Source organism: Camellia sinensis, chromosome 10 (assembly GCF_055761805.1).
Source record: "Camellia sinensis isolate YWXY chromosome 10, ASM5576180v1, whole genome shotgun sequence".
Lineage (NCBI taxonomy): Eukaryota > Viridiplantae > Streptophyta > Magnoliopsida > Ericales > Theaceae > Camellia > Camellia sinensis.
This window is the reverse complement of record NC_138970.1, coordinates 107,176,874-107,321,052: the sequence shown is the minus strand read 5'-3', so window position 1 is coordinate 107,321,052 and position 144,179 is coordinate 107,176,874. Positions and strand designations below refer to the sequence as shown.

At 38.2% G+C, this 144,179-nt stretch overlaps 1 protein-coding gene and 1 long non-coding RNA gene across 2 annotated transcripts; both read right to left on the bottom strand.

The window, feature by feature from the left end:
- Nucleotides 1-41,907: 41,907 nt before the first annotated feature.
- LOC145801696 (uncharacterized) lies at nt 41,908-42,674 on the bottom strand. The gene is made up of 3 exons (XR_014343343.1): nt 42,624-42,674; nt 42,105-42,536; nt 41,908-42,012 (listed from the first exon to the last, which is right to left on the bottom strand). It is a non-coding gene; the product is annotated as an uncharacterized LOC145801696 (long non-coding RNA).
- A 15,593-nt stretch (nt 42,675-58,267) lies between these two features.
- On the bottom strand, nt 58,268-136,553 carry LOC114317037 (MADS-box protein FLOWERING LOCUS C). Its single transcript, XM_028263726.2, has 7 exons — nt 135,930-136,553; nt 81,154-81,229; nt 80,395-80,456; nt 80,031-80,130; nt 61,613-61,654; nt 59,136-59,192; nt 58,268-58,580 (listed from the first exon to the last, which is right to left on the bottom strand). The coding sequence occupies exons 1-7, from the start codon at nt 136,112-136,114 to the stop codon at nt 58,488-58,490; spliced, it is 615 nt and encodes a 204-aa protein (XP_028119527.1). The 5' UTR covers nt 136,115-136,553; the 3' UTR covers nt 58,268-58,487.
- Nucleotides 136,554-144,179: the final 7,626 nt, after the last annotated feature.

Here is a 144,179-nt window from a genome sequence, read left to right as displayed (position 1 = left end):
GATAAGAGATTGGGTGAAGAAGAAGGCAAAATGGCTAGAGAATAGAATAATGGCAAGGCTCTCCCATGGATCTCCCACTTTCACTCTCAAGGTTGATCATGGAGAAGGGAAATTAGTTCTTTCCCAAGAGTTAAAAATCTCCAAAATCCATCCCTTGTAAAGCTATGGGTGGGTGCTATTTATAGGCACCTCATGATGTAGGATGGAGCCCATGTGCAAGGCACATGGGGGATATTCTCTCTAACCACCTTGTCCGAGGAGGTGACCTCTCCGAGGAGGTGACTTCTCCGAGGATGAGAAAACCCCGAAGAGGAGATCAATCCCTCGGCAAACCCTTCTTCTTAGCCACACCTAACCAATGATCCCCAATCATCCCAAAGGGTCAGGGGTAGTCCCAGAGGACGTCCTGCCGCAAAATATTGCCGAGTCTCATGGACCCCCCGGGGTCGTGCCACCTCGACCCGGGTATAGGCTAGTTTAACCGAAGAGTGAATTTATCTCCACTCACCGTCCTCAGGATCGGGTCCTTTGTTCGGACTCCATTACGCCCATAGTTCTGGTACGTAGATCCCGGAAAGCTCCGAGCCCGCAAGTGTTCTGGGACTCATTAATGGAGCGACTTCTAGATTGTGTCTGAATCCGTTCGAAGCCAAATGTTTCGGACCTCTAGGTTCGTGGATCCAAACCCTTTCGAGTCCGAGTGCCTCGGATCTCTAGGCTTGCTTAATACCCCTTCGAGTCTGGGGCCGAGTAAGTCTCTAGGTTCGTGGATCCGAACCCTTTCGAGGCTTAGAGCCATTTAGCCCGTTTGATGGTGATAAATCTGGTCCCGCCAGTCTTGGACTTGCGATAAATTCGGGCCCACTAATCTTGGGCTATTGGGCCTAAATAATTTAGTGGGCTCAAATTAGCCCCTCTTACATTTGCCCCTTGCGTGTATGAGAAATTTTAAATTTCTCAGACATGCATACTGTCATTTCTTCGACCCTGTTTCGCATCACGTTCCCCAAAAAAAAAAACATTTTGTCACGACAGAGCCTATGGATAAAGTTGATGACGCACTTCAATTTACAGAAAAAATTGACAAGCAAAAATTTTATTTTTTTGTACTCTTTTTTTTTTTTTTTTTTTTTGTACAAAATTAGAATATATAGATGTATATATTTTTTAACCAAAGAATAAAGAAGCATTTTTTTTTTTTTTTTTTTTTTGGCTTAGAAAACAGCAGGCACATTATATATATATAGACTAATAGAATAATGCCACAAACCAAACTTCTTCTTTTCCAGGTTGGCAACACAACAGACCTGCCTATATATGGATATGTATAAATAGCATATATGAGGGAATATTCCAGCACCACACCCCTTTTTTTAATTTTTATTTATTTAAAGAAAAGGGACCAAAAACCTAATTGATAGCTCACTTTTTTTTTGTTATAGCCATTGCGGCGCCTTTTTCTCTGTAAACTGAGAGACCACCCCAGGTTTCCTTTCTTCTTCTTTAAGAAAAACTTGTTTCTACAATACCAGAGCCCATTTCGGCATACTTTCTCTGCTGCGATTTCATCACTTCTTGCACACCACTGCTGCTTCCAGCCTCTGCTGTCCAGCTCCGATTACGCACGTCGCCCTACTCAACGCGACGTGTGTGGCCACCGTTCAGCTTGTCGCCAACACAACAACTCGGCAGCGCACACTCACTCACGGCAGTCAGTACACTGCGCTGCTGTCCTGCTCCAGCCGCTGCTGCGCTACGGTTCGGCTCGCACCTGTGACCCAAGCCGCTGCTTCTATCAGACGCGACCGGCCACTGCCGACCACGTCGTTGGTCTGTCTAGCATCTTTCTTACATAGATCTCGGCCTTGCTTTGCTCTTCTACTCCAAACACTGTCTACTTTGCCACTGCCAATCAGTGCCGTTACTTCATCACAGCAATGTCTTTGCCGAGCGCCGTTCACCGCGCCGTCAGCCTTCAAGAGAACCAGCCGCAATCTTGCCTTGCGTGGACAATCTTGACTTATGGCTTATGCCATTTGTTGTTTCTTCCTTCTTTTAGCTTCACGCCTTAACCATTGTTACATTAGATCTGTGAGCAAGTATTTGAAGTCCTCTTTTTGAACTTTTTATTTGTATAAACTCTGATTTATAAATTTTTTGATAATGTAACCCATAAATTTCTGCTGTTGCACATCTTGATGAAGAGATCTTGATTTTTTTTTTTTTTTGTGTGTGAATATTGGAATAATCAATGTTGAATCCTTGCTAATTTTATTGAAGAAATCTGGCTTTGTTGTCTTGAATCCATGCTATTGAATCTTGAACCTGTGCCGATAATTTTGACAATAATTTTGACATACATACAGGTCTGATGTTGAATAATTAAGTAGATGCTCGGAAGATAAATAGTGGATGCCCGATGCTTTGCCTTCGTCTTCGGCTGTTCAACGCGAACCACACGTCGCCCACTCAACGCGATGTGTGGTTTTGCCTAACACCATCCAGCTCGTTAGTCTCACAGTCCGGCGCTATTTTTTTTTCGGAGTTTGAATCTCGATTTTTGCATACTCACTGGATTCGGCCGTGATTAATCAACGTGGACCATGTCGCCCTTTCAACGCGTCGTGTATGGTCGCCACCTTCTTTCCGACACCATTGCTGCCTCCGGCCTCAACTTGTCCAACGCCGACCACGCACGTTCGCCCACTCAACGCAACGTGTGTGGTCTTGCCCAGCCTAGCTCAGTCCTGTTGATTACAGTCTATAAAACCTCTCTGATTTCAACTTGAATTTCCAACATCGGCTTCGGACTTCACCCCTCTAACAGTCCCAAATTTGTGAGTATGAAATTCGGCTCCCTCTTCCTCTCGTTGAATAATAAAGATGATATATTGTTGTTTGTTTAATTTGTGGATGCTTGGGAAATACATAGCTGATGCCAAAATTTTGTGTGACCATTGTAGCTTTACGTCGGCTTGAGAGGAACCAGCCCGAAGAGAAAATCTTGATTGTTGCATTTTTCATGAACTCGCTCAAAGGAATAAAATTGTAGTAGCTTAAATAAATCATTATTATTTGCTGATGTTGTCCCATTCTGATAACGCTTGAATCATGATATGAAATTGATATTGCTCATCTCATTTGTCGGTTTTACTATTTCAGACAAATAAATTCTTGATTGAGATCCACGACCTCGGGGCCCTTAGAACCCGCACTAATGAGAGTAAGGGCTGTTCCTCGGAAGTCCGAACAGAAGCAAGACTATCCCTCGGGAGTCCGAAAGTAGCATGCACCCTACTTTGGCAAGAAAAATTCCTCTGGAAGATAACCGAGTCTACCAAGCTTGCACCAACAGAAGTAAAGACTGTCTCTCAGAAGTCCGAGCAGAAGCAAGGCTGTCCCTCAGAAGTTCGAGCGGAAACAAGGCTATCCTTTAGAGGTCCGAGTAGAAACGAGGCTGTCCCTTGGAAGTCCGAGTGGATGTGCACTTCTACTTCGGCAGCTAATGGAAGCAAAGGCTATCCCTCGGGAGTTCGAGTAAGAGTCCACTCTACTTTGAAAAGAAAGATCCTCGGAGCTCGTATTGATGAAATCAAGGGCTGTTCTTCGGACCCGCACTAATGAGAGCAAGAGTTGTCCCTCGGAAGGCTCTCCCTCAGAAGTCCGAGCAGAAACAAGGCTGTCTCTCGGAAGTCCGAGTGGATGCACACTTCTACTTCGGCAGCTAATGGAAGCAAAGGCTATTCCTCAAAGCTCGCACTGGCGGAAGCGAGATCTGTTCTTCGAAAGTCTGAGGCGGAGAACACACTCTACTTTAGCAAGAAAGATCTCTTCAGGTTGGTAACCGAGTCTACTATTCCTCTTTCTTCTTCGAGGGGCAGTAAAAAGTTGAAAACTGTTTCAAGCCACATAACACAATGAAGATATACAATATAGAGAAAATAACTTCTAATGGAGATACATAATATGCAGGAAATGAATTTCTTCATAACATAAGAAAGATAGAACTTCTTGGACAATGTAGTAAATGCAAACTGTAAATGTCATAGATAGACTTCTTCCACGGAATGTTGAAATTTGCCCCTAGAGTTGCAAGATTATTTGGAAAGCTTTCACCAGCTGCTCGGGTTGTGGCCATCATGCACCATTATAGCCATGTCTTTGGATCTTTCTGTACAGACTGATATCCACATCCCCACAAGACTTTTCATGGATCTGTTGTAGTCGGAAGCTCGCTTCTTGTTGGCCAACACACCGGGCTAGGAATCCGGTACCTCCTCGGAAGTAAAGTTCACCTTGAATAATTGTGAATTGGGCAAGCTTGGCCATAGTCAGTTTTCCAACTTTGCTTCTGAGTTGTTCGAGGACTTCTCCTCTCCAGTCCTCCGGAAGGCCTTTGTCTTCGGGTATTATTGAAGGTTCTGTTCTCTTCTTGATAACAATCGTTGTCTCTTCCTCTAGAATGTCAACTCTTGCCCCTAATGTTGCGAGGGCATCTGAAAACTTGTTGTCGGAGCGAGGCACATGCTCTATTTCGACCTTCTGAAATTTGTCAAGAAGCCTTTGGACTGTTGTTCGATATGTGGCCAAAGCAGGCTCCTTTAAGACGAACTATCCTGAAACTTGCTTCACTATCAGCTTTGAGTCCCCCCGGATCCGAATCTTCTTGATACTGTGCTTCTCAGCTGCTATCAAGCCTAAAATAAGAGCCTCATACTCGGCTTCGTTATTCAAACAATGAAAATCCAGTTTATAAGACAAATATAACTTTTCCCCACTTTTGCTTGTAAGGACTATCCCGGTTCCTCCCTTCCCTCCGGCTGCTGCTCCGTCAAAGCTCAATGTCCAGAAGCTTTCCTCGGAAGCCATAGCTGCGTGCACCTCTCCTCTTAATTCTTCATTCACTGGTTCATAGTCACCACTTGGAAATTGGGCAAGGAGATCAGCTAAGGCTTGGCTTTTGATCGCCTTGGGGGCTACACATGTGATCTCGAATTCACCCAATGCTAACAACCATCTTGCCACCTTCCCGGTTAGAGCAGGCTTGCTGAGGAGGTATCGGATTGGGTCACTTCTAGTAACAATCTGAATCTGATGTGCTAGGAAGTAATGTCTGAGCTTTTGGGCAGTGAATACCAAAGCTAAACAATGTCTCTCTACTGGAGTATATCGGACTTCTGCTCCTCGAATCTTCCGACTGATGTAATACACCAGGCGTTCTGCTCCATCTACATCTTGGACCAATAATGCCCCTATGGACTTGGGGGTTGAAGTTAAGTACAACATTAGAGGCACCCCGGGCTGCGGGGCTATCATGGTCTGAGGCGAGGTCAAGGCCGCCTTGATTCTCTCAAAGGCCTTTTGGTGCTCTTGGTTCCACTCGAACTTGGCATCTCCTTTTAACAAAGAGCCGAAAGGCGCAGAGATCTCTGCTAGTGCTGGGATAAACCTTCGAATATAAGACACCTTCCCGATGAACTTCTTTAACTCCTTCTGAGAATGCGGGGGAGGCATTGCTCTGATAGATTTGACCTTGTCTTCATCTGCCTCGATGCCATGCCTATGTACAAGAAACCCGAGGAACTTCCCGGCCGTCACCCCGAAAGCACATTTGAGAGGATTCATCCTCATTTTGAATTTCTGGCACCTCTTGAATACCTTCTCAAGGTCTCGGAGATGGTCTTCTTCTTTCTTGGATTTCACCACTAGATCATCAACATAATCTTCCACCTCATGATGGATCATGTCATGAAAGATTGCAGTCATAGCCCTTTGGTAAGTTGCACCGGCATTCTTGAGTCCGAAAGGCATGACTGTATAGAAGAAGTTTCCGAGAGGTGTTCTAAAAGCAGTCTTTTCTGCGTCCTCTTCAGCCATCTTAATCTGATTGTATCCACTGAATCCATCCATGAATGAGAACATCTGGTGTCCCGAGGTAGTATCCACGAGGGTGTCGATGTGAGGAAAAGGGAATTCATCCTTCGGGCAAGATTTATTCAAATCTCGAAAGTCTACACATACTCTAATTTGGCCATTCTTCTTCTTTACTGGCACGATGTTTGCTAACCACGTGGGGTACTGTATTGGCCGGATGAAACCAGCCTGTTGAAGTTTTTCAATCTCCTCCTTAATCTTCTCTTCGAGATCTGGATGATATTTTCGAGCAGCTTGCTTAATTGGCTTGGAGTTTGGGAACACATCAAGATAGTGGGAGACTAGGTCAGGATCTAGTCCGGGCATTTCCTTATATGACCAAGCAAACACATCTGAGTATCGGCTTATCAACTTTAACAACTGTTCCCGCTTCTCTGGGCTAAGGCTCGAACTTACGAATACCGGCCTCGGTGCATCTTGTCCATTACTCAAATCTATTTCAATAAGTTGTTCGGGCTGAGGCTTCGGCCCATCTTGCATGCATTCTGGAGCCACTTCAGGCTTTATTACTATATCATTGTCAGGAGGCCCTTCTTTTGACTTGGAGTCGGTGACTGAAGAAACCGACTCCCCGCACCTTCATAAATAGTACACCATCTTGCCTCCTTCTCGAACTTTCATCACCTTCCGAGGAATAGGCGGACTTTCTGGTCTAGACATCGCCCGCTTACTTGATTCTGCCATCGGCTCCTTGTCATCTTTGATATCCTCCCAACGAGGAATTTTGACCCCCCGAGGCTTAGAGGTGGTGGGAACTTCTTCGACAGCCAATTCAGTGAAGTAGATGGCATCAGAATAATGAGCTTCATGGATCTCGAAAGGCCTTTCTGTAGCTTGAATTGTCACCGTCTTCTTTCCCCATTTAGCCTTAACGCACTGATGATAACTTGATGGTACAGCCCCATATCTATGCATTCAGGCCCTCCCTAGAATGATGTGATAATTTGCCTCAGAATCGATAATATGGAACTTGGTGGCCGAGCGAATTTCTCCAACGGCTAAATCAACTGTTACGCATCCGATAGTAACTCTCCTTTCTCCACCGAAGCCAGTGATGACTATCGGCCGCTTCACAATGCGTTCTTCAGAGATTCCGGCTTTTTCTAGAGTAGCGCGAGTCATAATGTTGATAGATGCTCCACTATCTAGAAAGGCCCTTTTGAACTCAATCTCGTTAATAAAAACAGTCACATAAAGCGGGCGATTGTGAGAAAAAGGATACTTCCGATCAGCCTCGGAGAAAGTAATGGCACTAGATTGCTCTTTTGCCTTCCTCGGGATAGACCCCTCAGTCGACATGCATTCCTCATGGTGTGCCTCGGCTATATTAATGATAGACTTGGTGATTTCCGTTCTTGCCTCCCTGGAAAGTCCAAGCTGGTCAAAGAACTGCTTGAACTTTACACAGTCTTGCAAGGTTTTGGCATAGTGATCCGGATCTTTTTCCACTCTTGGAGGCTCGTAGCTAACCATCTCCTCGGTCTCTTCAAAATAAGATGCCACATAAACATGGTGTCCTCTTCTTCCGTAGTACTCTTCTCCTCCTTCTGGATCAAAGGGATCTTCGCCATGAGTCATAAATGTTCTGCCCTCTGGATCGAGAGCACTTCCATAGTAAACTTGCTCACCCTCTGGCTCGAGGATGTCGTCCAGATAACAGTCATCGTCATCGAGATTAGCGATAGCCTCGATCATTGGGCCTTCATAGGCTATCATAGCAACATTCTTGCCCTTGTCTCGGTGTTGAGGATATGGTTGTTCTCGGATGTCTTGAGTCCCTCGCTTTTTGAACCTCAATTCGTCTGCCTCGACTTTATCTCTGAAGATTTTCCTGAGAGTCCAACACTTCTCTGTCGGATGTTTCAATGTACGATGGTAGACACAAAATTCAGGGCTCTCACGGTCCTTTTTTGATGGCATTTCTTCAACATAAGGCAATTTTAGCTCTCCGTCAGCCACCCATTCCTTAACTAGAGCTTTCACTTCCTCGATTCCACATGGATAAGAAACATTCCCCTTTTCACCATTATATTGCTTTCTCTTCTGGCCTCTATGACCTCCTCCTTGTGAATTTCGGGTATCTGGGGCAGAGGCAGCAGCAACAATAGGTCCACGAGACGATTTGAAACTAGTCTTGTAACTGGCCTTAAATCCGGACTCCTGAGCATGAGGAATGCTAATGTTCCGAGCTGCTTCTATTAATGCCGAGAAGGTGGGTAGCTTGTGATTAACTAGAAACATTTTGTATCTGCTCAATGCCCCTTCTAGATAGATTTGAACCAGATAACTCTCCTCGACTGCTTCATGACAATCTACGGCCTTGTCCTGAAACCTTTTGACGTAGTCAAGGATGTCTTCACTTTCTTGTTGCTTCTCTTTACACAATGTAAGCGTGGTCACCTTCTCTGCCACTTGAAAGAACTTGGAGTGGAATTTGTTAACCATTTCCTCCCAACTTCGGACAGAGTTTGGGGCCAAATTAACATACCAACTATATGCTCGGTCGGTGAGGGACTTAGAGAATTCTCTCAGTCGGAGGACGTGGTTTGAACCATGAATACCCAGAGTCTCGATGAATCGCACAACATGTTCTCGGGCATTTCCTTGTTTGCCGTCGAACTTGATGAACTTCGGCACTGTATACCCCTCAGGGTATGGATAGCTCAGCATCTCAATAGGGTAAAGCGGCTTGACGTCTGGATCAGGCAAAGAGGGTAAGGTCCTCTTGCCCCGTTCGAGATCGAACATGGCCTGCACATCGGCGAGAGTGAGAAACTGTTGAGGGAGAGAGTTTGATGGTGGTATTCCCGGGACCTGGCCTGTGGACCCGAAGACTGAGCTAGGGGCGACTTGGCCATTCTGGTGCTGCGAATTCATCATTGGTGAGGACATTTGACGATACTGGCCGTCAGCGCCTATAGACAAGCCAGTTGGTGATGGAATATTGAATTGAGGCCCGTAGAGTCCACCGCACGGCGCCGCTATACCGGGTTGTGCTTGCAGATTTGTTGTCGGCACCAAAGGAGGCCCGCTTGGTGCTTGGGTAACATTTACTGGTGGCGTAACAAGATTAGGTACGGGCAGAGCTCCCTTTTGCGCCATCATGCTCCTTATGTTTTCCTGGACACCAACAGTCGCCGGAGCACCATTCATTACACCAGAAACTCCCCCAGTCACCATTGGATCTTGGCTTGGCACGCTATGGAGCCCGGGCATGGGCAAACTGCCGCCGCCTACTGTGGTTTGAGCATGTATTACTGTGGCCGTGTTGCCATGAGCCATAGGCTGATTGGGGCCTACTTCTCCTTGGATTTGATTTTGCGCTCCGGCGGGAATAACTCCACCACCAGTTTGATTTCCGTTTGGTGCCGGTGCAAAGTTAGAACTCATCACCAACATGGTGTGAGTGAGATTCTGAAGAGTGGTAAGAATCTCTTGCTGAGTATTCTGTAGTCCTTGAATGGCTTCAAGCAAAAGTGGTTGATCTGGAGCCATGGTTCTGTCATCACCACCATTAGAGGATCCTTGTTGGTGAACTTCATCTTCTCCCGCCATCCTTGTTGGAGTTGTATGGATTCCAGATCTCGTTGAGACCATTAACCAATCCGCCTCCCCAGCAGAGTCGCCAAAATGTAGGAGAGGGTTCAAGAAAGGAGTTGGAAAATTCGAAGATTTTCGAAGATCCTTGAAGAACAACTTCGAATTCTCTAGAATATGATGAGAGGCTTAGATTCTTTAATAGTCTCAACTTAGGAACACAAAAACAAAGGAGATGATGGAGATAAGAGATTGGGTGAAGAAGAAGGCAAAATGGCTAGAGAATAGAATAATGGCAAGGCTCTCCCATGGATCTCCCACTTTCACTCTCAAGGTTGATCATGGAGAAGGGAAATTAGTTCTTTCCCAAGAGTTAAAAATCTCCAAAATCCATCCCTTGTAAAGCTATGGGTGGGTGCTATTTATAGGCACCTCATGATGTAGGATGGAGCCCATGTGCAAGGCACATGGGGGATATTCTCTCTAACCACCTTGTCCGAGGAGGTGACCTCTCCGAGGAGGTGACTTCTCCGAGGAGGTGACTTCTCCGAGGATGAGAAAACCCCGAAGAGGAGATCAATCCCTCGGCGAACCCTTCTTCTTAGCCACACCTAACCAATGATCCCCAATCATCCCAAAGGGTCAGGGGTAGTCCCAGAGGACGTCCTGCCGCAAAATATTGCCGAGTCTCATGGACCCCCCGGGGTCGTGCCACCTCGACCCGGGTATAGGCTAGTTTAACCGAAGAGTGAATTTATCTCCACTCACCGTCCTCAGGATCGGGTCCTTTGTTCGGACTCCATTACGCCCATAGTTCTGGTACGTAGATCCCGGAAAGCTCCGAGCCCGCAAGTGTTCTGGGACTCATTAACGGAGCGACTTCTAGATTGTGTCTGAATCCGTTCGAAGCCAAATGTTTCGGACCTCTAGGTTCGTGGATCCGAACCCTTTCGAGTCCGAGTGCCTCGGATCTCTAGGCTTGCTTAATACCCTTTCGAGTCCGGGGCCGAGTAAGTCTCTAGGTTCGTGGATCCGAACCCTTTCGAGGCTTAGAGCCATTTAGCCCGTTTGATGGTGATAAATCTGGTCCCGCCAGTCTTGGACTTGCGATAAATTCGGGCCCACTAATCTTGGGCTATTGGGCCTAAATAATTTAGTGGGCTCAAATTAGCCCCTCTTACAATCATATTTCTTTTTATCTTTTCATAGTGAACTACAAGAGATGCAACATAAAGAAAAGGAAAGATACAACATAGAGGGATCATAATATGCAAAACTTGGAGATTGGAAGATGAATCTCCTTAATCTATCTCAAGAAAACCCATATTTTAACATTTAACCCTCAAATTAAGCAAATACCATGAAACTTGATGAGTCCTATGGGTATCCGCTCAATCAAATCCAAAACCCTAATTTATGAGTGAAAAGCTTCCTTCAAATACTTGAGGACAATCAATTAAGGGTAGTTTTAGAGTAATTGAGTTGCTTTACACTTACTTGAGCTCCAATCTTTGACCTCTCTCTCTCTCAAGTCCTTCTAGCTCTTAGTTGATTTGCCTCTTTCTCTCTTTCTCTTTCTCTTTCTCTTTCTCTTTCTCTTTCTCTTCTCCTAGGAGATATTTTTTTTATTATTATTCTAAGTCATCTAAGTTCTTATAGCTATCAACCTTTTTTAAGTCATGAGTCTAAATAAACTTAATTGAAAATTGGGCCCAATTAAATCAATTTAATTCGTTACGAATCAAATTTTACAAAAATTCACATTATGGCCTAACAATCATGCTAATCAAAGCTGTGAGGTCAATTTTGGGTTATCGTGCCTCTAAGGCTTTCAATTTCAAATCCAAATGTCTTAATTCCAACAGATTTTCTCATAACCGACAGATATAATGTCATGAACATATATAATTCACACAATTAAACATAAATTCACATAAAATTCCATAGCAATATGTAATGACGTCTTACGTAAAAGTCTAAAGCATATAAGAGGGTCGGGTCATTACAGTGACAACTTCCCTAAAAACCATGTCAAACCCAACTACTAACAACTGTCACTAAAAACTAGGATTACATCTACAAGGATAACAACCTAAACAGAAATATTATTTGAAAAAGCAATAACTAGAAAGCAATAAAAAAATAGTCACATAACACCAACTATATGATAATTTTTTTGTACTTAGCTATGTTGACATAGAATATCTATTTAATACGTGATATTATTCATTTTGTGTTTGTAGGAATTGAAATTGCATTTTAAACTTTTATTTAAAATATAAAAAAAAATCAATTAAAAGTATTATTTATCTTCATAAAGAGAAGTTTAAAAATATAATACATTTAAAAGTTTAGTGCTGCTAATAGCAACCTTTATTCTTTATCCCCCAACCTAAAAAATTGAGCTTTTATAAAATTTCTTTGGACATCCCATTAAATACCAAAATTGTCTTCAATCTTGTTAAACCCTAACCATATGTTTCTTTTACTCACCTCTGACTACCACTCTAGTCTCTTGTCACTGTTCAACCTTTTCGTCACCACCTTTATCCCTTTGCCTTTCTTTTCCACCACCCTTGAGCCACTCTCTGATACCTTTCCATCCTTGTTAGCGCTTCTACCACCATTACCCCTCGGAGTCTTCGCCATTACTATTACTCCTTTATTCTGGTTCGTATCTCTCTCTCTCTCTCTCTCTCTCTCTCTCTCTCTCTCTCTCTCTCTCTCTCTCTCTCTCTTACACACACGCACACACACACACATACTTGGGAAAAAGTGGAGGACTAAGAGTTGAAAGTGTTAGAAATGGTTTTGGAAAACAGTTTTTTCCTTAACTTTGGTCTATTTTTTAGGTAGAACCCATGCATCAAAGTTGGCGGGTCTAAGTGGTAATGCATTTTATGCCGCGTTGTGATTCACGTAGTATATTTGGTTGCTCAAAATTATTATCGGGTGAATAGGAAATTGAAGCCAAAGCAAGCTCCATGGAAATGGAGTTTTGGTGAAAATTGCTTAAAGGTTTGAATTAAGGCTTGTCCCACATTGGTTTGGTGGACAAACTTTTGTGGGTTTATAAGGCATTGGTTTATAACTTGGGAGGGCTCCAAGGGACACCCCATGTTTGTAGAATAGAGAGATTATGGACAAATTGGACTAGACCCATTGGACCAAAAAATAAACACACACGAGCGCGCCGCCGCCGTCCTCCGTCCGGCCGGTCGGGCGGGCTAAGCTGGACTTGGGTATGGGTGCGTGGTGTGAGGTTCGGTTACTAATTATTTCTGGGCCAAAAACATTTGAAATTTTTTTTCTAAAATTAAATTCTAATTTTTTGGAATTTGAATTTAAGAAATTAAATTCAAAAAAAAAAAAAAACCTGTCCAGTTTGTTCTCTACCTGAACAGATGTATATCTATTTCAATTTAAACCAAACAGATTCAGTATCTATCTGAAATTTAACCCAACAGGTTCTTTGCCTATTCATTCAAACAGAACATGTTTAATACCTATTCAAACAGGTTTGCACCTGTTTAATTCGAACCAAACAACCACTTTTACATCTATAAATAGGCAGTCTCTCATTTGGTTTTTTTATTTAATTTTCGTCCCAAATTCAGCCTGCTTTCTCTACATTTTGCTGTATGATTTTCTTGTGAGAAAGAGTGTAAACACAAAGTGTATTCATTGTGCGAATGATTTGTAGTGCTGTTATGATTCGCAGTTGATCATTTTATCCTGGGATATAGACGTCCACAATCTGAAAGTACCGTGGAGAGGTCGAATCTTCTTAAGGACACAGTGTTAAACACTAGACTTGATCAAAATTTTGTTCAAGAAATTAATTTGGTAAGTAATTAATTTACTTTCTATTTTATTATTTTCTTGTTTCAGATTTTGATTTTGTTTTTGTAACAAAATAAAAATGTATTTTTATTTATTTATTTTATATTTTGGTTTGATTTTTGTAATCAAACAATCTCTCTTCTTTTCTTATTTCTTCTGTTTGTTGTTAAGTACACAAACATAATTTATTCGTAATACAGTGAAGATTGTCCAACAGATAAAAGGGCGGTACTATAAAGAGGTGTGGAAGGGTAGTGAGAGATTAGAGATGGCGAGAAGGTGGAGATGAGATGGAGCTAATGGTGATGAGAGATGAAAGACCTAGAAAGGGTGAATGAGGGCTATGAAACGGGTAGTGGCAAGGGGGTTGGGGTTGGAAGCCAAAGGAGTGTAAAGGAGGCTAGAGGGCAGTAGCCAAAAGCGCTAGGGGTGGCAAAAGGCAAGGAGGTAGTGGCTGAGGTGGAGAGTCTTAGGGTTAGAAATAAAGGTAGTATTGGAATGTTATGATATGATAGAATTGTAATAATATATATATAAAGATGTGGGGGTGCAAAGAAGAATGGTGGGGTAATTAGGTAATATTTGATAAACTTGAAAATTAAAATTTTAATACTAAAAATCAAATATTGAAAACTGAATGTTGAAATTTTTTTTAACTGAAAATTGTTTGATAAAAAATTGATTTTTGGGGTTAAAATTTAGACAAATAGGCTTGCTGTACTAACCTAAAAATTTGGTTCATCTTTATATCAAATAACTTGTTTTAATTTATCAAAATTTGGATAGATAGGTATGCTTTACAAATAAATAAATATCATTGTTCTAATAGTTCCTAATAGGTCCTAATAATTGGATTTAATTACCAACATGGGTCCTAATAAATAAATGTCATGGGTCCTAAAAGTTCCCAATAGTTGCACTTAATTCTCATCAAGTCATATTGAAACTACGTTCTAGTAAAATCGTTGCTAAAAATAATTTTTTGTAACGATTTTTGTCATGTCGCTAAAAATTGACAATTAATGATTTTTTTTGTGAACGGTTTTAATAAATTGTCGCTGAAACTTACAATTAGTGAATTTTTTTTGTGAAAATCTTTCAAACTATTGCTGAAAGTTGAAAATTAACAACTTTTTTTGTAACGATTTTTTTTAAACGGTTACTAAAATTTATAATTAGTAACATTTTTTGTGACAATTTTTAAACTATTACTGAAAATCAACAATTAATGATATTCTTTAATTGTGTTTGTTAAAAAATGACATTAATTATCATACAATTAATTGAATAATAAGTTCACCTATTAGAACCAACACATAAGTCTCCATATATATCATTTATGCTGTTAAAATTTCAATAGATCATACTTTGTCCTTCGTGTTTTGGATGAGTTTATATATATGTATATATATATATATATATATGTACATTCCATGTGTTTATTTATTTATTTATTTTTTAGGTTGAAGGTAGTTTTGAGAACTTTCAAAAAAAATGTTGTTTTGCAATTTTGATCGATCGAAAAATCAATCTATTCATTTTTTTTTTATTCTTTTGAAATTTCATATTTAATATGATTCTTACCTGAAAGATCTCGAAAAGAAAAATCTATATATATCAATTTTGTTAAAAAAAAATACTTGTAAAATTCATGTTAGGAGATTTTAAAAAATATAGCATAAAATACACATAAAAACACAAAAACATTAAGAATTGTCTCTATCATTACATGTTTTGACTTATCAGCACGTGTCTTTATAACCAACAAAGACATGCGTAAGGATCCTTTAGAGTGAAATCCTACAATGATCTCCTACAGTGATGCATGGATGGCTGACACCTGTCCCACTTAACTTCCAAGGGCTGAGATGCAAAATTTGAAAAAAAAAAAAAATTTAGATTTCAAAATTTCCTTCAGCTACCTATACACAGTAGATATAGAAAGAGAGAGAAGAAGAGAGAGACGACTCTGCCTCTCAACGCCTCCGACTCCCGTCGACTCCAGCTGCTCCTCCTCTTGGACCATCATGCAAGATCTAGGATTCCCTTTTTGTTTTCCTTCTCTCTCTATCTCTCTCTCTCTGCACTTGAAAGTCCAAATGGTTTCAATGCTTGAAATTTTGTCTTGGGGTTTCTTCACTGATTTAACTCATTTTTCTCCCTCCAAAATTCACCTTCAATCATAACCTTTCCTTGCATATCTCTACTTTCAAAAATATTTCTATTAAACTTGTAAATATTCTAGGGAAAAAAATGTTGATCGGAAGTGCTAAAATTTATTATTGTTTATAAGAATTTGATGAGGTAATTAATTGAAAACAAAAAGGAAATAAAAATGCTCTACTAACAATAAAGAATTTATGCTTCAAAAGACTCTTCCCTTCATTCAAGCTATTTGGGTTTCTTTCTGGTAATCAATCTCTCACTCTATCTCTTTCTTTTTGGTAATCACTTCATTCTATTTGGATTTCTTACTGGGTATTGTATCATCATAAACTATCACCAAATTTCAGTATAAAAATTAAATTTATTGTTTCCATATGATTATAATATATATATTGATTCATTACTTTGGAGGGGTAGAAATAGGATTTTCTTCTTTTGATGGGTCGCCGGCGGTTTCTGTTAGGTTCGTGTTGTTGCTGCACTTCTCTTTCTTCTTCTTATTTCTTTTCTGTTCTTTCTTTTTTGCTGTTTGGGTTTTCATCACCAAAACCATGTGATTTTGGTGAGGAATTGATCTTAACCCTTCGTTCTATTAATAGGACAGGTGACGCACCCTCACCAATTCACTCTACCAGATCATTGTAGGATTTCACTCTAGAGGATCCTTACGCGAAAGACATAGGCTAGGTTTGATATTAGTTATTTTTTTATTTTTTTTAGTCATAAAATGATAAAATAAGTTAAAAAATTAATAAGATAAAATATTATATCTAAACAATAATCATTTCATTTTTTATCTCACAAAAATTAAAAAAAAATCCCATCTCGAGCGAGACTTTTTAATTTCAAACTAAAATAATCAAAAATTCAAAAAACTAACAAACGACCCACACATCCCAACGAAGGCATGGTTTGAACGTTGGTCTCAAAACACTCTATGTGCTAGACTATTTGTGACGCCCCAAAATTTTTTTTTGAAACATCAAGGGAAATTAAATAAACAAAATGACTTAATAAACTAAAAAGTTGACATCTTAATAGGGCATTCCAACTCTCGTACATAACCAAAGGTTCAAATAATATTAAATAAAAACTTAACATTATCCAAATACAACATCAATGAAATTATAAGGTCCTTAATAACTGATATATAGGATAATAAAGTTATTCGACTTTAGCTATGATTTCAAGTCAGCCAAGGCTCTACGTTAGCGTCAACTCCATTTCAGCTTCAATTATTTCCTCGCCAAAACCTGGCATAAAACGCCAGGGCAACAAAAATATATGCCATGAGTTTTGCAACACAGTAAGAAAACATAGCCAACCTACCATTCTTTTTAAGAGAAAAATAATGAGGTTCTAAACATGAGATAACAATAAAATTGTAAACATAAATTACAACCATTAGAATAATTTCAATAATTTTAATAAATTAGGTGACACTCGAAATCTCACCAAAGAGATTTAACTTACCAACCACTAAGCATGGCAATGGTTAATTTGAAACCCTCCCTTGGTCAAATATTTAAGTGTTACCAACCGTAACTATCAGGGATGCCCACGTCCGGAGTTATATACCCAAGTAGTGGCATCCGTGGTTTGCCCCAAGGAAACGGTCTGCCAGGGGTAAGTAACCTCCCTGTGTGCCACCTGCACATCCACCCTTATTCCAAAACCGAATACCGAAAAGGGTTCAAATAAGTCCCGTGCCATCTTAGAGTTTCACAACACAATTTACGTGAGAATTCTCAAAACCAGGGCTCACCCTGAACAACCGGTGTTAACCGTCAACCCTTAATTTCGTACAGTCTTTAAACCAAGACTCACCCCGAACAATTGGTATTAACCGTCAATTGTTAACTTTGTACACGTCGTTAATCATTTCAGTTAATTTTGATATTAATCACAAATAATTCCAAATTTTTTTAATCACAAGTAATGTTATACCAACTCATTAAAATTCTCAATCATAAAATATTGCATGTGTCACACAATACTAAATAAAAGTACAGAATTTAAATAAACAATTTATTTAAACCATGGTATGAAATAATATCTTAGATACAAGAATTAAACCATAAATACACACATGCACAAATTTTTGATTTACAAAATTAGACTAGCATAATATTAAAGTGGTGATTTTATTTTGTCCAGAAAAATTTTCAGAGTATATATCTTGCAAATAAAATTATAAATACATTACTTATACAACTCTAAAATTCATATCAATCTACAGGATACTCAATAAACATGTTATGGTTATTTTTCAGAAAACATTTTCCAAACATAACTTATAAATAATTCTAAACAAATTCCAAGGGTGTTTATGACACAGATTTGTCACATTTCCTTACCTTAATTCCATGCTTAATTTATAGATCAAACCCATAATCTAAAAATTTATCATGAAACTAGACTTCCCAAATTTCATCTTTTAGTTAGAAATTACCAGATTTGGCTTAGTATAGAATTTTAAATAAATTTTCAAATACATGGTAAAATCTGTCTCACAGTTTCAGATTTAGTTAGAAATTTGTATAAATTCGTAGAAAGCTCCAAAATTGTTTCAAAAAATTTCTGGATAAACTAGACATCATTATAAACAACTTTGTAGAAGAAATCATCTCGAAATTCTGAGTATAAAATTGTCTAAAAATTCGGGTAACATGCTGGCAGATTCAAGACAGATTATTCTCAACACAGTTTCAGATTTAGTTAAAAATTTGTATAAATTCGTAGAAAGCTCAAAAATTGTTTGCAAAAATTTCTGGATAAACTAGACATCATTATCAACAACTTTGTAAAAGAAATCATCTCGAAATTTTGATTATAAAATTATCTAAAAATTCGGGTAACATGCTGGCAGATTCAAGACAGATTATTCTCAACACAGTTTCAGATTTAGTTAAAATTTTGTATAAATTCGTAGAAAGCTCAAAAATTGTTTCCAAAAATTTCTAGATAAACTAGACATCATTATCAACAACTTTGTAGAAGAAATCATCTCGAAATTCTGAGTATAAAATTGTCTAAAAATTCGGGCAACATGTTGGCAGATTCAACATAGATTATCTTCAACACAATTTAGACAATGTATTATATGTATACAATCTGAAAATTTCAATTATGTAAAAAAAGTGAGAGGATTGAGAGGGTCTTCTTACCTATTAGCCTTCAAGATCTTCCTTTCTTTAATTTTTTTAGCTTCCCATGAAATTCCTTCTAGCAAAGAAAATTGAATAGGCTTCAATACTCTCTTATTTTTCACTCCCTCTCTCTCATTCTCGGCTCTCTCTCTCTCTCTCTCTCTCCCTCTAGGACTCTCACAGCACATACCCATCAATTGCTAGCCCAAACACCTTTAACTCCTTAGTTATACACACACACATGCACCTCTCTTCTTTGCTGTCAACACAGCACACGTGCACACACTTTTTGAAGTCCACCTCAAGACTTACATGCACACACACACACAAGCACATCCCTCTTGTTGACACATATTGCACACGTGCACCTTGGTCAAGCTTCCAGCACATCACTTACACATGCACACACAAACAGATTTCTTTGTACACACACTTGGGTTTCTCAGCACACCCTCACTTCATATACACCCATAATTTTTTTTTTATCCTTCCATAGTTTAATTTATGATTATTGATTTAATTAAATAATACATATTCTTAATAAGTCTTGATTGACACAAAATTAGTTAATTATATCTAATCTCAAATCCACCTAATTTAATTAGTCTAATTGACTTCCATTAGAGTCTGATTAAATATGTACATATATATATATATATATATATATATATATTTTGGGTTTTAGTATATAAAATATTAGGTTTCAGTGTAATTTGATCACAAAAAAAAATATAGAGAAAAATATAATAAAAATATCATAAGGTTCATAAATTTATATTGAGTGATAATATAAAGTCAAAAAAATATTTTATTTTATTTTATTTTAAATAAATGTTCAGTATAAAAATATACAGACTATTAAATTCAAATTATTGTGACTAATTATTTAAGAAAATTAAAAATATAAATTATTATTATTATTATATAAAAATACGGGGTTTCACAATCTATCCCCCTTACAAAAATTTCGTCCCCGAAATTTAAGTTGTCCTTGGGTTTTGAAAAGTTGTGGATAACCGATGGGCGAACTCTACTATTATGTTATTAGTTTCCAGTTTTACCTCATTCACATCCTCTCCCATCTTCCATTCCACACCACGTGTGCACCTGGACACTAGCACATTTCATTGAGGTTCCATCATATCACTCACATGCACACACACAGCGGATTTCTCAATACACCCACACCCATAAACACTCTAACTTCTAGACTCGTACATAATTTAATTGGTCGAATTTGACTTCCATAAAGACCCAATTAATTTTGGTTAATTTATCATTCTGAATCAGATTTCAAATCAAATCCCCAAAATGCTCCAATTATCAAATTAAACTTATTGAGCTCATCAATTTTGGTTTCTCTAACCCTTAAGGCCTTTAATTTCATATCAAACTCAAAATCTCCATCTATAAATTACATATTCAATTGAGCACCTCATAAATAAATTTAATTCATAATAATCTAAATTCTCAATCCTCACAACTCAATTAACTCCAATTCGGACCCAATTGATTAAACCTTAGTTTTATTAAACTGAATCGAGTATTTAATTACACTTTCATAGGGTCCAATACTTGAAATTAAACTGATTTAACTTATCAATTTCACCTCCTTGCTATTTTGCATCAATACGCACCCCAGACCTTCTTTGGAAGCATCACAATACACGTTGTACCCAACGTCACGTTCTGGCACTAGGAGAATAGGGGCGCTCGTCAATCTTTTCTTGAGTTCTTGGAATGAATTTTCGCAAGACTCGTTCCATTCAAACTTACCCTCTTTTGAGTCAAATGTGTCATTGGTTTGGCCAGTTTTGAGAAGTCTTGAATCTTCGATAGTAACCGACGAATCCTAAGAAACTACGAATCTCAAATGTGTTTTTAGGTTGCTTCCATTCTGTCACTGTTTCTACTTTAGTTAGGTCTACTAATATTTCCTTGTCAGATACCACGTGATCCAAAAACCTTACTTCCCCCATCCAGAACTCACATTTACTAGCCTTAGCATACAGCTGGTTTTCTCTCAAAGTTTGAAGTACTATTCTCAAATATTATTCATGGTCTCCTTCAGACTTGAAATACACCAAAATATATTTTATGAAAACTACCACAATTTGATCTAAGTAAGGCATGAATATTTTGTTCATTAAGCTCATGAACATGCTTGGTGCATTGGTTAGGCCGAATGGCATCACTATGAATTCATAGTGGCTGTAACAGGTTCGAAACGCAGTCTTAAGAATATCTTCTTTCTGAACATGCAATTGGTGATACCCCGACCTGAGGTCTATCTTTGAGAAATACTTTGCCCCTCTAAGCTGATTGAAAAGGTCATCAATCCGAGGTAGTGGATACCGATTCTTAATGGTGACTATTGAGTTGTCGATAATCAATGCACAACCTAAGTGTCCCATCTTTCTTTTTAGCAAATAAGGTTGGTGCTTCCCACAGGGACGTGCTTGGCCTTATAAATTCCTTGTCCAATAATTCTTGTAACTATGTCTTTAGCTTTCTCAATTCAGCTAGTGCCAGACGATGTGGTGCCATTAAAATCGGTGATGTACCAGGTTGTAGTTCAATGGTAAAGTCTACTTCTCGCTTTGGGGGTAGTCCTAGTAATTCCTCTGGGAACACATCAGCATATTCGTAGCCCTAGTTCCATACGATCTTTATCTTCCAGAACTAAGCTGGCTAGCCACCCAACTAGGTGATCGTGCCACTTTGAATTTCCAAGTGTCAGTGATAGGGAATCTTGTTTATCCCCCTTAAATTGGAATCGCGTTCCGTCCTGAGAGTAAGCAATCACCGTCTTCCGATTGCAATCAATGGTGGCTCTATGGGCTGATAACCAGTCCATTCCTAGGATAACGTCAAAGTCTGAAATTTCCATGACTCGTAGGTCACAAGTTAAACGTAAATTAGAGACTCCTAGTTCACATGATTTGCAGACGATATCTACTCGAGTTTGACCTCCTAGCAGTGAAGCTACACTTATAGGTGTTTCTAATTGTTCAAACTCTAATCCCAAGATTCACACAATTATAGTAGAGAAGAAAGAGTATGACGTGGCTACGACCATAGCATAACTAGCATAAGAATTCAAAGGGAATTTGAGCAGACGGTAAAGTCGGATGACATGATAGTTTTGAACTTTTAATAGGGTTAAGATTATGAAGCTGGTGACCAAACTAGATATTTGAATTGAAATTGTGTTTGGCCATACACATTTCAAACCAAACACCTGAGATTCTTCACCCTGTAAGGATTAAAAGAGTGCAATCGGTTTTCAAGAGAACAACATACAAGATACAATAAACATGACTCAAAAATTACCAATTGATCATCTTAAGGCAATACTTTGTCGAATTGGAAAGGTTCAATGAAGATAGAGCAGTGATGATTTTACATCTGACAAATTTGGCGTCAACCCAGTTTGCATCAAACAAGGATAGTTACTATGATTAGCATAAAGCTCTCAAAAACTATGAGTTACATAATTTTATTCCTTCTAACACATGACACTACTCCTCAATTGAGGTTAAACCTCTTCCCACCGTCCCTAGGTATTCTAACCTAGAGCTCTGATACCATGTTGTGACGCCCCAAAAAAAATTTTTGAAACATCAAGGGAAATTAAATAAACAAAATGACTTAATAAACTAAAAATTTGACATCTTAATAGGGCATTCCAACTCTCGTACATAACCAAAGGTTCAAATAATATTAAATAAAAACTTAACATTATCCAAATACAACATCAATGAAATTATAAGGTCCTTAATAGCTGATATATAGGATAATAAAGTTATTCGACTTTAGCTATGATTTCAAGTCAGCCAAGGCTCTACGTTAGCGTCAACTCCATTTCAGCTTCAATTATTTCCTCGCCAAAACCTGGCATAAAACGCCAGGGCAACAAAAATATATGCCATGAGTTTTGCAACACAGTAAGAAAACATAGCCAACCTACCATTCTTTTTAAGAGAAAAATAATGAGGTTCTAAACATGAGATAACAATATAATTGTAAACATAAATTACAACCATTAGAATAATTTCAATAATTTTAATAAATTAGGTGACACTCGAAATCTCACCAAAGAGATTTAACTTACCAACCACTAAGCATGGCAACGGTTAATTTGAAACCCTCCCTTGGTCAAATATTTAAGTGTTACCAACCGTAACTACTAGGGATGCCCACGTCCGGAGTTATATACCCAAGTAGTGGCATCCGTGGTCTGCCCCAAGGAAACGGTCTGCCAGGGATAAGTAACCTCCCTGTGTGCCACCTGCACATCCACCCTTATTCCAAAACCGAATACCGAAAAGGGTTCAAATAAGTCCCGTGCCATCTTAGAGTTTCGCAACACAATTTACGTGAGAATTCTCAAAACCAGGGCTCACCCTGAACAACCGGTGTTAACCGTCAACCCTTAATTTCGTACAGTCTTTAAACCAAGACTCACCCCGAACAATTGGTATTAACCGTCAATTGTTAACTTTGTATATGTCGTTAATCATTTCAGTTAATTTTGATATTAAGCACAAATAATTCCAAATTTTTTTAATCACAAGTAATGTTATACCAACTCATTAAAATTCCTAATCATAAAATATTGCATGTGTCACACAATACTAAATAAAAGTACAGAATTTAAATAAACAATTTATTTAAACCATGGTATGAAATAATAGCTTAGATACAAGAATTAAACCATAAATACACACATGCACAAATTTTTGATTTACAAAATTAGACTAGCATAATATTAAAGTGGTGATTTTATTTTGTCCAAAAAAATTTTCAGAGTATATATCTTGCAAATAAAATTATAAATACATTAGTTATACAACTCTAAAATTCATATCAATCTACAGGATACTCAATAAACATGTTATGGTTATTTTTCAGAAAACATTTTCCAAACATAACTTATAAATAATTCTAAACAAATTCCAAGGGTGTTTATGACACAGATTTGTCACATTTCCTTACCTTAATTCCATGCTTAATTTATAGATCAAACCCATAATCTAAAAATTTATCATGAAACTAGACTTTTCAAATTTCATCTTTTAGTTAGAAATTACCAGATTTGGCTTAGTATAGAATTTTAAATAAATTTTCAAATACATGGTAAAATCTGTCTCACAGTTTCAGATTTAGTTAGAAATTTGTATAAATTCGTAGAAAGCTCAAAAATTGTTTCAAAAAATTTCTGGATAAACTAGACATCATTATAAACAACTTTGTAGAAGAAATCATCTCGAAATTCTGAGTATAAAATTGTCTAAAAATTCGGGTAACATGCTGGCAGATTCAAGACAGATTATTCTCAACTCAGTTTCAGATTTAGTTAAAAATTTGTATAAATTCGTAGAAAGCTCGAAAATTGTTTCCAAAAATTTCTGGATAAACTAGACATCATTATCAACAATTTTGTAAAATAAATCATCTCGAAATTTTGAGTATAAAATTATCTAAAAATTCGGGTAACATGCTGGCAGATTCAAGACAGATTATTCTCAACATAGTTTCAGATTTAGTTAAAATTTTGTATAAATTCGTAGAAAGCTGAAAAATTGTTTCCAAAAATTTTTGGATATACTAGACATCATTATCAACAACTTTGTAGAAGAAATCATCTCGAAATTCTGAGTATAAAATTGTCTAAAAATTCGGGCAACATGCTGGCAGATTCAACATAGATTATCTTCAACACAATTTAGACAATGTATCATATGTATACAATCTGAAATTTTCAATTATGTAAAAAAAATGAGAGGATTGAGAGGGTCTTCCACCTTGGTCAAGCTTCCAGCACATCACTTACACATGCACACACAAACAGATTTCTTTGTACACACACTTGGGTTTCTCAGCACACCCTCACTTCATATACACCCATAATTTTTTTTTTATCCTTCCATAGTTTAATTTATGATTAAGATTGATTTAATTAAATAATACATATTCTTAATAAGTCTTGATTGACACAAAATTAGTTAATTATATCTAATCTCAAATCCCACCTAATTTAATTAGTCTAATTGACTTCCATTAGAGTCTGATTAAATATGTACATATATATATATATATATATATTTTGGGTTTTAGTATATAAAATATTAGGTTTCAGTGTAATTTGATCACAAAAAAAAAATATAGAGAAAAATATAATAAAAATATCATAAGGTTCATAAATTTATATTGAGTGATAATATAAAGTCAAAAAAATATTTTATTTTATTTTATTTTAAATAAATGCTTAGTATAAAAATATACAGACTATTAAATTCAAAATATTATGACTAATTATTTAAGAAAATTAAAAATATAAATTATTATTATTATTATATAAAAATACGGGGTTTCACACTACTAATAATTTTTTCATAATTTTTATTAGTATTTTAATGTTTAAAAATTATAAAATTAACTTGATCCTACGGGTCTTTTCCCAATATAAGCCTTTTTTACATTACATTTCCAAAACTAGGCCAACTTCTGACGGAATTCCAAAACTAAGCTAAAGCGCCATTACTATTCGCGCTTTTACTGTTAGGAGCGCAAAAGTAGATGAACAGGAAAATCGCTATTACAAATAGCGACTTTGATTAGGAAGTCGCTGTTACGAATAGCGCTTCTAGCGTTAATTTTTTTCCCAAGAAAAACGCTGTTAAGAACAGCGCTTTTTACAGAAAACCGTTTTGCCAGAAAACGCTATTTCTAATAGCGATTTTACACAAAAATTTTTTGCCATAAAAACGCTATTACGAATAGCGATTTTAACATGAATAAACGCTATTACAAATAGCGATTTTAACAGAATTTTTTTTTTTTTCGCCCAGCGTTTTTAACATAAACTTTGTTGGAATAAAACGCTATTTTCAAGATAAAACAAAAGAAAAAAACATAAAACATATTTTAAAAAATATATTTACACTGTATATTTTAGTACTTGGCTTTACTAAAGCCATTATCATGTTAAAATATGTTTTTTTTTTCTTTTGTTTTTGTTTTTGTTTTTGTTTAGAATGTGTAATTCATAAATTTTACATAATATGAAAAAAAACCTCTTTTCATATATTAATTTTACATACTATTTTTCATATATATAATTTCAAAATCATATTCATGTAGATATTATTAAGCCAATCATGTTCATTTATTTGGCTTTACTGAAGCCGTTGTCATGTTACATTTTTCATTTTTTCTTTTGTCTTTGTTTTGATTTAGAAAATGTAATTAAAAAATTTTTTTCGTCTTCACTAAAGTTGTTTTCATGTAAATATTTTTTTTGCTTATTGTTTTGTGTAATTAATAATTTTTTTTTTTCGCTGTACTAAAGTTGTTTTCATGTAATTTTTTTTTTCTTTTGTCTTTGTTTTGGGTTGGAAGGTGTTATTTAGAAAATTATTTTGGCTTTACGAAAGCCATTTTCATTTAAACATACATATATATTTATTCTTTTGTTTTGGGTTAGAATGTGAGAATGTAATTCAGAAAATCAGTTTAGTAAACCAGTTTAGTAAAACCGTTTTGTACCTGTTTTCATTTATAAAATTTATTTTTTTGTATCGTCTTTGTTATGGGTTAGAATGTGATATGCATGCTGTACAGTTCGAAGCACACCCACACACTGTGCAACTCGATGAGCAACGACGAAGGGTGAGACGCGAAGACCACCGCGGAGTAGGCCAAGAAGACAAAGGCCACAGCGAGAGCTCCTAAAATAAATTTTCTCAACATTTTTGTAATAATACTTAATACATAATATACGAAGTCAGTACTTTACAAAATACTCATACGGGCATGAAAACAACATAACTGAAGTTGCAAATGTAATAGTTTTCAGTTACGTAGGTAGTACAGACATAATTCTCCCACAAAAATACATTATGGACACCATGAACTGAACACACATTACATACATCCTGGACACTCTTAACTGAACACACAATACATAAACATAACAGTTAGATAGACAAACACCTAATTCATGACCTAATATTGCATATTAATAGCCGTAACATTTGACAGACACAATACATAAAAACTTAAACATAAACATAACATAACATAACAGTTATACTTACTCTAACACAGACATTACATATTAATGCAAGTTGTTATATTGCCGAAGTGTAGACATTAACACCTAATTCACGCTTAAATCGGCAGGTGGCTCAGAGTCTGAACAATCCGAAAGCTCAGCGTCAGAGACAAGTTCAGGATCCTCCATGATAGCCTTGATAGCCGCAACATTTGGTTCTGTTTTGTTCTTCTGGGCATCCTTCTTAAGTATGAGTAGCTGCATATCGCGGGCCAATCTACGACCCATTTGAGAAATCTCACGTTGTAGTGTTTGACATAGTCGATCAACATTATCAGGATCTTCCTTTTGGATCTCAATAGAACGTGCTTTTGGCACTTTCAGTCGTCTTTCCCGACATAATCTTTCATTTTGCACTCGCTCTATAAATAGTGCGGGCCACTTAAGAAGTCTAGCCTTTGCATAACCATATCCTGTTTGATTTTCTGATGGATCCTCCACCAAACCACATGGATCTCGATAGTACTTGGGCATGACAAAATGTCGCTTCCCAAACCTATCATGATAAGCACAAGAGGCATCCAAGAAAGGAAATGGTGTTTCATCTTCAGCATCGCCACTTCCCCTTCCCCCTCCTCGTCGTGAACTTTCACCCCTTTGCAAGTTCCTACCACCTCTGCGACCCCCACTCCCTCCTATGAACCATGTAGCCATGCTAATTTTTTAAAACAAATGAATGATAATTTCGTAGGGCGAAATGAGTTGTAAGGTTGTGTCTTCACCTTTACTCGTTTATATAGTTGATTATGAACGGATAAATGAGAATCCCACATATATGCATGCTGACTGTAAGGTAAATCAGTAGATTCACTGTTGCCATGTGACTTTCTGAATTGAGAATCCCACATATATCAATACGAGATGAGTTGTCACTGTAACAAAAAAGTCGAGCAAAAAATGGAGAAAACCAAAGCATGTGCACCAAGTCACATGACTTCACAATCCATCTGCATATACGAACAAAATAAGGGCATGCTGACTGTAAGGTAATTCAGTGAATTCACTGTTGCCATGTGACTTTCTAAGTTGAGAATCCCACATATATCAATAACAGATGAGTTGTCACTATAATAAAAAAAATCGAGCAACAAATCGAGGAAACCAAAGCCTGTGCACCAAGTCACATGACTTGACCATCCATCTGCATATAAGGACAAAATAAAGGCATGCTGTTTGTAAGGTAAATCAGTGAATTCACTGTTGCCATGTGACTTTCTGAGTTGAGAATCCCACATATATCAATAACAGATGAGTCGTCATTGTAATACAAAAAATCGAGCAAAAAATCGAGAAAACCAAAGCATGTGCACCAAGTCACATGACTTGACAATCCATCTGTATATAAGGACAAAATAAAGGCATGCTGACTGTAAGGTAAATCAGTGAATTCACTGTTGCCATGTGACTTTCTAAGTTGAGAATCCCACATATATCAATAACAGATGAGTTGTCACTGTAATAAAAAAAATCGAGCAAAAAATCGAGAAAACCAAAGCCTGTGCACCAAGTCACATGACTTCACAATCCATCTGCATATACAGACAAAATAAAGGCATGCTGACAGTAAGGTAAATCAGTGAATTCACTGTTGCCATGTGACTTTCTGAGTTGAGAATCCCACATATGTAAATAAGAGATGAGTTGTCACTGTAATAAACAAATCAATAAAACCAAAGACTGTGCACCAGGTCACATGACTTCACAATCTATCTGCATATACTGACAAGTCTCTCCACGATTTGACTACTCAATGTGTGAAAAAATGAAGCTTATGAAGCTTACGACCCGCTATTTGTATTTCATTGAAAAGTATGTATAGCGATCCCAGGTTTACCCTTGTTGTATAGTGATCCGGACATGTGTCCGTGGATGTTGGTAGTTGTTTATTATCTTGTTTACATCCTTTTTTGCTTTGTATTTGAGTTATAGGATGTGTTGAGCGGGTTTGTTACAGGTTGGTTGAGTTTAGAAACCAAAACTAGTTGCCCAGATTTTTGACCTGTACGCTCGAGCGGAGGTGTTGGCGCTCGAGCGTAGATTACGTCCATCCAGTATCTTGTTGTGCAGTGTTGTGAGCTCGAGCGTAGGGTTGGGAGCTCGAGCGGAGGCCTGGTTCTGCAAAAGTGCTGGGCGAGTGCATTCTGCGCTCGAGCGGGAGGTTGGCCGCTCGAGCGGAAGTCTGTGAGTGTACGCTCGAGCGGGGTGTTTTGCGCTCGAGCGGAGACCTGGGTTAAAGTCCCGAAATTGTGACTTTTCAAATCACTTTTTCACTTTATCTTCTCTCTCTTACTTTTCCAAAATCACCATTGTTGAGCCTCTCACTCTAGACTCTACCTTCTCTCTAGGTTTTGATCTAGTAGGAGTGATTTACTCACCTTTGGCCTTTACAAAAAAGTTGTTGATCGTTGAGGGCTTCATTTTAATCTGAAAATCTCGGGTTTTGGAGCACGTTGGGTTTTGTCGTCTTCTCCTTTGGGACTCCGAATTTGAGGTAGGGATAACCTACTCCTCTCTATGGGTTTTGTCTTTAAATTTTGGTAATTTGAGATGTTGGGCTTGGTTTGGTAATTTGGTGAAAGTTTGGGACTTTTGCGTAATTTTACAAAAGTTGGGGGTTTTATTCATAATAAACCTAGATGCATGTTTGGCATAGAAAAATGGAATGATTGTTGAATCATTGATGAAAATGGAACCTAAGGGTTGAAATGGTAATTATGGAAAATGGCCTAATTACATTGTTTAATTAATTGGGATAATTAATTGATGAGAAATGAGGAAATGAAATGTTGATTGAATATCCATTTGTGCATTTATTTTCTGTTTTAGAAATAACTGCTTTGGGCTATCGGTGGAGGATAGTCGTGATTGTTGTAGACAATGTATGTTGATTAGGCAAACTGAAACTAATCAATGGAATGTGTTATGGAACTTGACAGTTGCTAGAATACATTAATTGTTTGTATTGTGTGATTGTATATAGAACCAATGTGTTTATATGCGTTATGTGTAGAGGAGGAGATAGGGGATGTACTCCGCGGTTTAGGGGAAGATAGGGGATGTACCTCTAAACCGGATAGGTATTTGGAGGAGATAGGGGATGTACTCCGTAGACAGAGCTCATATGCTTGTCTAGAGAAGTGAAGATAGAGCTCATATGCTTATCTTTGTGAAGTGAAGTGTGGATACAGCTTGTATGCTTATCTGTGGATATTGTTGATATACATATCTGTTGTAGAGTGTGGATACAGCTTGTATGCTTATCTGTGGATATTGTTGATATACATATCTGTTGAGAATGTGGATATAGCTTTTATGCTTATCTGAATGTGAGATATAGTTTTTATACATATCTGTGGAAATGATGATAGAGCTAGCATGCTTATCTGTTGAAAAAGGGAAAATGAAAAGTAATTGGGACTTGTAAGTCGTTGACATAAATATGTAATTTATGTGATTGTATCAGTATTGACCAACTATCAATTGCTAATGTTTTAGTCATTGTCCATGGTTGGTTTAGTGTATTTCTACTGGGCTGTGGCTCACCCTATATGGGAACATCATTTTCAGGTGCAGGAAGCATGCCACCTCCAAGGACATAGCTGGGAGGCTAGTGGCGGGCATAGTTTTGTCGTTTTACTGTTGATGTATTACATGTAATTTCAAGCCAAGGGCTTAATGTGTAAACGAGTTAGAACTCTTTGTTGTAACCAAGTGTTAACTTGGAAAGCTGTAAGCCCGTAGGGCATTTTGTTATGTGGTTAACATGTAATACTTATGTAATGGAATTCTAATGAATGATAGAAGGTGGTTAGTTTATCTATCAACGCTTGTCTTATTTGTTGGGTTTAATGTTATTATTTTGAGGGCGTTACAACTTGGTATCAGAGCGTACCGGGTTCGAATACTTTGGGTACGTGGGAAGTGATTAGTATCACAATGGGTTTGTCTCGCTTGATAGAGACTTAGATGTAGTATCAAATGCTGTGTGCTTACTTGATAACATGCTTATGTGACTATGTGGGTATGGGATTTAATTTCTGGGATGTTGATTGGATCCTTGAGTTTCTGGGAGTCTTGTTGGAAAAGCACTTGATCAATGCTGTTTCTAACCGGAACTCTAGTGACGTCTCGGGACTATCATTATCCGGAAATGAAATCCGTAAGTGCTTATGTGTTTATGTGCTTATGTGGAATGAATTACACTTGTCCATGCATTAGGACGTGAGTGTTTAGTTTCGGCACACCTATGAATGTGCTAACGTTCTGTGTTGCCTTTATTAGGATGTCAGGACGAGGAAGAGGTGCTAGGCGTGGTAGACCTGCGAGGCAGGAAGTACCGTTACAGGGTGAGATTCCGGCAGTGCAGGAGGGAGTTGGTCAGGCCAATGTGGCTGAGCCAGTGGGTCAGCAGGCTATGGGTGCCTTGGCCAGAGAGTTAGCAGGAGCTTTGGGTATTCTTAGGGCTGAGAATCAGGCAGCTGAGGCAGGGCCTTCCTTCTTGAAGAGGGAGTTCTTTCGGTGTAATCCGGACGAGTTTATTGGGGATCCTAAAGAGCCGCTTAAGGCAGATGAATGGCTCGAACAGACAACGAAGACGTTTGAGATGCTTGGCATCGAGGACGGAGCACTGAAAGTGACCTTGGCATCCTTTCAACTGAAGGGAGATGCGGGTCAATGGTGGAAATACGAGAAGGCTCGTGTTGGTGGGACTTGGGAGGCATTTGTGAATGCTTTTCAGGAGAGGTTTCTGTCTGCAGTAGCTAGGGAGAAGCTGAGGGATCAGTTTAGCCGGCTTAATCAGCAGGGCTTGTCAGTGGCCGAGTTTGAGGCTACTTTTACCAGTTTGTCTAGGTTTGCACCTGAACTGGTGGCGTCTGAGGAACGCCGTTGCTATGAGTTTGAGCGGAAGTTGAGGCGGGGCCTCAAGTTGAGAGTTGGTGGGTCCTATATCCGAGAGTATAGACACCTGGTGGATGCTGCAGCTCATATGGAGCTTATGATGCAGGAAGAGGATGAGGGGCAGAGAGGCTCCAAGAGGAGCCAAGATAGTCAGAGTGATGGCAGGAGGCAGAGGGGTCCTAACCCTCAGCAATCGCAGGGTGGTGTGGCTAGATCGACCTTCCCAGTGCCGAGTGTAGGCTCAGGGAGAGGTGGTCAGGGGGATTTCACTTGTTACAAGTGTGGCCAGTTGGGTCACAAGGTTTCTGTTTGCCCGCAGAAGGGTGGGGGTCAGAAAGCTGCTTCTTCTTCAGCTAGACCGCAGAGTCAGAGTTTGGGCAGGGGGCAGCTCTTGACTTGTTTTCAGTGTGGACAACCTGGGCACATGAAGAGGTTTTGCCCACAGTTGTGTGCCACTTCGGGAGCGTCTGGTTCTAGGCAGACGCAGGGTTTTCAGCCAGCTCAGTCTGTGCAGGCCTCGAGGGCCAATCCGGGAGCTTCGTCATCCCAGTCTGTGCAGCAGTCTTTTGCTCCGAGAGGTGAGCAGGTAGACCAGGGGCCTACGGGGCGCGTGTATGCTGTTACCGCGCAGGATTTAGTACCAGCTCCATCAGTAGTGAGAGGTACTTTTCTGTTTTGCAACTCAGTTGCTAATGTGTTGATAGACACGGGTGCATCTCATTCTTTTGTATCTGCTGCATTTGCATCTGTTTTGGAATTGGAGTCAGCACAGTTAGCATCTCCTATTTGTGTGGTATCGCCTTTGGGCGGTGAGTTGATTCTGAAACAGGGTGTTAGAGGATGTGATATTGAGGTCGCCGATTATAGGCTTCCTTTTCCGTTTGTTGTCATGCCCATGAAGGGTTTTGATGTTATTTTGGGTATGGACTGGTTATCGTCATACCGGGCTGTTATTGATTGCTACCGCCAGAGGGTTACATTATGTACCTTGAGCGGGGAGTGGTTCCATTTCTTGGGAGACCGGGTTGGTAGTGTTTTGCCACCGGGGTATGATTCGCGAGGGCGAAGTGAGCTTAGTAGTCTACTTGCTAGTTTTGAGAGTGGTGAGAGTGGTGAGACCCAGCATGTATTGCCGAGGGTGGTTTGTGAGTATTCGGATGTCTTTCCCGAAGATCTTGTTAGTTTGCCACCTCACCGAGAGATAGAGTTCTCTATTGATTTAGTGCCCGGCACGGCACCGATTTCTATGGCACCTTATCGTTTTGCTCCAGCAGAGTTGGTTGAGTTGAAAGTTCAGCTCCAGGAATTGCTCGAGAAGGGCTTTGTTCGCCCTAGTGTTTCACCGTGGGGAGCACCGGCACTCTTTGTTAAAAAGAAAGATGGTGCCTTGAGATTGTGTATAGACTACCGGAAGTTGAATCGGGCTACGGTTAAGAATAAGTACCCTATGCCCCGTATAGATGATTTGTTTGACCAATTGAAGGGTTCCCGTTGTTTCTCTAAGATAGACTTGAGATCGGGTTACCATCAGTTGAGGGTCAGGGAGGAAGATATTCCGAAGACGGCATTCCGTACGCGGTATGGCCATTATGAGTTTCTGGTGATGCCATTTGGGCTTACCAATGCACCGGCAGTCTTTATGGACTTGATGAACCGGATTTTCCGGGAGTTCTTAGACCGCTTTGTGGTTGTTTTTGTGGACGATATCCTTATCTATTCGTCATCTAAGGAGGAGCACGAGAAACACTTGAGAGTGGTGCTTGAGTTACTTAGAGCCCATAGGCTGTATGCCAAGTTTGGGAAGTGTGAGTTCTGGCTGGGGGAAGTCAAGTTCTTAGGCCATGTGGTATCCGGGGAAGGGGTGTCTGTTGATACATCCAAGGTTGAGGCAGTGCAAGATTGGGCACAGCCTAAGAGTGTGTTTGAGATCCGCAGTTTTCTGGGATTGGCTGGGTATTACCGTCGGTTTGTGAAAGATTTCTCCAGGTTAGCGTCACCATTGACTAGATTGACTCGGAAGGGAGTCAAGTTTGTGTGGAGTGAGACTTGTGAAAAGTCGTTCCAAGAGTTGAAAGTTAGATTGACCACCGCTCCGGTGTTGATTATTCCGGAGAGAGGGTTGGGTTATGCGGTTTATTGTGATGCCTCACGAGAGGGTTTGGGTTGTGTGTTGATGCAAGAGGGAAAAGTGGTAGCTTATGGCTCACGTCAGTTGAAAATACACGAGAAGAATTACCCCACACACGACCTAGAGTTAGCAGCTGTGATCTTTGCCTTGAAAATCTGGAGGCACTACCTTTATGGTGAGAGATTCGAGGTATTCTCGGATCATAAGAGTTTGAAGTATCTGTTTACACAGAGAGACTTGAATCTGAGGCAGAGGAGATGGATGGAGTTCATCGAGGATTATGATTTTGAATTGCATTATCATCCGGGAAAGGCCAATGTTGTGGCCGATGCCCTTAGTAGGAAAACCATTAGTGATGTAGCTTGTATAGCCATCCGGGAATGGGAGATGTTGGGAGCACTTGGCGAGTTTGATTTGCTACTGGGCGAATCTGTTGAGGCTGCGGCCTTATTTTCTGTTGTGGTGCAGCCTACACTTGTGATTAGAGTGTTAGAGGCACAAAGAGGTGACCTTGAGGTAGAATCCCTCCGAGAGAAGATCTCTAGTGGGAAAGTTGAGAAGGGTTTGACGGTGTATCCCGACCTGAGTGTGAGATACCGAGACCGTTTGTTTGTACCGGAGGCTTGCCGAGAGGAAGTACTCCGAGAGTTTCACCATTCGCGCCTTGCGGTGCATCCGGGAGGTACTAAGATGTATCAGGATTTGGGTCGCCAGTTTTGGTGGCGGGGTATGAAGAGAGATGTGGCTGTTTTCGTATCGAAATGCCTTACTTGCCAGCAAGTGAAGGCCGAGCATCAGAGGCCAGCGGGTTTGTTGCAACCCTTGCCTATTGCCGAGTGGAAGTGGGAGCATGTCACTATGGACTTCGTTGTGGGTCTTCCGAGGACTCAGCGGGGTAGTGATGCTATTTGGGTGGTTGTAGACCGGTTGACTAAGTCGGCGCACTTTATTCCTATGCGCGTGAGAGATTCGGTAGATCATCTTGCCGATTTGTATATTCGGGACGTAGTGAGATTGCACGGGGTCCCAGTGACGATCGTCTCAGATAGAGATCCTCGTTTTACTGCTAGGTTGTGGCAGAGTTTGCAGAGTGCCTTGGGCACTAAGTTGACCTTTAGTACGGCCTATCATCCTCAGACTGATGGGCAGTCCGAGCGTACTATTCAGATCCTCGAGGATATGCTTCGGGGTTGTGTCCTGGACTTCAGTGGGACGTGGGAGAGGCACTTGCCATTGGTAGAGTTTGCCTACAACAACAGTTTTCAGTCTAGCATCGGTATGGCACCGTTTGAGGCCTTGTATGGCCGACCGTGTAGGTCTCCAGTTTGTTGGGCCGAGGTGGGCGATGCACCTTTGTTGGGTCCGGAGTTGGTTAGGGAGACGACGGAGAAAGTTGAGCTTATCCGTAGGAGGCTTGTTACAGCCCAGAGTCGACAAAAGAGTTATGCCGACCGTAGGAGGAGGCCTTTGGCGTTTGAGGTAGGTGATCATGTCTTTCTGAAGATATCACCTAGGCGAGGCCTGATGAGGTTTGGGAAGAGTGGGAAGTTATCCCCTCGGTTTATTGGTCCTTTTGAGATCCTAGAAAGGATAGGTGAGGTTGCTTATCGGTTAGCCTTACCGCCGCAGTTGTCCGGAGTGCATGACGTGTTTCATGTGAGTATGCTTCGGAAGTATGAGCCAGATCCATCACATGTGCTGGATTGGAGCGATTTAGAGGTAGATGAGGATGCCTCGTATGAGGAGAGACCGGTACGGGTCTTGGATAGGCGGGATCAGGTCCTGCGTGGCAAGACCATTCCTTTGGTGAAAATCTTGTGGAAACATCACGGAGTGGAGGAAGCCACTTGGGAACGTGAGTTGGAAGTCCGTGAGAAATATCTGGACTTGTTTGTTGATGTGTGATCTTGTATTTAAATTTTACATTATGTTGAACTTAAGAGCTTTTATATATGTCTTAAGTTGTAAAACATTGAGAATGTTTTGGTTATTGGAAGTATGTTTTGGAACTTGCCTCATATGGAAGTTGAAAGTGACATTATATGTGTTAAATATATTGTTGAAATTTGAAAGATAGTGCATAATATTAATGCATGTTGAAAATACATATGTTGTTTACATATTGTGATATGTCTCTTGTTAAAGGGATGGGATGACCGGTAATGGGTCGAATTGTTGAATGTTAAAATATAACATTGTTTAAAATGGAGGAAAACTTGTTTTTGAAAACTTGTGTTTAATTTCGGGGACGAAATTCTTTAAGGGGGGGAGGTTATAGCGATCCCAGGTTTACCCTTGTTGTATAGTGATCCGGACATGTGTCCGTGGATGTTGGTAGTTGTTTATTATCTTGTTTACATCCTTTTTTGCTTTGTATTTGAGTTATAGGATGTGTTGAGCGGGTTTGTTACAGGTTGGTTGAGTTTAGAAACCAAAACTAGTTGCCCAGATTTTTGACCTGTACGCTCGAGCGGAGGTGTTGGCGCTCGAGCGTAGATTACGTCCATCCAGTATCTTGTTGTGCAGTGTTGTGAGCTCGAGCGTAGGGTTGGGAGCTCGAGCGGAGGCCTGGTTCTGCAAAAGTGCTGGGCGAGTGCATTCTGCGCTCGAGCGGGAGGTTGGCCGCTCGAGCGGAAGTCTGTGAGTGTACGCTCGAGCGGGGTGTTTTGCGCTCGAGCGGAGACCTGGGTTAAAGTCCCGAAATTGTGACTTTTCAAATCACTTTTTCACTTTATCTTCTCTCTCTTACTTTTCCAAAATCACCATTGTTGAGCCTCTCACTCTAGACTCTACCTTCTCTCTAGGTTTTGATCTAGTAGGAGTGATTTACTCACCTTTGGCCTTTACAAAAAAGTTGTTGATCGTTGAGGGCTTCATTTTAATCTGAAAATCTCGGGTTTTGGAGCACGTTGGGTTTTGTCGTCTTCTCCTTTGGGACTCCGAATTTGAGGTAGGGATAACCTACTCCTCTCTATGGGTTTTGTCTTTAAATTTTGGTAATTTGAGATGTTGGGCTTGGTTTGGTAATTTGGTGAAAGTTTGGGACTTTTGCGTAATTTTACAAAAGTTGGGGGTTTTATTCATAATAAACCTAGATGCATGTTTGGCATAGAAAAATGGAATGATTGTTGAATCATTGATGAAAATGGAACCTAAGGGTTGAAATGGTAATTATGGAAAATGGCCTAATTACATTGTTTAATTAATTGGGATAATTAATTGATGAGAAATGAGGAAATGAAATGTTGATTGAATATCCATTTGTGCATTTATTTTCTGTTTTAGAAATAACTGCTTTGGGCTATCGGTGGAGGATAGTCGTGATTGTTGTAGACAATGTATGTTGATTAGGCAAACTGAAACTAATCAATGGAATGTGTTATGGAACTTGACAGTTGCTAGAATACATTAATTGTTTGTATTGTGTGATTGTATATAGAACCAATGTGTTTATATGCGTTATGTGTAGAGGAGGAGATAGGGGATGTACTCCGCGGTTTAGGGGAAGATAGGGGATGTACCTCTAAACCGGATAGGTATTTGGAGGAGATAGGGGATGTACTCCGTAGACAGAGCTCATATGCTTGTCTAGAGAAGTGAAGATAGAGCTCATATGCTTATCTTTGTGAAGTGAAGTGTGGATACAGCTTGTATGCTTATCTGTGGATATTGTTGATATACATATCTGTTGTAGAGTGTGGATACAGCTTGTATGCTTATCTGTGGATATTGTTGATATACATATCTGTTGAGAATGTGGATATAGCTTTTATGCTTATCTGAATGTGAGATATAGTTTTTATACATATCTGTGGAAATGATGATAGAGCTAGCATGCTTATCTGTTGAAAAAGGGAAAATGAAAAGTAATTGGGACTTGTAAGTCGTTGACATAAATATGTAATTTATGTGATTGTATCAGTATTGACCAACTATCAATTGCTAATGTTTTAGTCATTGTCCATGGTTGGTTTAGTGTATTTCTACTGGGCTGTGGCTCACCCTATATGGGAACATCATTTTCAGGTGCAGGAAGCATGCCACCTCCAAGGACATAGCTGGGAGGCTAGTGGCGGGCATAGTTTTGTCGTTTTACTGTTGATGTATTACATGTAATTTCAAGCCAAGGGCTTAATGTGTAAACGAGTTAGAACTCTTTGTTGTAACCAAGTGTTAACTTGGAAAGCTGTAAGCCCGTAGGGCATTTTGTTATGTGGTTAACATGTAATACTTATGTAATGGAATTCTAATGAATGATAGAAGGTGGTTAGTTTATCTATCAACGCTTGTCTTATTTGTTGGGTTTAATGTTATTATTTTGAGGGCGTTACAGTATGACTATTTGAATTGTTCTTGTCATTTGGGAAGCTATTCACCGACCTACCTGTTATGTTTTATGTGTTGTTGAAGGCGGTAGTTCGATTCACCGAGTTTAGTTTTTTGTCAACCCCTCATTCATTACCGGAGTCATAATTTTTACTGGACTTTCAAGAATTGGAAGGTGACTCTTTCTTCTTTCCTGATGGAGATTGAAATTCGTTGTAATTTCATCCCTATTTCAGCAGCCCCAGTTAAGGGAACCTTTTCTCCGAGTTGCCTGATCTATTTTATGTGTTTTAAGTATTCACATAATTGAACATACATTAATCCATTCATTAATCCAGAACATTCATTAACAAATTGCAATTCAATAAAGAAAGTCATGAACTCATAAATGTGTACTTATAAATGTAGTTATTTCATAAACTTCAGGTTCATAACAAAAATACTTGAAATACATCCGTACGTTACACCAACAACAACATTGACTTACACTCCAGGAACGAACATATGAAAGATAACGGTGTTTGATTTCTTATTCCTCATCTGACATGTAGTAGTCAGAGAGATATTTTTCATTGTTTAAGACATTATTTCGCTCAACCATTATCAAATCTCTGTTGCTTGCTTCTGCCATTTCAATGGCTAGCTGAAGCATGAAATGTCGACATCTCCGCATCAACATCCTGTTGTTCTCCTTCTTAATTCTACTAACTGCTTTTTCATAGTCACTCACATTTCGTCTAGCCATGGTCAATGAACGACGATGAGGTACCGGTGCCCCAAAGTTACGTAGATCATTATACAATCCTTCTTGCTCCGTTACCCTGAACGCCCATTCTGCTCAGATACCAGAATAATAATCCTTCGGACTCGAGTACTTTTCGCTCTTGTAGTCATACATAAATGGAGGTAGCAGCCACACTTTCGGATTTCTTTGCCGGCGTGAACTTCCTGCACCTCTTGAAGACATTGTTAATAAAATTAAAAAAAATAATAATAATAGTAATTGTATATATATTACTATTGTTATGACTTCAACAAACATCATACTGGGGTATTTATAGACATCATAGTGGTGCTAGGGCACTATGGAATAAGTGATACACGTGATATTATTTGATGTTATTCATTTCATGTAATTTTGATTACCCGTGACTTTGTGTACCTGTGATGGAGTCACGGACGTGGTTGTAAGATAAAATAATAATTGTAGGCCATAGAATCACAATGCAATCCTTTCATATTCGAGCAGTGCGTTGTCAAATAAAACAAAATGCAGTGAGTTGTCACATCGACACATGAAACTATTTTGTCATGCTTACTTTTGTAATACAATAAGTACTCACTTGGAATTGACGATTTCAGTACGTATAGGTGTTTTCGAGAAATTATAAATGAAATCGAAAAATGAAATTTTCTTTGTATTAAAGTAATATTGTTCATAAACTATCATTGTTTTTCTCACCAACATAATAAAATGGTCACCTGCTAGGTAAACACGATTGGAACTTTGGTGCCTATATTTTATCTTATTTTCAGTTAATGAACTTCACAGTCATCCGATTTTTATTGTCATTACACAACCGTCCATCATATTTTTTTACCAACATAATAGCATTTTCTGCTTCTTTTCACAGTCGTAATAATGTGACTTAGATGAATTCTGAAATGTGCGGAAAAAACAAAGCATGTAAGTTGCACTGCAGAAGTCACATGCATCACGTAATGTCAAGAAAAAAGTCACAACGTATACAAGCATGGCAAAGTCAGAAAGTCACATGCATTACTGCATAAAGTGACATGCAGCATTGCATCACTACACAAAGTCAATGCAGTGATGCAGTGATGCACAAAGTCACACGCATCACTGTATCACTGCACAAAGTCAGATGCATCCCTGCATCGCTGCACAAAGTCACATACCTCCTACCTACTGTGCCCATTGGAATTATGCACAAAGTCACAGGCATCACTGCATCTGCGGCACAATAGCCGATGCTACAGGCCGTTGATTCGTTCATGACTGCACAAAGTCAAGTCCTGACAGCCGAATGCACTGGATAAGGTCAGTGGCATGCATGTGATCGAACAGGAAATTGCATACATACAGCTACCATGTGTATATATGGTATAAATATCGTAGCATACCACAACAAAAGTTTTACAGCTATTTCTAGCGATATCATCATGACATATACGGTGGTTGATCTATATTCAGCAATGGGTCGCTATTGGGTTGCAGATGGAGATGAATTTCAATACCCATTAAATCCAAATTTGCGTTACTCACGTGCCACCGTCAATACCATGAGAGCTGAGTGGGAATTTCGCAAAACTCGAGCAAACGTTCTCGTTGAGCTATGCCGTGAAGTTAATCTTAAATTTCCTCGCCGGTTAGCCATGCGTATGCCAACTGACACTCCACAGTTGTTGCAAAGGGCATTGCATCGTATCCGCGACGAGGTTAATCGCATGACCCAACGTTTGCAAAGGTCCGGACTAATGAAGATCGCAAATGAGCGTGCCGAAGATGGGTTAATGGATGATGCACACCAATACTACGCCTGGAGCATGGATGTTATGTATGAATCTGATATTGAGATGTCAGATGATGATGATAATGAATGAAATTGTTTGGATGAACGCCCAGGGCATTTCTGTAATGCATGCAATTTGTAATGCTTATCCATGACTTATCAATGAAGCGAGATATTTCAATTATTTTTAGCCTTGAACAAACATATTTTTTATAGCTTCTTTACACGTTTTGTTCAAACCAAACGCGTTTGTAATTTATGTTCTCCTAAATTACGGATAATGAGAGAGGGGTACAGATGTGAAACAGATTTGTGTGATTCATCAATATAAATAAGAATAAAAAATTGTGAAATTATAATTGCGAATAAATAAGTATGACACTTACATCAGCTGCACAAGTTTGACACATACAAACAAAAAAAAGAAAAAAAAAAACCTATATAGTCCATATCGCAACCGCTAATGCCCTAACCTGCCCCCAGTCCCACAACCCCGACCGTGGATCTCCCTCCTCGGTCTCCTACAGTAGACTCTCTGAATATCTGGCACTCTCTCCCTTGCATGCGGCCCTCCACTGACTGCCTGTGGATCCGGTGAGTGTGAGTGTGACCCCCCCTCTCCTGCATCTGATGCCCCTGATCCTGCCTGTGCCTGTAGATCAGATACTGCTGTGAGCTGTGAAACTCCCACTCCCTCGTCTGGTGCAACTGTATCACGATCTGCAGCTGGACCACGACCTCTGCCTCTGCCCGCACCCCGACCTCGGCCGCAACGTCCCCCACGACCATAACCTCTCCCTCGCGCTCTGGGGGGGGCTCAATATGGGCCTCATCATCAATGTGGGAGATGTCAGTGAGAACTGCATCATGTGTACTCCTGGGCGCGGTCGAAGTAGTCCCCATAAAAGCAGGTTGTAACTGGGTGGGTGGGGTAGCAACATCATGCATGAACCAGGGCGCGGTCGAAGTACTCCCCAGAAAAGTAGGCTGTAACTGGGTGGGTGGGGTAATAACATCATGCATGAAGCGGGGCGGTGACCAATCAGGGTCAGGGTCAGCATGCTGGGTAAGATGTACGTATGGGGAATATGGAGAAATGTATGGGGTATCATGTGGTGGGGTGACTAAAGTCGAAGGACCTGCTGTGGCTGGCGCTGAACTGGGAGGCACTGACGTGGATGGGACTGATGTGTCTGGAGCAGCTGCTGTACTGTGTACACCGTAGTCCCCAAAATGCAGACGATCTACCCAATGGGCATGCTGGATCCCCTCGTACAATACCTCTCTGATCTCTACAAGGGCCTGCAGACCAAGCTGTCCATCACGTCTGAAAATGGCGTCCTCAGCCAAGTGATATGACCTCCCAACTCGAACCACCTGGAAAAAAAATCAGATATATTAGGCTATAGTTGACTGAAAATAATCAATTATGATATTAACAATTATCGGAGATATAGTACGATACTCACCAATGCCTCGAGAGAAGGCCCAACTCCCTGATATCCGGCCTCGGACAAGTGGCTCGGATTATCGACAAGTAGGTGTGTATGTCGCCGATACCACAACATATAAGGGTCGGGAGAGGGGAGGACCCCATCGCTCCAGTCAGCCTGTACAATAGTGTCGCGACGGGCATCCCACAACTGTATGTATCGCATATGATGCTGACTCCAGTCAGTGCTGGCTCGGCCACGTCTATCCGTCGCATGCAATCGCCACTCGGTGTCACACCGATCCGGCACGGCCTGGACCCGACCAAACTGTCGGAGGACACGATCAGGGAGATGCCACTCAACCACGTCAAAACAAATGAGTGGTACTCTCGCCATCCATATATCCTCACCTAGGCGGCAGTAGTCTGGGAGCGTCTGGAGGACATCAGCATAAGGCTGCCAGATAAACTACAATAACGACAAGTCTATTAAAAATCGCTCATAAACATATACAGTCCATATGACAATTAAAATTTAGGTATTTAAATTTGATACCTCGCCGTCTATCATCCGGTCAAGCTGGTCTCTATACACGACCACTACGTGGCTCCGGCTACCTCGAGGTCCGGCCGGCATCTGCATGTCTCCCTGCCCGATGGGAACCTCACCAGGAGCAACTAGTTGCCGCCTAGACGGGGCAATGCGAATCAATCTCTCCCACGCCCAAATCTGCAATAGTTTGAACGCAATTACAATACTGATATATGCCATACAATATGAATTAACATGTAATAAAATTCTTACTAACCTGTAGCAAGACAAGGGGTCCTCCGATCTGAGTCACACCCACCTGAGTGGCTCGACATAACATCCTATACAAGCATGCCAAAGCCGCGGCGCCCCAGCTGTACTGGCCGATGATGTCAATGTCTCTCAACAGTGGCAAATACATCAGCTTGAGCAGGTTCTGTGACTTATCAGGGAGAAGTACCCCCCCAATAAGCCACAGAATATATGCTCGCGCATGCTGCTGTACTAACTCATCTGTAGCATGATCTGGAAAATCGCCCTGAAAATGCTCCGACAGCCACCTCACCCTCACTCTACCTGCCTGTAAGTCTGCAGGTGTAGGTACTACTCCCAATAGCTCAGCACATAGCGCTATCCACTGCTCCGTCGTCAATGATGGGTCAAGTCCAGTAACTGCTCGCCCATCAATCCGTAAACCGTATAGGACAGATACGTCCTGCAATGTGACGGTGGCCTCACCGGTCGGGAAATGAAATGTATGAGTCTCTGTGCGCCATCTCTCGACGAGAGCAGTAATGAGTGGGTGGTCCAGTCTGATATGGCCTATACGATATACACCATAGAATCCCGCGCGTAGTAGACACTGCAAGACTCTATGGTCCAATGGACGATCCCACAGGCCAGAATCTCCCCGTCGGCATGCCACCACGGTGCGTGACTGGTCCTGCATAACAGAATGAGTATTTTAAATTATAGCATTATCAAGGAAATCAAAAACAAAATGCAGTGTATTTTCATTGTACGCGTAAAGTCCAACAAACGTTATTGCATACCGGGTCCTCCCATATACTGTCAGCCCGATGTGGATGACTCAAAAGGGGGACCTCATCAGGTAGATGTGCCATGAAGCCTGTACAGTTGAAAAACAAATACATTTTGAAAAACTGTATTGGTGAGCATGTAATTTAACTATATCAATTAAGCTCAAATTATTATGTACATGACGACTTGGAAAATAAATGTGGTCGATTATTTTAAAAGTATAAATTTGTGTGCCATTAACATGGAAGCAATTAACTAAAATCAGAATTTTGCATATTATGTGCCATTAAATATGATAAGCAATTTAACATAACCTATCGTTATCTATGCTTCGGACTAATATAAAAATCTTTTACAAAGTCATTTTACGATCTCAGTTACATAAGCTTAATAATGACCAATAACATGTGGATAGTTTTTGTATGTCAATATTTACAAACAAAATGGAATGATCATTTTTTTTTCAAAACTTCATTATTGATTTTGGCATATTTGACATAACCTCATTATTGATTTTGACATATTTGACAAAATTCGTTACATTTATGGCATATTCGACAACTTCATTATTGATTTTGTAATTTTTGTTTTGCAATAAAGTAAAAAATTTGTAAATTACGTACATGTAATTCATAAATTCTAAATATACAAAATGCTTGAATCAGTCGAAATATTAAAATCTTAAAATGAAAGAAGAACTATGTGATTTTAAATAAAATTCTGTAATAAACATTTTCAATGAAGTAGAGAATAAAAACTATGATAGTTGTAAATTTTGTCAAGCAAATAAAACAATTACAATATATAAAGAATTAAACAACAGAAATGATCTATTACAAATAAAAAATGTTCTATTAAATGTATGACCCCGTTTACAAATAATGAATTACAAAAGAAAAGAAAATGATCTATTACAAATAAAGAATTACAAAAAGATCTATTACAATATGTAAGTATTACATAGTCTTCATCGACCAAGTCGCGCCGGACATGTTCGCCTGTCATGACCTGTCTGCTGGCACTCACTGCAACGAGCGGTCAAACGCCTATCTGATATGTCCATCTCATTCGGAATACGAGACATAGATGCACGACCCCGTTTCACTTGTCGCAGACGCAGTACATTAGGCATTAAAGTCCACTGCGGATCAGCCCAATAATCTTGATGCGGTATTGGATTGAATTTAGTTTCCCAAACCCTCATGTATACAGGAAGCCTATATACTAGATCAACGTACTCGAATGGATTGTCACCGCATTCAGACATTACAGCGAGCATATGAGAACATGGATAGTGTCGTATCTCATATTTCCCACAACTGCACGTGGGTTGATTCATCCGCACAATTTGTGTATTGCGACCTCGTCCATGGCGAAAAGATGTTTGCAGCTCAAACACGCGGCGTGGCCTATAAAAAAATTGTAATAGAAACTAATGAAGTTCATGTTTTTAGGTGTAGTTAAATTGACAACATAATAACAATAATTTAATTTATATTACAAACTAACCTGTCATATGATATCAACTTGAAAGTATTTGCCCTTGCGATGCCATCCTCAATAGTTTTTTGCATCTGTCTAGGGTATTGGAACTCATTTCGTACATCTAGTTCAGCTTGGGCTCCCATCTCGTCAAAATATTTTACAAGCCGCCGAAATGTAAATTCAACCATAGCTGAGATAGGTAAGTTCCTTGCACCTTTCAAGACGCTATTGAAGCACTCTGCATCATTGCTAGTCAATACCCCCCAGCGATGTCCACCGTCATACGAAAGGGCCCACTCCTCAGGATTCATCTTGTAAACCCAAGTGATGGCTTCTTGGTCAATAGCCTGTATTTGTTGTAAGTAACCATTACACTTTCGTCGTTGATGAGCACTTCCTGCTTTCCATAGAAGTTGTTTCAGCTCCTTATTTCTGAACGCAGTGTTAAAGTTACTACAAACATGTCGAAGGCAGTGCCGATGATATCCAACAAATTGGAGCGAGGGATTCAACCAATGCCGCCTCACAGCAGCTAAAATACTCTCAGCTCGATCGGATATCAAAGTCACTCCCTGTCGGTCCATGACAATATGTTCCTTGATATTTGAAATGAAGAACGACCAAGACTCCAAACTCTCCTTGTCGACAACAGCAAATGCAAGCGGTAGTACTTTGCCATTGGCGGTGACAATCATTGCTACAAGCAACACACCAGTGTATTTCCCGTATAAGAATGTACCATCTATGGTTATAACAGGCCTACAATGTCTGAATCCATCGATGACGGGTTTGAAAGACCAAAAAACAAAGTGGAAGACGGGCATAATGGTTGTATTTTCGGTATATTTATGCTTCCATTGCACGATGGTGCCAGGATTAGATGTTTGTAATGCATACATGAATTTAGGCAACATCATATATGATTCATCCCAATCTCCGAATACCATTCTAATTGCCTTTGCCCTTGCATGCCACGCCTTCTTGTAATGTATAGTATAGTTCATGGACTTTTTATGTCTTCGATGACATTCTTAATGGGCATATCAGGTTCGTTCTGCATACAACAATACCTATGAGTCAGATTATTTTGGTGTGAACACTTTAAAGACACAATTTTGGTGTGAACACTTTAAATAAACAATGTGTATATAAATGTAAACATTTATTTTGTATACTCACCGCAACTTGTCCCAAAAGATGAGAAGCAATGTAACTGGAGCTGATATTTGTGTGGTCCTTGTTCGTTCGTGGGTATAAACAATGGTGAGGACCCCTATACTGCTTTATTTCAAAAAGCCCATGTCTCTTACTAAGAGATGCACGCAACCACCATCTACAGTCGTGCTTGCAAGCACACACCCAAACGTCTCGCTTGGAGGTTACGACTTTACACTCTCGATTATTTGTTGCATGGTACAATTTCACAGCATGTACGAGTTGCTTCTTATCAACGAAAACCATCCCTTTGTCCAACTCTGGATTTTCAGCATTCCAGATTCGGTTACGGGGAACGACATCGCGGTTACTAATGTCAAAATCACCACCCATGTGAATGTTTTCAAAGAAAGGGATTTCAGGTCTAGGTGGAATGGGGGCATTCTGAATATCAACGGGAGCGTCGACATCATCTTCTTCATCATCATCATCATCTGATCCGCCCAATAAATTTTCTTCATCACACATTTCATTCTCATCATTGTCTAGGGCGACATCAGGACCGTACATGTCACTGTCAGCAAACTGCACAAAATTAACCGTTTCAGCCATATTACCAGCAACTTCAACTGGAGTCGTATGATGGCTATAGGTGGGCACATCTTGGGTGTTATTGTGAAATTTAGTCTCGTATCCACCATGTGAACTTGATTCTCCACCATGGCCATGAAATGTCTGTTGTGTGTAGCCAGCTGCATAACATTCATTTGATTCATACATAGGAGACTGAAATGCTGTCGTGTCAACCCCATGTGTCAGCAATGTAGTGAACGGATGCGAATCAATCTGTGTTATATTCGGAAGATTCTGTACAACCTCTTTCTGAATGTACACTTCCAAACAATTTGGTGGTTCGAAATTTCCACCGATACTTAAAACGGTGTTCAACGCCTCATCGTCATTTATCAGTAATATTTTGTATTTGCTGGTTGCTTGCCACTGGCGATAAGGATATCTACATTTGAAGATCAATCGGACTGTTTCCCCGTAACTTGCGACCTTGGACATAAACATCTCCTCCAAATTGCCAAGTGTGGTGCCAAGTTGCACCATATATATCCCTTTCGGCTCAGCATCATATGACACACCTTCATCGGGATCCCGAATTATGTTTCCCCCCCAGTAAAAGATAATTGGAACAGTTGCCATATACTTGCTTCAATGAAACAATAAATATTAAAATATCAACAATATACATATATCGAATTGTACTTGTAAAATAAACATTAAAATTTGCAGAAGCCACAAATAAAAGCAACCCTCTAATTTTTTTATCAATTTATATTTTCCAGGGTTGAAGGAACTGTAGAGGTGAAACATTAATTCAATTTGTATTTTGTCAACTATATATTTGTGTCTCAACTTGATTATTACTGTTTATTTTCTCATTTTTTTCACTTATTTTTGTTCGTATAACAGAACAGCTGAGATTTCATCTATACGTGGAGTTATAGATTGTGTCTCATTTACTTCCTATGTGAAGACTCTTATCTTTTCAACATGAATGTTCTTTGTTGTCATTGCTCTATTATCTTAATCTAAAAAACACATAACAAGAAGTATACTTGTTGTCTTAATTCTTTCGAATTAGTGGCGAAAAATAAAATAGGTTGAGAGATATTTAGTAGAGGGTGACGCGATTGATTTGGACAATATAAAATACAGGGTGCAAACATTGAGAGAGATTTTTTTAACCTGGTGATGTAATTGTTCAGATTTATGGAAAATATAAGTTAATTTGATTTGCTCCAACTTGTGCCATTACGGACCTTAATGACAAAGTTATTTCCTATGTGAACTAGTAACCCTCGTCCATTTTGTAGAGGGCATAGAGGCTTTCTTATAAAATTAAAACAACAAACTGATTTTGGATCATTTTGGATCGTTCTGAAAAGTAAGAAAAAAATTAAATTTATTTACTCCTTTTTTTTCTTACACATACAAAAACAAAAAAATAATTACAGAGATAATTTATAATGGCCAAAAATTAGAGATAATTAAATTGAAGTTGGTGGTTAAATGTATGGACTACATTTTGGATAGTTATCCATGTGAATCTATCGGGCCATCCGTACCAATTATTTGGTATTACAAAACACATGCTTACCCATCAAAGTGCCAATTTTTTTTTTCCCTTCTTACGTACGAAATTGCTATGGACTATTAATTAAAATAATTTATTACTCTTTTCATGCATATATGTCTGCACACCTCTATGGACAGAATAATTATGATATTTGCTTCCGCCAACCCCTAATTTTGTAAATCTATTTAAGTGGCCTTCGGTAATCTTAGGATTACTGGCCGGTCATACCTATAGTAGCGGGTTTGGGTCGTGATAGAGTGGTATCAGAGCACGAGTTATACCGTACGCATAAGTCCATATAAGCTACAAGATGTCCTAGAAAGAATTAGGGGCATTACATCAGCATGTGTTAGTGTATGTGAAATTATACGACATGTCTGAAACAATTAGACATGAAATGAAATTGAGCATTGTCAAAACTATAAACGAGCTATTTGCCTATGTTTATTAGTGCTCTATTTACCTATAGCAAATGGAGAGAACAAGAAGTGATGATGTGATTGAATCCTTTGATGCCAGAATGGAAAGAATGTTAGAAGCTTTAACCAAGTCCATGAGATAACAACAAAGACAACAACTACCTCTTTCGCCTTCTTCAGTGCAAGTGGAACCGATAATTAATGACATTATCGGGTTGACTCAAAAATTTAACAAGATGAAACCTCTGACTTTTCTAGGTGTTATTGAGCCACTGAAAGTTGAAACCTGGATACTAGAAACTGAAAAATTATTTGAAGTGTTTCCATGTTGGATCATGTTGGATCATTTTGGATCATTTTGGATCATTCTGAAAAGTAAGAAAACCTGATTTTGGATCGTTCTGAAAAGTAAGAAAAAAATTAAATTTATTTACTCCTTTTTTTTCTTACACATACAAAAACAAAAAAATAATTACAGAGATAATTTATAATGGCCAAAAATTAGAGATAATTAAATTGAAGTTGGTGGTTAAATGTATGGACTACATTTTGGATAGTTATCCATGTGAATCTATCGGGCCATCCGTACCAATTATTTGGTATTACAAAACACATGCTTACCGATCAAAGTGCCAAATTTTTTTTTTCCCTTCTTACGTACGAAATTGCTATGGACTATTAATTAAAATAATTTATTACTCTTTTCATGCATATATTGTAACTACTTTAATAATGACTTCTAATTATACAAACATGAATAAACATTATTAAAACATAATGTTTAGATTTTCCTTTTCAATGGTAGTGGACAATCACAAAGTGAAAAAGACGATAAGTCAGTTCGTTCAATACCCATTTCAAAAACTTTTTCAAATTTTCTTCAGTTTTCTCAGAAAATTTTAATTTGTACTAGAATACTATTATATGTATTACAAATTCAGCTCATTAAATTTTTTAATCATATTTTGGCTGCCTAACCCCAAATATAGTGAAATAAACCAAACGAAATTAAACCAAATTTTTTTTTTTTAAAATCAAATAGAGTCAAATTTAAATATTTTGAGAAACCAATAAAAATATTTCTTTTCAATAAAATAGAGTCAAAATTAAATATTTTGATAAACCAATAAAAATATTTCTTTTTAATAAAATAGAGTCAAAATTAAATATTTTGAGAAACCAATAAAAATATTTCTTTTTAATCAAATAGAGTCAAAATTAAATATTTCAGAGAACATGATCTTTTATTTGAGAGAACATTATCTTTTCATGGAGAGAAAATTAAATATTTTTTTAATCAAGTACATTCAAAATTAAATATTTTTTTGTTTAATAATTATATTTTGTAGAAATTAGACATTAACAATTTCTGAACCATAATTTGATTCAAAAAATGTAGACATTTTGATTCACAAGCATAATTTCAAAATTCCAATTTCTGATTTCAATTTTCAAAATATAGACATTTCATAATTCCAATTCAACAATTCTCAATTACATGAATTTCGTAATATGACATTAACAATTACGAATTATATGAATTACAATTTTTACTATTTTTATTCTTAATTAAACAAAATTACTTTTAAAACCATAATTTGAAACCCTAATTTCCTTTTAATTCTTGTTAACAAGCAAAAAAAAAAAAAAACTCACAAGCATCATTTCAAAATTCCATTTTCTGATTTCAAATTTCAAATTTCAAAATATACACATTTCATAATTTCAAATCAACAATTCTCAAATACATGAATTTCATAATATGACATTAACAATTATCAATTATATGAATTTCGGATTTTTTAATCGCAATTCTTAATTAAAAAAAATTACTTTTAAAACCCTAATTTCCTTTTAATTCCTCTTCACAAGCAAAAAAAAAACAATTTCCAATTCAACAAATGTACGTTGGTTTATTCAATATTCTAAATATAGACATTTTGATTCACAAGCATAATTTCAAATTTCTAATTCCTGATTTCAAATTTAAAAATATAAACATTTCGTCATTTCAATTCTCAATTCTCAATTCTCAATTATATGAATTTCATAATATGACATTAACAATTATCAATTATATGAATTGATGATTTACGAATTTCATCATTCCAAATTTCAATTCTCAATTCTCAATTCTCAATTCTCATATTTATGATTTATTTAAAAAATTCAAATAATTAAAAAAATTCCAAACCCGATTTATGATTCAAAAGCATAAAAATTCAAAAGCATTACAACCCTTAATAATGTGAACCCTAAAATGACATCCTAATTTGAACAATCCTAATAATGTGAACAATCTGATATCGAACCCTAATTTCATCACCACAACCACACTGACAAAGCATAAACATTCATAACCATATTCAATTCACAAGCAACATCCAAAAATTCAAAAGCAAAAAAATTCCACAAATTCAAAACCATTCGCATTTCTGATTTCCAAACCCTGATTTCTGATTTCAAAAAATTCCAAACCCTAATTTCATAATCACAATAATAAAAACCCTAACACATTTAATAATTCACATGTAAAACCCTAACATTGTCAGAAAAATACAACACATTTACAAACACAAAAACGAAATACATAAAATTAGGGTTTAATAATTCATACCACGGAGAGAGAGAGAGAGAGAGCAGAGACAGAGAGTGAGAGCAGAGACCGAGAGCAGAGAGCAGAGACCGAGAGCAAAGAGCGAGAGCGAGCTGAGATGGAGGAGGGTGAGAGATGGAGAGGCTGAGAGATGGAGAGTGAGCTGAGAGCGAGATGGCCGAAAAACCTAAGTCTGAAAAACGTATTCTGCAAATGAGGGGGGGCTTCGTATATATGAGGACGTTAAAAACGCTGATTGAAAAAGCGTTTTCATTTAAGTGAACTCGCTATTAGAAATAGTGTTTTTTCTGGCAAAAAATATTTGTTAAAATCGCTATTAGCAATAGCGTTTTTTTCGCAAAAAAATTTTGTGTAAAAAGCGCTGTTCTTAACAGCATTTTCCTTGGGAAAAAAATTAACCCTAGAAGCGCTATTCGTAACAGCGACTTCTTAATCAAAGTCGCTATTTGTAATAGCGATTTTCCTGTTCATCTACTTTTGCACTCCTAACAGTAAAAGCGCGAATAGTAATGGCGCTTTAGCTTAGTTTTGGAATTCCGTCAGAAGTTGGCCTAGTTTTGGAAATACAATGTAAAAAAGGCTTATATTGGGAAAAACCTCTTGATCCTACCCCCATCCAACCATATTCCCGTCACTTACCCGATTTACCTTGCTCGCGATGTCATACGAAGTGGGATCGTGAAATTACAAATCTGCTACTTATATATTTTAAAAATAACTTCAAATTTTAAATGATGCAAAATTTCAATTTAAAATCACCGTTCATAAAATGAATGAATTTTTCTCAATTTCATAACTTGAAAAAGGTCTATGAGACCTATCATGAGTTTTATTTTGATGATTTAAATTGTTATTTTGTAGAGATCTCGATATATATTACTCACGAAAAAAAATTAAGTTGATTCAATAATTGAAACGTTTTCATTTTAGGGTAATCTACACTAACGAGCCATATAGTTTGGGACTTGTATTACTTTGATTCTTGACTTTTCAATTGTAACACATTTAACCATGAATTTATAATCTTGTTTAAAAAAAGGGCAATTGAAGATATCATTGGATTTTTCAAGGGCAAAATAGTCAATTTGACAAAATATAAACTAATTTAACAAAAATAAATGTCAAAAAAATATTTTTTAAATTTTAAAAATTATTTTTACACACTAAAGATAAAATTATGTAAAATTGATAAATCTTTTAGATATTTATGTGTTTATTTATTAACTAAATTAATTTTTATTATATGTTTGGATGATGATTATGTAAAATTAATTTTTAAAAATTAATCATGTAATTTTATTAATTTTTATTAATTTTATATAATTTTATCTTTGGTGGGTAGAAATAATTTTTAAAAATTAAAAAATATTTTTTTGACATTTATTTTTGTCAATTAGTTTATATTTTATCATATTGATGATTTTGCCCTTAAAATTAAGTAATGATATCTTCAATTATCCTTATTTGGAATAAGATTCCAAATTCAGATCAAATGTGTCACAATTGAAAAGTTAAGGATTAAAGTAATACAAGTTTCAAACTATAGGGACTGTTAGTATAATTTACCTTTTATTTATTTTATTTGTCTCTTAAAAAATAGACGACAAGCATGTTTGTAAAAATAGAATACTCATTTTTTTTAAAGACAAAGTATAAAAGAAATAAAATTATAAAATTGATCTAATTTTTATAAATGATATAAATAAAAGGTCTTATAATATGAATGATACACATCATTAAAATAAGACGTGAATCCAACCCACCTCTCAAGTTCACTCAAATGTTTCATAAAATAAACTAAGGAAAATGTTTGATGGTCTAAATTTTTATGACTCGAATGATTTAAATGTGTCAAAATGATATCGTTTCAAGTCATTCAAAACATGATTTTTTCGAATCACCTAACATTGTTGATAAACTAATTTCCTTCCATGCAAGGAATCATTATTATCCAGTCCTTAAACCCGGAAGAATCTCAAACGCCCCACGACTCTTCATGATACGTGAATCAAAACGACTCTTCATAAATCCAAACGACCTTCTTCTCTCTCTCTCTCTCTCTCTCTCTCTCACACACACAAAAACACACACACACAAAAACACACACACATTGTCAGAACGATCTGAAATGCGTCCTAGGGTTTCCAAAAATGAAGGATGATGGTTATCGAGTCTCCATCATCAGTGCGCACTGGCAAGTCTTGAAAACACATGCAATGCAGATAAGGGACTTGTTTCTGGTTTAATTAAGAACGACAATCAATCAGATACATGCACCTACTGGAAGGTGATAATCATCTGCTATGCCGCCTTGTTCATCTGATTTCTCTCTCTCTCTCTCTCTTTTTGGTAGTTAAAATCCAGAAAACCCACAAACCCAAGACAACAATTTTGTAAAATAGTTGTGAAGAACGTTTTGTTTTTGTTTTGTTTTTTAAAATTAAATACACATATATATTTTATTTTATTTTTTTACTTTAATTGATGATCTGGCTGTTGAACTATTAAACCCTAACATTTTCTCATGTGGTTTGATGAAACAGTTCCGCATTTTTAAATTAGATGGATGAATCCATTATCAATCAATCTTGAAAAAACTAACAGCATTATATTTAAAACTTTGTTGCTGCGTTAACTTTATTAGTGTTGTTAATTAATTTGCATTTAATGTTTGATTTTGCTTTTTGATAGCTCATTGGATTAGTTAAAAAGTAAAAGATGAGTTTTTTTTTTTTTTCATTGATGATGATCAACGTTGCTGGTCTTGTGACATCTCTATTCATTGAAAACATTGCTTCCTACTTTGTACTCAGGGACGGATTCAGGATTATGACTTTGGGAGGGTCAAAGTACATTTAACCTCTAACAAATAAAATTTAAAATTCAATACCAATTTCTACTAACATAAAAAAATCAATAATGTTACGATAAAATATTGAACTATATATTCCTTGTCAACATAGTTAAGTACCAAAAGATGATTATACAATTGAGAATATTTTTTTGCCTATATTCACTTACAAAAAGTAGTAGCTATTTCTACATGCATTTATTTACTAAAATTACGTATCTTCAATTGAACTCGACGCTCTTTCATAATATCAAATACATGGATGATAGAATCTACATCAAACCCTTGAGCGATGTCTTTTTCAATGTACGTAATCAAGTAACCAGCCAGAAAACCATCTTCTATCCTATTGCGCAATTTAGACCTAATGAGTTTCATAACTGAAAATGCACGTTCTGATGTAGCAGTTGAAACAGGTAAAGTTAACACAAGGCGGATCAATCTATCAATAAGAGGATAACTTGTCGACTTTTTTGTTTTTGCCAACATTTGACATAACTCAGAAATGGTTGACAGCTTATGAAACTCGGGAAGTGTGGAAATATCAAGCTTATAGTTTTCCAACTGACATTTCAAATGCAATTTTTCTTGCTCGGAGAAATCCATGGGATAAAATTTATTTGCAAGTTTGCAAATATCCTCAATTTTGAATGATCTATAACCATCCCTAGGATCCAAAGCTGAGCTAAGAACAAGCAATTCCATTTCATCTTACTTAAACCTATTGTTTAATTCTTGTAACTGAGAATCAACTGTAACCATAAAAATATCAACTCGAAAATAATGTTCCATGGTGAGTTGATCTCTTTCAGAATGAGACCGACTTCGGCCTCCTTTGTAAGGACAACTCATATCAGGAATCTGTATACCATGATCATTAGAAAATAATTTATTTTTCTTCAACAATGGAACCCATCCATATTCTCTAAATTTTTGGATAAGTATCTTCGTTGTAGACATCAAATGCATTGCATTAATATATCTTAAGATTTACTTTGCAAAGCTTGGCAAAGATCATCAGTAATCTCCATGATATCCCTCATAAGATGTAAGATGAAGACAAACTCAAAAGATGTAGTGGAATCATAAACTCCATTTGCCTCAGCTCGTTGATTCGATTTGCTTCTATCATTAATTATGTTTCTTAGGACTGCACAAGTAGCACTGAACATGTTTATCAAACTACAAATTGGGGGCTACTCTATATAATTTTGAAATTATCTAAAAAAAAATTGGGGGTGCGAACTCCTATGATTTTAAATTATTTTAAAATTTCTAGTATAATATATGATATTTTTCAAATTTTTGGGGGTGCGGCCGCCCCCTCCGCCCCCCTAGATCCATCCTTTGTACTCTTTGTTTAATTTATATTATTTATTTGGAATATTTTTTATAAATATTTGAAAGATCTTTGCATAGACACTAAGGTAGCAGAATGCAAGCAATTCCTCATAAACACAAGCTTCGTATTTTTATGAAAAAATGTCCAAATGGTTGTGGTTTATTTTTATTTTATTTTCAAGGTCCGTAAATTCATCGACCTTTAGATTATAAATTATGTTAAGTTTTCTAGTAATGCTACAATACACATAATATATCACATGCTACACATAACATATTACATGCAAATTACATAGTAAAGTCTCATAACTAAATTACTACCTTTTCATAATCAAAATTACCACGACATTTGGCTACCGAGTCACAACCAATACCATCATAACAAAAGCCATAAAAGTTATAACTGGCATATTTGAAGGTGTGTATCATAAATTTTCTTAGTTCTTCAACCCATAATCTTTATCGTTTCTTAAATCGAACGCAGTGATTAAATGCTACATAAGCAATCCAATGCTTATGACAAATATTTTCAGTGTTGAGAACCTGGGAATTTTTTTTGTGATACAATTTATCTAGATTTTATTTTGTTTTATTTTTAGGATTTTTTTTTTTTTTTTCCTTTTTATAATGAACATTGTTTAGTGTTATGGATATGTTTTGATCCATGATTCCAATTCATTTATTGATTTTTCAGTCTATATTTCTATAATTTTCATTATAATCAATCAATTTGAGTCTAGATTCTTACAATCTAGTAATGGGCTATGAATCTTTTTTTTTTTTGATCAGTAAAGAAAAATTTCATTTAACAGCATGAAATTAAAAGTACAGGAAGATGACATACATCGAGAGAGATTCGGAAGTATAAAAATACCCCTACTACTGCTACTCGCACCCATACAACCAACCCCTAAGCCTCTCGATTTTTTTAAACAACCAAGTTAAGAAGAATTTAACTGAAAAATTAAACTACATGAATCTCCACATAATCATCCCACCAAAACCCCCAAAACAAACTAAACAGAAACTAAACAACACCCTAGCAGCCCCAACCACCCGCCCCAACCACCCAAAACAAAATCTAGTCTAATCTAGTCAACCCACCAAATCAAAGCAGCAGACCACGCCTCTGCCAAGACCCACTCCACCTGCTGCTACAACTCTCGAAGCCCCACGCCTCAGCTGCTAGCTCACGCTACCCCTAGGCTGCTGCAGCTCCCATCTCCCCATGCCCACATCGGTCGAGAATACTCCATAGCCACCACCGGGAAAGCTCCATGCTTCAACACCCCTACTGCAACACAAGAAAACTCCAAGCTGCTGCAACTCCGCTGCTGAAGGCAGAGCTACACCCACTGCTAGGAAGACTCCAAGCTTCAACACCCATTGCCGATGACACCACACCCACAGATCACCACCCCCTGCTGAAAACACAACACCCACTGCCACCACACCCACATAACATCTCCCACCAGGTCACTAAACAAATGAAAGAAGATCACCCCTCAAACTCTTACACGAAGTGGAGCGCTCGAGTGACAACCGGACAGAACAGGACGACCCCTCAAATTCTGAACCAGAATGCACCCCTCAAGCTCCATTCGCCAAAAGCGCACGAATGAAATATCTGAACGACGGAGGACAAACCTGGACGGCCCCTAAATAAGACCCTGGACAGCAAAGAAAGACACACCTAGGTGGAGAAAATGAGGGACTCAAATTTATTGAACGAAAAAACTAACAGGCAAACCGAAACGAGCTAGGCCAGCCGACCGCCATAGCCAAAGGCGGCGGCCAGCCGGCCAAAAAAGAGGCCGGGGAAGGAGGTTTTTAGAGAGAGAGAGAGAGAGTAGTTAAAAAGAAGCCGGGCTATGAATCTTTTATTCTGCACTTTTTTTTTTTTTTTTTCTTTCTTTTTTTGCAGGCCATTATATATGTATATATATATATATATATATATAATTACACTATGGATACGTTCTGGATTGTTTGTTATAATCAGCAAAATGATTTATTTATGCTCCCTTATCTTCTTTTTATAACCTAGCCAATCCTCTTCTCTTGATGACGTGGAGTTTTATCCTCCATTTGGAGGGAATGGAATTGAGTTTGATTTTCTAAAAAATATAGGAGATTAAACTATTACAGGCTGATTGAGATATGAGTGCACTATAAATTAGTGATAGAAGCTAACTTTTTTAATAGAATTTTAGTAGCATGAAGAATTCCAAATAACCACTTTTATGTTATTTTTTTCAAATTAATCCTGACAAAACTCTAAAATTATCAAATTTAAATTTGATTTATTCTCTTTAAATTATTAGTGCCAAATATTTTCACCGCAGAACTGTAAATCCAACCGTAACTGTGGTGTGACATCACAGGCAAATCCACTTTTGTTTTTTAGATGAGAAGCCAAGTTGATTGGCTATAGTTGTATATTTGTGCATGTATATTTTGTTTTATGTATCTATAGAGCATTGCGTCTAAAAATTAGACTCATTTTTGAGGTATAATGTAATCAATTGGGATATCTAAGGCAACTTTTTCTCTAATATCTTTACTAATCATTAACCAATTATATCAATCATGACCAATCATTTCAGATCATTGGATCTTAGAAAATGGGTATCTATGTGAAAATTATGTCTACATATCCCTTTCTGAAATACAATACAGTGATCACCCCAAGATCACTCTAATGGAAGTGTCAATTGGCGAAGAGGGTGTACATGCACTTACCTGCCAAGTAATATGCAAATGCTTATTTATTTAATTATTTATTTTTATTAGGTTTGAGAGATGGTTTGCGGAAGCAATCAAGCATTGCCTCTTAATCAGAAGGATAATTGTTGTTATTAGCCCATTGATTGTAAAGCTCTACCGTTGGTTCCTGATTGTCTTCTCCATTGATCATGCCTTCAGTCTGAAATGGTCACACAATAACCACACAAATAACCAATTACTGTTCTTTTATGGAATTTAATTTCTTGTAGTGTAATCAAATGATTCTATTCATGCTGCTAATTTAATTTATTGTAGTTTAATTGAATGATTCTATATATACTGCTATATAAGGACACCACTCAACATGCACAAAGACACTCTAATATATATAAATATATATTATTTATTTATTAACTACTTGTCCTGTGGCTAGTATACGATTCTTACTGTGCTTTTTATACATTTATTTTTTTTTTCTTCTTACTATTCAATCTAGTGATCATATCTATGTTTGTGTGTGTTTGTAAGGACTTCATTTGTTTTTGTTTTGTGAACAATTTTGTGACTCTTATGCTGTGTTTGGTTGGGGGATTTGAGAAAAGATTTGGAAAGTAAAATGGAAAAGGTAGGTGAAATGAGAATAAAATATGCCTAAATTTCACATAGTTTCACACACCTTTTCCCTTTCCCTTTCCCTTTCCAAATCCCTTTCCAAATCCTCCAACCAAACACAGCATTAATGTCTTTTTCATACCTGCATTTCATTTATCATTTCACTTATCAACTTTTCTTCTTCTCTTAGCCTCCTTTCCTGAAAATGAAAGCAAAAAGTCATTCAAAAACCTTCTCCATATACGCATGTAATAGATTGGGGGCTTGCACAAATGATGCAGGCTCCTTGAATTTACTTTCAATTAATTCTGAAAATATTGCATGTTTACTGCCATTCAAATGGTTAAACAAGTGAAGATGGTCAACTTTATGGAGGTACTATGCCCACTTTCTGGAATGTATAGTTGAAGTTGATCCATAACTGTGTTTGTGATCAACAACATGACAAAAAAATTCAACTTTCTAGTCAACTTCATCATCCTTTATTTTTTGTTTTGTTGTTCTTTAGGGCAATCTCATGCCCACAATGGCAATTGTGGCATTCTATGATATGGCTGTGTACAGTGTATGAGTTATGTCCTTACTTTTTTGAATATATTTTTTAAGTTGATCTAAAATTGTGTTTGTGCATTCAACAATTCTAATTAAAAAATAAAATAAAATAAAATCAACTTTCCAAATCAACTTCACCACCCTTTATTTTTCGTGGCCAAACCCTTTGAGACTTTAGATCTCCGAATCCATGAAATTTTCTTGTTTGTTGCATTGGAAATGGTGTGAATGGCCACAAAATTTGTAAGATTATACACTTCTTCTTTGTTGAGTTTTGTACATGAAAGTAGCTTTGATCTAAGTGTCACTTTGTTAATTTTGCTTTATACAATTATAGTATGAACACATTTTCTTTTTTTAGAAAAATAAATAAATAAATAAATAAATTATTTTGAATGGGATTACAGATGCAAGAATTGTATCTTCCATAAATCTTAAGATTAGACTAGTGAAAGAATCACATACAACCCACATGACCAGTTAATTTTGTAAGTGCTTGCAATAATATAAGTTTGAAATTTCATTACCTGTTTGTGTAACATTAAACAGGAATCTAGGCCACTACTAAGAGGAAGCCCCTTGGCAAGCCTAGAGATTTATGGGAGAAGAGTAATGAGAACTCCATCCATATGAGGATGGATTTTGTTAATGCGAAAAGAGAAAACACCAAGGGAGGGGTTTAACAACCCAATTTAGGTTGGTCAGTTGCCTAAGACTAGAGTTTGGTGACTTGGTCAGCCAAAGTATGATGGTTGATTAAGGCAAGTTTGAAGAGCTAGGTGGAATTCTTGAGTGAAACCAATTTTGAATGAAAGCAGACCTCTGAAACTTTAATTACAACATAAATTTCGCCCAATTTACTGTTGATATGAGTATTTTAGAGTTTTGAAGTTTCCTTTTTTGCCCATATAAACCTAATGGGTATGATGGTCGATTACCTTTGTAACTCAGTCAGCCATCCCATTGTTTAGTTGACCAACTCTGATCAACATTCAAAAGGGTTTTGACTAACCTTTAGACGCTTGGCTAACCGTCACCCCCATTTGTTATTTATTGAAGAATAAGGCCTTCTAGAATGTCAAGCCACATCTTATGCACTCATTATCACTTTCCTATGTGTTTAATCATCTAACATTCATATTCTTCAACACAAGCCTTTAAGAACATTTTTTTTTTTGGACTCAGTTGGTGTGCTTGCTTTATGGAACGTATATCTTCTCGTCCTAGTGTTGTGTTGATATACTATTTTAATCTCACCATACTAGTCTCACTTGCTTTGGAACTCTTCTTACAACTCATTTTCTAGACTTTGTATAATTTAATGATGTGTTATCCTTTTAGTTTGGTGTGTGTTGTTCTATTTCAGTCTGTTGGTTTTCTATTGTTAATGTTAATATGGTAGAGGTTGAGGGTGGAACCCATTGAAGAGCACTGTAAAAGTTTTTATTGTAGCCATTGAAAACCAGATTTATGTTAATGGTTGGAATCAGGCAAAGGAAGACGACAGTGAATACACTAAAGTCACCAAACCACTATAAAAGTTTCATATAGTTTTTCCTTTTCATTTTTGCATTTAAACTCTAGTAAGGTGGGACCAATTCATTTTATACCTTCTAAAGCTTGGCTTGCAACATTATCCAGAGGGGGATAGGGCTAATGGCAGCAAAAGGTATTCCACGAGATGGGAAATAACTACACTCATTAGGGATACTGAGAAATCACACAAAGAAGTATGGGCCATAGGGGAAAAAATAGAAACAGAAGTGGTATGTATATGTTATGAAGTGAGCCATGTGTGTAGAGAGCTCCATGTTTTGTTCAAGAATAAGATGAAAGTGTTGTGTGTCACCTATCAATGGAGTCATGTGAAGAGAACTGTTTAGGAATAAAAAATTAGCCCAAAAAACTTGATAAATAAAAATGGAGCTGTTACGTAGTTTATATGTGGTGTATATATATAAACTCTGATCTAATATTGGAATTGGCTAGTAATGCATCTGACAGTTGGCTTTCAAGAAATAGTAATTATTTCCATCAAGTTTCATGTTACAGGAATAAGGTGTATACCTTTTCATGGAGGGCTGCTAAGGATTCCATCATCAATTGTGTCTGGACATAATCAATAAACAGGAAGCATCAAATATGGAATAGAGAAGTTTCGCAAAGAAGCTGAATGCAAGTGAATGTGAATATCTTACAACCAAACAAAAGTACAAGTAAGCCATAGAAAGTAAATATTTGCATGGAGAACACTAATAAAAATAAAAATAGATAAGTAAATGATTATGTAGATTAATGAACCAATACTAGATAAATTATATGTAGGAGTGATCAGAGATGCCATTTTAAATTTCTCGATCTACATAAGGTCTTCTTTGAAAGCAATTGTATTTTTTAATATGTAACTTGGTTGTTTCAGTCAATTTTTTATCTACATTTTTGGTATGAAATGTTATTTGATCTGTTGCAATTCATGTTCGTGATTAGAGGATTGAGCTTTTAGATCTGAGTTGTATATGGCAAAAATTAGTGGTGGAGAGAAAAACAATATTTGAAAGAGATTTTAAAGTTTTGTTACTATTTGATGTTGAAACTCTAATAAAACTTAAAAGCTGCGGAAGGTGATGCTTGTGACTTGGTTGTTTCAATCAGTTTTTGATCTAAAATTTTCAAAGAAATTGTTGTTTGATCTTTATGCATTTCAGGTGAGTGATGGAAGGATCTAGTTTTTAGATCCAGGTTTACTCTTTTTTTATATGTCAAAAGTGATTTGCTTGTAAACAAGATTTGAAAGAATATCTAAAAAAATTTCATGTAATGATACTTGATGTAGATACTTAAGTACCACCCAAAAATTGTGCTAAGTGAAGCTCTGAGTTTTTTCAAATTTTTATGTTAATTGGTTCCCAACGTCGCAGTCATACACTGGTTGCCAAACGCATCATAGGATTTGCCTATGTTTGATGCTCTGTCTTGAAAGGAGTGGGTATATGCAACAAACGTGTATTCTGTTTTTTTTTTTTTGATCAGCAAAAAGAGAACTTTATTGATGGAAAGGAAAATTACATCAATAAAGTGGAACTTGGAGCTAAAACAAGCTCCAACCTCCAAGTTGGTGAGAAACCAACGAGCAAACACAACAAAGAAAAAACCAGAAAAAATAGATAGCTTAGGCACTACAATCACCAAAAATGAATTCCCACAGCTCAAACATAGCAAACCAAACCCACTCATCTCTATTAATATGTGATGGGGTAACAGCCAAAACATGATATTCTCCTTGGAGTATATAACAGCATCAGACCCACTATGTGTACCAAATCTCATAACCCGCATGCACCTACCCCCATCTACCAACAGCAGACCAATTTTGAATTAAACTGCAAAATTCCAGCAAGAGTCAACCTGGGAGCTAAGAAGGCAAACTGATAATAACAACCATACAGTAGCCCAAAAACCAGAACACTGAAACTGATGAGCCCCATAACAGAGATAGACTTCCCAAACAACACAGCCCATTAACCCTTTGCCTTCAGCCTTCCCACTATAGCAGACCAAAAATCATCCATAGCATACCAAAATTCAAAACACCAATAGATCACCACAGCACATCCCCAGAAGGCACCATAGCAGAACAACAAACTTCCAAAATTGCTAAGCCTAGTTACTCCACACAGCACAACCCTCAGATGGATTGGCCCCCAGCTGAATCAATTAACTTCAGCAGCTGGCAGAAGAGGATGGGGAGAGCACCTTTCCTGTCCACAGCAAACCAGTGCACAGTCAACAGCTACCCACTACTACAACACCATTGTCTACCACCAATTCAAACTACCTAATATGTGTTAACCATCAGAAGCAAAAACTCCAACTGCACGCCAGCCATACTGCATTCAGAGCATAACAAACTATTCTTTCTCCCACACAGATCAACCAGTACAGACCATTTGTAGGCAATTATAACTGCATTGTTTTCAATCCATAATTTGAAAGGGAGTTATTATTTGATCTTGCGATATTTTGAGTGAGTAATGGAGGGCCTAGTTTTAGATTCTTCATCTCTCTCTCCTTTTTTTTTTTAATTTAAATTTAGTAGATTGATGAAAAGACAAATAAGATTTGTCGTACATTTTGCCTATATTTGAACTGCAAAAGCTACACCTGAGAAATTATGTGTGGGAGGATCAACCATTATGGCCACATCGCTCAATTTTTTGATATATAAGCGCATTGTAGAAAATATTGGAAGATTTGCTTTAATGCTTGGATAATTTTCAAGAAACCTACTTAACTATATTCATGTTGCCTGTTAGAAATGGAAAGTGGAAAGTTGAAAGTGCACTTCAATAATATTTAATTTTGGTCCTACATGGCTGGATTCATGGCATAAGTCTGGAATTAACTAATGGATGGTTCAAAGCATAGTTCAGAATAACCTTATTTTTCACCATGATAAACCTTTATCCCTCTATTTATGACAAAAAACTCAAAGCACAATGTGCTAATTTTAGAAGAGAAAAAGACTAGGGTATGAGTGGTTAATCATACCCGTTTATATTAAGGGGGTGTTTGTTTCAGCTTTTCAGAGCTAACTTATGGCTTTTAGCTTTGAAAAAGTTATTTTGGACTGTTTGGTTAAACTTATTTCAAACAGCTTCTGATTCTAACAGCTTATTTTAATTCAAAAAAGCTGATTCTGAGAAGCTGCTCACCCCTTACTTCTGATTATCAACTTCTGCTGTGGACATGTTAATTTATGGTTATACTCTTAAATTTTGTTATTTTTTATTTTTTTAAAAATAGAAAAAAAACCAAATGGACTATAGATTATTATTATTATTTTTTATGAGAAATGTAGAGAAACAAAAAATAAAAATTAATTGAAAAAGCTATTTCACAGCTTATTTAACAAGCACTACTCAGCAACTTAAATCTATAATCCAACAGTTACACCAAACAGATTAACAACTTCTGATTAAAGTCATAATCTATAATCTGTTAAGTTATAATCTATAAGTTGTTTTAACAGCTACACCAAACGGAGTTAAGGCCTAAATAAAGGCCCATTACAGCAAATAAAGAGACTGAATGAGAATAAAAATGGGAAATATCCTAGCACATTCTAACACTCCCCCTCAAGCTGGTGTGAAGATATCTCTCAAGCCCAGCTTGTCGAGAATGTCACGGAACGGTTTAATCTCTAATCCTTTGGTAAGAACATCAGCCAATTGATCCCCAGACCGCACGAAAGGCATACATATAGTGCCCCTAGTAAGTTTTTCCTTGATAAAATGCCGATTAATCTCCATATGCTTGGTCCGATCATACTAAACCGGATTGTGGGCTATATTAATGGCGGCCTTATTGTCGCAATATAGCCTCATAGAATCTGTCTGATGAATCCCCAAATCCCGCAATAATAATGTAATCCATAAAAGCTCACACATACCTTGAGCCATAGCTCTGAATTCGGCCTCTACACTAGACCGCGCAACAACATTTTGTTTCTTGCTTCTCCAAGTAACTAGATTTCCGCCAACGAAGGTACAATAGCCAGAGGTGGATCTTCTATAAGTTACTGAGCCAACCCAATTAGCATTTGTATGTGCCTTCACACTGAGATGACTATGCTTTAAGAAATAAAGACCCCTTCCTAGGGAAGATTTCAAGTATCTCAGAATCCGCATAACCGCCTCTAAGTGAGTTGCACGTGGAGCATGCATAAACTGACTAACCATACTCACTGCAATAGCAATATCAGGCCGTGAATGGGATAAGTAAATAAGCTTACCCACTAATCTCTGGTATCTCCCCCTGTCTACAGGCTCGCCTCCTTCATCCTCACTAAGCTTTAGTCCGTGTTCTAGTGATGTATCACATGCTTTATTTCCAAGCATTCCAGTTTCTTTTAGCAAATCAAGCACATACTTTCGTTGACATATGAAGATACCATCTTTGGACCGAGCAACCTCAATGCCTAGAAAGTACTTCAAGTTGCCTAAGTCTTTGATTTCAAACTCATTAGCCAAATACTCCTTTAACCAAGGAACCTCCTCAACATCATCCCCTGTGAGTACAATATCATCCACATGGACAATGAGGGTTATCGTTTTACCATGTGAGGAGTGTTTCACAAACAAAGTATGATCAGCTTGACTTTGTTTGAGACCATATCTCTGCATGGCCTGAGTAAACCTCTCAAACCAAGCCCAAGGAGACTACTTAAGGCCATAAAGTGACTTGCGTAATCGGCACACCTTTCTTGTGGTTTTAACATCCTCAAAGCCAAGGGGAATGTCCATGTACACTTCTTCTGCCAGATCTCCATGGAGGAAAGCATTTTCACATCAAATTGATGGAGAGGCCAGTCAAGATTAGATGCAAGGGAGAGAAGGACTCTGACAGAATTCATCTTAGCAACCGGTGCAAATGTCTCCTGGTAGTCTACTCCATAAGTCTGAGTAAAACCCTTGACCACCAATCTAGCCTTGTAACGTTCAATTGAACCATCGGCTTTGTGCTTTATAGTGTACACCCACTTACATCCAACAGGTCGTTTGCCCTTAGATAACACAGCCACTTCCCAAGTGCCATTTTTAGCAAGCGCACTCATCTCCTCCATCATGGCATGCTTCCACTCAGGAGTAGAAAGAGCATCCTGAAAATTGGAAGGAAGACTCACAGAAGAAACTTTAGACAAAAAAGCTTTATAGGAAGAAGACAGATTAGTGTAGGAGACAATGAGAAATAGGATGTTGAGTACACGACCTAACCCCCTTCCTTTTAGCAATGGAAACATCTAGATCAGAAAGAATTAAGTTACCTGGAGGTTCACCAGAAGGAGAGGATTCTGGACACTCATCAAAAGAAGAAGACGGCAGTGGAGAATCCGAATTGGTCTCTTGTACCTAAGTAACTTTCTATCTACCCTTGTCCCTGACATACACTTTGCCGTCTTTCACTGCAGATGGAAAGTCAGCATTCTCAATAGTTGGATCATCAGTAATAATAGTCTCAGGAGTCGCAATAACTGATGGTGATGGTAGTGATACAGGAGTCTCTTCACACCAAGGCTTCCCCTGAAAAGATGACGGGGACACCGGGGAGGAGAGAAAATAAGACTGAGATTCAAAGAAAGACACATCCATAGAGATAAACCATTTGCGAGAGGGGAGATGATAACACTTGTAGCCCTTTTGAGTGTCGGAGTAACCCAAGAAGACACACCGAAGAGACCGAGGATCCAACTTACTACGGGTAGGAGAATGGTTATGAACAAAGCATACACACCCAAAGGTTTTGGGAGGAATGCAGAAGGCAGTAGAAGCTTAGAAGCCGAACAAAATCTGATGAGGAGTTTGTTTATGAAGAACCTGGGTAGGAAGCCGATTGATGAGGAACGCAACAATGAGAACCGCTTCCCCCCAATAGGATCGAGGAGCGCGTATTTCAAAGGATAAACAACGCGTAATATCAAGAAGATGCCGGTTTTTACACTCGGCAACACCATTCTGTTGAGGGGTATTGGTACAAGAAGTTTTATGAATATACCATGAGTTGCAAAATAGCTAGCAAGTCCAGAATCAATGTATTCCCCTCTATTATCAGAACGCAAAATTTTGACAACTGCCCCAAATTGAGTGCAAAGCATTTTATGAAAATTTTGAAACACAAAAAATACCTCACATTTGTCCTTCATAAGATACACTCAGGTGGTCCTAGAACAATCATCAATAAAGGTGACAAACCATCTTTGACCCTTTAAAGACACAAAACGAGAGGGACCCAATACATCAGAATGAATCAAAGAAAAAGGAACTAAACTTTTATTAATAGAAGGAGAAAAAGAAACTCTGTGTTGTATGCCAAGTTGACACGACTCACAATGAAACTCAAAAACGTTATTTTTCAAAAAAATAGAGGGAAAAAGATGCTTAAGTAACAAAAAAGATAGATGCCCAAGACGGCGGTGCCACAGCCAGATGTCTTCCTTGGTAGATGGAAACTGAATGGATGAGTGAGCCAGCTTGTCTGCTTGATCCAAGATATAGAGACCATTCTCGTGTCTACCACTGCCAATCATCTTCCTCGTGATAAGGTCCTGAAACAGGCAATGGTCAAGGAAAAAGGTCACACTACAATTTAAGTCCCGAGTAATACGACTCAAAGACAAAAGATTAACACTAAAATTGGGAACATGTAGGACATAAGATAAAAGAAGAGAAGTAGTGGCATGAATCAAACCTTTCCCAGGCACAAGAGAAATGGTACCATCAGCAATTTGAACTTTATCCTGCCTTGAAGAAGGGGTATACACGGAGAACAAATCAGAAGAACCAGACATGTGGTTGGAAGCACCAGAATCGATAATCCAAGGTAACGTTTGATGAGAGAGGAAAGCACTTGTAGAAGAAGCTAAGTTATCTGACTGGGCAATATTACCTGAAGATGAACTAGAGGCCCGACGGTCTAGCAAGTGGCGAAGAGCAACCTCCAACTCAGAAGTAGAAAATCCCGAGATATCAGCAGATGAATCAACTGGAGCTGTGGACTGTGGCTTAACTATATCAGAATGATGGGCTCGGGTATTGGGCCCATGGCCTCGAGACTGTCTAGAGCGACCCCCTCGAGAACCAAAATGGTCTCCACGACCTCCAGATGGTTGCCCATGCAACTTCCAACAAGTCTCACGGGTGTGGCAAGGGCGACGACAAAAATCACAGAAGAGAGTATCCTTCTCAGAAGGAGGATGAGAACCACGATCCCCATCTCGAGAGGGGGCAGAAACTAGGGCAGATCGATCAGAAGAGGCAGTCGGAAGCATAGCAGAACGAGGACTCTCTTCATTCTGAACATAAGCAAACGCTTCTTGAAAGGAAGAGCATCCATACTAAGCACACAACTCCAAACAGGATCAACCTCCACATTCAAACCTTCCAAAAACTTGAAGACCCGCACTTGTTCAACAAATTTCTGGTAACCAACAGAATCTGTGGGACAAACAGGCATGTAGTCCTAAAGATGATCAAGTCACTTTCACCAATTGCTAAGGAAAGTAAAATACTGGAGAATAGTCATCTCACCCTTAAAAGACCGGTCAATAGAGCGTCGCAACTAAAAAGTCTGTGAGAAATTATCTTTGCGGGAATACGTAGTGGTCACAGCCTCCCAAATATCTTGTGCTGTGTCTATAGACAAGTATCCCTTACCGATCTCCGGAACCATAGAGTGTATCAACCAACCCATGATAAGAGAATTGGTAATCTCCCACTGATCAAAACTTGTATCACTGATACTGGGAGCCTGAACACGCCCATCAACATATCTCATCTTCCCTTTGCTCTTCAAAAATATAGTCAAACTCTGTGACCATGCTAGATAGTTCTGACCATTAAAGAGAGAGGTGGTGATTTTCTAGGCAGAGTGGAGAGAATCGGTCATCGAAGTAGTCAAAACAGGACTCGCGCCCTGTGTAGCAGGCTGCGAAGTAGTAGACTCACTGGTTAATTCGGCCATAATGACGTCGCGACGAAACCCTCACAAACACATCCAGAGTGAATCACAAACCCGAAAAATGGGAAAATATAATAATGAATTTAAAATAAATTTAAGAGAACATTTTTTTTTTTTTTAGAAGACAGAGAGAGATTAAGAAGAGGAGAATACAGACTCAGAGTGTCACGACCCGAACCCGTCCCTATGGGTTAAGGCCATAACCGGCCAGTAATCATGAGATTACCTACGGCCTCAAACCAAATAAGACAAAACTCATCAGAGTAAAGGGGCCAAATCGAAAGCAAATTTAAGACTTTGTCCATAGAGCCGTGCTTATATGCACATCATAACATTCCATACATACATATGTTAATAACTCACAACAGAAAGTATAGCGATCCCAGGTTTGTCCCCTTTATGTACAGTGTTTCGGACTTAGGTTCCGTGGAGTTGGCGGTTGTATGTCTTGTTGTCATCCTTTAATTCCATATGCCTGAGTTTTAGGATGTGTTGGGCGTGTTTCGAACAGGTTGATTGAGCCTTAGTCCCTTTCCTGGTTGCCCAGAGTTTTGGTGGTACGCTCGAGCATAGTTGGAATTTTGGTTGTCCGCTCGAGCGGACCATTTCACGCTCGAGCCGAGTTTTTCCACTTCTAGTATCTATGCCTCTGCAAAACTTCTGCAGATGTGTTTTTGACGCTCGAGCAGGTTTCCTTACGCTTGAGCAGGTTGCGCTCGAACGGGTCTATTGGCACTCGAGCAGGGTGTTCATTGTCTATGAAAATACTGGGAGAGGAGAATCTACGCTCGAGAGAGCTGGGTTTCGCACTCGAGCGGATATGTTTTGTTTTTGTGTCTTGGAGGTCAAGCGGGCCTTCTTGCGCTCGAGCGGGTCCAGTTTTTGTGCTTGACGCTCAAGCGTCCTATTCTCCGCTCGAGCGGGGGTGTCGTGTATCAGGTGACAGCTAGGCTATTTTGAATCACTTTTCAACTTCCACTCTTTCTCTTACTTTTTCGAAAAGCCATTGTTGAGAGCTTCTCTCATTACTTTCTCCCTTCTCTCTTAGGATTGATCTAGTTGGAGTGTTCTCCTATCCTTTAGCCTTTACAAAAAGTGTGTTGATCGTCGAGGGCTACGTTTTGATCCGAAAAGTTTGGAGTTTGGAGCACTTTGAGTTTGGTCTTCTTCTCCATTTGAACTCCAACTTCGAGGTAGGGATATCTTACTCCATCTTATGAGCTTCGTCTTTAAATTTTGGCATTTTGATATGTTGGGGGTTGTCCGGCAATTTTGAGAAAGTTTGGGGTCCTTGTGTAATTTTCAAAAGAAGGGTTTTCAAGTTTAAAACCCATATGAATGGAATATGTTGGAAGATGGAATTGTATGTGGATCATTGATGAAAATGGAACCTTAGGGTTGATATTGAGAATATGGGGAGAAGCACTAATTGTAAATTAATTTAGGGAAATGAGAAATTGAATAGGAAATATTGAAATTGGAAAGGTATGGGATTAAAGGGTGTAGTTGGATTAATTTATCGCTCACCTAGACAAAATGTTGATATTTTATCCAGTCGGTGCATTTATTTTCTGTTTAGAAATAACTGCTTTGGGCTATCGGTGGAGGATAGTCTTGATTGTTGTAGACAATGCATGATGATTAGGCAAATTAAAACTAATCAATTGAGTATGCTATCGAGTATGGTGGTTGGTATAATACATCAAAATTTTGTATTGATTGATTGAACTTGTATATGATAATTGCTTATAGACATTGTATTGTGTGGGAGGAGATATGGGATGTACTCTACGGTTTATTGGAAGATGGGGGATGGACCTCTAAACTGGATATTGTTTGACATTGATACAGCACTACCATGTGTATCATTTGTGAATTATAGAAGTGTTTTGTTTGACATTGATATAGCACTACCATGTGTATCATTTGTCATGATTGATTAAATTTGTATATGATAATTGCTTATATACATTGTATTGTGTGGGAGGAGATGGGGGATGTACTCCACGGTTTATTGGAAGATGGGGGATGGACCTCTAAATCGGATTTTGTTTGAGATTGATACAGTACTAAAATGTGTATCATTTGTAAAGTATGGAAGTGTTTGTTTGATTTGATATAGCACTAAAATGTATATCAGTATCATTTGTGAAGTATGAAAGTGTTTGTTTGATTTGATATAGCACTAAAATGTATATCAGTATCATTTGTGAAGCATGGAAATGTTTTTGTTAACTTTGATACAGCACCAAAAAGTGTATCCATTATGAATTTCGAAAGTATTTTAGTGATGAGTTATCATCTCATTAAATTATGTGGCCATACTCTGAGCCTTGTTTTCAAACTTAGAGTTGGTTAAGAAATGGAAAATGAATAGTAATATGGACATGATTGTCATGAAACAGTAACATGGTATACGTTGGAATATAAGTGTGGACCATCCATCTAATGCTATTGTTTTAGTCATTGTTTATAGTTAGTTTAGTGTATTTCTACTGGGTTGTGGCTCACCCTATATGAGACTTCATTTTCAGGTACCGATGGTATGCCACCTGCAAAAACATAGCTTGGGATGCTACAGACAGACAGACTATTTTGTTGTTTTGATTTCTTTGGATGTATTTCATGTAAATTCAAGCCAAGGACTTAATATGTATTTGAGTTAGTACTCTCTTTTTGTAACCTAGTGTTGACTTGGAAAGTTGTAAGCCTATAGGGCAGTTACTTTTGTTGTCAACGTGTAATACATTTTGTAAGGATACTCTGATGATTGTAATATAATATCTCTTTCCTGTAACTTGACTATTTGATATTATGGGTTTATTTTGAGGGCGTTACAACTTGGTATCAAAGCGTACCGGGTTCGAATACTTTGGGTACGTGAGAAGTGATTAGTATCACAATGGGTTTGTCTCGCTTGTTAGAGACTTAGATGTAATGTTATGTGCTTATGTGATAACATGTTTATGTGACTACTTGGGTATGGGATTTAGTTTCCGGGATGTTGATTAGATCCTTGGGTTTCTGTGAGTCTTGCTAGAAAACACTTGATCAATGCTGTTTCTAACAGGAACTCTAGTGACGCCTCGAAACTATCATTATCCAGAAATGAAATTCGTAAGTGCTTATGTGTTTATGTGCTTACATGGAATGAATTACAGCCGTCTATCGTGTTAGGACGCTAGTGAGATAGTTTTGGCACCCTTGTTGTTGTGCTAATACCTGTGTTACTCTTACTAGGATGCCTAGACGAGGGAGTTGTGATTTCCCTCCTTCCGCTCGGGAAGAGTTACGGAAATAGTTTGTGGAGTTACGCCAAGGTACTACACCATTGGTGCGGTTTGAAGCATGGTTTGCTAACCTGTCGAGGTTTGCTCCAGAATTGGTGGAGACGGAGGAATTGCATTGTTCAGAATTTGAGAGTAGGTTGTGTGACAACATCCGTGAAAAGATTGCGGGGTCTTGGCATAGGAGTTGCAGTGTACTTGTTAGGGCTGCGACTCATGTGGAGGCAGCGGTGCTAGCTGTGGGGCAAAATAGGGAGGAGGCCATTTCAGCGACTCCTGTGATTCAGAGTGTTGGTAGGCCTTTTAAGAGGCAGAAGGGTTTTAATCCACAACAATTTCAGAGAGCTCAGCTTGGCTCTACTTTTCCAGCGTCGAGTTTAGATTCGGGAAAGGGTGAACGAAAGGTTGTCACTTGTTTCAAATGTGGTCAGCTAGGCCACAAGTCCCCAGCTTGCCCACAGAGGAAGAGGGCTGGGTTGGCAGTTCACCAGAATCATCTAGCCAGCCAGGTTTTGGGCTGATCGGATGTTCAGTGGGGAAGCAGTCGTTGGGGTCTCCATCAGCTCAGACTTTGAACCAGTCTCGTGCTAGGGAGCTGCTTATTTGTTGGGTGTGTAATCGGCCGGGTCATCTCAAACGTTTCTGTACCCAGCAGGGGGCTTCTTTGGGGGTTTTACAACCTAGTCAGGTCTAGCCTTATTCGACTGGATAGGGGCAGTATCATTTTGGAGAACAATCAGGCCAGACTTCGAGGGCCTCAGGAGAGTCAAGTTCCCAAGTCCTACTTGGGGAAGTTCGCAGTTGTTCCAAGTGTGGCCGGTTAGGGCACATCAGTAGTTCTTGTCCGTGGCTTGTAAGCTCATAGGATATCTTGGGTCTGAGGATGACCAACTTTAGTGATCCAGTGAGGGATGGTAGTGGTGGTAATGCCGATGGGATGGTTTTGTTTTGACTAATCATTTTTGTAATCGGTGAATTATCACTTTGTAATCATTGGGTTCTGTTGTGTAACCAATGTGTTTTGGAATTGTCAGAACATCAAGGTTGTTTGTTTCTATATATATATATAGTTATGTGTGCCTGTAATTGTCTATTTTCTTGAAATGGGCAAATTAGAGCATGTTGTGGCTCTAAAAGTTTTATTAATGTAATAAGTTGTTGTGAGACCATAAAATTTTTGGTAATAATGCATTTGTATGCGTGTGATTGGTTTGGAAAAAAATGAGGGCTAATGAGCCATGTTTTCAAATTTGGAAGGATTACTGAGGGATGCGTATCTCAGTCAGGATTACTAGGGGATCACCCTTAGGGAATCCCAGGCGAATGCCTTGGTAAGGCTATAGTGTGGTTACTGATGGAATCGCGTGGTTTGAGGTTTGGTAAAGCTAGGTCACTTTGATATAAGTGTCCGTCGTCCAGTTTGGATTGTGGTAATACGAGTGAGGTAGCGAAATTGTGTAAAGTGAGGTAGCGAAATTGTGTAAAGTGAGTGTGGCACACTGTTAGAGTCGTTCCGACTTGTTCAGTCTTGTCTGTGTGGTGTAAGGCGTGGGGTGTATAAAGTTATCCTTTATGTTGTTGCGTTGTTGGGAATTTCAAACATTAGGGAGTCCCTACCGTGAAAGTACTGTTTTTGGAGATTGCGTCCACTGTGCGTATAGCGGGTTTTGTGGGTTGGTTACGTTGTGATTCGCTTGAGGGACATTGAGTACTCTTCGTAAACTAACTTGAATGGTTGTACCTATATATATATTATTATTTTTTCTCTTTAACATTAATTGGCTGTACCTATATATATAATATTATTTTTTATTTTTATTTTAGGTTTTGTCTTATTTTAGTATTTGGATTGTGTTGTATCCTTCATCTGTTTCCTTATCAGTATCCATCCTTCATCACAGACTAAAAGTCTAAACTATCATTTATTTTGTTAAACTATGCTATATGGCATGTTTCTACTTATCTTTTCTGAAAGCAAACTTAAAATATTGGCATAAAAAGTAACAAGTCTTATGGTTCACTTTATGTTTATCACATTGAATTTGTAAAATCATTGGGAGAAGGGTCTTGCTTTTGTACCCTTTTCTTGGACTCTAATTGAAACCCTCCCTTAAGACAAGAATAGGTTGTTCCCTACACTGTTTCTTTTTTTGCTTAGTGGAAGGTGCATTCTTATTTTTATATTGTCATCACCTTCTATTTTTCTAGATATGTGCAGAGGTATTGTGTTGCTATATCACTGATGAATGGAGACCTAACGGCTCTATGAAAGGTTGTCTCAATTATTGGTTAAAACTTGGCATATCAATGGTGGAATAATTTAAACTAGTGGAATAAATGTGTGTAGTTGATTGAATAATTCAATTAATTGTTGCATCCTCAAGACCCCATGACTCTAGAAATTTTTGGTTTAATTTGATTTGGCTTCATGAAATAGGGGCCATGGTACCACAAAATGTTTTTTTGTTGGTTACGTCACCTATGACTCAACATGAAATGCTCTCTAGGTTGTGACCTGAACTTGGGTCTCTAATTCACTTTCTAACCTTCTTTTAGGCCTCGTTTGAGAACATGCTAATTTAGTAACTTTTTGGCTATTTAGCTAAAATATGAGCTAAAAAAAACTAGTATGTTTGGGATGACTTTTTGGCTTTTTACGAAAAGATGCGCAAAAAGTAGAGAGAAAAGAGAATCTTTGATTTTTTGGTATGGGTTGTTGGCTTTTTGGCTAATTTAGTAACTTTTTGGCTTTTTGGCTAAAAATGAGGGTTCCCAAACGAGACCTTATTACATGAATTGCTGGTCAATGCTTTCTTTTTTTCGTACTTTTATGGAAGGTGATTTTGTAATTTTAATATTATTTGTTGTTTTCATCCAAATGGATGAGATATTACAGGAGATATCAGTAGGAAGAACCTAGTTATAGGTAATGATTTCAATGGCCATGTAGGAATAGATAAAGTAGGTTATGAGAAGGTGCATGGTGGGTATAGTTTTAGTGATAGAAATGAGGCTTGAGAGAGTATTCTAGATTTTGCATTGGTCTTTGACCTAGTGGTGGCAAGTACTATGTATAAGAAGAGAGAGGAGCATTTGATAACCTTTAAGAGTGGGTCAATTAGGAGCCAAATAGATTACTTTCTAGTAGGAAAAGTGGACCGACCGAAATGAAGCGAGTGTAAGGTGATTCCTACAGAGAGCCTGACGTCTCAACATAGGATTTTGGTACTAGATTTATGCTTTAAAGGGCAATACCAAGCTAAGAAAGATAGTGAGCGTCGCAGGACAAGATGGTGGGACCTAAAAAGGAATAAACTAGAAATATTTAATAATAGAATGGATAAAGAAGGTACTTGAGACTTGGAAGATGATACTAACACTGTGGAACTTGATGGCCAATTATATGAGGAGAATCTCAAGGGAAGTTCTTGGAGAGTCAAAAGGAAAGGGACACAACCTTAGGGAAACTTCGTGGTGGAGGGAGGATGTTCAAGCGGTAATAAAGACGAAAAAAACTACTTTAAAAAGTGGCAGAATGATGAATTGAGGAAAATTTTAAGAGCTAGAGATTGGCTAATAAGGAGGTCGAAAAACTAATGAGGGAGACTAAGTTGAAAGCCTACGATGACCTATATACTAAACTAGATAGTAAGTTGGAAGAGAAGAGGATATACACACTGACTAAGATAAGAGAGAGAAAAACAAGAGATTTTAATTAGATTAAGTGTATCAAGAGTGAGGACCAAGGTTTCAAAAAGTAGTTGCGGTGGTTGGTTGTAGTTGTGGGTATAAAGGCCGTAACGTAATGGTTGCGGTAGGCAAAATCGTGATTTTTTTTAATTTTTCACACAATTTGAAGAAAACTTATTGATTCGCATATTTTCTTTTTCTAGAATCATATTTATTATGGTTTAAAATAGATTTTGATTAATTTTTGTTAATTTTTAAGTGTGATCTAATATATTTCATATTTTCAAATCACTATAAAAGGAGTTTTTTGCATTTTATTTCAATAATTAATGATTTTAAGAATAATTGACTTTAAATGTCTACAAATTATTTTTGACCAAAACCTGAACTAATTGAATAAAAAATATTCACAATTATTAAATAAAATAATTATAAAAATAAAAATTGTGCCATAAACAAAAATTATTTTTGAGGCATTTTTTTAGACAACACTTTACAGGTAACTAAATAAAATTATTTACAATTAAGTATTAAATGAAATGATTATAAAAATAAAAATTGTACCATAAACAAAAAATATTTTTGAGTTTTTTAAAGACATTTTTTAGACAACACATTATAGTAACAAAATAAAAAATATTTATGATTAAATATTAAATAAAATGATTATAAAAATAAATACATATACAACTATTGTTTATATATTTTTTTATTTTACATGCTAATGTAATGAAATAAAAATTCTAAAAAAAAATTATAAAGAAAATAAATTCATATAAGTTTTTTTCTTTGGGCTTGGATCACTTGAGTATTTGTTCTTTTTTTTGTAAGCTTTTATTTATTTATTTTTTTGGGAAAGGAAGTGATTTAGAATATTATAAAAGGGTGTAACAGACTGTTACGACTGTTACGGTACCGCTACAGTCGTTACGTAACACCGAAACGACCGTTACACATGAATTTCCGTCATACCGCTATAGCGGCCGTAACGGGTGGCGGCAACCACCACAATTATTCCATAATGGCATTGTATAATGGTTGCAGCCGCTTTTTAAAACCTTTGGTGAGGACTCTAAGCTGTTGGTGAAGGATAAAGTGATTAAGGAGAGATGGAAGAACTATTTTGAGAAGTTGTTAAATGAGGAATATGGAAGTAGGTCAAGAGGGAAGGAAGTAGGCAGAAATGAGAAAAACCAGGACTATAGGTTCTATCGTAGAATTAGAAACTTTGAAGTGAAGATTTCAATTCAGAAGATGAAATAGAATAAGGCTACAGGATCCGATGATATCCCTATTGAAGTCTGGGAATGCTTGGGTAAGAAGGGGGTTGTTTGGTTGACTAGGTTATTTAGCAAAATTTTGTTGACTAGGAAAATGCCAGACGAGTGGAGGAAGAGTATTTTAGTACCAATATATAAGAATAAAGGAAATGTCTAGAATTACAACAACAATAGAAGAATAGAGCTAATGTGTCATATAATGAAAGTATTGGAAAGTAATAGAAAAGTATAGAGAAAAGAATAGAGACATTCATATAGTTTTTATCAATCTTGAGAAAGCATATGATAAAGTGCCTCGGGATATAATTTGGTGAGTGTTGGAGAAGAAATGGGTGACAAAGGTTACATTGATGTGATTAGGTATATGTATGAAGGTGTGGTGACCACTATTAGATTGCCTGTTGGAAAGACGAGTGAATTTCCAATTACTGTAGGGTTACACTAAGAATCAGCCTTAAGTCTTTATCTTTTTGCTCTAGTTATGGATGAGTTTGTGCGAAATATTAAGGATGATGTGCCTTGGTGTATGCTTTTTGCAAATGATATCGTGTTAGCAGATGGACTAGAGAAGGAGTTAACACTAAGTTGGAGACTTGGAGAAAATCACTTGAATTTAGGATAAGCAAAATTAAGGCAGAGTACATGGAGTATAATTTTAATAACAGTAACAATGGAAGCAGAGGTGAAGTAAAGATTGAGAACCAAGAACTACCTAATAGTGATCATTTTCGTTATTTAAGATCGATTATCACAACGACTAGGAAGATTGGAGCAGATGTGGTCCATAGAATTAAGGTAAGGTGGCTTAAGTGAACGAGTGCATGTAGGGTACTGTGCAATAAATGCGTACCCACTAGATTAAAAGGAAAGTTCTATAGAACGGCTATTAGACCAGCGATGTTTTATTGGACGAAATGTTAGGCAGCTAGAAAACAACATGTAGATAAGATAATTGTCGCTGAGAAGAGGATGCTAAGGTGGATGTGTGGCAAGATTAAGAAAGACTGAGTTAGGAATGAATATATTTGAGAATGGGTAGGAGTTGATAGAAGATAGTTGAGGGAAAATAGATTGAAATGGTATAATGGAGACCAACAGAGGCAGTAGTGAAAAAATGCAATATAGTGATGGTTGATGGTAGTGTTAGGGGAAGGGGCTGACCTAGATTGACGTGGACTAGTGTAGTAAATAGAGATATAAATCTCCTTAATTTGACTAACGAAATGGTCTTGGATAGAGTCAAGTAGAGAAGGACTCATGCAGCCGCCCCCATTTGATGGGACTTAAGACTTGGTTTGGTTTGCTATTTTGATCCAATGGGTTATAGCTGCAACTTAGTTTGGTATTCAGATAAGTTTCTGAATTGGAATGTTTTGTGGCCTTAGGGAGTGTAGATGAACATTATTACCAAAGCATGTTGAAGGCTTATGTTCTGTTCTAGTATCATTCTGAGATAGTGTTTTGATACACTATTACCAAAGCATGTTGAAGGCTTATGTTTTGTTCTTTTATCATTCTGTGACAGCCAGCCCCTGTTGAACTGGAGTAGGCATTTCAATGGCTGGGCAAACTTAAACAGAAATGGGTAATTTCTCTGGATAGTCCAATCAATTTCATCTGCAGGAATCTGGGATCAGGTATGATGGTGCAATAAGTCTAAGAGAACCTTGCTATTGGTGGCCTAAAATCCTCTTCCATTTTAGTTGGATTGGAAACAACTCTTCCAAACGTTTATGTAGTGTGGTTCACGTTTATGGTGTAGTTCAACTAGAATTCTTGCCTGGGTGACCTAAAATTCTCTTCCAACATCAGTTTGAAAGCCTGAAGTCTAACCACATTAATGGTCTCCAAGTATAATGTCACTTGTGGACCGAACAGATTTACATAATTGAATACACAAAATTCTTGATGAATTGGTAATTTCACTATTATATGAAATTTTGGTTTATTTAATTATTTTTTTTATGAATAGTTGAACTTTTTTCTATAAATAAGCGCTTTTGACTCTTTTAGGGATAGTGATTGATGATTGTAATAATTAAGATTATGGACACCACTGGACAAGCTTATTGTAGCTGGTTAATAGTTATGGGAGATGTGTTTCAACAGATTGGTATAAAAACTCTTTAAGCGACTCTAAAATAAAAATTGAGGTACTCTAGCTGGTTCTGCTGCATCAGTCATTTAATCAGCGTCAGTAACTTATTTTTGAATAACTGATGTATGCAACAATCTATGATCATTACAACTCAGCTAACGTTTATAAACTTATTTGAAGTGGTCACCAGCAAGGAAGTTCCTTCAATGGACACTTTACAATTTGGTATATAGACCTCCTTTTTTTTTTTTTTTTTAATTTTGAAATTGTTGTTATTCGATCGATTTCTTCTCATCTACTGTATTGCTATTGGGATTACTGTGCACAACTGATGAAGACAGACATGACCCTTAATTAAGTATCCTATACATTTTGCAGGCAGTGTTGATTTTGCTGAGTTAAACTGCACTTTTTTTCATATCCTTGTACTCATGTTTTTGCCTTTTCTATAATTTTTTTCTTTTCAACCTTTTTTGATATGGTGCATCAACCTTGTGTTAGGTTTAATTTTGTCTTGAATTATTATTAGTTAGGAATTTATAATCTTCTGATTTGTATATCTTGTTCTAATATGACTCCAAAAATTCAGGGTCTAGTTTCAGAACTGAAGAACTGACCTTTCTGCTTCTAGTTTGTGCAAGTTTGGCATCTAGAAAGTGTTCTAGACGCGAAAGGAGACTAATGTCCAGTTGTTCTACAGCTTGAGATTCAAAAAACCTGGAAAGGGATAAAGCAATTGTTACCAGAACCTCCCACTTAAGGGCAGTATGTTATCATATACTTTCACTGTGCTGCTGCATGTTATCATTTTTGTACCCAGGGTAGTATGTCATTGTTCAAGCCCCTTTCAAAATATGCCTCCTTATACGATCTGAATTGGTTTTGGAAACACCCGCCTCCACACACACACACAGACAGTAATAATAATAAATAAAGAAATATATTCCATCACTGCACAATAAGTTCACAAAAAATTATTACCTTTGCACTGATGGCAGTATGTTATTGTTTTCACATGGAGTTCTACATTCTTGCTGATGCTTCTGGAGTTAAAAAAAGAAAAAAAGAGATTGAGTTGAAACAAAAAAGAAATGGGAACTGCCATAGTTTATTGGATGAATGAGTTTTATATCAATTTATAGTGTTCAGTCAATTATTTTTGTTCAATCACAATTACATACTTCTGGTGTATTTTTTATTTTTTCTTTTATTTTGGGGGAATAATTCTGGTGTATTGTTAACGTAACAAACAATGCTACCAGCATGTGTGATATGAAAGGTGTTGGCAATAGTTATTATTCAGTGAGATAGTCAATTAGTGGGTTTGAATGCTATATTTATGTTATTAGGCAGGTATAATATTATAGGTTAGAATTAACCTTGGAACTCTTTTTGTATCAATACTTACCTCTCATGTTTCAATTTTTGCAACAGCTGACAGTATGGAAGTTGTCTACAATGTTCAAGATATATTTTTTGGTATTACCTACCCTTTTGCCATTAGCTTGTCTTTTATTTTTGACTTGTCCTTTGAATTGAATACACTGAAAATGATTGTTTGTTTGGGATCCCTCTTACAATAGGACCTTATGAAAAGATGTGGAACAGCTTAATCATTAGGCTGTTTTCTGTCCCCAGTTTGGATAGTGAAAACTTATTACCTGCTTTTTGGTTTTATACAAATCAGGGATTATGCATATGTAGCTGTTCTATTCTGTGAGGCAGACAATTGTATTTTACCTCAGGTTGATGATCGTTGCTGTTGCCAGAATTTGCCTCTACATGAGTCCGGTAGCGTTCAAGGATCGTATTGAAACTGCATTACATTAACATTATGTAAATGACAATGCCGCTGGAAATAAAGACAAAAACATAAACGTTAGGAATGGTGGCAAAAAAGACGAAACCATAAACGTTAGGAATGGGATTTTATGTCACCTCAAACAAAAACTATGAGATTTGGACCCTGATGTCATTACAGTTAAAAGTATTATTCCTACTTTTGTTAGTCTCTCATTGTTAATCATCTCATTAGATTTTTCTGGCATGTTAATAAGTAAGTCTAGAGAATGAGAAATTTTTGGGTGCAGATAGGGTAGGTGCCATGTGGTACCTTTCTCCTCCCATTGGTTGAGAGAGTGGAGGCTACATGGGGAGACAACATAAGAGGCCATAGTATTTGTAATTGGTTGAAGACACCATGTAACATGCCACATAGTACCCTATCTGCACCCAAGAATTTTTCCTACAGAATGATATGTAGTCTTTGTAGTAATTAGCTATTATGTAAAACATTAGAAGTTAAATTCTTGAAGAAATTGTTGGAAAGATAATATAACAACCCTCATTTCTGCCTTAGTCTTAGTCATACTCATATGCATTTACACGATTTTTGCCTTGTTAAGCTTGCACTTGTCAACTTTGATTAGATTTGATTTGCCTAAGTAAAGGTTCCTGTTTGGTTTTGTGTTATTATGCTTTGCCTAAGTGTTATATGCATGCTTTGTTCCTTGCTTTGTTTGTTGAGCCTAGGTCATCTATCCTTGCTACCTCAAGCCTAGGCCACACCTTTAAACCTCTTACACCTAGGCCGTTGAGCGTCAGCACCTAGGATCATCTTGGAACCACCTTGGCTGACCTCCACCGTCACCTTGGCATATTGGCCAAGATGTGCATCATTTAGGCCGAGGTGTGCATCACCTAGGCCGAAATGTGTACCATCTAGGCCGAGATGTTTATCATCTAGTCATTCGAGATCTTTGATCCTTGAACCTTGCAGCCTTGTTGTGCACCTTAGCCAACACCTAGCAATCTTGTTCCGGTACAGGTACAACCTAGGCCGAGGTATGGCACATCTAGGCCGAGGTGTGGCACATCTAGGCCAAGGTGTGGCACACCTAGGTCAAATGTTATCCTTCCTAGCTGAGATCAGAGAAACCTTACTTGCCCGAAGCCTATGTTTGATCCGGGATCATTACCTTGTCAGAATGCCCATGCCATCTTACTTGTTATACACACTTTGTCATACTCTTGTCTTTTCATTCTGGCACCTTTTTTAGGAGAGCTAATCAGATGATGCCACGTGTCCCAGCAGTGGTTTAAGCTAGCTAGCAGTGAGGAACCCATATCATTTTGCCATATCTTTGCCTTGTAGAGAGAGAAGCTCTAGGAAGAAGAAGTAGTTCTTAGAGTGAGAACTAGATTTCCAAGCTTGATCCTTAGAGTTTGAACAGTTGGATTTGCGTTTTGAGGTTAGATTCTTGATCTACTCTTGTTGTTCTCTATGTTAATCTGATCACATTGCATGATCCAGCATGATTCATGAGCTATGCATTGATTTAAAGTTTGATTTTAGAAAGAGAAAGTGATGTTCCTATGTTCTTGAAAAAAAACCATGTTTTGATCCGAAAGTTTGTATCAAGTTCCATACTTTTGTGTTTGTTTTCACGAAATCTCCACATATGGGTACCCAAGTCTATGTTTTTGAACTCATCTCATGAAATCTCAAATTTCGGATAAGAAGTTATGATTTTTGGCATTCATGTTCTTTAAGGGGAAACCCAGATTTTCAAACTTCATTTCCCTAAGTGTGGTCACGGAGACCCACTCTTGCCTAGACCTCACACCTAGGCCAAGCATCGTATCTCACCTTGGCCTACCTTGCATGATCACTTACACCTTAGTTTATCTTGCATGCATACCTAGGCCGAGCACTACACACCTAAGCTGATCATGGTACACCGTTGCCGGCACCTTGTAACATCTCGACATGCAGCCGTACACCTAGGCCTAGGAGACCACACCTCGGCCAAGAGGTGTGGGACCTCGGCCAAGACCTCCTGAGTTCACCCAGCTAGGTCATTTTGCCTAGATCATCTCTATGCATCCATTCCAAGACCTGGTTTGTACCCAACATGTTTTTCCCATTTAACTCCCAGCACATGGTTTGCTTTGTCTTGACTTGGTTTCGGAAAGAAATGCCGGGATCTTTTTCACTCATGTAAAGTTTGTTTTCAGAGTGCATTGCATAACCATCTTTGAGCATTTCTTCTTGTCTTCTTGAAGTGCATTCAATGGGATTTATTATGTATTTGTAGGCCTTGGATCCTTACTTTAATCCCCACGTCCGAAAAGCTATTGTGAATGGTATTTTTAATAAAGCTATGTTATAATGTTTTTCATAAAAGTTTTGCTTTGCTTTGTTTTGTTTTGAAAAGTATTTGATCAAATATAAATGATTATCCATTAGCTTTTGTATCAAGTATTATCTTTGTTTTAATGACATTCTTGGAAGGTCCTGTCGTGCTAGGGGACATTAATACATGTAGCACCCATGTTTGAGATATCTCCTTTGACATGGTCATGGACAGGTGGGTTTGCCTCTTTTGCCACCGACGGTCTTGTACTGGTGGGTTTGTCTAATCGATTCCGGGTCAGCCACCAATGGTCATGAACGGGTGCGCTTTTGATTTCGGATCAGTTATTCCTTTGTTTTGTTAGGAATGTCATCCTTTGTATTATGTAGATGTTAGTAAACATCCCAAGAAGCTTTGAAAGACTTTGATTGATGGACTTGGTTCATCCCATGTTTTGTTATAAGCTATGATATATATTGTTTTGATAAAGATCTCGGATATCATTCATTCAAACCTTTATTACTTATATCATTCACTGAGTCTCCAAGCTCACCCTCTTCCTTATATATATGTAGGCGACGAGCAAGAAGGCAGTGACGCCTAGGTTGTTATTTGCAAGTTGTTTTGGATTCATGTTTTGCTAGCATCTTGAAGATTATGCTTCTTAGTTTGTAATTCATTTCCTTCATATCTTTCGGCTTGAGAAGCCTTTTGATCAAGATGTAATATGAACTTTACTTCATTTGTATTCAAGTTGTAAGACTATGTTTATATGTATGTCATTTCATTTAATCTATGCACAGCTCTTATGGATTAATTAGATTTGAAATTATTGCTTCCGCACATGTAAGCCCCATATGTATACTACGTTTGTGTGAATCTTTGTAAGTTGGCCCGTGGTAATCTCGGATTACTGGCCATCACGGCATCATTCTACTACGGGTGGAATGGAGTCGTGACAGATAAAGTTTCATTGCGAAAATGCTTTCTTGTTTAGTTTATGTCATGGATTAAATGATAAGACGACTTTTAGACAACCAAAAAGTAAAGAAAAGTGTATAGTAATATTTTGATGTGTAATCAGAAAGAGCAGCTTAACAAGGTGTAGTGTAAACATATCACTAGTTCAGCATTGATAACCTAAGTCATTGACTCATCAAATTGCTGATTGGTTTGACTGGACACAAGCCATTTTGACCAATTGCAGATTGAAGGTGTCAGTCTTTGCTAGGGAAGGATTCAAGAAGGTAGGCCTTTCTGTCCATCTTGACTAATTGCAGATTGAAGGTGTCAGTCTTTGCTAGGGAAGGATTCAAGAAGGTAGGCCTTTCTAGATGTGCTGCAGTATATCATCTAATTTGTAGGAAACGGATAGTATAAAGAGTGGGGTAGGAGCCTAATGATACAAAGTTGAAAGGAAAATATTCGAATGTACTGAAAATGATAAAATGCAAAAGCTGCAGCAGTACAATATAAATAGGTCAAAGACAAAATCCTAAAAGCCTAATTACAAGAGAAAGACTAAACTACCCTTGATGAAATCCTAAAAGCCTAATTACAGAAGAAACACTAAACAACCAACTCACTCATGATATGAAATAGGTTTCTTAAGAACCCCAACAGAGATTGAAAACTTAGCATTCAATTCAATAGTGAGTATCTACAGTCTTGGCATCAGTGAAATTGGCATGTGAAAGGATATCACCAGCATATTTGGTCTAAGACAGAAGATACTCCGGAGGAAAAAAGGCAATCTCAATACTAAAAAAAAAAAAACTCAAATCCTTCATCTCAAATTCTTATAAAGGTTGTTTGATCTCCTGAACATAGTTGTCAAATCGGGATTCTAATCGTGAATCGAAATGGTTTCGTACCGAATCGTGAATCAAATCACATCGTGAATCATAAAGATTTGATCACTTTTCTAAAATTACTTAGAAAAATATATCTACACTTGGATGTTAAATATAAATATATTTTATGAATATGAAAGAAGACTTAAATCAATGAAAATATTATTTTAAATGATCCCGTAGTTTAATAGGTAAGAAATTAACAAAGGTTTTTATATAAGATCACCATCCCGTAGTTTAATAGGTAAGAAATTAACAAAGGTTTTGATATAAGATCACCATCTTACCTTTTCTCTTTTGTTAGATATTTCTTATCAACTATTCTTAATAAAAATAGTAAACAAAGACAAATTCCCAATTTCTAAAGTAACAAGTATTTGACAACAATATTGATATTTGGACAATAAGCATTCAAATTTTTTCAAGTATCAATGACCAAATAATAAGAAAAAATTATTTAGGATCTTTTATCTTAAAGCCTAAAACATTTTAAAATGTATAACTGACCTTATCTATGTAATATTTGACTATATTTAATTTAACAAAATAACAATAAATAATTCATTGTATAAGTTAATTTAATCTTAAATATAAATATCTTTAAAAGATTAGAGAAAAATATGAGAAAAAAAGTTAAAAACATGTTAGGTCCGATTGAATCTGATTGAATGAATCTAATTGAATCTTATTACAAATTCCATGATCACTAAAATAACAACAAATCATGTATATATATTGGTTATTTTGGTACTAAACACTATTAGAAGTTATATTATATCATTTTCACTAAAGGAGCAAAAAACCCAAACCAAACCAAACCCAACCAAGCCTTAAGTCCCATCGAATGGGATCGACTACAAGAACTCAGTGATGATCATATCATCCTCATAAAGGAGAAGAAGAACAAGACCAACAGAAGTACGAAGAACAAAAAGAGAATAATCATGTAAGCCAGGACATAAACTAATTTGGAGAACAACAAATTGAAACCGCTCATACCATGCTTTCGGAGACAGCTTTAGCCATAGAAGGCGCAAACAAACTTTTTTTTTCTCGTAGATTTTTTCTCATTAAGATGTACTAAACCTTTTTATGATCATTAACTCAAAGGTATTCAATCACATATGGCTTAACGTTCTTTGTTGTACAAAGCCTCATCTAAGTTCTGGAAGTCAAGATTTGATCACCTCGGATTTCCTCGATAACTTGGGGTAGGTCGAAGAGTGTTTTATAAGGCAATGGTGCATCTATCATTAGGAACTCAGTTTGTTATTTCTTTGTCCTTGCTTGTGCCATCGTTGTAACCATCCCTTAAGACCAAGTTGGTAGTCCATTGAAGCCAATCTTAGGCTGTTAGATGGCTTGAAGTCTTCTAATTTAAATTGAATTCCTTCAACAATCCGATGTGTAGAATGTCGCTTGCGTTGCCTTGGTCATCTAGGACTCTTATAACTTAGTAGCAATCAACCCCTAGAGTGATTGCCAACACATCATTGTGTAGATGCTGCATCCCTTCCAAGTCAGCGTCCAAGAACAATATTAGAGGGTAGGTTAGTTTCTTAGTTTTCGGATGCTTATTTTGTACCTAATATACATACTATAAGAGCTTGGTTTTTTAGACTTAGCCTCTAAACTTGTTTTGATTCACTTGGGCATGTATCACATGGATTACCTAAGGTTCTTCCTATGCGTCATCGGTGGTCATTGGTTTTTGCTATTTTGTCTTATTCCATTTTTGTGTTTTCCTCGTCACTTATGTCTTTTAGATGTCCCTCTTATACTTTGTCTTCAAGAAATTATTTCAAAGATTGACATCCTCCTCTCATATGTCCACTTGCTTGATGGTAAGCACACTTCATATGTTTGATTCTTCACATGAACTCTCTTTGAACTTGGGAAGGATCTGGATAATAGGGTTTGTTCTTGATTTGTTACAAGATCTTAAACATAGAGTTGATAGCCATTGGAGTCCTTATCATAAGTTTTCTTTCCCCACCTTTTCGATCGTCGTTTAGTTTCTTATCTTGGTATCTCAAGTAGAACAACTTTATTGTAGATTTCAATCTTCCAATCTTTGTTATCTATTAAATTCCCCTATATTCCAAACCACTAAATGGTATTTGAATTTTTCTCAAATACAAAATGATCTTAGTGAAAAAGGGGCATGAAGAACATTGTCAACCTCTTGGCCTTTGATAGATTATATTTCCAACTTGCTGGACTCCTTAGAACTTCCTTAGTGCTAATTCCCAAAGCAATTTTGCTTTGAAAAGAGGATCATGTTCGCAATATACAAATTAATTAAAAGGTTGGGTTTTCACTCTACTTAAATTTATGTTAGATTTAGGGATCTCACTCTACATTTCTAAGTAAAGGCAACAAAATCTTGTTAGACATATTGCCAACTAGAATCAATTGAAATAATTTCCAAGTTCGCTTCATCCTCAAAATAACTTCAAAACATGAAATCACATAGAAAAAACAAGTCAACAACTGTGCACTAGCTTTTATAGAAGGTAATTGATCATTTACAGATGTTAGATCATGAAGAATTAAATGAAAAGCATAAAAGAAGGAAAAGAGAGAGAGAAGAGGAGAGAAGAGAAGAGAAACCACGTTGTTAGGAAAATAGAGAATGAGAGCACTAGGGTTCTAATCCCTATTCTCTAATATTTATACCCATAGATAAGATTACAATACTGCCCTTCTTACTTACACATAACCAACACTTCCCCTCAAGTTGAGGCAAAAATATTGTGAAGGCCCAATTTGTCCAGGGCAGTGTAAAACAGCGTACTAGACACTCCTTTAGCCAAAATATTTGCAATTTGATCCCTTGTCTTGACAAACACGGTACAAATCACATCCTTATTCAACTTCTCTTGGATGAAATGTCTATCAACCTCCACATGCTTTGTTGTTGAATTGGATTGTGTGCAATGATAACTGTATCTTTATTGTCATAGTACAATTTCATAGAACTTTTTTTGATCAAAACCAACTCTTTCAAAAGTGACTTTAACTACAACAATTCACAAATTCCATGAGCCATCAATCTAAATTATGCTTCGCACTTGACCTGGCAGCAACAAATTGCTTCTTGCTACGCTACGTCATAAGATTACCACCTACAAAAGTGCAGTATCTCGAAGTGGATCTCCTGTCAGTGATAGATCCTGCCCAATCGGCATCAGTATAGACTTCTATGTACAAATTATCATGTTTTTAAAACAATATACCCCTATTAGGTACGAACTTTAAATATCGCAAGGAGAATGCATAAGTTGACTAACCATACTAACTGCATACGCTAGGTTTGGACGAGTGAGGGAGAGGTAAATAAGTCTATCAACAAATCTCTAATAATGACCGCCATCAACAGGAGTATCATTGTCACTATTTCCTAGTCTGCGATTTTGTTCAATAGAAGTAGTGTCCACTGGTCTACATCCTAATATCCTGGTCTCCTTAATATGTCCATATGATTTTTAGATTCATATCTATTAGTTGTAGAAATATCTGTTGTGATTTATGCTATAATCTGAAATTGAAGGCCTTAATGGCATTAGAAACCGAAATTGGTTAGTTTATTGTGAATGACATAATTTTTAGAGCCTAATGAGAAGTTTGATTAAAATTTAATTCAATTTAAAATTAATTAGATTAAATCAATTTAATTAAGTTTGTTTGATTAGCCTGAAGCTCTAATTAATCAGCTTAATCCTTGATTAGTGAATTAGGCTAATCTAGCCTATATATATATATATGTTGTAATTAAGAGTTGAGCTCATAAAATCATATTAGGCTGAGATTGTAAGTTTTAGAGAGAGAGGGAGCTCAAGTTTGGAGAGAAAAAGGCTTGACTCTTGAAGATTTGGCTTGGACATTGTGGAATTGTGAGGAAGATCTCAAGAATTGACTAGAGAAAGCTTGATTCAAGACCTTAGGTAAGTGGTTAGCTCACAATTTATGAATTAGTCATCAAATGTATGAATTTAAGGAGATAATGAGTTTAGATACAAGGAATGAGCTTAGAATGAAGAAATTAGAACTAATTCACACATACAAGCATGATTTTGAAGTATCTCATCCTTTTTTTAGCATGGTTCATGTTGTCTATGTTTGAATGAAGGATCATATCATGCATGCAACCATAAATTATGTTGTTTGGAACTCAATTTCATGTTTTTGAAGCTTTGGAAAAGAATATGAAGTTTAATCATACATGCATAAAGATTTGAATTTCAATGTTGAAGAATTCATGGAGTTTTGAGTTGTTGATCTCAATTGAGTGTATGTTTATGTCTTTGAAAGAGTTTTTTAAGTGTTTGTGAGGTTGTGTACAAGCCATGCAAGATTTTGATTTGAAACCAAATATTTTGAAGTTCAATCCAGTTTTGGAAAACCCAAAATTCGACCTCATCGCTTGAGCGAACAAGTTGTCGCTCGAGCACACATATCATGCATCTAGTATTTTTGCAAAGCATTATAGTTGGCTTGAGTGACCAAGTAACCGCTGGAGCGACCACCTTGTATTTCGCACCTTGGCTCGGGTGACCATTGAGCATAGATTTGGACCATCTAACACTTTTGCAGACCAAGTGGTCCACTCGAGCGACCAATGTTGCGCTCGAGCGAAGTGCCTTGTGTTAGCATATTTCAAAAAGTCATGTTCTATTCATAATCCGTTCTTATTCCTTTTTGAACATTCTTAGGCATGAATTGAGCATTCTAAATGAATTAAAGAGTTAGAGAGAAGCCTAAGAGAATTGAACAAGTTAATGAACGAATTGAATAAGCATTGTGATCCAATTTGTGTATGTGTTTATGAATTGTGTAGGACCATCCAGGAGGACGTATCATCAACTGAATCATTGTGAGTAATATCTTGGTAAAGATATTTTATGTATCTTATTTTGTAAATGATATTAATGTGGTAAGTTTTCTAAACTTGTGATTCTACATTATGAATGAGCCTTCTATCTGTTTGATTCGTAAAAGATCTGTAAATGTGATTGACAAGCATGGAAGCAAATGATGGACCTAAAGCCATTTTGTATATCTGAAATGGACTTAAGATCGTTTTGTATATCTGAAATGGACCCAAAGTCATTCTGTGTATCTGATAAGATCAACACAAGGTCGTTCTGCCTATCTGATCCTCTGCACATCTAATAAGTCTGAATAATTGTTATGTATTGACCCAATGGTCATAATACAGCTGTAATTTAATAGACCCGAGGTCGTAATTCCCGAGGATCTTCCAAAAAGTATGCTCTGTTCTGCTCTGTATCTTTGTATATGTTGGACCCGAGGTCATCCTATCATGTATTGGACCCAAGGTCATTCTGTCATGTATTGGACAAAAGGTTGTTCTGCTGTGATATGATATTATTATGAGAACGTCTTTATTCAAGAACTAGAACTCATTCATATAACCTCTTTACTCTGATATTATTCACTGGGCTTCTGCTTACTCCGTATTTATATGTATGTAAGTGAGCAGCGGGATGTCCAGCCTTAATGAACATGTGAAGAATACCGATTTTTTTGAAGTTTGTCATAAGCGCCTCACAAGTGAGGCTTTTGTTTCTTTTGACTTTTCGTTTCCTTTTTGTTGGTCACTATAGACACCCCATTTTTGACCACCCGTAACACTTGGGCGGCTCATGGTGAACATTCAATGATAAATTAGTACGCTGTACAAACTGTTCAAATTCTTCAGCAAAAGGCTTCAGTTTTTGAGCTTCTAATCCCAACCTTACACCCCATTTTGACAAAAACTATTTTAGACCTTAAAACCCTCTTTTCAAAATATTTTGTTCAAATGTTTCTATGATGCTCCGAGACTAGCATTTCGATTAAAATATTGCACTTTTCGATAAACCAAGTAAAGATAAAGTGGAAATAAATGGAAGGGAGGAAAACTCTTTGAAAAATATTTAAAAACATCTTATTTATAGGTTTAGATTTGAAGGAAATAGAAGGGGATGGAAAAAAACTAGTTTAGGAAAAGGTTAAGCATCAAACTGTTAAGAAAGAAATGAACATCCTTCATTAAATTAGGCATATCTCTTTGTATACTTAGAATTTAGATGTGATATTACCACCATTGAAAATTAGACTTCTGGGGCTTTAATTAGACTCAAGAATCACCTAAAACCGAGGACGAATGAGGGAGATATGTCTATTTGAAGTTAGGCTTGAAAGCAATTTTTTTGCACGGGCAGGCCACTTTTTGTGGCCGGCTGTACAAGTCATTGGCCGGCCGGCCAGATGTCCCGACAGACAGATATTTATAGCCTAGTATCCCCCCTATGAGCATGCCACCAGCTATGTCTACATAGATATTTTCGACAGGAGAAGCTATTTTTCTATAAATACAAGCTCACCCTTCTTGATTTAGGTTAAATTTTTTTGTCAAAGCTCAAAAACTTGCCAAACACTCTCCCTCTCTATCTTGCAACATACATACACTATACATACACTTTCCAAACCAAAAATTTGAGGCTCATTGCTGAGGTTCTTGAGCCAAAATTTCAACCCTTGAGAGTGAACATTTTGTGGTTTGTGAAGAAAATAGTGTCTTCTCTTCAAAGGTATAACTTCTCAACCTCCATCTGCCTGAACATTACAGATAAAATTTCTTATAAAAAATAATTTTAAATAGTTTAAAAATATATTTGACTCCTTAACATTCTTTTTCGCTAACAGTAGCAGCCACTAAATGTATCGCACCCTTTTGAATACTCCATACATTTCCCAACAACGTATCTTTGTAGTCTATCCAAACATCCACTAGCCAGAACTGATCCACAACATCTATGTTGTGTCGAACATACTCTTTGTCCTTGCCACCGACAAGCTTGAATCTCATTTTCTTTAGCATACGAAACCTATCAGACTGATCAAGATCAATAATTTAGGTCTTAGGATTACCCTCACCAACACCAATAAATATCTTTTCTGGTGTGGGGACCGAATTTGTGACAACCCCGTCTATGTTATCTTGCTAATTTTTTATTATACTTGTGATTATGTGCTTAATATGATTTTGGATGCAAAGCATGTGATTATATGCACTTTTGAATTCATATCTGTCCATTGTAGAGATATCTGTCATATATTCTGTTATAATTTGAAATTGAGGGCCATAGAGATGACAAAGGGATGATGAGCCCCTCAAGAAGATAATTGATGAGTTTGAAATGAATTCGAGACCGGGGTTTAGTGTGAAGAACAAGGTGTTGAAATTTCAAAAAAGATTGTGTGTTCCAAACATCTTTGATTTAAAGAAGAGAATTCTAGATGAAGCCCACAAGTCAATGTTTGCGATGCACCCAGACAACAACAAGATGTATCGGGAATTAAAACGAAGCTATTGGTGGCCTAATATGAAACGGAAAATTGTAGAATATGGATCTAAATGTCTTCAATGTCAGCAAGTTAAAGCTGAACACTAGAAACCGGAAGGTCTACTTCAACCTCTCCCTATTCCAGAATGGATATGAGAGCATATTACAATGGACTTTATTGTTGGTCTGTCTCGAACTCCAAGAGGTATGAATTTTATCTGGGTTATAGTTGATAGATTGACTAAATCTATACATTTTCTTCATGTAAGAACTACGTATGATGCTTATAGACTTGCCACTATATATGTTAATGAAACTGTCCGTTTACATGGAGTACCATTGTCTATTGTGAGGGATAGAGATCCGAAATGTGTGTTTAGATTTTGGAGAAGCCTACAGAGAGCAATGGGAACATAATTGAAACTTAGTACTGCATTCCATCCGCAAACTGATGGACAATCGGAACGAACTATACAGACTTTAGAAGTTATGCTCAGAATGTGTGCCTTAGATTTTCAGGAGAGTTGGATAGATTACTTACCGTTAGCAGAATTTGCATATAATAACAGCTTTCACTCCAGCATTGGCATGGCACCAAATGACGCCTTATGTGGCAAAAAATGTGGATCACAAGTCTGTTGGACAGAAGTCGGGTGTAGAATTTTGCTTGGGCCTGAAATTGTGCAAACTACCACCGAAAATATTAAAGTTATTCAGCAAAGACTCGAGACAGCACAGAGCCGACAAAAAAGTTATGCGGATGTTAGAAGAAGACCTCTTGAATATGAGGTTGGTGATCCAGTTGCTTATTGAGTTACTCTACTGCCGAGAATGGAACAAATGCACAATGTATTCCACGTGTCAATGTTGAGGGGCCATCTCCGGGATCCGTTTCATGTTATAGACCACCACTAGATAGCTCTTGATGATAATGTAGAGTACAAAGAATGGCCAGAACAGATCATTGACCGACAAGTGAAACAATTGAGAAACAAATCCATTCCAATGGTGAAAGTGGAATGGAAAGAGCATTATGGAAGGGAAGCCACGTGGGACAAAGAAGATGAGATGCGACAATGCTACCCACATTTGTTTCTAACGAATGATAACATAAGTTTGAGAGACCAAACTTCCTAAAGAGGGGAAGATTGCGACAACCCCACTCTGTGTTATGTCGCTAATTTTTAATTATACTTGTAATTATGTGTTTAATATGATTTTGGATGCTAAGCATGTGATTATATGCACTTTTGAATTCATATATGTCCATTGTAGAGATATCTGTCATATATTCTGTTATAATTTGAAATTGAGGGCCGTAGAGACAATAGAAACCAAAATTGACTGTATCATTGTGATTAGCACAATTTTTAGAGCCTACGGAGAAATTTAATTAAAAATTGATTCGGATCAAAATAATTATATTAAATAATTAGATTAAATTTATTAGAATTAAGTAGAATTGATTAGCCTAAACCAAACTTAATTAACCTAAGCTAATAACCTACTATATATATGACTAACTAGTGTTTAGGCTTATATAATTGAGCTCTTCCCTTCAAACTTGCTGAGTTTGTATACAAAATAGAGAGAGAGGTGAGAATTCAAGGGAGAGAAGAGTAGAACTCGAAGATTTTGCTCAAGAGATTGAAGAATAATGAAGCTAGGCTTAAGAACTTGCTAGAGTTAGAAGAATTAAAGGCTCCAAGTGAGTGATTGATCCTTAATTCATGAGTTTAAGTCAAGTAATTGTAAATTCAAGAAGAGTATGTTGGTAAATGCAAGAATTGAGTTGAATATGTTGAGAATGTGATCAAAATGTGCATGCATGTATAAATTTGCTATGATTTCTCATATTTGAGCATAAACCATGACAATCATGTTGAATTGGGAGTTATTTGACACATGCATTCATGAATCATAAGGTTATGAAACTCAATTCCATGCTTTGAAGATGATAGAACAAGAGTTCAAGCTAGATTCACACATGCATGAAAGTTGAGAGTTTCATTTTGTCAAATTCATGAAGTTTTGAGTAATTGGTTTCAAAGTGAAAATGTTTTCATGTTATACAATGTTTTCCCACGATTTTATACCAATCATGCAAGGTTTGAGCCTTTGAATTGCAAGTTTGAACTTCAAACATAATTCTGGAAATTCCAGAATTTGAGTAGTTTTCTCGAGCGATGGAATTGAAGCTTGAGAGCACATTTCAAGATCCCAGTACTTTTTCAGACATTTGGCCGCTGGCTCCAGCGACCAAGTGTGCACTTAAGTGAACCCACTTTTGTTTAACACTTGGCTCGAGCAACTATCGAGCGTGAAAATCGAGCATCTAGTACTTTTGCAGTCTTTATAGACGGCTCGAGCGACCAAGTGTGCACTCGAGTGAACCCTTTGCATATTGTTGAACTGCTCGAGCGACCAAGTGTGCGCTCAAGCGAAGTACCATGTTTTAGGAAACTTTGAAAAGTTGTTTTATGATCTGATTTTCCGTTCTTCTTCATTTCTGAGCATTCTTAGGCATACATTGAGCATCCTAAATGAACTAAAAAGTTAGAAAGAAGCCTAAGAAAGATAAACGAATTTGAGAACAGATTGAATTGTATTGTGATCCAATTTCTGTATGTGTTACGAATTGTGTAGGGTCAACTCTGAGAACGAATCAGTCAATTGAACACTGTGAGTAATATCTTAGTAAAGATATTTTCATGTATATCAATATCTGAATACTACCTACGTGTAAGTTTTCTAGACTTGTGAATACTACCTATGTGTGAGTAATGAGTATTCTATCTGTCTGATTTGTAAAAGAATCTGCAAAGTGATTGATAAGTACGAACGCAAAATGGGCCCAAGGCCGTTTGGTATATTTGACAAGGACACGAAATGGGCCTAAGGCCGTTTAGAATGTTTGACAAGATAGACATAAGGTTATCTTATATATGAATTGGACCAAAAGTCATTTTGTATGTTTGTTAAATGGACCAAAGGTCATTTTGAATAAGAAATTGATTGGACTAATGGTCGTTTGAATATGAATATGAATGTGAACATGATCATTATTAGAAACGCATGCATGAATATGAATTTGGAAATGATGGACCTAGGGTCGTTTTGTACATGTAATGTGAAGGATTGGATGGTCATTTGTGTTTGGATCCATTAAATGTGAACATGATCATGAATTTGAATATGCGTATGAACAAGAATATGGAAATGTTGGACCCGAGGTCGTTTAGTACATATGTTATGATCAGTTATGAAAAATGTTTGGACCTAAGGTCATTTTGCCCTTCTGATATGCCTTGAGCATATGGAATGGACTTGAGGTCGTTTTGTTTTGATAATGAGCAATATGTGTTACTCATGGGGTATGACTTACCTATCTGAGAGTCTCATTCATATAACCTCTTTACTCTGGTATTATTCACTGGGTGTTAGCTCACTCTTTATCTATATATATGTAGGTGAGCAGCGGGACGTCCGACCCCAGCCCTAGTGAAATTGCGAAAGAGCACCGAGATTTTGAAAGGTTGCCTCGCGTATGAAGCTTTTGTTTTTGAACTTTTGTTTTCTCTCTTGGTCCCTTGGACCGATATCTGTAAATGATCCTTGGTTTATGATATGACAGTTTTTGAATGATCTTGGACATGTATAATTTGCTTATGTATGTGTTGTGTGAGTTAATATATATATATATATATATATGTGAAAGGTTTTTATTTTGGTATATATGCACCGCTTATTAGACAATGATTTACATTTTGCTTCCGCTTTTGGCCCCTACTCTTAATCATGATTTGATTTCTGCCTGAGGCCATAGGTAATCTCATGATTACTTGCCGGTTATGACCCTAATCTATAGGGGCGGGTTCGGGTCATGACAGAATCTGACGAACTATTATCACTTATGATGAAAAAAAGAACGTGATGTACCACAACTTTCTCTTTTGCGTCTTGTCCCAATTAAACATTCCCAATTAATTTTATACCCTTAACCATGATTTTGTCCAATTGATGGTCACATCTTTTATTTCCCGACTCAATCCATTCAGCAATCTTGCCACACCTCTATTGTCAAATGTAACGTCCCTTAATTGTTCATCATACAGTTGTAATTTCTTTACTCCCCTCTTGTTCTTTTTAATGTATCCAAAAATATTCTGCACATACCGTCTGTGAACATACGCCACCCTAAAAGGTGCACGACCACGGTAACTACGCTTATATCTACTGACTGCCGGTGTTTTTGACCTCTATTTTTTTAAAAACAGTCAAACTCTTTTATCCTAACACTTCTACAGGATCTGTTACCTCTGTTAACCTTATGTTCAAGCACCTTAGCTTTGATATTTTTGCACTCTGTTCCTCGTACCCACAAGCAAACTTTGCCAAAGTTGACAGTCGCCTTTCTTCCCAAAGTCTTACTTGCCACATCAAAAAATGATCTACACATATTTGAGTGAATTGCCCGTAATTCTCGGAATACTCTTCTAAGGAGTACAACATTGTATACCAAAACAATCAACAACAAAGAAAGACAAAAAATGAGGAACGAAATAAGGTACCAAAAAACAAAGTCACCACAATAGCTATCCCAGTGGAAAAGCATATTCCTCTACACCATCAAATGTTTTCTGGTACCAAATAAATAACAAAATTGCCCTGTGAAGATTCCCCATTCAAAATAATTCAGAAACACAATCATTTTCCGCCTTTGCTTTTTATCAGTCAGTTTGTTTTTATCTTTACTTTACAACCGCGCATACCATTTTACACGTGACACGTATAAACCATTGCCCCATGAGGAATCTAAAGTACTCACACCACTCACACCTGGGCCCAAGTGTGACTTCCTTTACACTACAACCAAGATGTCAGGGGTTCATTAAATGGAGAAAAAACGTGAAACATTAGGCACCGGAGAATGAGTAAAGAGACAGACAAAGTAGTCCAATTGAGAGAAAGAAAGGCAATGGAGTGTGAGAACCAAAATCCTAAGAAGTCATGTTTGTTTGGCTTTGTCTCTATTACTAAGGTTTTATACATGGTTTTGGTGACAAGATCTCTCCCACAAGAGGACTAATCAAAAGGGAATTATCCCTATGGAGGCACAATACCCCAGAATCCTATGGTGTGTGCTGAAGATTTTGGCATACCTATGTCATATATCATGATGTAGGTTTATGAATGGTGTAGTATGGCATCGACATAGTAAAAGATCAAGCAATATCATGTTGCATAGTAATGAATAATGCTTGTTAGAGCATCTCCAACTATGCATCAAAATTTTCATTAAATTTGAGTAAAAATATCAAGTGCTCCAACGGAGGTTTTTGAAGCTTCATCAGAACATCGATTGACTGGGAGGACCCGCTTGGTCGACCGGCCAGTGTAAATTTTTCATAAATTTTTGCCTTGAGGTGGTCATCTGGGGGACATTCGAGGGACATCCAGGGATGAAAATCAAACGGCTATGAATAGAGATTTGATGAAAGACACGTCGGTCCTCAGTTCAATGAAAGAAAAGTGAAATTCTAGATTTGATACCTATTTGATGAAACCGTTAGAGCAGAAAAAGGCACCATCTTTCATCAAATTCAAATTTGATGATAGGTTTGAGTAACTGTTAGACTTATTTATTTTGATGATTTATTTGATTCTGTTTGTGATTTATATGGAAGAGAAAAATAGATTGAAATCTTACGTTATATACCATTATATTTTCCTTCCTATCATATTTTTGTAGTATAAACATATGCTTAATCAGGTGTTACTTTCAGCCCACAACAGAGCTCAAAACAGCACCTAAACAGGCCAGCACTGCAGCAGCTAAAGCAATCCTGCCCAAACTAAAAAGGGGCCAGACGTTCGGGTGGACATCCGACCGAACATCTGGTCGGACAACCGGCCAACGGTTCTTGGCCCAACTTTGCTCCAGTTCAGTTCTGCTTCTCACCGGCTGTCAAACTAGCAATATCCTCGGCAACCACGGAAGTCATCCTTGACGACCGAGACCCCACCGAACATCCGGGAGGATATTCAGGTGGACGTCCCTTAAGAATAAATTTTCATTTTGGACATCTCGGTGAACGACCACTCTGTACTTCAATGGCTCTTTTTCTATTTTAGTTGTCATCAATCAGACCCATCCTTCAACTCCTTCAAGATCTAATCATTTATGGGGAATACAAATTAGAGTAGAGTAGATTTAACCAAAATCTTACTCAATCTTTTCAACACACGCAACAAACAACGGTTGATGATCTTCTCCTTGATAAAAATCAGAGCTCCTGTTGAACAAAATACAACAAGCAACAACACAAGCAGAAAACTTTCTCTGGTCAGTCGTCACTCTCCTTTTTCTCTATTTTCTGAAGTGTTCTTCATCTGGTTTTCCTTTTCCCTTCAGAAATTACAGTAAACTTTAGCTTTAAGCATATATACCTGTGAGAGTTTTATTTTTCTTGATATAAACTTAGAGCTTCAATCTTTGCAATATTTCTTGAGAGAGTTTCATTTCAAGCTTTTTGTGAAAGCAAAACCTATCATTCAAAGATTGTAAGAGTGTGGTACACTCAAGTTTCTTGACTCTTTAAGTGTGATTGAGAATCAGCTAAAGAGAGTAAGGTTTTAGACTTGGTATAGTCTTTGTAAACTCTGTGAAGGATTGATCCATGTGTGAAGAGATTGCCAGCACCGAGTGAAGCTAGAAGATAGTAGAAAATCTCAAGTGAAGCTTGAGGAGTGGATGTAGGCTTTGTTGAAGCTGAACCACTATAAATCTGTTTGTCTCTTCTTCCTTAATCTCTTTACTTAACTGTTATAACTATTAACTATGATTACGTACCTCACTGTTAAATTTCTTCATTAAGCATTGTCATTAATAGTTATTTATCTACTACTTGAAATTAATTATCTGTTGTGCAAGTTGTGATTTTTATTGGGGTATTATTATTTTTATTTGTAAAAACCTAATTCACCCCCCTCTTAGTTTGTCTTTTGGGTAACAATTGGTATCAGAGCTTAGACTCTTGCTTTAGATTTAACCATCTGAGAGTTTCGATCCATGGCAACCTTAGCTAGCACTAGCACTAGCACTAGCACTAGCACCGTTGAAGGACAAGCCACCAATAGGCAAGCCTTGTTTGATGAAAGCAACTATCGCCATTGGAAAGATAAGATGACCCTATACCTTCAAGCCACTGATTATACCATGTGGATTTTTGTCACCAAAGGTCCAACAATCCCTACCAAATTAGTAGACAATATTAGTGTACCTAAAACTAAAAATGAATGTCGTAAGAGGGATTACATATTATTACAAGCCAATGCTAAAGCCAAATTCACCCTCGTTTGTGGATTAAACTCATAACAGTATTTCGAGCTGTGATTTGGCAAAGGAAATTTGGGACAAACTTGAGGTAACGTATGAAGGCACCAACCAAGTGAATGAATCTCATATTGATATGCTTGTTCATAGTTATGAATTGTTTAAAATGAACTCTGATGAATCTATTTCAAGCATTTTACTAGATTTACTAAAATTGTAAATTCTTTGAAATCTCTTAGCAAAATTTATACTAACAGTGAGTTGGTGAGAAAAATTCTTAAGTGTTAAACAAAGAATTAGGAAGCAAAGGTCACTGTCATTATAAAAGCCAAGAATCTCTCCACACTTGGATTGGATGAGCTCATGGGCTCCCTTATGACTCATGAGATCACTATGAAAGGACATGAGGATGTTGAAGATAAAAAGAAAAGTGGTATTGCATTCAAAGCTTCATCCCATGAAGAAGAAAATGAAAACTCTAGTTATGATAAAAGCTATGCCATGTTTAGTAAAAATCTCAAAAAACACTTCAAGAAAAACTATCATGGAGGAAGAAGACCTTTCAAGAAAGAGTACAACAAAGATAACAAGAAAGAACCTATCATTTGCTAGGAGTGCAAAAATCCAAGACATATGAAGATGGATTGTCCGAAATTGAAAAATCATGAAAAAGACTACAAAAGGAATACGAAGGCCATGGTAGCAACTTGGGGAGAAAGTGAAGATGAAAGCTTGAGTGATGAAGCTGAAAATAAAGTAGCTAACTTGTGTCTCATGGCTCTTGAAGATGAAAACTCTACTCAAAATGAGGTAACTATTCTTTATGAAGAACTTGAGAGTGCATTCTATGAATTACAAGATGAATTTAGAAAAATTTGTGCCAAAATTAATGTGTTAAAGAAATCTGTTGCATCTTTATCTAGTAATGTAGAAGAATTAAAAAAAGAGAAAATTGTTTTGAAAAATGATTTTGACACCATCTCTAATGAGAAAACTGCTTAAAAACAATGTTGATGATTTGACAAAAACAATTGAAAATTTTGTAAAAAGTAGAGATAATCTCAACATGCTACTTGGAAATCAAAATATGTTTTTGATAAGGCGGGCATTGGATATGACCCTATTAAGAAACAAAAGAATCTCAATACAATTTTTGAAAAGGCACCTCTCATGACACACCCTCATATTACTTATCATTATTGTAGAAAGGAAGGCTATTATATATCTTCTTGTCTATTCAAAAAGAATATGAGCATGGGAATTAAGAAGATTTGAATTGTTAAGGGAACTAACAAAACTGTGGGGAAGTGGTTTGGAAATACTCTTCTGATCTTGGGGGATGCTCGTGATCTTCAGCTAGCCACCTGAAAATGAATAAACACTCCGGTCGGGGGTGCCGAAATTAGCACTCCGACGGGCAAGTCAGTCTCTACTCTCTGGATTACTTATATTTTAAGTTAAGCGTAATGATTCTCACATACCTCTTTCTGGCTGACGTTCTTCTATTTATATCTTTTCTTTCCTGGGTCTCGGGGTTGGGCCCACTTTCGATTCGCCGTATAACTATTTATTCGGCTCATTTTGCTGCAAACCGTTTTCCACTCGCCCCCCCCTTAATCAACCAGCCATTTGGCCGACTAGGGCCAAATACGATGTATATATTTCGACTCTTGGTCCAATTATTCGGCCTATTTACGTCTCTTATTATTCGGCCCCCACAATTGTCCCCAAGCACTCCACTAACGACAGTTAGCTGGAGTGTTTGGTTTCGAACTCGAAAAGTCAGAGCCGAAATTCAGCGGCTGACCTCATTCCAACGCAGATGTCTGAGCACATGCCTCTCGGTTATCATTTCAACTTCCCGCCCCTTCGTACACTTCTATTTATTGTGATTTAAAATTTCGACGTCTTTTCAAATACATACACATTTTTAGGTGCTCGTCGCTGGACTGCCTTCCAAATTACCTCTGCAACTTCCTTTCCTTCACTATCTCCTTCGTCTCTTGTAAGTTCTCTCCCTCTCTGCTTTGAATCCTTTTTCCTGGTTTATTTTTGGTTTAGCATACTCCTATAGACTAAAGGAAATGGCAAAACATTTGAAAGATCTCCTCTCCTCGGATCGAATTTTTGGCTTTCGACGCCATTTTTCCATTCCTGATGACATCCGTCTGTCACTCGTGATAGACGGCACCCTCAATATGAAGAGGGCTGATGAAACCACGATCGTTTTCCCTCTCCTATCAATTGCAGAAGGTGGAGTCTGTTTCCCCCTTTCACCCATTGCCATTGGGGTCTAATCCCTTCCCAACCCAATGTCAACTTTTTTAAAATCGTAATAGGGATTATAGAGCTAAACCGTCGCCTTAGGATTAACCTCGGCATACCTGCTATTTGGCATTGCTATGCCTTGGCCAAGTCTTCTGGTCAGCATGGACGCTATTTCCTTAGGGCCAAGGACACCGACCATCAATTAGTGACTATGCTTTCCAGTTCTGGGAAGCGAGTCGATAATGTTATGGTCGTTGTCCAAGGTAACTGAGAATTCGGCGAAGGCGAGGATCACCTCGATCCTATTCCTAGACGGAGGGGCGAACCAGGTGGCCGTATAGCTTCTTTTGTTTATTTTTTATTATATTTATAAAGCTTCATTTTTGTGATCTCATGGTTTCACTTGTGCAGGAAATGATTTGAAGAAAGTCTTGACTTCAACCGACGATGCTGTTCTTTCGGAAATCAAAGTCGCGCTCAAATATTTCGACCGTCTGAGTCTTCAGAAGCAAGGGAGGGCGGCCCACGTTTTGCTTCGCTACGAGCCGACATATACGACCTTCTCGGCGGCAGAAAACATCCCAATTCCGAAGGGTGAAGAGTTTCTTACTGCTCTTATTTTGGCCGACTTCAAAAACTTGCGACAAGGTGGTTTCGAGGGGTCTGATTCAGAGCGGGCGGAAGTAGTTGAGGCCGCTGAGTCAGACGAGTTGGAAACTGAAGTAGACGAGGCCTTGAAGTTGGCCTTTGAGGAAGCTAGCCTTAATTCAGCCAATCCTCTGTCCACTTCGGGCCGAGGGGGCCTTCCGTTTGACGACATTTTTACTGGTCTAGAGGACCTTCCCGGCGCATATCCCGAAGACATGGCTAGGTTAAGCCTCACACAGCTCGCTAAAAAGAAAAATGCGGAAAGGATGGCCGCGCGGCGAAGAGCAGAGGCCGTTCGATCTGAAGTGCCACCTGTTGCTGAAAATCAGCCCTCCCTGCCTGCTATCGAGGAGGAAACAGCTCAGATTCGAAGTGCCGAGCCTGAGCTGGTTGTGCAGACCAATGAAGAGGCTGAGCGGATGGAGAAGCGTCCTGCCGAGTTTTCGGCCGGCTCTGAAGAAAATCGTGCTGACAAACGCCCGCGTTTGGAGGAATCGGATGTGATTGTGCCCTTTGTCATTCAACCAAAAATAAAAAACACGCCGATCTCCTCTGACGCGTCGGCTATTAAAGACCTAGCTGTGGTGTTGATCATGGCTACGTCCGTCTCATTGCCGGCTGACAAGGCGGCTTTCCGGGCGGAGCCGGATCTGCTGGCGATAGCGTTAGCCGCTCAATCGGCTCTTCTGGTATATACCTTGACCTTGTCTTTCCCTTTTATGCAAATATTGTGTTGGTTTTAATTTCCTGTTTTGCAGACGGTCGGGAGAATAGCTGAGATAGGCCGTCGCCAGCATGACGCCGTCGAACGACTCGGACGTTTACAATCGGAGGTAGGGGGCCAGAGGAGCAGGGCTGGTTTCGAAGCAGTGAGGGCAGAAATGGAATCCGCGAGGGCCGAGGCCGAGATGGAGAGGGCGCGAAATGCGGACCAGCTGAGATTGGCCGTCGAGAAAAGGGCAGACGCGAGCGAAGATGCGCTCAAGTTAGCCCAAGGGGCGATATCCAAACTGGAGGCCGAATTTGAAGAATTGAAGAAGGCAAAGGAAGAAGCCGACTCCAAGGCTTCCAAAGCGTACGAGGCCAGGCAAAGCGCCGCTCTAGACAATTCTGTGGAAGAAGTCCCCAAATTTGAAAATCGGAGATTCAAACACGGCTGGCTGAAAGCCCTTGCTGCTGCTGATGTGACATTGGCTATGCCGATTCCATACGAGCAAGTGGATATTGAGCCGCTGGAGTTTGACTTCGAGAATTAATTAAGGCGACACTTTTTGTTACTGCTTTTTGTTTTAGTAGTTTTTATGTATTGCTACAGTTTAAGTTTTTTGTTAGGTATTTTCATGCGAACTTTTAGCTTTTTGTTTAGTAGTTTTCACATGTAAAATGGCTATAGTTTGTGCCCAATTTACTAATGAAAATTTTTCTTGTACTTTGCTATTATTTGTACTTAATTTTGCTATTGATGAATGGTATGAATGGTATTGTTTTTTGCTATTTTGGATAAAACATTCATGTATACTTGTCGATTAGATAACTAAGCAATTTAATTTATCCTCGTTGAATAGCCGATCAGATTAATAAATCTTCCCTTGCCCCAGCCAATGCATGAACCCCAAAAAGCTTAATACTAATGGTTCATGGAGTGGCTGTGGCACAGATCGATCGGCATCGGGCTTAGATGCTTGGCCGATTAGATTAATAAATCTGCCATTGCCCCAGACAATGCATGAACTCCAAAAAGCTGAATACTAATGGTTCATGGAGTGGCTGTGGCACAGATCGATTGGCATCGGGCTTAGATGCTTGGCCGATCAGATTAATAAATCTGCCCTTGCCCTTGCCCCAGCCAATGCATGAACTCCAAAAAGCCGAATACTAATGGTTCATGGAGTGGCTGTGGCACAGATCGATCGGCATCGGGCTTAGATGCTTGGCCAATCAGATTAATAAATCTGCCCTTGCCCCAGCCAATGCGTGAACCCCAAAAAGCCGAATACTAATGGTCCATGGAGTGGCTGTGGCACAGATCGGTCGGCATCGGACTTAGATGCTTGGCCGATCAGATTAATAAATCTGCCCTTGCCCCAGCCAATGCGTGAGCTCTAAAAAGCCGAATACTAATGGTTCATGGAGTAGCTGTGGCACAGATCGATCGGCATCAGGCTTAGATGCTTGCCCCAGCCAATTCATAAACTCCGAAAAAGCGAATACTAACAGTTCATGGCCTGGTTGCGGCGCACGTCGATCGGCATCAGTCTTTTGGAGTTTAGCATTAATGAAATCGCCTCGGGGGCGCTGCAAGCATTAGAAATAAATGGGGTGGACTCTTCGCGCCAGTGACTCCACTTATTGTGTTCAGACTCAATTTAAAACAGTTTGTTGCGTAAGGTTAGATAAGTATGAATGTCAAATAGACTTTCTTCAACAACAGAGGAGAAGTGAGAACATTGGCTAAGCTTGACACTGCAATGAATCGCAACAGCAAACCCACCCGTGCAGGGGAGGTAGGACATCCAAGGAACGGGAAAAACATCAGCCTCCAAGTTATCGAAGTAGATCACCCTGAAAGGAAAAACAGCAACGGGGAAGCTCCCCACGACCGCGACCGAGAAATGAGGTCGCCACGACGCCGCAACCGGTGAGTTTTGCGATTTTTGTGGGGAATAAACCGATGACGGAGGCGGACTCCATTGTCAATGACCCAGGTGTAGCGGTCGAGTTCGCTCAACAGATTTTTCGACCAGAAGTCCAGTAGTCGATGGTTGGTCAACAGGATTTCAAAGTATTTCGAGAGGGCATCCACGAGGCGGTGAAAGGGCAGTATACCGCTTATGAAGTCGGCATGCGCCTGCGCACCGCGCAGCGAGAAATAGAGAAAAATGATGAACGAATTTAGAACTTGGAGGCTCGCGGGGAGAAGGCTGAGTGTGAGCTTAGGGAACTTACGAAGGCTCAAACCACCGAGCCGCGTGCGGCAGGTCAATCTAACCCAGTCGTAGAGGAGAGAGTGACCCAACGGCCGTTAAGTCACGCGATCGCCGATCGGGATACGACAAGCATGTTTGCCGTGGAAAATGCAAGGACCGTGGGTTATGAAAAAGGCTTCCACGACGGCCGAAGAGTCGGGATAGACAAGACCAAGGAGAAACTCGCAGAAGAGGTGTGCCGATACGAGAATCGGGGCTTTAGGCATGGGTGGATTAAGGCTCTCCAAGCCTCAGAGGCACTCCAAGGAGTAGGAGTTGAATCAGCGTCGCCATTATATCATCGTCGCGACTTTCCTTTTGACGCTTTCGAAATTGAGAAGAGCAATGACAAGGACGAGGCTGAATAGAACTAAACATATATTGTAAACGTTCCAATACAGATTGGGCGTCAGCTATGTATCTATTGGATAGTTTAATAAAATATTTTATTTTAAATATTGGTGTTTGATTTTGAATGTTTACATGCCTAATTAGGCATCTTGTTTCGAATGTTTGCATATTTTAATTGTATATGCGGTTGCTCCGGCCCAACTTATTCAAGCATTTCATTTTCAATGTTTGTATGCTTTTAAAGTGTAAACGGTTTTTGCCGGCTCGGCTTAACAAAACATTCCACTTTGAATATTTATATGCTTTAACCTTCGTCGTGAAGGGCGCTTCGAATCCGGAGACTTAATCGGCCTAAACGAGTTAAGTATGAAGGGCGCTCTGAATCCGGAGGCTTAATCGGCCCAAAGGTGTCATGCACCGATGGGGCTCCAAATCCGGAGACTTAATTTGGCCAATCGTGATATCCACGAAGGGCGCTCCGAATCTGGAGGCTTAATCGGTCCAAAGGTGTCATGCATCGATGGGGCTCCGAATCCAGAGACTTAATTTGGCCAATCGTGATATCCACGAAGGGCACCCCGAATCCGAAGGCTTAATAGACCCAAAGGTGTCATGCACCGATGGGGCTCCGAATCCAGAGGCTTAATTGGCCCAAAGGTGTCATGCACCGATGGGGTTCCGAATCCGGAGACTTAATTTGGCCAATCGTGATATCCACAAAGGGCGCTCCGAATCCGGAGGCTTAATCGGCCCAAAGGTGTCATGCACCGATAGGGCTCCGAATCCGGAGACTTAATTTGGCCAATCGTGATATCCACGAAGGGCGCTCTGAATCCGGAGGTTTAATCGGCCCAAAGGTGTCATGCACCGATGAGGTTCCGAATCCGGAGGCTTAATCGGCCCAAAGGTGTCATGCACCGATGGGGCTCTGAATCCGGAGACTTAATTTGGCCAATAGTGATATCCATGAAGGGCACTCTGAATCCGGAGGCTTAATCGGCCCAAAGGTGTCATGCACCGATAGGGCTCCGAATCCGGAGACTTAATTTGGCCAATCGTGATACCCACGAAGGGCGCTCCGAATTCGGAGGCTTAATCGGCCCAAAGGTGTCATGCACCGATGGGGCTCCGAATCCAGAGACTTAATTTGGCCAATCGTGATATTCGCGAAGGGCGCTCCGAATCCGGAGGCTTTTGAACTGAATTACGCGATAAAGAAATGGGAGACTTTGCATTGCGAGAGTGAAATATGTACATGGTGAACCATTCAAAACTAGTATCATTCCCCATAGGTCGGGTTTAATGATAGAATTTACGCAAGTGCGTTGAATTCCAAGGCCGTGGCAGACTCCTTCCAGACATGACTTTGAGCCGATATGCCCCTACTCCTGCGATCGAATCGACCTAATAGGGGCCGTCCCAGTTAGGACCCAATTTTCTATCAGCCGATTTTCTGGCAGCTGGAAGTACTTTCTTTAGGACCAACTCTCCTGGTGTGTAGTGGCGCAGCTAAACACGTTGATTGTATGACTTAGCAAACTGTTGCTGGTATCGTGCCATGGACGCAAGGGCACGGTCTCTTCGTTCTTCGATCAGAATCAAATCTAAAGCCAGCGTCATGTCGTTTCGGTTCATATCAAAAACTTGCGATTTTAGGGTTAGGTGGCCGATCTCCAGGGATATGATCGCCTGGGTTCCAAAGCATAAAGCATACGGCGTTTCCCCAGTGGATCGCCTCGGCGTAGTTCGATGAGCCCACAATACACTCGGCAATTCTTCGACCCATTTTCCTTTAGCTTTCTCCAGCCTCTTCTTGATGCCGTCCAAGATGGATTTGTTAGAGGCTTCAGCTTGACCATTGCTTTGGGGGTAAGCCGGCGTGGAAAAGTAAGGCCGGATACCATACTTGCTGCACAGCTCTCGGTAGACGCCACAATCAAACTTGGTGCCGTTGTCTGAGATAAGAGCTCTTGGAATGCCGAATCGTGCTATGATATTTCTCCATACAAAGCGCTTAACATCAGCATCTCGAATGTGCGTTAATGCCTCCGCTTCAATCCATTTTGTGAAGTAATCTGTCGCGACGATCAAGTATCGCTTGTTCCCCGAGGCCCTCGACAATGGTCCTATGATATCAAGTTCCCACTGGGTGAACGGCCAAGGACTGGTGATAGAGCTTAACTCTTCAGCAGGCAGATAGGTTAACGGGGAGAACTTCTGGCACTGTTCACATTTTTTCACATAGCATTCGGCATCAGTTCTCATTGTCGGCCAATAATATCCTTGTGTTATAGCTCGATGGGCCAAAGAGTGCCCGCCAGAATGGGCACCACAACTGCCTTCATGTATTTCAGTCAGAAACTCTTCGACTTTGTCCGAATGTACGCATTCCAGGTATAGATCAGAAAGGGATTTTTTATAAAGCTTTCCTTGCGGATCCAAGTAGTATCGCAAGGCTTTGTTTCGCAGCTTATGTGCTTCTTTCTTGTCCTCTGGGAGCTGTTCGGAAGACAGGAATGCAGCAATGGGGTCCATCCAACTCGGTCCTGACTCTATGACATTGACCTGGATTTCCTCCGAAGGGCCATGCTCGGCTCCGGGATGAAACCTACTTCGATGGTCCATTTAATCTCTGAGTTAATGGCGGAGGCTAGGCAAGCCAGGGCGTCTGCATGTGTGTTCTGATCACGTGTTATTTGATTCAATTCATGATGGTCAAATTTTGCCAGCAAGGCGCTAGCCGATTTCATGTAAGCCACCATACGGTCATTTTTGGCCGCGTACTTCCCCTTTAGCTGATTGATCACCAGTTTTGAATCGCAAAATGCAAGCAAACGCCGAGCACCCAGAAGATGTGCATTCCGCAAACCGGTCAGAAGGGCTTCGTATTCGGCCTCGTTATTTGATGCTTCGAAGCCGAGTTTGACGGCCTGCTCAATTATTGCGCCGTCGGGAGCCATGATTACTACTCCAGCTTCACAACCCCATTGGTTGGATGATCCATCACAGTACAACTGCCAAATGTCGCCAACATAAATTCTCCAGTTCGACTTAGGTCAAATTTCATCAGACTTGAAGTCGGCAAGACCCCCAGTGAATTCGGCGACAAAGTTAGCATGCACCTGTCCCTTGATGGAGGTTCTAGGCAGAAGCTGAATATCGTACTGGCCGAGTTCAAGAGCCCACTTTGAAACGCGCCCTGATGCTTCTACACTACGGAGTACCGACCAGAGGGGGTGGTCTGTTAGCACCCCGATGCTATGCCCCTGAAAGTAATGCATCAGCTTTCTCGCTGCCATAACGAGGGCCAAAATGAGTTTTTCCAAAGAAAGGTAGCGTGTTTCGGCGTCAACCATTGCCTTGCTCACATAATACACTGGCCGCTGCTCCCCCAACTCTTCCTTTATTAGTACGGCGCTGACGACCCGGTCGGAAACTGCCAGATACAAAATGAGCGAGTCACCTGCCGAAGGCGTTGTCAAGAGTGGAACTGATCGGAGGTAGGTCTTGAGGCCGTTGAAAGCGGCTTCGCACTCAGCGGACCATTCAAAAGTCTTGCCCTGCCGTAATGTATGAAAGAATTGTCGACAGTGGTCCGTGGAACGATTGATGAACCTGTTGAGTGCGACGGCCATCGCCATTAACTTCTGAACCTCCTTGACCGACTGAAGGGAGCCGAGTTCCAGGATTGCTGTGATTTGCCTTGGGTTGGCTTCAATTCCTCGGTGGTTGACAATGTAACCCAAGAATTTGCCAAAGCCAATCCCAAACGCACATTTGGAAGCGTTCAGCTTCATTATATATTTGCGTAGAATGCCGAATGTCTCTTCTAGATCGGCTATATGATTCTGCTCTTCCTTGGACTTGACCACCATATCGTCAATGTACACTTCTATAGTGTGGCCAAGTTGCTCCTTGAACATGGTGGTGACTAGTCTCTGGTAAGTTGCCCCTGCATTCTTCAGCCCAAAAGGCATAACCTTATAGCAGTAGGTTGCTCTTGGGGTGAGGAATGCAGTTTTGTCTTAGTCCTCCAGATGCATGGCAATTTGATGGTAGCCTCTGTAGGCATCGAGGAAGCTCATACGCTGATGACGTGTCCTAGCATCTACAAGTTGGTCTATCCTGGGGAGAGAAAAACAATCTTTGGGGCAGGCTTTGTTTAGGTCCGTGAAATCAAAGCAGCCTTGCCAAGTCCCATTTTTCTTCTTCACAACCACAGTATTAGAGAGCCATATAGGGTAGGTCACTTCCCTGATTGCCCCGGCGTCAAGCAACGGGTCAACTTCTTCAACAACGGCGGCAGTGTGCTCTGCAGCTGATCGCCGGCTTTTCTGAATGATCGGCTTGCATTTAGGGTCAACATTTAGACAGTGCTGCAAAACAGACGGATCTACACCCGACATCTCATATGGAGTCCACGCAAATACATCAAGGTTGCTGACTAAGAAGGTAATTAGCTGCTGTCTGTCGGCTTGATTTAGGGAGGCGCCGACCATGAAGAACCTGTCTAGGTTTCCGTTGATTTCAACTCGATCTAGGGCTTCCGTGGCCTGTTCATTTGAGAGCCGCCCAACATCGTCGAGGCTCTCCCGATCCGTCACCTCAATAGAGTTCACTTGCAACTCTTTTGGCGTATTTTCAGTAAGGAGATAACATGCTTGTGCCGATTTCTGGGAGCCACGAATTTGCTCAATGCCGCGTTCTGTCGGGAAGCGTAGCAGTTGATGATAGGTGTTTGGCACGGCCTGCGTAGTATGCAACCAAGTTCGCCCCATGATGAGATTATACGGCGATGGCAGCTTGACGACCAAGAAATCAACATCCACTGTTCGGGAGCCTGCTCGAACGGGTAGTGTGATCTTCCCCAACAGGTATTCTGGATTGGCGTTGAAGCCGAATAGTGGATAAGGAGCAGGAGAAAGATCCGATTCGGAGAAACCGAGTTTGGTGAATGTCTTGTAATACATAACTTTCAATGTGCTCCCTAGGTCAATGAGTACGCGCTCAACGGTGAATCGGTTTACGCGTAACTCGATTACCAAGGGATCAATGTGGGGAAGTGTCACTCCGGCCAAATCTGAATCATCAAAAGCAATGCTGGCAGCTTCATGGGGCCGTTTAGCCGGAGTGATTTGAGTTTGAGGGTCGGGATTCGACTGAATCGTATGCACCGCAGATGACATTGGCAGGCCGTATATCATGTGGATCACGCCGAGTGGAGGTGAATCCTGTCTCAAGGCTATTGCTTTGGTTGACTTGTTTTTTCGGACGTACTGTTGTATAGCCGACCATCTTGTACCAATTCCTCCAGGTGATCCTTCAATGCATAACAACTCTCAGTATCATGGCCATGATCCTTGTGATACTCACACCGTCTATCCCGTCTTCGCATGTCGGGAGGTCCCACCATTTTCGATGGCCATTTGAAGAACGGAAGGTGTTGGATTTTGGACATAACTGTGCTGATTGGCTCTGTCAACTCCGTATATTTCTTGTCGGCGCACCTTGTGCGCCTATAGCGATTTCGGTTTTCCCTTTCTGTAATTGTTGTATTTCGGACCTTGGTTCTATGGAGTTGGTGGTTGTTTATCTTGTTGACATCCTTTAATTCCATATGTTTGAGTTCTAGGATGTGTTGGGCGTGTTTCGAACAGGTAGGTTGAGTTTTGGTCTCAAGTGTAGTTGCCTAGGTTTTTGGTGTTACGCTCAAGCGGGTCATTCTGCGCTCGAGCGGAGTTTTGGTTTTTGGTCGTCCGCTCGAGCGGGATTTACACACTTCCAGTATCTTGTGTCCCTGCAAAACTTCTGCAGGTGTGTTTTTCACGCTCGAGCGGGTTTCCTACGCTTGAGTGGGTCGTGCTCGAGCAGGTATGTTGGCGCTCGAGCGGGTGGTACTTTGTCTGTGAAAGTTCTGGAAGGGGGAAATCTACGCTCGAGAGGACTGGTTTTTGCGCTCGAGCGGATGTATTTTATTCTTGTGTCTTGGAACTCGAGCGGGCCTTGTTGCGCTCGAGCGTGTCCAGATTTTTGTGCTTGACGCTCGAGCATTCTATTCTCCGCTCGAGTGGGAGTGTCGTATATCAATGGGCAACTGGGCATTTTTGAATCACTTTTTACACTTCTTCTCTCTCTCTCTTACTTTCCCAAAATCGATTTTGAAAGCTTCTCTCTCTAGAATCTCCCTTCGCTCTTAGGATTGATCTAGTTAGAGTGTTCTCCTACCCTTTGGCCTTTACAAAAAGTGTGTTAATCGTCGAGGGCTACATTTTGATCCGAAAAGTTTGGATTTTGGAGCACTTTGAATTTCTTCTTCTTCCCCGTTTGAGCTCTAACTTCGAGGTAGGGGTATCCTACTCCTCCTTATGAGCTTTGTCTTTAAATTTTAGCATTTTGATATGTTGGGGATTGTTGGGTAATTTTGAGAAAGTTTGGGTCTGTGTGTAATTTTACAAAAGATGGGGTTTTATTTATATAAGCCTATATGCATGTTTAACATGGAGAAATGAGATAAATGTTGGGTTATTGATAGAAATGGAACCTTAGGGTTGTTTTTTTAATTATGGGAAATGCCCTAATTACATTGATGAATTAATTTGTAAAATTAATTTTGAGAAATGAGAAGTTGAATTAAGAATGCTGAAATTGGGAACGTATGGGATTAAAGGGTGTAGTTGGATCATTTATCACTCACCTAGTTGAAATGTTGATATTTTATCCATTTGGTGCATTTATTTTCTGTTTAGAAATAACTGCTTTGGGCTATCGGTGGAGGATAGTCTTGATTGTTGTAGACAATGCATGATGATTAGGCAAACTAAAACTAATCGATTGAGTATGCTATCGAGTATAGCGGTTGGAATAATACATTAACTTTATGTATTGATTGATTATGTGTATGATCTATGTTTATATACATTGTGTGTGGGAGGAGATAGGGGATGTACTCCATGGTTTAGGGGAAGCTAGGGGATGGACCTCTAAACCGGATTTTGTATGACATTGATACAACACTACAATGTGTATCAAGTGTGGATTATGGAAGTGCTTGAATTGATTTGATATAGCACTAAAATGTATATCGTTATCAATTGTAAAGTATAGAAGTGTTTCGATGTGTTATTGATACAGCACCAAAATGTGTATCCATCATGAATTTCGTAAGTGTTTTAAAGATGAGTCTTAATCTCATTAAGTTATTTGGCTAGGTTCTAAGCCTTGTTTTCAAACTCAAAATTGAGAAAGAAATGGGAAATGAAATGTAACATAGACTTAAATGTCATGAAACTGTAACGTGTTATAAGTGGAAATATAAGTGTGGACCATCTATCGAATACTGTTATTTTAGTCATTGTTTATAGTTAGTTTAGTATATTTCTACTGGACTGTGGCTCACCCTATATGGGACAACATTTTCAGGTACATGTAGCATGCCACCTCCAAGGACATAGCTTGGGAGGCTTGAGACTATTGAGCTGTTTTGCATTTTGATTGTATTACATGTATATCAAGCCAAGGGCTTTCTTTGTATCGAGTTAGTGCTCTCTTTTTGTAACCAAGTGTTGACTTGGAAAGTTGTAAGCCCATAGGGCATTTACTTTTGATGTCAACATGTAATACATTTTGTAAAGACTACTCTGATGTAATATATATTTATGCTTTATTTACTTATGTTTAAGCATGCTATTGTTGGATGATTTATGGGTTTATTTTTGAGGGCGTTACAACATGGTATCAGAGCGTACCGGGTTCAAATACTTTGGGTACGTGGGAAGTGATTAGTATCACAATGGGTTTGTCTCGCTTGTTAGAGACTTATGTGTTTATTTGATAACATGTTTATGTGACTACTTGGGTATGAGATTTAGTTTCTAGGATGTTGATTGGATCCTTGGGTTTCTGTGAGTCTTGTTGGAAAAGCACTTGATCAATGCTCTTTCTAACCGGAACTCTAGTAACGCCTTGGGACTATCATTATCCGGAAATGAAATTCGTAAGTGCTTATGTGTTTATGTACTTACGTGGAGTGAATTACAGTTGTCCATGTATTAGGACGCGAGTGTTTAGTTTTGGTACACTTATGAATGTGCTAATGTTCTTCGTTACCTTTATTAGGATGTCAGGACGAGGAAGAAGTGGTAGACGTGGCAGACGTGGTAGGTAGGAGATGCCTTTACCGGATGATATTTCGGCACAGCAGGAGGGGGTTGGCCAGGCCAATGTGACCGAGCCAGTAGGTCAGCAGGCTATGGGCGACTTAGCCCGAGGGATAGCCGATGCTTTGAGGGAGTCTATGGGTATTCTCAGAGCTGAGAATCCAGTTCAAGCTCCAGTGCAGGCCCAGGTTGTTAAGGCAGGGCCTTCCTTCTTGAAGAGGGAGTTCTTCCGGTCTAACCCGGACGAGTTTATTGGGGATCCAAAGGAGCCACGTAAGGCTGACGAGTGGTTGGAGCAGATGAGTAAGACGTTCGAGATGCTTGGCATCGAGGACGGGGCGTTGAAAGTGACCTTGGCATCCTTCCAGCTAAAAGGGGGTGCGGTTAGTGGTGGAAATACATGAGGGGCCGTATTGCGGCACGTGGGATGCATTTATGGAGGCTTTTCAGGAGAAGTACTTATCTCCAGCAGCTAGGGAGAAGCTGAGAGACCAGTTCTGCCAGCTTTTACAATTGAGTTCTTCAGTGGCCGAGTATGAGGCTGCTTTTACTAGCTTGTCCAGGTTCGCACCTGAACTTGTGGCGTCTGAGGAACGCCACTGCATCGAGTTTGAGAAGAGGTTAAGGCGCGGCCTCAAGATGAGAGTCGGGGGTTCCATGATCCGAGACTATGGGCGCTTGGTTGATGCTGCAGCCCATATGGAGATCATGATGCAGGAGGAGGATGGACAGAGAGGCTCTAAGAGGAGCCAAGATGGTCAGGGGGATGGCAGGAGACAGAGGGGTGCTAACCCTCAGCAGTCTCAGGGTGGTGTTGCTAGATCGACCTTTCCAGTGCCGAGTGCAGGTTCGGGGAGAGGCAATCAAGGAGATTTCACCTGTTACAAGTGTGGTCAGCTGGGCCACAAGGATTCGGTTTGCCCACAGAAGGGAGGAGGTCAGAGAGCTGCTTTATCTTCAGCTAGACCGCAGAGCCAGAGTCAGGGCAGGGGCCAACCCTTATCTTGTTATCAGTGTGGTCAGCCTGGGCACCTGAAGAGGTTTTGCCCACAGTTGAGTGCCACTTCGAGTGCGTCTGGTTCTAGGCAGACACAGGGTTTTCAGCCAGCTCAGTCTGTGCAGGCCTCGAGGGCCAATCCAGGAGCTTCGTCGTCCCAGTCTGTGCAGCAGTCGTGCTCCGAGAGGTGAGCAGGTGGATCAGGGGCCTACTAGGCTCGTGTATGCTGTTACCGCGCAGGATCTTGTACCTGCTCCATCAGTTGTGAGAGGTACTTTCTTGTTTGCAACTCGGTTGCTAGTGTATTGATTGATACGGGTGCATCTCATTCTTTTGTATCTGCTGCATTTGCATCTGTTTTGGGATTGGAGTTGGCACAGTTAGCATCTCCTATTTGTGTAGTGTCACCTATTGGGGGTGAGTTGATTTTGAAACAAGGATGTAGGGGTTGTGATATAGAAGTCGCCGATCGCCGGCTTCCGTTTCCTTTTGTAGTTATGCCCATGACGGGTTTTGATGTTATTTTGGGTATGGACTGGCTATCGTCATACCGGGCAGTTATTGATTGCTATCGCCAGAGGGTCACAGTATGTACCTTGAGCGGGAAGTGTTTCCATTTCTTGGGGGACCGGGTTGGTAGTGTTTTGCCACCGGTGTATGATCCGCGAGGGCGGAGTGAGCTTAGTGGTCTATTTGCTAGCCTTTTGAGTAGTGAGTGCGGTGAGACCCAGACTGTGTTGCCGAGAGTGGTTTGTGAGTACTTTGACGTCTTTCCCGAGGATCACGTTAGTTTGCCACCTCATTGTGAGATCGAGTTCTCTATTGATTTAGTGCCCGGCACGGCGCCGATTTCTATGGCACCTTATCGTTTTTTCCCAGCCGAGTTGAGTGAGTTGAAGATTCAGCTCCAGGAATTGCTAGATAAGGGCGTCATTCGCCCTAGCGTTTCGCTGTGGGGAGCACCGGCCCTCTTTGCTAAAAAGAAAGATGGTGCCTTGAGACTTTGTATAGATTATCGGAAGTTGAATCGGGCTACGGTTAAGAATAAGTACCCTATGCCTCGTATAGATGATCTGTTTGACTAGTTGAAGGGGTCCCGTTGTTTCTCTAAGATAGACTTGAGATCGGGTTACCACCAGTTGAGGGTCAGGGAGGAGGATATTCCGAAGACGACATTCCGTACGCGGTATGGCCATTATGAGTTTCTGGTGATGCCCTTTGGGCTCACCAATGCATCGGCAGTCTTTATGGACTTGATGAACCGGATCTTCCAGGAATTCTAAGATCGTTTTGTGGTCGTTTTCGTGGACGACATTCTTATCTATTCACCTTTAGAGGAGGAGCACGAGGAATACTTGAGAGTGGTGCTCGAGTTACTTAGAACCCATAGACTGTATGCCAAGTTTGGGAAGTGTGAGTTCTGGCTGGGGGAAGTCAAGTTCTTAGGCCATGTGGTTTCCGGGGAAGGGGTGTCTGTTGATACATCCAAAATAGAGGCAGTGCAAGATTGGGCACAGCCTAAGAGTGTTTTTGAGATCCGCAGTTTCCTGGGATTAGCTGGGTATTATCGCCGGTTTGTGAAGGATTTCTCCAGGCTAGCTTCGCCATTGACTAGATTGACGCGGAAAGGGATCAAGTTTGTATGGAGTGAGACTTGTGAAAAGTCGTTCCAAGAGTTGAAAGTTAGATTGACCACCGCTCCGGTCTTGATTATCCCGGAGAGAGGTTTAGGTTATGCGGTTTACTGTGATGCCTCACGAGAGGGTTTGGGTTATGTGTTGATGCAAGAGGGGAAAGTGGTAGCTTATGGCTCACGTTAGTTGAAAATACACGAGAGGAATTACCCTACACATGACCTAGAGTTAGCAGCAGTGATATTTGCCTTGAAGATTTGGAGGCACTACCTTTATGGTGAGAGGTTCGAGGTATTCTCGGATCATAAGAGTTTGAAGTATCTGTTTACACAGAGAGACTTGAACTTGAGGCAGAGGAGGTGGATGAAGTTTATTGAGGATTACGACTTCGAGTTGCACTATCATCCGGGAAAGGCCAATGTAGTGGCCGATGCCCTTAGCAGGAAATCCATTAGTGATGTAGCTTGTATAGCCATCCGGGAGTGGGAGATGTTGGGTGCACTTGGCGAGTTTGATTTAGTTCTGGGCGAATCCGTTGAGGCTGTGGCCTTGTTTTCTGTTATTGTGCAGCCTACACTTGTTACTCGGGTGTTAGAGGCACAGAGAGGTGACCTTGAGGTAGAATCCCTCCGAGAGAAGATCTCCAGTGGGAAGGTTGAGAAGGGTTTGACGGTGTATCCCGACCTGAGTGTGAGATACCGAGGCCGTTTGTTTGTACCGGAGTCTTGCCGAGAGGAAGTACTCCGAGAGTTTCACCATTCATGCCTTGCGGTGCATCCGGGAGCAATAAGATGTATCGGGATTTGGGTCGCCAGTTTTGGTGGCGGGATATGAAGAAGGATGTGGCAGTTTTCGTGTCTAAATGCCTTACTTGTCAGCAAGTGAAGGCCGAGCATCAGAGGCCAGCGGGTTTGTTGCAACGCTTGCCTATTGCCGAGTGAAAGTGGGAACATATCACTATGGACTTCGTTGTAGGTCTTCCGAGGACTCAGCGGAGTAGTGATGCTATTTGGGTGGTTGTAGACCGGTTGACTAAGTCGGCGCACTTTATCCCTATGCGCGTGAGAGATTCGGTAGATTATCTGGCCGACCTGTATATTCGGGACATAGTGAGGTTGCACGGGGTCCCAGTGACGATCGTCTCAGATAGAGACCCTCGTTTTGCTGCTAGGTTGTGGCAGAGTTTGCAGAGTGCCTTGGGTACTAGATTGACCTTTAGCACGGCTTATCATCCCCAGACTGACGGGCAGTCCGAGCGTACTATTCAAATCCTTGAGAATATGCTTTGAGGTTGTGTTCTTAACTTTAGTGGGTCTTGGGAGAGACACTTGCCCTTGGTGGAGTTGCCTATAACAACAGTTTCCAGTCTAGTATCGGTATGGCACCATTTGAGGCCTTGTATGGCCGACCGTGTAGGTCTCCAGTTTGTTGGGCCGAGGTGGGTGATGCACCTTTGTTGGGCCGGGAGTTGGTGAGAGAAACGACGCAGAAAGTCGAGCTTATCCGTAGGAAGCTTGTTACAGCCCAGAGTCGTCGAAAGAGTTATGCCGACCGTAGGAGGAGGCCTTTAGCTTTTGAGACGAGTGATCATGTCTTTCTGAAAATATCACCTAGGCGAGGTTTGATGAGGTTTAGGAAGAGTGGGAAGTTATCCCCTCGGTTTATCGGTCCCTTTGAGATCTTTGAGAGGATTAGAGAGGTTGCTTATCGTTTGGCTTTGCCGCCGCAGTTGTTCGGAGTGCATGACGTGTTTCATGTGAGTATGCTTCGGAAGTATAAGCCGGATCCATCGCATGTATTGGATTGAACCGATTTAGAGGTAGATGAAGATGCCTCGTATGAGGAGAGACCGGTTCGGGTCTTGGATAGGCGGGATCAAGTCTTGCAAGGCAAGACCATTCCCTTGGTAAAAGTTTTGCGGAAGCATCACGGAGTGGAGGAAGCCACTTGGGAACGTGAGGCGAATGTTCGTGAGAATTATCCGGACTTGTTTGTTGATGTATAATCATGTATTGAGATTTTGTAATATTGTTGAACTTTAAGAGCATTATATATAGCTTAAGTTGTAAAACATGGTATATGTTTTGGTTTATGGAATTATGTTTTGAAACTTGCCTTAAAATGGAAGTTTAATGTAAACATTGCATATGTTGAATGTATTGTAGAAATCGGAATATATCATGAATATTGAATATGATATAGAATTGTGGAGTGTGGTATCGAAATTTGTGAAATTTCAGGGAATGCATATCTATAATGCATGTTGTGAAAAATGCTGTAAATTGCCTCTTGAAAAGAGATGAGATGACCGGTAATGGGTCGAGTTGTTAAATTTCACATTGTAATGTTGGGAATTGAGAAAATCTTGTTTTTGAAAAACTTGTATTTAATTTCGGGGACGAAATTCTTTAAGGGGGGAAGGTTATAGCGATTCCGGTTTTCCCTTTCTGTAATTGTTGTATTCCGGACCTTGGTTCCGTGGAGTTGGTGGTTGTTTATCTTGTTGTCATCCTTTAATTCCATATGTTTGAGTTTTAGGATGTGTTGGGCGTGTTTCGAACAGGTAGGTTGAGTTTTGGTCTCAAGTGTAGTTGCCCAGGTTTTTGGTGTTACGCTCGAGCAGGTCATTCTGCGCTCGAGCGGAGTTTTGGTTTTTGGTTGTCCGCTTGAGTGGGATTTACACACTCTCAGTATCTCGTGTCCCTGCAAAACTTCTGCAGGTGTGTTTTTCACGCTCGAACGGGTTTCTTACACTCAAGCTGGTATGTTGGCGCTCGAGTGGGTGGTGCTTTGTCTGTGAAAGTTCTGGAAGGGGGAAATCTACGCTCGAGAGGACTGGTTTCCGCGCTCGAGCGGATGTATTTTATTCTTATGTCTTGGAGCTCGAGCGGGCCTTGTTGCGCTCGAGCGTGTCCAGATTTTTATGCTTGACGCTCGAGCGTTCTACTCTCCGCTCGAACGGGAGTGTCGTATATCAGTGGGCAACTGGGCATTTTTTAATCACTTTTTACACTTTTTCTCTCTCTCTCTTACTTTCCCAAAATCGATTTTGAGAGCTTCTCTCTCTAGAATCTCCCTTTTCTCTTAGGATTGATCTAGTTAGAGTGTTCTCCTACCCTTTGGCCTTTACAAAAAGTGTGTTGATCGTCGAGGGCTACATTTTGATCCGAAAAGTTTGGATTTTGGAGCACTTTGAATTTCTTTTTCTTCCCCGTTTGAGCTCTAACTTCGAGGTAGGGATATTCTACTCCTACTTATGAGCTTTGTCTTTAAATTTTAGCATTTTGATATGTTGGGGATTGTTTGGTAATTTTGAGAAAGTTTGGATCTTTGTGTAATTTTACAAAAGATGGGATTTTATTTATATAAGCCTATATGCATGTTTAGCATGGAGAAATGAGATAAATGTTGGGTTATTGATAGAAATGGAACCTTAGGGTTGTTTTTTTAATTATGGGAAATGCCCTAATTACATTGATGAATTAATTTGTGAAATTAATTTTGAGAAATAAGAAGTTGAATTGAGAATGTTGAAATTGGGAACGTATGGGATTAAAGGGTGTAGTTGGATCATTTATCACTCACCTAGTTGAAATGTTGATATTTTATCCATTTGGTGTATTTATTTTCTGTTTAGAAATAACTGCTTTGGGCTATCGGTGGAGGATAGTCTGGATTGTTGTAGACAATGCATGATGATTAGGCAAACTAAAACTAATCGATTGAGTATGCTATCGAGTATAGCGGTTGGAATAATACATTAACTTTATGTAATGATTGATTATGTATATGATCTATGTTTATATACATTGTGTGTGGGAGGAGATAGGGGATGTACTCCACGGTTTAGGGGAAGATAGGGGATGGACCTCTAAACCGGATTTTGTGTGACATTGATACAGCACTACAATGTGTATCAAGTGTGGATTATGGAAGTGTTTGAATTGATTTGATATAGCACTAAAATGTATATCGTTATCAATTGTGAAGTATAGAAGTGTTTCTATGTGTTATTGATACAGCACCAAAATGTGTATCCATCATGAATTTTGTAAGTGTTTTAAAGATGAGTCTTAATCTCATTAAGTTATTTGGCTAGGTTCTAAGCCTTGTTTTCAAACTCAAAGTTGAGAAAGAAATGGAAAATGAAATGTAACATAGACTTAAATGTCATGAAACTGTAACGTGTTATAAGTGGAAATATAAGTGTGGACCATCTATCGAATGCTGTTATTTTAGTCATTGTTTATAGTTGGTTTAGTATATTTCTACTGGGCTGTGGCTCACTCTATATGGGACAACATTTTCAGGTACATGTAGCATGCCACCTCCAAGGACATAGCTTGGGAGGCTTGAGACTGTTGAGCTGTTTTGCATTTTGATTGTATTACATGTATATCAAGCCAAGGGCTTTCTTTGTATAGAGTTAGTACTCTATTTTTGTAACCAAGTGTTGACTTGGAAAGTTATAAGCCCATAGGGCATTTACTTTTAATGTCAACATGTAATATATTTTGTAAAGACTACTCTGATGGAATATATATTTATGCTTTATTCACTTATGTTTAAGCATGCTATTGTTGGATGATTTATGGGTTTATTTTTGAGGGCGTTACAGCGCCTGCTATCGACTTGCAGTTGTTCATTTGCTCAGTGGGAGCATTGGTCGCTTGATCGGCAAGAATCCCGTCTCTTGTCTCGTTTAGCCCGATGTCGTGGTTCAAGGCTCTGAGGTGGTACAAAATTTAACGGCTGAGCAATTTGAGAAGGAGCCGTCTTGTTGGCCACGTTTCCGGCTTTAACCCGCAAGGCGTCATCTTTCACTTTACAGTATTCCTCAACTTTCTTCATCAACGACCAGATTGTTTTGGGGGGCCGTCTGGTCAAAGAGTTGCGGAGGGCACTGTTGGGATGTAACCCTATCTTGAAGGCGGTAATGGCCATAGAGTCATTGCAAGTATCATCTATCATATTAAAACACTCCCAATACCGCGCCGAATACGCACGAAGGGTTTCCTCCGGTTGAATCTGCATTGCCCAGAGAGAATCGGCTTGCTTTGGCTGGACCTCATTAGTGATAAACCTTGCCCTGAAGGATTTTTGGAGTTGGTAGAAGCTCTTGATCGAAGCCGGCTCCAGTTATAATACCACCTGATAGCCAGCGGTCCCAAACTGCTCAAAAATATTCTGCACATGAGAGCCTCGTTGTCTGCATGCAACGTCATGGCTTGCTTGTAATGGCGGATGCGATCGGTGGGGTTTGATTTACCGTCGTACAAGGTGAATGACGGTGCTTTGAATTTCTTGGGTAGCATTGCCCTTGCAATCCGTCGTACAAAGGGATCGTGCTGCTCTACTTCATCTGAACTGTTTCTTCTTCGCTTATGCCTTATACATGGACTCTCTTTAAAGGAACTGGTAGTTTCGGGTCGTCCCTTCTTCTTGGGCTCCGGGGATAATGAGTCGGAGTCGCTATCAGTGTCTTGTTGTCAGGCTCGAGGTCATCGACCACCTGTCCTCAGAGGTCGCTCTGGATCTTGGCGTACAGCTTGTTTGGACTTCACCACTTCCAGGGCCAAATCCTGACGGAGACGTTCGTTCTCAGTGATCATGTTCTCCAACCTCTGTTCGTTTTGCTTTGCTTGTTCCATGATCGCTTGCATTGTCTCATGCGCTGAAGTCGAGGGTGAGGCAAAGTTCAAGGCGCGTCTTGCGGCGATAGTCTCCGGTCCAAGCATGTTTGTTGGAGTGAGGTTGTCTCTTTGTGTGGTTTTGTCAGTGACTATCGGAGGGTCTTCCGTTACGCCCGCCATGGATGTATTTGAGTATTCCCACAAACGGCGCCAATTGTGGGAAAGTGGTTTGGAAATACTCTTTTGATCCTGGGAGACGCTCGTGATCCTCAGCTAGTCACCTGAAAAGGAATAAACACTCTGGTCGGGGGTGCCGGAAGTAGCACTCCGACGGGCAAGTCAGTCTCTTCTCTCTGGATTACTTGTATTTTAAGTTAAACGTAATGATTCTCACATACCTCTTTCTGGCTGACGTTCTTCTATTTATATCTTTTCTTTCCTGGGCCTCGGGTTGGGCCCACTTTCGATTCGCCGTATAACTATTTATTCGCCTCCTTTTGCTGCAAACCGCTTTCCACTCGCCCCTCTTTAATCAATCGGCCATTTGGCCGACTAGGGCCGAATGCGATGTATTTATTTCGACTCCTGGTCCAATGATTTGGCCTATTTACGTCTCTTATTATTCGGCCCCCACAAAAACTAACCAAGAAGGACCCAAGAAATTATAGGTATCAAAATCTAACATTTGATTGTAATTCTATAGACATGCCTTAAATCCAAAGCTAAAGAAAGGAGTGGTACCTTGACAGTGGATGCTCTAAACACATGATTGGAGATAAATCTTTCTTCACTAATCTATCATCCAAAGATGAAGGATTTGTCACTTTTAGAGACAACAAGAAAGGAAAAATTATTCGTATTGGTAGCTTTGGTATTTCTCCTAACCCTTCTATTGAAAATGTTCTCCTAGTAGATAGATTTAAGCATAACCTACTTAGTATTAGTCAATTATGTGGTAAGGGAAATAGAGTTATTTTTGGTAAATCACATTGCACAATTGAAAGCACGATTAATCACAAAACTTTATTTGTTGGTAATCGTCTTAATAATGTTTATGTTTTTAATCTCAACGATCTTTATGCTAGTGATGTTAAATGTTTATATGTTAATAGTGATAATAGTTGGTTATAGCATAGAAGACTTGGTTATGCTCATTTGGATTTAATTGCTAAACTTTTGAGAAAGGATTTGGTCATTAGACTTCCAAAAATTAAATTTGAAAAAAATCGACTTTGTGGTGCTTGTCAACAAGGAAAACAAACCAAAATATATTTTAAATCAAAATCTCATATTTCCACTACTAGACCTTTACAATTATTGCATATGGATTTACTTGGTTCCTCAAGGACATCTAGTCTTGATGGTAAACATTATTGTCTTGTTGTTGTTGATGATTATTCGAGATTTACATGGGTTATGTTCTTAGCACACAAAGATGAAACCTTTTCTTTTTTTACCAAACTTTGTCGTATAATTCAAAATGAAAAAGGTTTTCTTATTACTAATATTCGAACCGACCATGGTAGAGAACCTGAAAATGAAAATTTTAAATTGTTTTGTGATGAACATGGTATTGGACATAATTTGTAAGCACCTAGAATCCCTCAACAAAATGGTATAGTAGAAAAGAAGAATAGAACTTTAGAAGAAATGTGTAGAACAATGCTTGCGAAAATAATATTCCCAAATATTTTTAGGCCAAGGCTGTTCACACCGCATGCTATATTTTAAATTGTGTATTCATTAGACCTATTCTCAAAAAGACTCCTTATGAACTTTGGCATGATAGAAAGCCCAACATTAGTCACTTGCATGTTTTTGGTTGTAAATGTTATGTGCATAATAATGGTAAGGACAACTTATCTGATGAAGCAATTTTTCTTAGCCATTCCTTAACTAGCAAAGCTTATCGTGTTTTTAATAAAAGAACTCTTGTTGTTAAAGAATCTATACATGTGGGACTTGATGAAATTAACATCTCTTCTAAAAAACAAGTTGCTAGTGATGATATAGATTTGGAACCAAATGTGGAGGATTCAAGTATCTACGAAGAAGAGGACCAACCGTGTGAGATGAACAAAGAGATTGAACAAACTCTTCTTCCACCTCAAGAAGAAGGAGGAAACAACGATGACTTGCCAAAAGAATGGAAGTTTGTTCACAATCACCCTAAGGATTTAATCCTAGGTGATCCCACCAAAGGTGTTGCCACTCGCTCTTCATTTAGAAACATTTGTGGTGACTTAGCTTTTCTTTCACAGATTGAGCCAAATAACTTTCAAAAAGCCGAATTCGATGAACATTGGATGATGGCTATGCATGAAGAGCTCAATCAATTTGAGAGAAACAAAGTTTGGGATCTAGTGATGAGGCCTAAAGATCATTCCATTATTGGTACAAAATGGATCTTTAGAAACAAACTTCATGAATCTAGCACCGTTGTTCGAAATAAAGCTAGACTCGTAGCTCAAGGGTACAATCAAGAAGAAGGTATTGATTTCAATGAAACCTTTGCTCCGGTTGCTAGATTAGAAGCCATTCGCGTGTTACTTGCATTTGCATGTTATAAAGATTTCAAACTTTATCAAATGGATGTAAAAAGTATTTTTCTAAATGGTTTTGTAAATAAGAAAGTTTATGTAAAACAACCCCCAAGTTTTGAAGATCATATTTTTCCAAATCATGTATTTAAACTTTCAAAAACTTTATATGGTTTGAAACAAGCACCTCGTGCATGGTATGAACACTTAAATAAATTTTTGATTGAAAATGGTTTACTAGAGGAAAGATTGGCACAACACTTTTTGTTAAAACCAAAATGTTGATTTACTTTATTGTGCAAATATATATAGATGACATATATTTGGTGCTACTAATGAAACTTTGTGTAAGGAATTTGCTAAGTATATGCAAGATGAGTTTGAGATGAGCATGATAGGGGAGCTAAATGATTTCCTTAGGCTTCAAATCAAATAATATAAGGAAGAGATTTGCATCAACCAAGCTAAATACACAAAGGAACTACTCAAAAAGTTTGGTATGTATGATTCAAAAATGGCCAGAACACCTATGAACATGTCAATTAAGCTAGGCAAGGATGAAAAGGGTAAGTCCATTGAACAAACAAAATATTGAGGTATGATCGGCTCACTTCTCTATTTAACAACAAATAGACCCGATATTATGTTTAGTGTTTGCATGTGCGCTAGATATCAATCAAATCCTAAGGAATCACATCTTAGTGCTGTTAAAAGAATATCTTGTTGGCACCTAAAATTTGGGACTGGTTTATCCTAGAAGTGTTGCATTTGATTTAATTGGTTACTCAGATGCTGACTTGCTGTTAAAAGAATATCTTGTTGGCACCTAAAATTTGGGACTGGTTTATCCTAGAAGTGTTGCATTTGATTTAATTGGTTACTCAGATGCTGACTTTGCCGGGTGCAAACTTGATAGAAAAAGCACTAGTGGCACTTGTCACTTCCTTGGTAACTCATTAGTATCTTGATTTAGCAAAAAGAAAAATTATGTTGCTTTATCAACGGCCGAAGCTGAATATATAGCTTCCAGAAGTTGTTGTGCCCAAGTACTTTGGATGAAACAACAATTGGAGGACTTTGATTTGCATTATGATCACATCCCTATTAAATGTGATAATACTAGTGCCATTAATTTAAGCAAAAATCCAGTTCAACACTCATGAACAAAACATATTGAAATTCGACACCACTTTTTAAGAGATCGCATTCAAAAAGGGGATATTGTTCTTAAATTTATAAACACAGACAATCAATTGGCGGATATTTTCACAAAACCCCTAAGCGAGAATCACTTCAATTTTATTCGTAGCGAACTTAGAATGTCAAATTCTACTTAAAAGGTTTTGTTGTGAATGTTACACTCGAATTTCTCTTAAAATGATGTATGTGTAGTGTTACATTAATATGGAAACATTTATATCAATTGAATGCTATCAAGTCTCTCGTACATTTCTTCTTCAACATAATTCTAATGTCAAACAATTGGTTTTTATTATTGTGATTTTGTTTTTATTTATTCAAAACCCACATCTGCATAAGCCCTAGCGACAAGTAACAAAGGACCTCAGCAACACAGCAGGACTACAACAAAGGAGCCAAAAAGAAAAAAAAAAATTGCTGACCGATCGTTCGGGCGGACAACTAGGAGGTCAATCGGGCGGTCAACTGGTGCCCACCTAGACAAGTTTTAAATACACCAACCAACTACTCTATCCAAATTTTCCCTCTCTTCTTCGACAATTTGTGCCATACCTCTTAAACCTTCATTTCTCCTTCACATAAAACTCTCTAAAATCACATATTTCATCAAATCTTTGCACAAATGCAAGTAAATTTTCCTACATTTCTTGTTTTCCCTCATATTTTTGTTTCAAACTCCATGATTTTGGTAGAGATATATATATCTATGGTGGGTTTTGTTCACAACTGAAAATGGTGAAATCTTTTCATCATCCTTGTTTACCACTTGAATATTTTGCTTAGAATAGCATAGATTGATGTTGCTTAGTTCATTTCTTTATATCTCTGTTCTTGACAATTGTTTTAGCTATGTATACCTTCTCTCCATTTATATATGCATATGCATATATATATATATATATATATATCTTTATGTATATAGACATTTATCCTGATATGTCAAAATTTAGGATGATTTCATTTTTTTTTATTGATATTTTCCTCTATTATGCCTCTATTTTGCACCTCTATGATTAGGACCTTGTCATATTTATCAAATTGATTATTTGGCTTTGCCATATGAGTACTCATTTTGCCTAAAAATCAATTATAAATTGCTTCCATATCGTGCCTTTTGTTTTGTTGTTGACTCTGCAACTTGTATCCATCAATACATGAGACCTCCTTGTTTTACTTATTATTTGGCTCTCACAGGTTCTTGCAACTAGTTTTTTTTAGTAAAAAATAACTTGAAATAATCTTATCTATCTATCTCCATTTTTTGTTATCCTCAGTGCCACTAAAATTCAACTCATCATCTATGCCTACCATTGTTAACGTCATTTGACGGCCTTGATATATTTTTCCTTGCTTATCAACACTTGACAACTGGTTGTTCTGCTTTTGTTTTCAAACAGTTATGGCTCCTCGCACTAAGAAGCCTCGAGCTAGAGAAGAAGGTCCGTCTTCACAACCAACACGTCAATATCCAACTACTAACTTCCTCACACCAATCCAAGACTAAGCATTTGCTGCCATGTCATCCCGCCCCATCATAACAGGCCACTGTGTTAATCTTACCCCACAGTATGATGATCTTTTAATTACTAAACTTGAATCAATGGGCTATAAAACTTGGTAAATTTATCGAAAAAGGCATTTCCTCGTCTTCTCGCTTTCTGTGCACCTTTCCTCTTCTAATGTCGACGCGAAAGATTACACCATTAACTCCTATGCGAAAGGCACTTTTATTGAGTTTAATGTTCCCACTTTGGCCATTATTCTTAATGTTGACACTAGTCCTTACCAAATCTATTTCCAAACTAAGGCCCAAATGGCTCAAATTGTGAGTAATATAACTGAAATTTATTCAACCAGTTGTCTTAGCAAAACCACCAGATCCAACCTTCAAGCCAAGCACCTTAAACCCCATCTTCGCATTCTCCACCACTTTTTACTAGAAAATGTCACTTCCAAAGCCGGTCATTTATATGTTGTTCCTACTTATAATGTCTATCTACTTTATTGATTCGAGATTGGGTACCCTCTTGATCTGTGCTACATCATCATGCGAGAAATGGCCCTTGTTTCTTCTTTGCGTGACAAATCCTTAGCTTTTGGCGCCTTAAAGACAAAGCTCTTCAAACGCTTCAAAGTCAAATTTTCCAAAGAGCCCTAATCAACTATTGCCTCCGCTATCAATGAATACTCCATCAACCATGCTGGAGGAAGTGATGTTCTACTAGGAAGGATGGCTGCTCCTAACATTCCTATGGAGGATCCTCAAGATCATCCTTCAGTTACCATGCCACCACCCCACCAACCGCCTCCTGCTTATTGGGCGGATTTTTTAGCTATGGAACAAGACCACTACAATCAAACCTCGCATGGGAACAACAAATGATTCATCGATTTGGCACCCTCAACACCCGTGTTGATCATATTGAGGCCCGTGTTGATGCCGTCTATCACTATCACTTCCCTTCTCCTCCTCCTCCAGATTTTGAGCAGTGATTTCTAATTTTTTTTTTGTTTTTTGTTTTTGGATAATGTCACAGGGGGAGAAATTGTGATGTTTTCTTTCAAACTGGTGAAGAAAAACTTGTTTTTATAATGGTGATTTTTATTTTGGAAAACTATTATGTTACCTTAGTTTGGGAAGAACATCTATTGTTTGATATCTTAGTCTCACATCATGCCTTTGATTAAACTCATATTTATTGCTAATGTGTTAACTTGTGTATCTAGTATGAGCAATCATTCAGGGGAAGCATGACTTGAGAGGGAATTTTTCTTGCTCACAAACAAATCAAAACATCATGGTGTGTCATCATAAAAAAGTGGGAGATTATTAGTCTTATTTATTTTGATGATTTATTTGATTATGTTTCTAATTTATTTGGAAGAGAAAAATAGATTGAAATCTTATGTTATATACCATTATATTTTCCTTCCTATCATATTTTTGTAGTATAAACATATGCTTAATCAGGTGTTAATTTCAGCCCACAACAGAGCCCAAAACAGTACTTAAACAGCCCAGCACAGTAGCAACTAAAGCAGTCCAGTCCAAAGGGGGGCCGGACATCCGGGTGGACATCCTGCCGGACAACCGGCCAACGGTTCTTGGCCGAGCTTTGCTCCAGTTCAATTCTGCTTCTCACCGGCTGTCAAACTAGCAGTATCCTCGACAACCGCGAAAGTCATCCTCGACGACCGGGACCCCACTGGACATCCGAGAGGACATCTGGGTGGACGTCCCTCAAGAACAAATTTTCTTTTTGGACATCCGGGTGGATGACCACTCTGTACTTCTATGGCTCTTTTTCTATTTTAGTTGTCACCAATCCGACCCATCCTTCAACTCCTTCAAGATCTAATCATTTATGGGGATACAAATTAGAGTAGAGTAGATTTAACCAAAATCTTACTCAATCTTTTCAACACACGCAACAAACAACGGTCGATGATCTTCTCATTGATGAAAGGCAAAGCTCCTTTTGAACAAAATGCAACAAGCAACAACACAAGCAGAAAACTTTCTTTGATCAATCATCACTCTCATTTTTCTCTGTTTTCTGAAGTGCTCGTCATCTGGTTTTCCTTTTCCCTTTAGAAATTACAGTAAGCTTTAACTTTAAGCATATATACCTATGAGAGTTTTATTTTTCCTAATATAAACTCAGAGTTTCAATCTTTGTAATATTTCTTGAGAGAGTTTTATTTCAAGCTTTTTGTGAAAGCAAAACCTATCATTCAAAGATTGTAAGAGTATGGTACACTCAAGTATCTTGACTCTTTAAGTGTGATTAAGAATTAGCTAAAGAGAGTAAAATTTTAGACTTGGTATAGTCTTTGTAAAATTTGTAGAGGATTGCTCAATTTGTGAAGAGATTGCTAGCACCCAGTGAAACTAGAAGATAGTAGAAAATCTCAAATGAAGCTTGAGGAGTGGATGTAGGCTTTGTTGAAGTTGAACCACTATAAATCTATTTGTCCCTTCTTCCTGAATCTCTTTACTTAAGTGTTATAACTATTAACTGTGATTACATACCTCACTGTTAAATTTCTTCATTAAGCATTGTCTACTACTTGAAATTATCTGTTGTGCAAGTTGTAATTTTTATTGAGATATCATTATTTTTATTTGTAAAAACCTAATTCACTCTCCTCTTAGATTGTCTTTTGGGTAACAGTAACCATTAGAGATGGTCATAGCGAACAACCGAACCTCTTGACTACGATGAGATATTGGGTTGGCAAGGCTTTATAAACATGAAGCCTTGGGAGTTGTTCGTGTACTCACAACTCCTTTGGTCTTATTCGGTTGAGACCTAGCATGCTCACAGTCATAAGGCACACATAACTACTTGTTTGGATTTTGAATTTGTCTTGAATTTGTCAAGAGAAAAAAAGAAGAAAAGCGAAAATAAGAGAAAATATGAGAGAATGTTTTTATTTTAGTTTTGTTTGGTTGGATTAGCAAAATGAAAAGGAAATGAATAATCATTTCTTCATACACACAAAATTTTTATAATTTTTATAATTGTTTCTTTTCTTTTGGTTTACCCATTGAAAATCAATTATGAGATCCAAATATAGTCTTATCTTCGTATTATTGTTTTTAACATGTTTTATTAGGTTGTTTCTTTGTTACCTATTTGGCTTCTACTTTTCCATGAACCAAGAATGGTTAAATAAATAAATAAATAAAACATTAGAAGGCTTAGGTAGAGTTTGATAGAGTTTTGTAAATGTGATTTGAGAGTATGAGTTGTATTTTGAGTTTGTGTGTTGTGGAATTATTATTTGAGTGTAGAAAATTTATTTGGTAAAGAGTTTTGATTTGAGTGGGGAATTGTTGATGTGACATTTGATATGTGATATAAAAATTTACAACTCATAACTAAACATACAATTCAAAATTATTTTAAAGTACATAAAGAATTTTAAAAATTTCAGAAAATATTTTTTTCGATTATATAAATCAATTGCAAAAAAAAAAAAAAAAAAAAAAATCACTATTCCGGTTAACCGGTCAGACGTCCTGACAGGCAAAATTTTAAAAAAAAAAAAAAAAAAAAAAAACGCGTCTGTCAAAATAAAAAACCGCAAGTGTTCTTTGCAGAGTTTTGGAATCATCGTTTGAGAATACTAACCAAACATCATACTTTAATTAAGGTGTGGAATCATGATTTAAATTCACAACCAAACAGAGCCTTACAATTTCCAAAAACAAGCTTTTTTTTTTCAAAAGTATAAGCAAATTAGTTATTTCCTAAAATGGTAAAATCTCCAATTTGAGATCTTAAACAACCAAATCTACCCAGGTCATGGTGAAAGTGTTAAGTTTAAGGCTCTATCATGATTCCACACCTTAATTTAAATATGGTGTTTGGTTAGTGTTCTCAAATGGTGATTCCAAAACTCTGCATAGAACACTTGCGGTTTTCTATTTTGACGGTCAATCGTCCGGCCGGTTGACCGGAATAGTGATTTTTATTTATTATTTTTTTTTTGCAATTGATTTATATAATCGAAAAAAATATTTTTTGAAATTTTTAAAATTTTTTATGTACTTTAAAATAATTTTGAGTTGTATGTTTAGTTATGAATTGTAAATTTTTGTATCACATATCAAATGTCACATCAACAATTCTCTACTTAAATCAAAACTCTTTTCAAAACTTTTTACCAAACAAATTTTCTACACTCAAATCATAATTCCACAATACACAAACTCAAAATACAACTCATACTTTCAAATCACATTTACAAAACTCTACCAAACGCTATCTTAAATTTTGAGCTCAAATTTAGCAATTTTAATAAGTTTATTATTGCTTTGTTCTTTTGGCGTTATTTTCAACGGACTTTTTGTGAGACAGCGTTTACCCACCCCATGCAACTACCGTGCTTATTTTAGAGCAATTCCAGGCCACATGCAATTAAACTTAGAATTGACAATAATAATGAGAGCTATCTAATTAATTTGAAAAATAACCAGATCATATCACATAGTTTAAGAACGAAGAAAACCCTTTTGTTTTGATTTTCAAAAAATACTTTTCAAAAAATTTTATTTTTTTATTTTTTATATATATATTTTTTATTTTTAATGAATTTTTTAATATTTTAAGCAATTTTCTTTTAATTTTTGTATACAACTAACATAAATACATATTAAAAGTATAATATTTGTGAAATTTTTTTTTAAAAAAAATTTACTAAATACAAAAGATACAAACAAAATACAAAAACTCAATATATTTTTCATATTTTGTGTATATATTAATTTTTTAAAATATTTTTCACTAATATGTTACTATTTAGATACATCTAAATAGATATATTTAAAAAAATAAAAAAATTACTTAAAATTTTAAAAATATTCACTAAAAGCAAAAAAACACAAAAAATAAAAAAAATCAATTTAAAAAAAACTGAATTTAGAAAATTGAAACCAAACACACTGAATGCTTCTTCCGTCCCAAAATAATAGTCCCTTTTGAGGAATCCAAATTTTTTTTGATAGTACAATTATTGCACATTAAAAAAAATTGATTCTTCAAAATTACCTTTTGATAGTATATTTTTTTAGAAATATTAATTGATATAATTACACTTTTTATGTTAATGAATTTAAAAGAAAAGCAAAATAAAAAATTTATATTATTTTTATTTTTAATTTTTAAAAATAAACTAATATTTTAAAATAACAAAAAATAGAATAAACAATTAATATTTTGAAATAAAGAGAGTAAATAAAAGTAAATAAATAAATAAGTCCAACAGCTACTAAAAAAAATATTAGAAGAAACAAACCTTTTTTTTTCTTTGCTGGTGTAATAGAGAAAGCATATAGACTAACAACAATGCTATAGAGCTCTAAAAGTAGAGCTCTAAAAAGAGCTCTACTGAGCTGGCAGTTCCAAAAAAAAAAAAAAAAAAAAAAAAAAAAATTCAAGCTAAAGCATCACATCAAATTGGATCCCACACACTTCCATGTCATTAGTGCATTGTTTAGAGCTCATTTCCTAGAGCTCTCAAGCATTTTTCTATAGACTAATCCTATCAGAGAAAGGCGACAAAAATCTAACGTCTTTTTAAAAATTGTTACAATAAGGCCCATTTTTCATCAAGACGACTTGAAAGTCTTTAACGCCTCAGTTTTTAGGAAGTAGTTTGCCCCAGTTCTTAATCGGTCTGAATGGTATTATTTGATTTGTAAGATTTTATTATAAATTTTATTTTAATAATTTGAATTGTTTAATGTAGAACTCGTCGAGTATTATATATTCGTAAAAAATTACGTTAATTGAATATTGATAGTTATGTGATCAAATAAATTTTATGTAAAAAAAATAGACGGTGAACAAATTAACAGTTGACAAAAAAACTGATAAGATATGAAAGCTATCGATACCCATTCAACGTGATTTTTTACAGACATATAGTATTCGACGAGTTCTATACTTTAAATGGTTCGGATTATAAAAACGGGACCTGTGGTGGGCCCTCATGGGCCGAACAGTACCATCTAGTCCGTTCTCAGACTAGAGGCAAGCTGCTCCCAATTTTTTATAAGGAAACAGTTTGCCTCCAATCCGAGATCGGACTGGACGGTACTGTTCGACCTGTGAGGGCTCACTACGGGTTCCATTTTGATAATCTGAACTGTTCAATGTGTAAAACTCGTCGAGTATTATATGCCTGTAAAAAATCACGTTGATCGGATATCAATAGCTATGTCATCATACCAGTTTTTTTGTCAACCGTTAATTTGTTCGCCGTCTTTTTTTTTATACAAAACTAATTTGATCATATAATTATCGATATCTGATCAACGTAATTTTTTACAGACATATAGTGCTCGACTAATTCTACATATTGAACGGTTCAGATTATCAAAACGGAACCTGTGGTGGACCTCCACAAGTCGAACAATACTGTCTAAACCGATCTTAGATCGGAGGCCAGTTGCTCCCTTTTTATAATATGGAACTTTGAGAATTTATATCCTCCACACCCATGGAGGCTCGTGGAGGTTGAAGATCTCTTTCAAGGACACACAAAACAGCAATGTAAAGTACTAAAACTTAAAACATTAGTTTACAATGGCCCCGTTTGGTGTAGTTGTTAAAACAGCTTATAGATTATAGCTTAACAGATTATAGATTATGACTTTAATCAGAAGTTGTTAATCTGTTTGGTGTAGCTGTTGGATTATAGATTTAAGTTGTTGAGTAGTGTTTGTTAAATAAGCTGTGAAATAGCTTTTTTAATTAATTTTTATTTTTTGTTTGTCTACATTTCTCATAAAAAATAATAATAATAACCTACAGTCCATTTGAGTCTTTTTCTATTTTTAAAAAAATAAAAAATAAAAAAATTTAAGAGTATAACCATAAATTAACATGTCCACGCAGAAGCTGATAATCAGAAGCAAGGGGTGAACAGTTTTTCAGAATCAGCTTTTTTGAGTTAAAATAAGCTGTTAGAATCAGAAGCTGTTTGAAATAAGTTTAACCAAACAGTCCAAAATAATTTTTTTAAAGCTAAAAGTCATAAGTTGGCTCTGAAAAGCTGAAACAAACACCCCCAATGCATACTTTGAAGGAAAATTAGTAATGCAGAAGATTTATACGTTACATGAATGATAAAGCAAACTTATTTTAAAACCAAAGTTACCAAAATTTATTATCCTATTTTATTTAAAAATGAAAGATACGTTATTATAGAAAAACAAATTAAAAAAAAAAAACAATAACAACAATAACAACAGCAGTACATTATTTTATACAGAAATTCTATATCTCACGTTTTTTTAAAAAATTAAAAAAAGAAAGGTAAAAAAAAAGAATTAGCGAGCAGCAGATTTGTCGGACTTGAGGAGAGACTCAAACAAGGGTTAGGTTCGATTTTATATGTTTTTTAAGTATCCGAAACGATAAATACTTAAAATGCAGGAAAATAGTGCAATCAGAACAATTTTAAAACTAGTTTGGAATGTTTTAAAAAAATATATTTTTTGATTTATCGATTTATATAAGTTGAATAACTTTTTTTATTATTTAATTTATGCTAAACCGATCCTTACTTAAAACCAAAAAAATAAAAAATAAAAAGGAAAAGTTATCAACAGGAACCAGAGAGTTGTTTAAAGTTGAAATGGCGACGATGTACGACAATTGTACGAACACAAGCAAAGTGGTACGAACCACAACTATAGACCCAGATCTACCATAATAATGGTTGGTCCCATCCAATAATTTTTCTACACTACACAGACTCAGGCTGCTTATTACGCTCTCTCTCTCTCTCTCGGGTGAAAAAGTGTACGCGACAACAACAAGAAGGAAAGTCTGACGCAGGAAAATATTCTGATAATCATCGATTGTCGGAAAATCAAACATTAAGATTTGAAAATTGAAGAGAGAGAGAAAGAGAGAGCGAGCGCGTACCTGTTGCCGCCGGAGAACTTATAAGCACGGCAACCGCTGGTAAAGACGGCGAGGGCGACGTCGACGTCGCAGAGGACGGAGAGTTCTTGAGCTTTCTTCATCAGTCCTTGTCGGCGCTTCGAGAAGGTGATTTGTCGTTTATGCTTGTCCTGGATTGGCCTCAGCTCCACCCTGCGCCGCCCCATCTCTGCTCTGCTCAACCTCCAACCACAAAACACAAACCCTAGCCCCAGTTAACAGCTTTATTGCTAGCTTGCTATATGCAGAACCCAGTGTGTATGTATGTGTGTTTTTTTGTTATTGTTTTTGTAATAGAAGATATACCCTTTCCCTGTCTGGAAAGTGGAAATTGCAAGAGTCTTGAGAAGAATATACGGACGCAGTTTGAGAATGACGCGTGGTCTCTGATCCTGGGGTGGGGTTCATTAAGGTCGGGCTGGACAGTGGGTGTGGTGTGGGATCGAGCTGAGATGGAACCTTCTGCTTTCTTTATTTTACTTTATTTTTCTACTTTTCTTCCTTTTGTCTATGAGTAATGTTAGAGGTTATGAAAAAAATTATCATAAAAATGATTATGAAAGATTGTCTATCTTTATATTATACATACAATAAAATATCACATACTAATGATGGAAAATTTTCATGATATATTTCATGATCCCTAATATTATTTTTTGCTCATTATTTTTAGGAATGGATGTTTTAGGAGGATGGTTAAAAGATAATTTTTAATTTTTAATTTTTTTTGAAAAATGATTTGAGATATTAGTGAATTTTTTTTTTAAATTAATATTTATTTGTGATTTCATTTCACTATAAAATAATTAAAATATCTTTATTTAATTTTAATTTTTTTTTTTTTACCCACTCAACATAGAGAGCAGTCCATGTAATTTTACACCTTGCGGTTCTGCACTTCCCAATTGCTGTTTGACGTTTTCAACTGCATAAGCTGCTTAGAAGATGCTGAAAAGGCAACTTTTTCTTTGATTCCCAAATGGTCACTTAAACTGTTTGTTAAAAATGACTACCATCTAATACTGTTATTTACCAATTGTTTTTCACAAATTACAAAATAGGTATGATTAAGGTCTTTGTTTGATTATCGCGTTACATTTTTTTATTTTTTTGATATTTTTAGGAATTGGTAATACTAAACGGTTCAGTTGTTGCCTTCCTTTCGCTAATTCAATTGGGTTTAAAAAAATACAAAAGATAAAATAATCTAAATAAGTCATTAAGATAAAATGTTATATTTAAATCATAATTATTTCATTTTTTTTCTCTTATAAAAATAAAAAAAATAAGCTAAACCAAACAAACCTTTTAATCCCAAATTAAAAAAGGAAAATGCCTGAGGCCTCGAATCTCTTTTTTTTTTTCCTTTTGTTTTTTCCTTTTCTTTTAAGACAGTGTTAGTTTGGCTTTTTTTTTTCCCCCTCTTTTCTTTTCTTTTCTTTTTGCAAGGGTAGTTTATGTATAGGGATGTGCTAAAAAACTAGACATTTTGCAAGTGAGTTGGGTTGGATTGATTGGATGATAAAATTGATTGATCAATTTTTTTAATTTAATTTAATTTTATTTGTTGGCCTGTGTTAGTTTTTTTTTTTTTTTTTTTCCAAAGGTAGTCATTGGTAAGGGGTGTGCCAAAAAAGTAGACATCCCGCACCAACTCATCGTACAAAATTATATAGAATTAACAAATTTTAACCAGCAGTGTAACTGATCAATCAATTAGGTTGGACTAGTTGAGTGATAAAATTGACTGATCAGTTTGTTAATTTCATATAATTTTATACGATGAGTTGGTACAGAATGTCTAATTTTTTTGGTACATTTCTACACATAATCGCCCTAAAAAAGAACAAAATAAAACAAAAAAAGTAACACACAAAGGCAAAAAAAAAAAAAAAGCGCATTCACACTACTGATTAAAAAAATCTCAATTCAAAAAAATCAATTAAAAAAAGACAATGTCAAACTCATTTTAGGGGTGTTTTGAGAAACAAATAAAAAACTAATTTTTAGCTTTTTATTCATGAGTCATATCATCTCTCATATTTTTTATTCATAAAAAGACAAAATAAATTAAAAAAAGTTAAAACATTAATTTTTTACCAAAATTTCAAAACACTACTTTGGCCCTGTTTGGTAGGACTTATTTTCAGTTTATTTCAGCTTTTAACTTAATTTAAGCTATTTTGATGTGTTTGGTTCAGCTTAACAATACAGCTTATAGCTTTTTGTAAATCAAAAATCAACTTATTCTTTGAGTGAGGGAGGAGAAACTTAATTTATAAGTCAAAAATCGGCTTATGTTAACAGCTATAAGCTGTTAGGTTATGAGTTATAATCACTTTCTCACAGCTCTACTAAACAGGGCCTTTATGTATTTTGAAAAGATGATTATAATCTGAAAAGTGAATTATAACCCACTTCTCAAAATAGGCTAATTAAGAATTGGGTGTTTGAACAAAAAATGTATTCTTGAGTTTTTCTTGTTTAGGGCCCCGTTTGTTTAGGGTTATAGAGAGGGGATTGGGATTACTAATCCCTTAGGATTACTATTGGGGTGTTTGTTTTGAGAAATAGGGAGGGGACTATTAATCCGTTGGTATTAGTAGTCCCTTTGGAAGGGGGATTAGTAAGGAGGAGATAACGATGGTATTAGAAAAAATAGTGAGGGGATTAAAAAAAAAATTATTTTTTTTATTTTTTATATATTGGGAATTTTTTTTTAAATATTAATGTTTAATTTTTTATATTTTTTTATTTGTTTTATTATTTTATATAAAAATAATTTAACAATTTCTTACTATTTATCCCCTCACTATCAATCCCCTCATTATTAATCCCCTCACTATCAATCCCCTCTATTCTATCTCTGAAAACAAATGGGACCTAGAGGTCCAGAGCTAATTTATTCCGTCTGTAAGGATAAATTTTGACAAAATGCCCAAAATATCCCTACACATATAATCATATACACGATAGTGAGCATAGGAGTCCGGATTCTCGGCAGCCCTTTCCTGCAGCCCCAAAACGACGTCGTTTTGGGGGCAAATTTTCAAAAAAAAAAAAACGCAGAGGAAGAGGGAGGAAGGAGAGGAAGAGGGAGGGGGGAGGAGGAGGAGGAGGAGGAAGGGAAGGGCCGGACTGGATGGGGCCATAATCACAAGGGGAGGAGGAGGAGGAGGAGCAGGCGGAGGCGGGGCTGGAGGCGGAGGCGACGGCGGTCGCAGCTGCTGCGACGAGCTGGAGCTGCTGCGACGGCGGGCGGCGAGGGACGAGCTGCGACGGCGAGCTCACAGCCTCCTTCCTCCTCCTCCTCCTCCCTCTTCTTCTCCTTCCTCCCTTTTCCTCTGCGTTTTCTTTTTTTTGAAAATTTGCCCCTCAAAACGACGTTGTTTTGGGGCGCTACAGGGAACAACCGCAGGCAAGGGCGACCGAGGATCCGGATTCGTGAGCACAGTCCCACTACACTCTCCTTCTCTTTCTCTCTCTCTTCAAACTCTCCCTTATCTGTAACAAAAAAACTCTCTCTCGTCTACCTTGCCAGTCCTCCGTTATGTCATTCTCTAGCGCCGCCGTTGATTTCGTATCTTCGCCGTCCACTTTGCCACCAGAACCACCGCTTCCTTCCCCCATTAGCCGGTGGTATCGCTGCCGCCTTCTCCCTATAGATCTGGTTCTTCTGCTTCTGCATAGAGATCTGTCTCGTCATTTCAAACTCGGAAACCTCTCATCAGCTTCATTGTCCTCGCAATCGCCTTCGGTTTCGTCTAGAACCAGCAGTAGTGTGGACAGTTTCATCAGCTGGATCTGACCGTTCAGAAACAGCTCGTCGGTCGAGCTCATCGATTCTTTCGATACCGGACCTATAGTTCCAGATCTAGTAAAAAATTCAAACTCAAACGAGACCGACACTATCCACTTAGACACCGGAAAAGACGAACAAAGCACGAAGTGCATCGGACTCGACGGAGCATTGTAGACGAATCTAACGCCATCGCACCACTGCCGCCAACGCCACTGCCGTCGGAGGAGGGGGTGTTTGGCGATGGGGTTCGGGTAAACCGAAGCAAAAAATGGTGCGTTTGGAGATATAGAAACCCTAGCAAGTGTCGCAGATTCCTTCGTTTAGGAGGATTGAGAAACGGGAAGGAGTTGGGTGAAGATTTGAGGAAATGGAGAATCGCCAAGAAGAGCAGATGGATCGGAATGGGATGAGATCGATTTCGGATTGGAGGTGTTTGGCTATTAGGTCGAGGAGTTCTCTTGGGAGTTGAGACCAATCAGCCGTGGATGAGCTTTGATTTTCTTTGTTTTCTGGGTTCATCACCACCATCATCTTCATCTTCATCTTCATCTAAGAGAGATATTAGGCCTCGTTTGGAAACAGGCTAATTTAGTAACTTTTTGGTTATTTGGCTAAAAAGGTAGGTAAAATATGTTTGGGATGACTTTTTGGCTAATTACGAAAAGATGTGCAAAAAGTAGAGAGAAAAGAGAATTTTTGACTTTTTGGTATGGGTGGTTGGCTTTTTGGCTAATTTAGTAACTTTTTGGCTAATTGGCTAAAATAGCCTCTTGCCAAACGAGGCCTTAGTACAGCCGACGGAAAACCAGATCTGCTATCATCTAGCGGTGGTTTTCATCAGATAGGAGTGTATTTTTGGATGTCCTGATTGGTTGCCTAGAAAAATTTGGACACATAAGATTTTGACAGATAAAATTTAGATTAAAAGAAAAAAAAAGCCAATGTGTGAATTTCAACCCATAGGAAAACAATTCAACAGATAAAATTTTCATACAGGTAAAAATTACACAAATAGAAAAGAAAATTTAACAAATAGATATAAATTTAAATATATAGAAAAAAAAATTTAAACAAAAAGTCAATGAAAAATCGACAGATAAATTAAAGAGTAAATTTGAAATAAATGTTCTCCAAAAGTAATGAAAGGACTTTTCATGAAATTATTTTATAAATGATAGATCTCTCACAAACAAAACATATTCACTCAACTTATCTTATACCATCCTTATCTTAGATTTTTCAATAATTATCTCTTAAGAATTGAGGGATTAATCGTTATTAAAGACAAAAATTAATTATTTATCTCAGACTTTGTTGTGCTGGTGCATAATATTGGTTATTGAGTTGCTGTTAATTGTTAAGTTATGATTCTTCGCTTGATTTATTTTCTTATCATATTTGTAATATCCTATAGACTGACAAAAACAAAAATATTTATGAAGGTGGGATTAGTAACACATAAAATAAAAGACAAAGTTATACATCGTGAAAATGCTCTAGCTTGTCTCCAATTGAAAATTGAACTAGAATGTGTTATTCGTGGGGCTACTATGTATTCAAACTATTTAATATGTAAAGTTTATCGAATATTTTATTCCTGAAAAAATTATATTAATCAGATATCGATAACACTACTTGATTAGATTAAATTTGTGTCAATGGTAACTACGATTTTAAAAGTAAATTATTGACATAAGTGTGATTTACTCAAGTGATTATTGATATCCAATTACTATAATTTTTTTTTATAAGAATGAAGTATTTTACAAACCCTACATATTGAACGATTTGAATTATTAATATAAACTTTGTAATGGCCTAACAAAAAAATTCCAATTGAGAAACCCAATTAAAGAGAAGATGAGTCCTTGTGAAACTTTTGTATTCTGTTTGATTAGGATAAAATATAACATGAGGTAATAAATAGTGATTATTTTTATAATTCAATAAAATGATGTTACTAATCTCATAATCTCACGATTAATAAGTCGATTCGAAATGATATTATTAATCTCACTATTTTATGAATAATAAATATTAGAAATTTCACAAATGTTATAAAAAAATTATATATAATATATAAAATTTTTAGTAATTTATCTATGTGAATATTATACAAAATTTTCAATATATCTTTTTTTCTTAATCCCTAACATTACACTGCCTCTTTTTGGGAAGTGGGTTGACTTTTTGGCTATTTTGATTATTTTAGCCTGGGCTAAAAAGTTTGATTTGGGAAGAGCTTTTTAGCTTTTTTGATTTTTTTTGTAAAAGAATAATGTAATGATTATGAGTTAGATGTGATGTTTTGTTTATTGTGACTAAAATAACTTATTTTGTCTTTTGTGACTATTTTAGCCATAAACTAGCTTGTCAAACAAATGAAATACTAATAGGCAATGGCTTCTGCCATGCAATCGAATTATGTACGCACTTTTAATGCATTTACACTATGAAATACTAATAGGCAATGGCTAATGTCACAGGATGATCGGTCATTTTCAATCAAAAATAAAGAATTAAACAAAGCATTAATTCTAGAAAAATAGTGCATTGTTCAGGTATGGTACCATGAAAACTTTTAGCTGAGTTACATTCATTTGAATAGTAATTTTTAATTTAATTTGAGGAAGAAAGAATGATTTGATTTTTGTGAATGAGAATTTAAAATAAAACTAAAACAATTGCACAAATAAAGAGAATAAACTAAAACAATTGAGCCGCTGAAGTCTGACCCTGAAGATTGGCTAGGGTCAAAGTAATTTTGATTTTTGTTTAGAATCTTGTGTGCGTAGTTTTTATAGATTTTTGTTTATTTATTTCGGTTAGAAGTTAAATGTAGGATAATTTTCATGTGTAAAATGACTACTGTGAATGAAAATTGTCTTTGCCTTTCTGTCTGTCTGCTACATGTGCTAGTTAACGGCTAAGTAGGATGATGTAAAATCATGAAATGAGTAAATTAATTCGGCGATAAAATTACTGTGTGTAGCTTTGCGATTTAGCCGAATAGATTAAGAAATCTACCCTTGCCTCAGCTGATGAATGAACGAAACCACCAAATATTGGTAGTTCATGGATTGGTTGGGGCACACTAACTTATCGGCGCAAAGCGATGAGGCTGGGCCGAATAGATTAATGAATCTACCATTGCCCCAGTTGATTAATGAATGGAATTGCCAAATATCGGTAGTTCATGGGTTGGCTGGGGCACATCCACTTAGTGGCACAAAGTTTTGAAATTTAGCCGAATAGATTAATGAATCTGCCCTTACCTTAACTGATGAATGAACGAAACCGCCGAATATCGGTAGTTCATGGATTGTCTGGGGCACACTAACTTATCGGCGCAAAGCGATGAGGCTGGGCCGAATAGATTAATGAATTTGCTCTTGCCCCAGTTGATTGATGAACGGAACTTCCAAATATCGGTAGTTCATGGATTGATTGGGGCACACTAACTTATCGACGAAAAGCGATGAGGTTTGGCCGAATAGATTAATGAATCTGCCCTTACCCCAGTTGACTAATGAACGGAGCCGCCTAATATTGGTAGTTCATGGATTGGCTAGGACACATCCACTTAATGGCGCAAAGCGATGAGGCTGGGCTGAATAGATTAATGAATCTGCCCTTGTCCCAGTTGATTAATAAACAGAACCACCAAATATCAGTAGTTCATGGATTGGTTGGGGCACACTAACTTGTAAGTGCAAAGCGATGAGGCTGGGTCGAATAGATTAATGAATCTGCCCTTGCCCTAGTTGACTATTGAACGGAACCGCCGAATATCGATAGTTCAAGGATTGGCTGGGGCACATCCACTTAGCGGCACAGGGCTTTGAAATTTAGCCGAATAGATTAATGAATCAGCCCTTCCTCAGTTGACTAATGAACGGAACCGCCGAATATCGGTAGTTCATAGATTGGCTGGGGCACATCCACTTAGCGGCGCAAAGCTTTGAAATTTAGCCGAATAGATTAATGAATCTGCCCTTGCCTCAACTGATGACTGAACGAAACCGCCAAACATCAGTAGTTCATGGATTGGCGCAAAATATTGAAGAGATCGCTTCGAGAATGCTGCACCCGTAATTAATAAATGGAGTGGGGGCTGGATGTGCGTAGGTTCCATTTTTGTGTTCAAATTCAACAAATTGCGAAAGGGAAAAAAGCATTATGTCGAACCAAGCTGGATGAATTTGGATGTCAAAAAAACTATTCTTCAACAGCAGAGGGGAGGATAGGACACTAGCTGAGCTGGACTCAGAGATGAATCGAAGTGGCAATCCTATACGCATGGGGAGTAGGACGTTAGGGGAGCGTGAGAGGCGTCACTCCCCACGTCATCGAAGTAGGTCACCCAGGAAGGAGAAGCAGCAACGAGGTAACTCCCCCTGCTCCCGAGACGAAACCAATAGGCCACCGCG

Coding starts and splice junctions, on each gene's coding strand:
- LOC114317037 (XM_028263726.2), bottom strand. CDS start 136,114: ATGGGGCGGCGCAGGGTGGAGCTGAGGCCAATCCAGGACAAGCATAAA. Junction 81,230..135,929: donor AAGTTCTCCGGCGGCAACAG/GTACGCGCTCGC, acceptor AATGTAATGCAG/TTTCAATACGATCCTTGAAC. Junction 58,581..59,135: donor AAATGATAAATGAAATGCAG/GTATGAAAAAGA, acceptor TGACCATTTCAG/ACTGAAGGCATGATCAATGG.